This window comes from Biomphalaria glabrata, chromosome 1 (genome assembly GCF_947242115.1).
Source record: "Biomphalaria glabrata chromosome 1, xgBioGlab47.1, whole genome shotgun sequence".
NCBI classification, from domain to species: domain Eukaryota; kingdom Metazoa; phylum Mollusca; class Gastropoda; family Planorbidae; genus Biomphalaria; species Biomphalaria glabrata.
In genome coordinates, this window is record NC_074711.1 from 38,933,416 (window position 1) to 39,050,967 (window position 117,552).

Sequence of the window (117,552 nt, forward strand, 5' to 3'; positions counted from 1 at the left end):
ATAACCTGAATTACACTTGTAAACCACACGCAGGAAGTTTTATTGCTGTCTCCATTCTAGAACCCTCTATCTTGTTGTCACCCCTCCCACATCAAGTCACAACAGAAGGGTCCCAGCGTACTAGAAAAGTGAATTTTCAACCTAGCTGACCAGAAGTGAGGGCAAACCTATCGCACTGGATCACCTAACACCATGTACTGGCGACCTCATGCCCATAGCCTCGTTTTGACTAGTACATTACTTCCGTAATGAAAGGGCGGGGAGGGGGGGGGAACGGCCCGTGATGCAACAGTAAAAAAAACAAACAATGGGAACTACACCGGTGCTGGGTCACGGAAATGTCCTGACCTTGTTTGTTTTTCTTAGACTTGTTGTGCAGACTTGAGTGACAGGGCCGGAATTGAGCGGAAATAACGCCTACCTTTCTATTTACATACACGCACGCGCGCACAGAAAATTACCTTATGTAGACATTTACGCAGAAGACTAGTTCGGTCAAGAAAATGTGTTAGGTAATTGAAGGTAAGACTAGATATTATTTTAATCTCCACTCCCTCTCATATATGGCAGGGGCGGTTCTAGGACAGTCTAATTTCTCTGCTTTTTTAGGGGCCCGACGCACTGACCTTTCGCGAAGTAATGCACAAATAGTAAGACAAATTTCCTTATGGATTATAAAGATTATTATTATTATTATTATGTTTACTTTTTTTTTATTAATTCACACACCAAACACACACACATTCTAACGTATAAATATTATTTATTATATTTTAATTCGCTGATGACATTTATTTTAGTTGACAATTAGATATCTATCGGTTACCTTAATTAGTCGATGACATCTCATGACTGGAAAATCCCTCGTCTGCTAAAAGATCCATATTTTGCTTGGGCGGTCCTGTCTTGAGTTCATCGTCCCAGCGTCCACCTTTCAATGTAAGAACAAAGCCAAAGCTACAAGAGAAGTAGAGCTACATAGTGCTACATAGTGCTACATAGTGCTGGTATCTTTTCTTATCTTAACATTAAATAGAGGTTTATAACATCATTGTCGTCACCAGGGATGCTGTGACAGTTCGCGTAACTAAAATCCCTTCACTTTTCCAGGTCGGAGCCGTTCTTAGCAGGATCTCAAAAGAGAGGCAGGTCTATTCTTTGACATTGTCCAGCCAGCTTTTCTTTGAACGACACTTTCTTAGTGCTTCCAACACTGTATCTTAAAGGCATTCCAGAATTACTCCAATACAGCCAGAGTGTTGACTTTGTTAAAGTACAAACTCATTGTTTTCTTTCCTAGTATCTGATACCCAGCATTTGTCTGTAGTATTGGCTCACACAAAGGTTTGAACTCTTTCTTTCAGCGTTCAGTGTCCAACTCTCACAACGTACGGAGACCAGTGAATGAAGAATGCAGCTATAATTTTACATGGAGGCTGATTTTACTTTTTTCCAGATTTACTCATGATGCTACACTTGACGATCCCATATCTCTTGTAATGTTCCCCATCTCTTAATAGTCTTGACTTACAGTATTTAAATTGGTCTGCATCTATGTTTTAAACTAGTTTGTTTTTTAAATAATCAATATCCGTAGATCAGAGTCCCTTCCCCACTTTCCATGTATTACAATTTACTTAAAATGGATACGAGGAACTGTTTTATGTGAATTGTTTAAAATGTACCTTCAAACTAGGAACGTATAATGGAATCACTTCATTAGGCCAATTAAACATGTCATTCTAATGTCCAATAATCCCTTAAAATAGTAACATAGAATAGATTTTCATCTTGAAGAGTAAATATTAATAGCTAGTTACTCAGTATATCCGGCGTAAAGTATACAGGAAGTGCTGATGAACTATGTAATTTAAAATGTATGGGATAAATTTAGCGCACTTTTTAATCACTGTAAAATCAAATTTCTAGGTTTTTTTTTTGCTTTTAGCACAAGCTAATTTGACAAAGCTTATATCAAGTCCCTCTCTCTATCCTTCTGATAAAGTCTTGTACACAAAGCTTATATCAAGTCCCTCTCTCTATCCTTCTGATAAAGTCTTGTACACAAAGCTTCTATCAAGTCCCTCTCTCTATCCTTCTGGTAAAGTCTTGTACACAAAGCTTATATCAAGTCCCTCTCTCTATCCTTCTGATAAAGTCTTGTACACAAAGCTTATATCAAGTCCCTCTCTCTATCCTTCTGGTAAAGTCTTGTACACAAAGCTTATATCAAGTCCCTCTCTCTATCCTTCTGATAAAGTCTTGTACACAAAGCTTATATCAAGTCCCTCTCTCTATCCTTCTGATAAAGTCTTGTACACAAAGCTTCTATCAAGTCCCTCTCTCTATCCTTCTGGTAAAGTCTTGTACACAAAGCTTCTATCAAGTCCCTCTCTCTATCCTTCTGGTAAAGTCTTGTACACAAAGCTTCTATCAAGTCCCTCTCTCTATCCTTCTGGTAAAGTCTTGTACACAAAGCTTCTATCAAGTCCCTCTCTCTATCCTTCTGGTAAAGTCTTGTACACAAAGCTTCTATCAAGTCCCTCTCTCTATCCTTCTGGTAAAGTCTTGTACACAAAGCTTCTATCAAGTCCCTCTCTCTATCCTTCTGGTAAAGTCTTGTACACAAAGCTTCTATCAAGTCCCTCTCTCTATCCTTCTGGTAAAGTCTTGTACACAAAGCTTATATCAAGTCCCTCTCTCTATCCTTCTGGTAAAGTCTTGTACACGTTCTTTCTATAATTTCTCATTGTCGCATCAAGTTGAAACTTTGCACAATTATCCATCGTCAATGACAACACATGAATGAATTTTAAAAAACAGTATTTAATTAGTTTATTAATTAGTGGTAAAATATTGTTAAATTGTTATTGTTAAATAAAAAGGGAGATAAATATTGCAGTATTGAGCGTTACGGCAGTAATTGTGCGGCTCTTTCCTTTATATTGGCCCTGTTAATTATTATTTTTTAAATTTTATTTTATGTCTTTTTGCTTAAGTATTATTTTGTTGGAAATTGTCTTCTTTTAGTAAATCGTACTTGACTTTGTTTGGAACGAAATATTGATCGTGAAAATCCTCCATATAGTCCAGGGGTTCTCAACCTGTGGATCGCGACCCCTTTAGGGGTCGAATGACCATTTGCCAGGGGTCGCCTAAGACCATGACAAATTTAGGTTTATTTTTATTTATTTTTTTTTTGGTCATTTCCTACAAATTGTAACAAAGACATTTGTATCATTGATGGTATACAATTACAATCTAAAGTATAAAGTAAAGGGATATTACTCAGATTACGTCTTATTATGCGGTAACTCATTAAACGATTGTGAATCGTCAATAAAATGAAATAAAAATTGGGGGAGACATATTTAAAGACATGAACCCAATACCAGACGATACAGAGGGCACTTTTAGAGAGTGTAATATCATTGAAATTTTATGGTTGGGGGTCGCCGCCTAGTGGAGAATCGTATTAGGGGGTCGCCGAGCTATAAAGGATGAGAACCACTGATATAGTCTGTCTTGTTTTAGCATTGCTGTGAAGCATTATATGTCTAAAAAATTAATTCTCTTGTTCTCATTCTTTGTATTATTAAAATAATTAACAAAAGTAAATTAAAAAAATCAAAAAATCTGTACGATTGTTGATTGAAAACTAGAGTATTATTGTATTTAATTACAGAGCACACTGCCCGAGTTAGCTTTGTGATTGTGACCATGTAAACTGGGTGTATACGTTTTGAGAGTCTCCTATAACATTGTAATCGCAGAGACGATAGTGTTGAAGACCTTTAAGGGTAAAAGTCAAATAGAACAGAACATCTGACTGAGTATTTATTTACGAGAGGCTATAAAAACTATATGACCTTTGTGACTTCATTAAAAAGGAATAACATTTTTCTTGCAATCATCAAATTATACTGTCTCCTGGTCTCGATCTAAAATTAGAACTACAAGGCGGCGCCAAGAATGCTACTCACCAAGAAACAAAAAAAAACTGAACATGACGTAGTTGTATAAAATGGCGGGTGCCTGGCGCTTTGTTTATTCCAAAGATAAACATATATCACCCCTGCACCCCTGTCGGATCAGAAATGTAATAGATATGCCCGGCCCTTCCTTTCCAAAGCCTGACCCATTCACAGGTGGTCCGAAATGAATATCTCATTATAACAAACGAACATCCCTGCAGGTGTGGCAATTAAAGGATGCTTCTTCATCGGAGATCGCACTGGACATCAGAATTGAAAAAGGAAATTGAAACAATAAAGTCTATTTTAGCTAGAGGCTTATGGGAATGAAACCAGACAAATAGAAATTATGGAGTTTTGCCACCAAAATACCGCGTGACCACATAATTATTTTTTAAAAATCTAGAATAAAGATAAGGAACAAATGAAAGTGGATTTGACCTAATTAAAGGAGTTTCTCGGCTATGCACACTTAATGTCGGATAGGTGACCTAAAAGTCGCAAACACCTGGCGGCTTTTCTCTTAATGACATGTCACATGGTGAGCCCCCCTCCCCCTTTCCATTTCACGATGTAAACACTAACTTGACTCATGTAAATCTAAATTTACCTTTTGTTATCTGACGTCATTTCGTGATCTGGCTCGTGGTCTGGAGACAGATTTAACAGAAACTAATTTATTTCTAATTGATATCTAATTATTCTTGTCTGTGTGACTAAGACGGTCTGTGAGTAGGAGTATGTTTGGGCGATGAGTTGATTGAATCTTAAATTTAATAGATCTGTAAAAACGAATAAATAAATAAAATAAAATAAAAAATAATCTATATTAAATTGTTCATTGAGCGCCAGGAAGTGATTACCCCAAAGTATTGATAGATCCTACCGTTTCAAACCTTATGTCAACAATCAACACTGCACGAAGCAGCCCTCACAATATACGTAATGATCTTCCTGAGTGTGTACTACTTTCTGATTTAAACAGGTAGAGGCCTACAGAGGCCATTCAAAGATGATTGTTATTTTTAAAAGGATTGTAATTGAATTAAATGTAAGAAAACCAGTTTTTTTTTCTAAATGGAATGTAAGAAATATTTTTAAAATTCGTGTCCGAATTAAGTAGAAGACATCTTTTTAAACATTCGTTTCTGAAACGTATGAAAGTGCTACAACCAGGGGCGTAGCTAGGAGTTTGCCATCATTTGTGGGCTCGGGGGGGGGGGGGCTTGACCTCTTTGGGGGCCCCTGCATTTGCGTAATATTTAATATTGAATGGAAAAAAAAACTCTTAAAATCATTTGGGGACCCCCTAAAGTGGGGGCGCGGGGGGATTTTCAAATTCTCCCCCCTCCTCCTCTCACCCTAGCTACGCCACTGACTACAACTTGTAAATAGTGATACACACTTTGGAATAGCTTTCAGCACATACAAGATGTGACTCGATTTGGTTTTTGTCACACACTCAACCTTCTTGTTCCTTGTATTCTTGAACCGCTGGTCTACTGGCTACCACCTTGCTACTCCATTGACTTAGGTCATTTATAAACTAGTTTGTAATCCACCATAAAATCAAACATAGCCTCCAGGGCGAGCTGAAAATAACTTGTTCAAAATACATGTACTATTGTTTCTTGCTTTGAACAAAAAAAAAAAAAAGAAGCGAATCTAGGTGCAAAGTATGTTGGTAAGACTTGGGTGCAAGCTGTTATCCTAATGCATTTCTTGACTTCAATTGTAAGCTCTCGCGCGCTTCATCTACATCCTTTTGTCTTAAACCCCCCCCCTCCCTAGTTTTCTCTTTCGCCTATTGAATGAATGGGGGATACAAAACTAGAGTCGACCGGTTACATCGGAAATTTCTATCCACTTTCTCTCTTTATTTTGTAGCCCCCCCCCCTTTTTTTTTTTCGCACATTACATTTTTTTCTTCTTACCGGAGCATTCTTGTCTATGACGTTATGAATCACCCACCACCATTAAATAGTCGATTTTCATTGGCTGAAGCCGAGGAATTCTCTTCTATAAAAAGACTCCGCGAACTCTGGTCTAGGACGAAGAACGCACCGGGAACAGTTTGAAAACTAGTGTAGAATTGGCTGAACTGTATTGCATGTGGCCACTTTAGCTGGAGGACTATCCACTTGATCGTTATTAAGAAAGGAACTAACAAAGATACAGTGCTAAAACAAAAGAGTGTCGGGATATCTTGTAGTGTATATAGTACTGAGTAAGTATATCATTAGACTCGCCTTTAGTTATCTAACTTCGTAAAACCATGTTATCTGTTGACCTGTACATTTAAAGTAGATGCATATATTCGAGAAGATGTCAGTACGACAGTCGTCATTATCTACACAGCTGTCCTGCTCGAGCTGTGGTCTAGGATCCTTACAGTTCGGTGTTGGTAGCGTAAGAAATGTGATTGACATATTCTGGCCAGGCAGGGTGGTAGACCTCGGTAACGATGGATAACATCATTTCGTGGAAGTTTATGGTTACCACAACGAGGCGCCAGTTCATGGTAACATTTTTAGTTTGTTTTATTGCCGTCGAGTATGTCGTAAATAAACAAGGGGGAGGACATGAGAGGTGTACATGGAAAAGCAAAAAAAAAGCTTTACATAGTTCAAAATAATAGTGTTGCGTTGAAGATGTGTTGCTATGTGAAGGATGGTTGATAGTTGAATACCTTTTTTTTGTTCTCACTATAACGCGGCAGATTGTGGCTAAGACTGTTGGTGTCTGTCAAGTATTATTGATATGTCCAATGGATAGCTAACACGACGGCCCCGAGATAACCCTAGGCCTGGAATCGTTGAGTCGCGTCACGTGGTTGATAAAGTGAACAGTCTGCTTTGAGCCAAGTGAATGTGTGCAACTATGTGTTGATTTCTCTCTCTCTCTCTCTCTCTCTCTCTCTTTCTGCCAATGTGTGTATACATTTTTTTTTGTTTATCAGAGCCCTTTTTAAAGTTCTTTTTTTTTAGAAATTGCTCTGAAGGGGAATTCCCGTGGCTTAAACTATACCATCCAATCAGATGAATGCATTAAACTGGTCAGTAGAATGGGTGGGAGGGTATAAGGGGGAAAGCATGCAGGCAGACGATGAAGCCAAAATAATATAGATACAAGATGTACCTACAGTGAGCAAGGTGTGGGAGAGCGACTACAGTGACCAGTGCTCTTAGATATGCGAAACAATAGACATAAGTAGTGGACTTGACAGGATTGTAGACAGTCAAATTAAAAATAGGACACTCGAATCTGTTTACCAAATTAGAAGAAATAAATTTATTAAATATTTTATAAACCGAAATTGCAAATAAATGCAGAATAAGGAGATTTAGAAGTAAAATAAACGGATCTAGAATCTAAATCTGTATAAACAATTTAAAAGTGAACTTTCATCGGACAAAATTTTGTTACCAAATGAACAGTATTGTAATCTTGATGGCCAGATTTTGTCCCAGTAAGTAGCTAAAATCTAGATCTAAATAGATGGTCAAAAATTATTTTAGTTTAAAATTTTTATAAGGATAATATTTCTTTATAAAGATGTTTTAAATCATGATTAAAAGATAAATAAAGAATTTGTTTAATTTTGAGTTTTATTGATGATATAAAACCAACTCCAGGTAGATGTTTAAGTAAGAGATAGATTTAAAAGGAACTGTTCGTTTTTTAGGCTAAAATACAAAATCTTTGGAATACATCTTTTTTATTGTTTTGTTCACTATTAATCTTTTTTACAATAATATACTAATGCTTCTCAAGTTCTCAGTCTGTTTTATTGTTCTCAGTTAGTGGTATTTTGCTCCAAGAGTGTAACTTTGTACAAGACCTCTTTTCAAGTCACTCCTTCGTGGAGGGTGGTCGGACAGCTGATCTCAAAAATGGCTCTAACGATTTTTCTTAAAATTTAACAGTTGATGTATATCGCTGAGAAAAGAATTACTTGCTCGTTGATGGGAAAACTAAAGTGTGATCGATATAATTTTTCAAAGTGAAAATAAAGAAATGTAAATTTGGCAAGAGACTAAATCTAGGTCTAGATCCTAAATCGGTTTTGAAAGGACTATCGCGATCTTGAAAGGACTATTGCGTTCGTGAATTTCCGAATGTGAGTCTTTATTGATTCAAGAGTTTAATAAATTAATGCGCATTGTCTTTTAAGTCTATCATTGGACTATTTAAAGGTGTACTAGATCTATACATTCACTTCACCAAGATTCTTTCTCGGGGAGAAGGGGGAGAGGCAGGGGTATATAAAAAAATTTTTTATTCTAGCTTTCATTTGAGAAAAACAATCGCTCAATAAGTTGCATAAAGGAGGTATTGTCTTTTTTTAAAAGTATTTTTCATGTTTTTCCTGTTGTCTTATTAAGTAATGGCGTCAAATTTCATTTTCCCGATAACATGTCATCGTACTGCTAATTTGGACCAGTTACTGCTTCTGGAGTAAACACAGTTACCTCTTCACTTGCGAGAGCACAGAGTTACACTAAGCATACTGATCAACGTAACAAGTGTAGGATCAATTAGTTAGATGGTTTTTTTTTTTGTTACCTTAAAAGATAATAGAAGAAATAGTTAAGTTCATTTTAATTCTGAAATGAGTGGCTCAATGTCAATAATTCCAAGAGTACACATGTACATCATACAAGACGAAAAGGAATACAAGATCAAGGAAGATTGGAGCCATGACTAGATCTAGATTTAAAAAAAAAAGATCAAACTATATGTGGATAATGTGGATTGATTATGAAAAAAAATACTCGTTTGATTTTAAACTAAAGAAGCCACCAGGTTAAAACATGTGAAGTTTATTCAGAATTGATGTACCCCTTTTTTCGTTACATTTTTAATACAAACTATTAAGTCTGGAACTGAGCCCAGCTCTGCAATAATCTCTACTCTATTATGATTAGATTTGTTGTTTTCAAATTCACTTCTTTCTGTGTCGTTCTTAAAGATTAGTCTGAAGTAACATTGCGAAAGTCTTTGTCCAGACTACTTGCGTGATAGGACTGTAGACTTTGGCAGACGATGTGATCTTCTAGTTCAGTGGGGGCCAACCTAGTTCGGCATGTGAACCTAATGCATTCCCAACACACAGTGGTGGCCAACCTAGTTCAGCATGTGGGCCATATAAATTCAAACGGAGCTGATTCACGTGATAACAACGCCTTACGAGCCGTAATGTTGCCTTCGGACTATAGTTTAGCCATCACTGTTGTAATGACATCCTCAGCAGACAACGAAATAATCTATGTCTGAGTATTGTATAGAATTTTAACACTAAGTATTAAGATAAAATTTAAAAAATATGCTAATGCTGTGTTAAAAAAATAATACAATTAAAAATCATATCTTCCAGGTTGTGTTTTAAAATAAATTCAGGATAAAGAGTAGACAATGTTGGTCTGGATTTTATTACACGTCAGTGTGGTGAGTTGTTTTTTTAAGACTAAGAATACATTGAAATGTCTTGTGTAAATTAAAAAAATTAATGAAAATCTTTTTCATCTATCTATCTATCTATCTATCTATTTATTGTAGATATAGTCTGGTAAAATATATTATTAGAATATAATTATATAAAGCTGCTTAGTAACTTCATTTGACTTTCAAATTCGAAAGAGTCCTGAGAAATGTTACATATCTTTGAAGCGTTGGTTTATACAGAACGAATGGGTAGGATCTATTCTGTTTAGGTTAAAAAATCAAATCATATCATGAAAAAATAGAAATAGTTCTTAAAAATTAATCGATGGTACATTCAAATCTAAAGTCATAATTGAACTTTTTTTATTTCAATGTATACAATGAATAGTACTAGAATGTTGTCAAAGCATCACCAATATTGTCAACCGCATGCTCTGAAAGGGGAACATTACCTTGCATATGATGTTACCAATTAGATTTTAGTTTCGTAGTTACTGCAATTATGTAAATTAACTACTTGAGAAAATTAAATTTAAAATTAGCAATAAAACTTCAAATGCAAATTAACGCTCAGACTATATTATTTCTCTTTGTTTCTAACCCTCTTCACAAAGTGTTTTGTTTTCTCTGATAGATTGTGATTGGGGTCAGGACGTTCCATTTGTCTCGAGGTAAGTGACTGTTTCGTTAGGTCCTAAGTTGTCTCGAGTTAAGTGACTGTTTCGTTAGGTCCTAAGTCTTGACGATGTTCTCACAAAGAGTGAACAAAAAGCACTTGAATCCTCGTCTTGATTTTTCTAGAAAGTTCGTCTTCAAACCAAATTCAAATAAATTCTGACTAAACATTGCATCTCAATGTAAAACTTTTAAAATTAAAATGAAAACAAAAACTTAATTTGGCTAGATTCATATCTATTATCCAGTCGTTTGAAGTTTCATTGAACTGATCTGGAGCTCGCTAAAAGAATTTCATCTTTCTTACTAGATACATTTTCGTACTTTATAGTTGGCCACCTGGTTGTGGAGTATGCACTTCGTACTGTGGTCACGCTAGTCTTACGTTCCAGGCCAACCCCTTCCCATCCCCTGTCGCCCTGCTCAAGAATGTAACAAATATTTCAATTTTGTCGATATCAAACAAACTATTTAATAACCAAGAAATAATTGACTTATTGGTTCTTTTTTTTTTTAGAATTGATTCATGTTTTGTTACATACAATAAATAATTGTTGAAAGTTTCAACTTGATCCCAGAATGGGTGTGGGAGAAATAACGTATACAATCATTTAGACGGCCAAAACCCGACAAATGTAGCCATAGCTGTGAATACTGACGGATTAGTTTCCCTTGATGGTAATACAATGAAATAATTAATAACCAGTAGTTAATTGACAAACGGGTTAATTTTTTTTTTATTGGTTCCTGTATGGTGTACGCCAGCGGTTCTCAACCTTTTATGCTCGGCGACCCCCCCCCACACACACACATACAGCAATAGAAGAATAGACAATAACAATCCTTGTTTTCGATGGTCTTAGGCGACCCCTGGCAAATCGTCAATCGACCCCCAAGGGGGTCGCGACCCACAGGTTGAGAACCCCTGGTGTACGCCAATGAATAATTGTATAAAGTTTCAACTTGATTCAATGTGTAGCATAACCAGTTGACTGACTACCTTGTATTTAGATCTTACTAGAATATCTTAAATACAAGTAACCTTTAAATAATAAAATATTATATTGAGAAAATAATTACCATATCAGAGATCTACTAGAAGGACAGATACGCAACACTTATTTGTATTAAAATAGCATTTTCATCCTTGCTTGTAATATGCTCGTTCTAGAAATTTTTTTTTTCTTCTTAATAGATAGATCTATGTCTAAAAAAAAAGGTCAGTTTCTACTAGAATACTTTATAAATGTCTAATGTAGGGTCAGTCAAAAGAAACGAGTTCATTATATTCTTTGTGAATCAACAGAGTGTCATGAAATGGTCTCCGACATTGTTTTCCTGATAGACTCTTCATTCAGCCTTCACAAAGATGATTTCAAGAGTCAGCTGGTTTTCGTGAAAGCGATGATCGACTCTTTCCCAATCGGCAAGGATCGAATCCAGGTTGGCGTGGTCTCCATCGGAGCCTCGCACCACGAGAATATCGGGCTCGGGGAGTATAACAACAATCACGAGCTGAAGATAGCTGTCGGTGATATCAAACATCTGGCCGAACTGTCCAGGACCCATCTGGCCCTACGTCACGTTCACACAAATATGTTCAGACCCGAACATGGTGGGCGGCCAGGGGCGAAGCATCAGATCATCCTTATATCGGATGGAAGGTCGGACGACGAGAATGCCACGCTGCAGGAGGCCTCCGAGGCCAGGCGTAAAAACATTGAGATTTTTAGCGTGGGTGTTGGTCACTCCGTCAACACGTTTGAGTTAAGGGCTGTGGCCAGCGAGCCCAAACACAGTCACGTGTTCAAGGTGGATAACTTTGAAGCCTTGCAGAGCATTATCAAAACATTGGTTACCTCCGCTTGTCACAGTAAGTAGCAGAATTTGTTTATACATTATTTATGAACACAAAAAAAAGGAAGTAAGAAATTTAGCATTTGTAAGTTTTTAATTAATCGGACACTTTATCAAAGTCATTGAAAAGAGCGACGGAACACATACGCACTAGCACGTACGCGTTATAGAAAAAACTGTGTTTAAAAAAAAGAGTCAAAAAGTAATTTCAGTTTTTTAAAATGATAAAACTGATCGTTGAATATGAAAGGCTTGAATACAAATATAAATAGTGACACGAGATTAGCCTGATGCTACGGTGTATCATACTAACAAACGGTTTGCTAGAAATGTCTATGTCATTTTAGTTAATACAGTGATGTCATTATAGGTAGCGTTGAGAAATTAGAAATTATGGGTCGGGGGAGGGGGGGGGGCGAGGTATGTCCTATTGAACTACTGAAAGGGAATATCCTTTAAAAATATTTTGTTCAGATAAATATTGTGTGAGGATGTCTTCGGTGGTGGAAAAAAAAAAGTAAAATACTTGTTTAGACTCAAAATTTAAAATGTTAAATTCTATTTTAAAAAACTAACAAAATAAAAGCTAATAATTCTTATTTTGTTTTTGATTAGATAATCATGATCATGAGATTCAAGAGACTGTCCATGGTAAGTCACTGTTAGGCTCCTAGTTGTCTGGCTCCTAGTTGTCTGGCTCCTAGTTGTCTGGCTCCTTCAATGAACTCAACTTTGACCATGTGTTGAACTCTTGTGTAAATCAAAACTCACAAGTTACAATCTTTGAGATATAAAATTTTATTGTTTATCAATGATCTATATTCTAGATTCAATGATTTTTTTTTCAAAGTCAAGTATTTTAAACAATCGTTGTAGCCCATACCTGTGCTAGTGTCAATGAAGAGTGTAACATTCCTAGAAACTGACCAATGAGAAAGCTTTCTCTAAAATCAAAGGCCGTCTTTTCTCCGACCTTTGTCTGAAGGTCTCTTTTTTCGGGAAGTTTTCTTTGGAAATGGCTTTGAATTACCTAAAATCCCAGAAGAGGGTGAAGCCGAAGACTCGAGATCTTCTGAAAACTACTTAAGCTCTTTCAATATACATTCTGTAGCGACAGTAGGGGGTAAACATGCAGTCTAAAATTAAAGGGTAGGGTAGATAAACAGTACAAAATTATTTCCTAGCCTATAAGAGGTTGTCTTTTTCTAATATATGCATGTCATTAACAATACAGGTAAAAGTAGACTTATTCTATGAAAATAAGTTATTTTGTAAGTGAATGCCATGCCAAAGATATATATATATATATATATATATATATATATATATATATATATATATATATATATATATATATATATATTCCACTTGTACCTATAGCGACACTATTGTATACACACGAAGTACGAAGTAACACACACACAGACACACAGATGTCCATATATCAGCATAACAAATTCAGAAACGTATTTAATAGCAGCAGATTGATTTGACTTTAATAAGTTGAATGCTAAATCAATAATTTACTGTTCTCCACATTGACAATATATTTGATAACACTTTCCATTTTCAGAATGTCTGGATAAGGCAGCTGATGTTGTCTTTGTCCTAGACGGCTCCAGTAGCATGTGGGTGCCCGATTTCTTGGTGCTGGAAAAGTTTGTTTCCAACGTAAGTACTTATCAGTCAGATGAACTGCTTTATTGTTCCTTGATGAATGCTTTAGAAATCGCCACTTCAAGGTGTGGACGTTTTAAGTAACATTAGGGCAGCTCTTCGCTTCGTAAAATCCTAGTCATTTTAATGTGTAAGAGGGTTGGTTAGGGTTATACAGAAGTTTAGAATGTTGATAACATGTTGAGCTGATGTTCATAGGACGTATGACACATGTTGACGAGTTGTTGATTTAGGCTTTTATTGGATGTTGACTTGATGTTGATAAAGTGTCGGTTTTATGTATATGCGTTGATTAAGTGTTGTATGTGTTGATTGATTGGATATCGATTAGATACAAAGTTGTCTAGTAAATGTTTGTGAATCATTTATTATAAAAAAACTTATTGATTACCTATTGATTACATTAGAGCATAGCACTTTATATATATATATATATATATATATATATATATATATATATATATATATATATATATATATATTGAAAAATACTACCTAAAAATATGCTCTAAATAAAAAAAAATTATTTAGTGACGCGAAAGGACCATGAATTTAATCTTTTAAATTATAAAGTAGGGTAAATAATAAGTACATTATTTTCTTTAGCATACAAAAGGTAGTTTTCTCCAGATTTCTCTTTCTATAAATCTAACGTTAATAAATATTGTACTGTGCTTTAGATTTGTACTCATTGCTTAGATAAATAATTTAAGGCACACATTTTTTTAATAGTCCGCGAAAAAAATGTGATTCCGCGCATGTTAAACTTCGTTAGGGAGAAGATCGACAGACATTTAGATCCATTAATGCTATGTCGTCAAACACAAGTCAGCAAACAATACTTTCACTTTTCTCTTCAAAGGTCAGTCAAAGCTTTGACATCGCACCAAACCTGACTCGCGTGGGTGTGATAGCCTACAGCGACACTCCCATCTTGGTGGTCAACCCGAACGACATCCACACCAAGGCAGACCTACACCACCACCAAAAAATCCCTCACATCAGCGGCAACACCAACACGGCCATGGCTTTGGAGGCGGCTTGGAGCAAACTGTTAGAAGAAGGAAAGAGCAACAGGCCGGACGCTGCCCAAATCTTGATTCTGCTGACAGATGGCCACTCTGACGACAATGATGAAGCCTTGAGGGAAGCTAAATATCTGCATTCTAAGGGCGTTGAGGTTTTCGTCGTGGCTCTCGGTGGTAAGACTAACAGCGAGAATCTCGGACATCTTGCCAATTCAGGGGAATATATCTTTCATGTGGAGAAAGCAAAAGAGCTTCCAAACATAATCAGTCAGTTAACAAGCAGAGCTTGTCATGGTAGGTTCTCAATTTATCTTGTTTTGAATTGTCATGGTAGGTTCTCAATTTATATTGTTTTGACCGTAAATCCTCTTGTAATCAGTCTTTTATAAAGTTTAGCTTATGAAGCTCAATCTATTAAATGTATATTACATGTAGATCAGCTTGTCATAGTATGATCTCAGTCTAGTTCGATTATATCATGTACAGTTCAGCTTATCATGCTGTTGATTCTATATTGATATTGGCAACAATTTCGACACATACTTGTCTCTTCATTTTGTATTGTTGAAGATCGGGTTGTAGTTGTTGGTAGTTTGCAGTTCGTAGTTTCTGATATTCGTGATGAAAATATTGAAACCTGTCTTCTTACCTGGTCAAGTGGACCACTTCGGGGAACTGTTCTGAGTTTGTGTTTCCACACAAACTATCTTTGTAATCTTGCTTTATCTTATAAGATAATTAATCTAAGATCTTTTGTTATTTCAATAGATCCATTAATTTTTTTATATTACCTTCTTATTTCAGTGATGCCTTCACTCGGATCTTCTGGAATGTTTGGTATGTTGATTTATTTTCAAATGTTGATTCTATCAAAGGAATTATGTATATATATATATATATTGTAAACCTAACTCTTTGCTAGCCTAAAGCTAACTGTAAACTTTGTAATAATATTAATTTGAAAGATTTAAGTCTGCAATGCACAGATGATCATATTTAAATGTGTCTGGGTCTTCAAACCAAAGAAATTTGAGTAGAGCTTCACAGAAATTTGTTCAAAGATTTAAAAAATGATCAAATTATCAACAGAAAATGATTCTTTTTAATATCACATTCAAATCTGTTTGATCATATACGCAATAACAAGGATTTTATTTTTTATCTAAACAACTTTCAAAAAGAAAAACATTTGTTCATTTGCACTCGTTCAACTTACATCCTCGTCGATTGTTAGAGTCAATAGTGTGTAAGTAAAAACACTTTACACCAGTGATTCCCGAAGTGGTCTATATAGACCCCCAGGGGTCTACGAAGACCTCCAAGGGGGTCTACGAAAGTAAAAAAATAAATTGGGGGTCTATGAGATGTCCACGGGGGTCTACGATAATAGATTTCATTTAAGCAGGTCGAGTTACTTAATTTTCACATTCCATTAATGTAATTATTTCATACACTAATATATGATTTGTACCTTCATTAATCCTTTAAATATTTATCCTGCTATTCAAACAAAAAATTGTAATCAATTTCAATGCTTATTTAAATAGCTTAATTTTGTCTACATGTAACTAATATTTAGAAAAAAAGAAAAGAAATGTAGACAGTACAGCATTAATTATTTAAAATTGGGATTCCTTCCTTCCTTGTCAAACAATCAGTTGCCTTTATCTAATTGACTTTTTTATGACGATATGGGACCAGTTAAGCTGGAGGATCATTTGAGACAATGCCAAACTAACAAAAATTAAGATTTGAAAAACTTTTGAACACTTAAAGTTCAAAATAGACCCACAAAATCTCTGTTCGACATCATATAGAGAAGATGATGGTTTGTGAGAGTCTTACAAGATTTCATTACTTAAAGCAAAATACGGAAAACAGCAAAGGTCAAACATTGATTTTACCAGCCGTTTTACATAAACCTACATCTGTTATTATTAAAAGAATTTCTTTAAGTGACAATACAGTTCAAGGTCGCTTCGGTGGCATGAGTTAAAAAATTAAAATATCTTATGTAAATCATTGCAAAAGACAATAAATACAGTTTGGTCTGAGAAGGTGTAGCGCTGTGTGCTACAAACTGTCTAATAGTCACCATCTCATCTAATCTATGCCTGTGGTCCCTTCTGAGCATAGGCCACCAACCAGCTTTCTCCAGGCGTCTCGGTTCTGGGCGAATCTCTCCAACTGTCCTCACGTCTTGCCCATCTGCTTGGCATCTGCTTCTAAATCGCTGAGACCTGGAGAACCATCATCACCACCATGAAAAAAAAATCCAGGTATTCATCAATACCTGCCCGAGGAAGATTCTTAGAATCTGCTGGCCAGACAAGATCTCGAATGAGGAACTGTGGCAAAGAACAAAGCAGCAGCCCATTGAAGTAGATATCTTTCAGAGACGCTGGAGATGGATAGGTCACACCCTTCGCAAGCCTGCATCCAACATAACAAGGCAAGCCCTAACCTGAAACCCCCAAGGAAAGAGAAAGAGGGGACGGCCAAGGAATACATGGCGCTAATGGTCACCGTCTCCTTATATTTTCTTGGGTTGACCAACGAGACCTTTCCCATGTTTGGGTATAGTAGCAAGGCAGCAGAGGTTTGAGTTAAGTTTTCCTTCTGCTAGGTGGGTAGAAAGCAAGGTTAATGAGCCCTTCCTGCTCAAAGCTTACTGGTTTAGGCTCCAGTTACTCGCCTTCGACCCTTCTCCTGTTAATGAAAACAGTTCCGAAGATTCAATATTTGAGCCACACGTGAAAGATCAAGAAATACACTAACAACTGCTCTTTGCGAAACCTTTCACAATGATACTTAAGGCATTATATTAATTAATTAATTAATTAATATTTAGTGTTAGGAAAGACTACTTCATAGGACGACAAATTCGTATGTGACACGTAACATCCGTAGTTGTGTAGTTTTAAATTACTTTTTCACTCTTCAACTCACTACAGTTAGAAATGTGTTTAAAAAAAGTGTTAATGAATTTGCAGGGGGTCTACCGAAAACCAGAAAACATGGCAAGGGGTCTACGGGACAAAAAAGTTTGGGAACCACTGCTTTACACCAACGTCTACACATTTAGTAACTCTAATCATGTTCTAATAACAAGGCACTATTGGTGTAGTATTGTAAATAGTAGTGAGTAGCATTAGCTCATTGTAATGTCCGTCTCCTCTTTTGTTACAGCTCACTGCCCACAAGTGACCACAGACGTCGTTTTTATCTATGACAGAAACAGTGTCAATGGCCCACACCACGACTTTATCCTAAGGACCCTCAACGAAGTGGTCTCATCAAGCGGTCTGCAAAGTGGTGATGACCTGCGTTTTGGGGTCATTCGGGATGCACCAAGAGAGAGCGAAAGTTCTTCCGACATTGAACTGACCAATCAGTGGACAGCCGCCTATTTCAGAAACGAATTAGATTTAGATACGAAACGGGCAGAGATCGACCTACTTCTTCAGAAAGTCAGAATTCGCTATTTCCTGCCTTTGACTCGAGTGGCCCAGAAAAAAATTGTGGTTTTGTTCGTGGATTCGAACCTCGCCAACAACATCGGAGCAACGCTCGAAGCCATGCGCTTGAAGAGGTCCGATGTCCGAATTGTGGTCGTCACCCTTGGGAAACATGTGGACATGAAACAGATTCCGAAGTTAGCGTCTCTACCGCACAGTCAGTATATAATCGAGATACCGTTCATTCATAAACACACAATACAACATGTGACTGAGAAATTGATCAAGATATTATGTGACTGAGAGGTGAGGACTCTCTCTCTCTCCTAACAACTATCTATTTGCACAAGATTAAGTAACATTTCATCGCATTAAAGGCTTCTTATGACATTGCCAATGCCATGGAATATATAATATGGAATCTATAAGAAAAACAGTTATTGAAACACCACAAGGTTAACAAGTAGAAAAAGGCTTATTGGTGCTTTGAGGGGCATTTAGGTGGCTTCCACTTGTGACGTCCCTTTTGTTTTTGTTTTTTTTTAAATGTGATTCATGTTTTTTTTTTTCCAAACCTTTAGGTCAATATAATCTTTTGCTGTATAAGTCAAATTATCTATGACGTTTTTAAGTTATAAAAAATTATCATTAACAAGTTAATAACCTTTTCCACTCCAGCTAAATCCAAATCATTATATTGAATTCCAGATCTTAAGAATTTTATTTATTGCTCATTATGATAACCAGTATTTCTTTATATTTATTTATATAAATATTTATATCCATCAAAAATAGCATAGATTTATAATTATAATGTCCTAGTCTTATTTATTGTGCGCAAGACACAAATACTAATTTGAAAGTGTTTTACTTTGGGATTATTGGAAACAAAATTGTTTGTTATTTACAATGTTCTTACTGAGTTTCTGACTCGTTTTTACTGGAATACTTGAGCAATGATCACTGTCAAAGCCTTGTTTATTGTAGAGTGGGAGGAGAGGGAGAAATCATTGTATTGACAATGTACGTTTTGTATATACTAATGAACTATAGCGCATTTCTTGTTGAACTTTTGTGACCTACATACTTTATTGTGACCTACATATTTTATTCTGATCTACACACTTTATTCTGACTTACGTACTTTGTTGTGATATACATTCTTTGTTGTGACCTACATACATTGTTGTGACCTACATAACATACATTGTTGTGACCTACATAACATACATTGTTGTGACCTACATACATTGTTGTGACCTACATACATTATTATAATCTACATATATATTGTGATTACCTACACACATGATTAAGGGAAAAATATATTATTATGACCTACATACATTACTACGACCTACTTATGTGACCTACATATTGAGGCTGTCAACATTGTTGCTGTATTTCACTACTACAGCAAATCCAACTGTGATATTTTTTGTTGATTGATGATTTTTTGAGATGATGATGTATATTAGTTGATCGATTTTTATAACATAGCTTATATAAACTCACTGTCTGTCTGTCTGTCTGACCAAAAGTTTGTACGCGTTATTTCTCTGACACCCAATCTCAAATCAAGTTGCAGTTTCGCACAATTATTTATTTAACCTGACAATTTTATCAATTTTAAAAAATAACCTATTAGTTAATTAACTATTGGCAATTAATTACTTTGTTTGGTATCTCAAACAAGGGAAAGAATTTGTACTTGACTGAAGTGGTGGTATAAGTTGAATTAATCCCCTTTATATTAGGTTGTCGTCTGAGGTTTAGTGAACACAAACAATCAAACATGAAATAGAAACAAGAGATAACTATAGAATCTTCCATGTTCATAGACTATTCGCTAGCAGAGTGGATTGAGAAGACTGAGAAGATTTATTATTGTTAGTCTAGATTTACTCTAGATCTATTACAAATGTAATTACTTGACTGTTCGTCCATGTTAAGTGACTCTTCGCTGGCAGAGTGGATTGAGAAGACTGAGAAGATTTATTATTATATATGTAGATCTATTACATACTTCACTACATGACTGATCCAAACTAATTGATAGACTTAATATAAACTTTGTTTGTTTTTTTAAGTATTCTGTTTTATTTTGCTTGTTTATAACATTCATTGAATTTGTGGCTATTTGATAATACATCATGCTAGGTATATGTCTTCTTGTTTGTGTATTTCTTGTGTACTGGTCGATGTCATGTCATTTGTGACATTTTTGGTTGTGTTTGTACACTTTGATTAGCAAATTATCGTTCTTAGAAACTTTCCAGCAGAAATTAAAGTAAGGGGGTATACATCCGGTTGAAATGGAGATAGACTTGATACAGTGTCAGAAAACATGATTTCATGTTACTCTTATGTTACTCTTTGCGTATTTTGACCTATTATTTTACAATTTACTGCCATAAAGCTCATACTGATACAAAGTAGTGTATATAATATTTTAAATAATTCATCACAGTGTTACAAACACAATCTAGGCTCTTACATATTTCTACTAGTATGATGGAAATAGTTGATGTATGTACATGCTACCAGTTTACTTATTGTGTTGCTACGGTGCAATAGTGTACAAATCTTGTATCTTGTTTGATTGATTCCTTACGAAATACCAAAGAACCCTGACGTCTTTGAAATGAAAAAATTACCATGCATTATGTTTAAAATTATGCTTATTTTAATGTTTAATATCCAAAGATTGAGTCGAATTTTTACTGTCGATATTACAATTTTTTTTTTCTACTTTAGTCATTTAAAAAGTATTTTACTATAATATTATATTAATATCCTATAATTTAAAAAAAATATGTATTTTGTTTTTACATTTTATATATTATAAACTTTACATTTTAATTTTATTTATGAATAGTAATTGTAAAAGTCGTGCATATAGTATTTTATTATTATTATTATTACTAATGTATCATAGGTTATAGTGTTTACTGAAAATAGTAATAAATTGAATATTTTATGTTGGCTACTTAGAAAGAGATACTAAAGTAAGATTCTTGTATTTGAGAGTGCTCTTAAAATGTACATTTTAAATATTTATATATTTATTGAGTGTGAGTTTAATTGTTTCCAGTATTTAAACAACTGACTGTAAGATTAGGAAGAATTACACATTTACAAAGAGGAAGAGATTTTCTTACAGTTATTTGTTCCGTTGATTTTATTATTACTATTTTTTAATGTAATAAACTTAAAATAGAAAATGCTGTTCTCCGCTGTGTGTGTCTTTGTACGGATCTAAGGGAGAGAATGAGAAAGTTGCTTTGTAACTCTACCTATACCAAAACCTTAAGACCTCAGAAATTTGCAAACACTATATATATATATATATATATATATAAGAGGTTTAACGTTTAATATTTTCAAAACTACAATAGCAAATACTAAATTTGTGTTCCACTGCAGGACAGGGGTGGGGTCTACAAGTGGACCAATAGCACCATCAGAGATTCTATGGTGGCTGAGTACCTCACTGACTTTGCTCATGCTTGTATTTGTGTGTATGTGTGCGTGTTCATTCATTAAGCGCATGCAAGTAAATGGGTTAATTGGACGTTCATTGTTTCTACGTTTCAATCCTAACCAGACCGACTTAAATACACCAGTCTGCACCAGCCTTGCTAAACTAGAAAAATACGGTAAGTTATTATCATAGTTCCTGATGTAAGCAGTGCACGGTAGATAGTTCAAAACTTTATGGTCTAGTATGTGCTCTATGGTTGTAAGAAATGAGCGGTGGTGATCCATTAATGTGCCGCGATAGTTACTATTGTCACATGATCTTTAGAGCATGTGTGATATTCATTCATATTTCGAAAGGTGGTGACATGTAGACATTTAAGACAAGTTCTGTAGAGCTAATGTGTACATAGTAGTTTCAACTAATTCCTGGAATTTAAGACAAGTTCTGTAGAGTTAATGTGTACATAGTAGTTTCAACTAATTCCTGGAATTTAAGACAAGTTCTGTTGAGCTAATGTGTACATAGTAGTTTCAACTAATTCCTGGAATTTAAGACAAGTTCTGTAGAGCTAATGTGTACATAGTAGTTTCAACTAATTCCTGGAATTTAAGACAAGTTCTGTAGAGTTAATGTGTACATAGTAGTTTCAACTAATTCCTGGAATTTAAGACAAGTTCTGTAGAGCTAATGTGTGCATAGTAGTTTCAACTAATTCCTGGAGGACTTTGAGACATTTCTCTTGTACGTCTGATTGTTCATCTCCTTCCCATTCCCATGTTTCTAAATCTAAGGCTTCATTTCTTGATCTAAGGGACAAATGATGTCAAGTTCACATTGATGATCGCACCACTTTTGAAAGGAAGGGGGCAGGGCGGTGGCCGAGTGGGGAAGCGCTTGGCTTCGGAACCTGGGTTCCTGGGTTCGAATCTTGGTGAAGACTGGTATTTTTAATTTTGGGATCCTGAGTCCACCCAACTCTTATGGGTAAGTGACTTAAGTTTGGGAAAGTAAAGGTGGTTGGTGCTGCCCCTACAACACCCTGCTCGTTAAACGTTGGCCAAAGAATCAGATGACCTTAACATCATCTGTCATATAGATTGCAAGGTCTGAAAGTAGAAGTTTACTTTATTAACTTATGAAGGGCTATTACTTTGTTCAGCTAGTCAGGTAGCCTGTAAGTAGCCTCTAGAGATGGCTACAACGAAGTGGACTGGTTATACTAGCTCAAATGGACGAGAGTTATAACATCACAGAACGGATCTTCTTTGTTGTTATTTTTTAAAACAGTAACATATCTTTTTGTTTTAATATTCAGTTATAGAAGTCAATGTGAAAACACTGCAAACAGCTATTTCCATATATTTCACATTTGTAACGGCAGGGTTACATATATGCATGTTCTTATTTCCTATAGGTAGGCTAGCACATTAATATGTTCACTCCTAAAAGAACGCCCGTCACTTAAAAGACGCCCATACATTTGATTCATATCAAGGCTTATCATGAGTTAAAACAATGTAAAACAATAAACAGAAAGGATCCTTTTGGACGAATGAATGTTTGTAATTGTTCTTCTGATTGTATTCCTGGCAATGAGTGCTGTGCCTGTGAGTCATCTAATTCCCTGTAACACAGATGGATTCATTCATGGACACTCCTACACACATGTAATCAGATGAGTCTCAAACGTTTCATTTCGTGGAAACGAATCGTTCAGGATTAATTTCTAATCCCTATATTTTGTTTAAAGGCCATTAATTTATATAATTATTATCGACTTTTTTTCTTATAAAATGAAGAAGCTACTTTAAAATTGATGCGCAAATCATGTTCTAAGTTCGAGAAGTACACTGGTTAACCCTTTGTAGTCCAGTCTCTTGTATGAATGACACTTAGCAAGGAAGAGTAGTAGGAATTGTTTTGAACATATATACTAGATCTTGATTTTCAAGCAGTGGCGTGGCTAGGAATTTGAGAGCCAGGGAAAATGGACCCCTTAAGGTGCCCCTGCATTTTGAGATTCGACTCTTTTAATGAATAATACCGTTTATTGGCGAAACAATGCACAATTGACGAATCTCAATTCATACGCCTCACGTCGTGCGTTTTGTGCAGCAAAGGTCAAAGGTCATCTATAACATTATCTAAATCAATGCTGTCTAGCATTTTTGACGCCCTGTGAATGGCAAGATTACACGGCAGTGGCGTAATATTTAAATTTTATGAAAACAAAATTTATGACATTCATTTCGGGGGGCCCCCTGAAGTTGGTTCCACCTCCCTTCCACCCGAACTACGCGACTAGCTTCAAGCCTGATGTGATGTATTATAAATTCCTAGGTTGTAAACAAAGATTGTCAATAGAGTCTTCTATGTTAAATAATGTAATTCAGTTATAGTTTTTACTTTTTTTTATTACCCTATTATTATCAATTGAGAAAAGTGAAGAACCAAATCTAAAATGAACAAGCTTATTCAACAATCATAAAGTACTACGATTCAAAGTAAATCGGATGAATACCAAAATGAAAAAAAATTCAGTTGTCATGATTTTAAATAGTGGAACTCATTTCTGACTGGTAGTGTGGTATTATCATCTTACTGTCATTTGGATTGTCCTGGGTTCGCTGCTATTCCCTGCGCGCTGCTATAGGGGGTTTATTTAGTCTGATCAAGATGTGTACTCACTTAGAGATTTTGTGAATGCTTCGCCTCTTGGGCTCAATCGCTTCCAGACTTCCTAGATACTATATAAATCACCAGATATTTATCGCTAGATATTTATCGCTGATATTTATCACTAGATATTTATCTCTGGATATCTATCACTAGAAATTCATTTGCCAAAAACAAACAATTGTACACAACTTAACAGGTTCTCAAACAGCAGCCAAAGATGACTCCAACTACTACTGTATTTATCACCGTATGCGGTATAAGCGTGGTATCCAACATCTTACTCATTGGTTTTGTCTGCTCCTCACGAAGCTTGAGAAAGATGACCAAACACGGTCTTCAAGTCAGCATGGCATTAGCAGATTTGATGTTGGGTTGTCTGCATTTGGCGCAGTACATCAGACGCCAAGAGCTAAGTCCTGGCCAGGAATGTTATCAAAGTAAGAGATTGGAAGTAAGTATTACGTAATGTAAACATCTGTCTATGGCCTCCTTCAGTCACAAAGTGACTATGGATTATCTCATTAAAAAAATGAGATAAAGGTTTCGGGATTGGGGGGGGGGCGGTGGCTAAGTGGTTAAACGCTTGGCTTTTGAACCTGAGGTCCTGGGTATGAATCTCGGTGAAGACTAATTTAGAAATTCGGGATTTTTATGTCGCCCTTGAATCCAGCCAGATCTAATAGGTACCTGACTTGAGTTGGGGAAAGTAAAGGTGTTTGGTCGTCGAGCTGGCCACATGACAACCTGTTCGTTAACCATTGACCAAAGAAACAGATGACCTTACCATCAGACGCCACATAGATTGCAAGGTCTGAAAGGAGAACTATTTATGCCTCCCCACATCACTGACCACAGCTGATGTGTCCGAATGAACGGCTGCCCTACCGTCTAGGATGAGCGCAAGTTCTGCCTGGGTATAGCACTAAATGCTGCAAGCTGCCTGAGAGTCCTGATTTGTCCTCAGGTTTGATTTCGTTGCTTTGTTGGCGTTGACGTTGACGATTAAATTGTTATTCTTAGTGCTTGCTAATTATGTAATTGTTGTATTGACTCGCCTATTTAGATCACATATTGTAATCATTTAAGAAATGTTCAATCATCCCTTTTTCATTTCAATGGATACGTTTCTATTAATTATAATCTATACAAACCAAATAATCTTGTCTTTATAATGATTTATTCCTTAGTATGTACATTGTGATTGCGATAGTTCTGACCTAACCTTTATTTTCAGATCATTGCTGAATGTTTAGGCTACTTTGTTGTCGGCTGGACAGTAATCACATACAACTTGTTGAACCTACTTAAGAAATATCTGCAAACCGTGGCCCGGCATTTAAACAGCTCTATCTGGGCTGTCCCTAATTGGAGATGTCTATCCCTCTGGCCTTGGTTGGTGGGTCTGTGCGTGTTTGTACCAGTGGTTCTCAGGTCAACATCAGACGATGATCTCCCTCATGTGGATGAAGTGATGTGTATCGCCTATTTGCCTGAGACGATAGCTATTGCGTTTTCCTGTGTCGCTCTTCACCTGCCTTGCTACCTGAGCTTGGCTCAGTTCGTGACCATCCTTGCCTGTCAGTGCCGGAGATGCCATCGCGTTGAGCCCAAGCCTTTCGCTGAAGGCCAAATCTACTCAGAGGTTGTCCTACAGGAAGAAATGAATATTCTCGAACATTCGGCGCCTGTTGTCACGTACATCGTCTGCCTACTTCCTTTTCTGGTGTGTACGCTTGCTTGGTTTATCAGCGGATGGACGGGCCAGGTGTCAGTCTCGGTCACTGTCACAGTGTTCACCTTGTCCAGGTCGCTCTTGCAACCATTCACCTGGTTGACTTGTGAGGATTTGAGAGATGAGATTCTGCGAATACTCCGGCTCTTGAGCGCCATTGTTTCCAGACTTCCCAGGCAACGAGATACCTCTACGATAACATCTGTAGAATACAATGCAATGGTAGAATCTCAGATCCTCTCGGAGCTTTGAAGTCTAAGCTTTTAAAAAGACAACAGACAGATAAACCAGCAGTTCTACACTTCAGCTTGTAATACTGAACAATATGCTCGTGAAGCCGTAAAAACAAAAACTTTTCATATCTCTATAGAGTATGCAAACAAGCTTGGATAAGTTTACTTTAATAAAAAAAAACTTTTCGTGTTTTGAGAGTGATATTGTCAATAGTGTGAATTGCTCTTAAAAATAAAATATTGACTCTGTATATCACGTGACCTATTGCGAAATATATCGAAATAAATTGGAGCAAATCATCTCAAGTAAATCTTACTGTTTCCTAACTGTAGGCTACATTGCCAGTCTGGTGGGTTGGGCCGAGAGCCATCGTTAGAGAAGGCCGCAACACTCAGCTGCTACTTCGCAGCCTGTGGGTAGTTTAGATCAATAGCTTGTTGCCACGCCACAGGTCGTGACGTCAAACCTGTGACGTAGAAACGAGCTATAGGTGTAAACTGCACACAGGCTGCGACGTCGCAAGTCAGTGATGAGGCCCATTTTATTGGTTCCGGTTTGACACATCAAAATACAGTTTTAACTTACATATGAAGAATAAGACTAACATAATAAATAATAAGACCTGGTTGTAAGCACAACATATAGACTAAATATAAAGTAACTCAAGCTTATGAAATGTAAACTTACATCTATTTTAAGGGAAATCTGGAGCATACAAAACATTACAATATTATTAAGAAACAAGGTTACAAAAGACAGTTTGTGTGGAAACACAAACTCAAAACCCCGAAGTGGTCCACCCAGGCAGGCTTCAATATTTTCAGAAAGAACATCCAAATGAAATTATATCAAAGACAAATGAGAGATAACAATGGAGAAAGAAGGTTAACAGATCTTGTGTAGTGCCCCAACGGTCCCGCAGATCAAAGGATAGGTGAAAGTGAATTTGAAGTTACATGTGAACCTGGCCTAACTAGTTCCCCTTTTAGACCTTGTGGTCTATAGGGCAGATGATGTAAAGTTCATCTGTTTTTGTGGCCTACGGTTAACGAGGGTGTCATGTAGCCAGCACAACGACCAACCGCCTTTACTTTTCCCCAACTAATGTCAGGTACCCATTAGAGCTGAGTGGACTCAGAGGCGCCCAAAGATTCCAAAGTTGAAAATCACAGTCTTCACCAGTATTCGAACCCGGAACCCCCGGTTTGGAAGCCAAGCGCTTTACCGCTCAGCTACCGCGCCTGCCCTGGCCTAACTGATGTCTTATAATTTATCTCATTGTTTTGAAAAGGATCAACCTTTTAAACGAATCCAAAATCCGCAATAATTAAAACGAAAATTTAGGAAAATGAAGTTTACAAGATTATTATTCTTTTTAAATTAGGTTTAACTTATAATGCATACTAATTAGCTTTTTCTCTTTTTCTTTAAAAAACTGCTTGCATAACTGATTTTAAAAATTAGATTTTTCGCTTTCAGAAAAAAAAAACTAGCCGTTGCATCAGAACTTTGAATGGTCTTCTTCTTCTTCTTCATCGTTCTCATTGTTATGTTGGAGTGTTCATATGACTAGACCAATACATGAGATGAACTGCGCAGTGGTTTCCAAATCAGGGAGCTCTCCATATAGTTTTCTTTCTATTGGGGTGATTTGGGGCCAATGTCTCATACGGGCCTCTTGGTAGAGAGAGCAGTTTTGGAGGACGTGGTCGGCATTCTCTGGTGATACTCCACATGGGCAGATTTCACTGGTTCCCATTTTGAGCTTCCGGAACATGTGTTGTCGCATTCTGTTGTGTCCGGTCCTGAGTCGAAAGATTAGACGTTGGTCTTGTCGGGATAGCTTATAGTAAGCATCATCTTTCTTGTGATTTGGATGGGAGCTCGTCCATTTCTCATTTATTTTATCTACAATTAATTTCTTCATTTCTTCTGGATAGAGTGCAGAGTTTACTTGTGAGTTTGTTCTCCCACTCTTGGCGAGTGTGTCAGCCTTCTCATTTCCTGCTAGTTGTATGTGAGCTGGTATCCATTGAATAACAGTTTTTTTGCTATTGTGGTTGAGCTTTGTGAGTGCTGTTCTGAGGTTTTTAATATAAGGGGAATCAGAGTTTTGCAGGCTTTGGAGGGTTGTTTTTGCGTCTGTTAGAAAGACAATCTGACTGTGAGGGGAACTTGGATGATTTGCTAGCATGGTAGCAGCTAGTGCTAGTGCTTCCCTTTCTGCTCTGTGACTGTCAGAGAGCTCTCCAGTTGCAAAGGATTTTTCTAGTTTTCCTCCATCTGGCCATTCGATAAGTATTCCAGCTCCTCCATTTGTGGTGGCTTTATGGGATGAGCCATCCGTGTAAACTCTGATCCACTGATTGCTAGGGTAATTGGTATGTAGAAAACAGTTCACTATTTCCTTGAGCTCTGTTGGTCTGTAATCAGATTTTCTTTTTATGTTTTCAATATGGTCCCTTATAGTAGGAAGAGGGCTTTCGTCCCAGGGTGGAGATTCATTATAGTGTATCGAGGATTCCAGAGTAATTTTTTCAAGTTGGTGTTTCTTTTTTAGGTTTAGAGATTCCTGTATGAAATTGGTCCTTTTGAGACGGTTTTTTTGTGCCAGTTTTGTGGATTTTTGTTCTGAGTGGGTGCCTCTCCAAGGTTTCCAATTTAGTGAATTGGGAAAGGATTTTTATTTCTCTTCTTTCATCCAGAGAGATCAGGGCAGCGGTTTCCTCCATAGCTCTTATGGGTGTTGTTTTGATTGCTCCTGTCATTATCCTTAGACCAATATTTTGAACCTTGTCTATTTTTCTTAGGTTGGTTTGGGCTGCTGAGCCCCATGCTGTGGCACCATATTCTAGTACAGGTCTTACATAACTGGTATAGGTCTTTTTCAGGATGTTGTGATTAGCTCCCCAATCTGTGCCAGCTAATTTTTTCAAGAGGGATAGTCTCTGGATGCCTTTACTCTGTGTTTTATCTATTTGGTTTTTCCAGGTTAGTCTCGGGTCATAGGTGACTCCAAGATAAGTAGGGCTGTCATTTTTTTCTAAAGCTTCCTTATCTAATGTTAATTTTATTGTTTGTTGTTTTGTTGACAGTAAGAATATGGTATATGTTGTCTTTTTTGTGTTAATGGACATGCCCCAGTCTTTGGACCAATTATTGAGTTTATCAAGAGCATCTTGTAATCGAAATTTCGATGTTCCTACATATTCTTCTGTGCTAATTAAGGCAAGGTCATCTGCATACATGCTGCTCTTAACTTTTTTGGGTAGGTTTTGATTTAGATCGTTTATGAATATTAGGAAAAGTGTTGGGGATAGGACTCCTCCTTGGGGGACACCATTTTTTATACCCACTGTGTGGCTTCTTTGTCCTTGCATGCAAACTAAGGCTTTTCTATTATTTAGGTATTCCTTTATCCAGTTGTACATTCTGTGGGATATGTGATGCTGGATTAGCTTGAGCAAGAGACCTTGTTCCCAGACTTTGTCAAATGCTTTTTCTAAGTCAACCCACACAATTGTTGTTGGTTTCTTTTCTTGAAAGCCGTCTTCTATTTCTTGTGTGATGAAGGCAATTTGATCTTCTGTTGATCTGCCTTTTCTAAAGCCAGCCTGGGCTTCAGTGAGTAGGTTATTTGACTCAAGGATCCATGTCAGCCTTCTATTTATCACTCTTTCCATCAGTTTGCAAGTACAGCTAGTGAGGCTGATGGGACGGTAGCTATCCAGTTTATTTCTTGGCTTGCCGTGCTTTAGTATAGGGATCATAATGGCTTTTTTCCAGATGTTTGGAATTCTGCCAGATTTCCAGCTAGCATTGAATAATTGTAGCAGTTTTTTTTTGGCTTGAGGACCCAAGTGAAGAAGCATGTCATTTGATATTTTGTCTGGGCCCGGGGCTTGTTTTGGTTTGAGGACTTTTAGGGATTCATCTAGTTCCTTCATTTTAAGATTAGTGGTCATTCCCAAGGAGTAAGCTGGATTGTTTTCTTTAAATTTATCTTGGATTTCTGAGTTTACATCTTTATTTCTACTTTCATTAATTTGTATTTGTCCTACGCTTTGGAAAAACTTAATGAATTCATTTGCTGCTTCTTGGCCTTTCAGGGGTTTGTTGTCCTTTTCTATTACTATAGGAGTTGTTCTGTTTTCTTCCTGGTTGAGACATTTGGCTATACGCCAGAGTTTGTGGCCATCTCTATCTACGTTTAGTTGTTCTGTTTTTTCATGCCAACTTTTCCTCATGGCGGAAAGGTAATTTTTCCTGAAAACTGCGTTAGCTGCTTTTAGATTTATGTTATTTTCTATACAAGGGTTATTTTCTACTGTGTTTCTGGCTTCAATAGTGGCATTGTGGAGTTGTTGAAGGTGATCAGACCAGTTGGGGATATAATCTCTTCTTGCTCCTCTAGGAATTGATTCCTTAGCTGCTAGGAGTATTGCTTTGGAGAAAGCTGAGAATGACTTATTAACCTGATTTGATTTGCAGTTTATTGAAGTTGTATATAGGTCTGTGAGCTTTGAGAATAGGTGCCAGTTGGCTTTTTTGTAGTTCCATCTGGGGATGGTGGAGTTTTCTGATATTTTGTTGAATGGTCTAAAATATTGTGATGTCGGATTTTCAATATCTTTTCTAGTTTACGAGATCTAAACGGGACGGACGGACAGACGGACAGACATTTCGCACAAAACTAATAGCGTCTTTTCCCTTTCGGGGGCCGCTAATAATACCCAAAAAATCAATTAGTTATTCCAGATCTAGACATGTGATGAAAAGTGTTGCGTTGTTTTGCTTTTAATTTGCGATACCCCGTTGATGGAAAAAGATCAAGTGGCTATCGGGGCGGAAGGCCTGAAGAACTCTCCCACCTCATTGAATTAGTATCAAAGTTCTTTTTTCTATTTTTATTATTGAATTTTAGTTTTGTGCGTAACACAACATTGATCTTAATGCCCAACCTTATTTGGTCTGCGGGCCATTCCAATTTCCAACACTCGGGCCATATCAATGAAAGGTACAAAAATGAAATGAATTTGTCCTGAAACTATTTGATTAGAAATCCGTAGATCTAGTACTTACACTGATTGATAGGTTATAAAAAGATGTTTTTTTTTACGCGTCAGAAAATGGTTTCATTTCTCTACTTGAAATGTTAGGTACATTGTACCAACGACTCATTTTCTTGTCTCTTTTTAGCGACCCCCGTAAATGTCCGTCTGTCCGTCTGTCCGTCTGTCACACTCAGATCTCGAAAACTAGAAGAGATATGAAAAATATTATTTCATCATTAAATCCGGCTTGAAAAGTTTAGGTGCAACGGCTACTTTTGGTTTTCTAAAAGCAAACCGTTTAATTTATAAAATTAATTATGCAAGCGATTTTTTCATAAAAATACACCAATTCTAAAACAATTACGTAAATGTAAGGGAGGCAATGTTACAATATGCTAACAAAGATGGACAATTTTTGTGTATTTTTAGTATCACTAAGTCAAATATATTTTTAAAATGTACAGGAAATGTTTACAACAAATACAAATAATAGTTAAAGACGTTTTTTCTGGTCAACTAGCTGCTAAAATTAAAAAAAAAACATTTCTGTTTGTTTATAAAGGCTAATAATGCACTTTGTATGTAAATATCACGCACATTTTTTTAAATGGACTTTTTATGCAGCGATTTTCGTGCAGTAGCGTAACGTCGCAACATGATCAGGTGCCAAACCAATTCCTTAAACTTTTTTTAAAAATCAGATTTTATTTATTTTTTGTTTAGTGCCCCCATCCGAATAAAAGAAGCTTATTTTTGTGCGTTTTGTCTGTTGGTCGGTCTGTCCGTCACGATTAGATTTAAAAAACTAGAACTCTAAAAGCTATTGAAAATCTGATTTACCCTTTAATGTTCCTCCCATAACATCTCAATAGTTTTAAGTATCTAAAATTGATTGTTCCGGATTTTTTTGTGCAAAACTAATCAACGCCAACAAATGTTTGTTTGCTCTTCTAACTTATATTACATTCAATTTCCATGCTTAAACGTTGCAAAAACACATTATCAATAATATGTTGTTCCGTTTTTATGTAAATAGCATATTAATGCTAAATCATAATCTCTATACTGACTTATATTTCATTAAGTGTAAAAATGTTCCGGATATTGTTTTATAAAACATGAATTATGCCTAATGATTGTTTGAAATCGCATAAGGCTTTTTAAAAAAGTAATTTACTAGAATTGATTACTGAAAATTACTTTTTAGACATTTAATTTTCTTGTAAAACATAACAGAGAAGTTTTGTAATCGATAAAGAAAGTTCCGGATTTTGTTTCTTACAAATCGTCGCCAGAAATTTCCGAATTTATTTAAAAATCTACTAACGCCAAATAATTGTTTGAACTCCCTCTTCTAATTAATAAACAAATAATCTTCTCATTTACGAAATAATGTTTTTACGGATTTTTATGAAAAATATTTTAACTCAATACTCTCTTACAGTACATTTAACTTTCTACCTAAAACATTAAAAAATCTAATTATTGTTAATATTATGTTCCGATTTTTAAGGAAAACAGAATCCAATCACCAAAGTAAGGTATGAAAATCTCTCCACGTGGCTGTAGTACATCTAATTTTTATACGAGACCATCCAAAAAATTTATTTAACGGTATTACATTTATCTGAAATTCTCTTTTTCTTTTACTATTTATACAAACATCCGGAACAATCTATTATATAAACTTTTCAATTGTGTTCATACCTAAAAATTATTGCGATGTTTTGAAACGTAAAATAAAGGTTAATCAATTTTTAATAACTTTTAGTTGTTTTTTTTTATATCAAGATAACGGACAAACCGACTGACAGACAAAAACGCAAAAACAATGTGGCTTTGATCCTTTTTAAATAATATCTATTAGAACTCAGTGCACCAATATCTATGAACCCTCGTTAAATATCTCGTGTAAATAAAGACATTTTTTTTTTATGGTACCGGTACTAGCCTATTGTGAGGTAATGGAATTTTTTTTCTTTGACGTCATATGAATGGACTCTTTAAATGTAATGTTAAAAGAACGCACTTGGTGCACCAATGTCTATTAACCCTCGAAAAAATTGCTTGTATTAATGAAAACATATTTTAGTCTAACTAAGCCGTGTGACGTAGTGTTTTTTTTTTCCTTTGACGTCACATGGAATGAATTCTTTAAATGAAATGCTAAAAGAACGCACTCGGTGCACCAATGTCTATGAACACTCGAGAAATGGCTCGTGTTGATAAAGGTGATTTTTAGTCTAGCTAGGCCTTGTGACGTAGTGTTTTTTTTTCCTTTGACGTCATATGGAATGAATTCTTTAAATGAAATGCTAAAAGAACGCACTCGGTGCACCAATGTCTATGAACACTCGATAAAAGGCTCGTAATGATGAAGGCGATTTTTAGTCTAGCTAGGCCGTGTGACGTAGTGTTTTTTTTCCTTTGACGTCATATGGAATGAATTCTTTAAATGAAATGCTTAAAGAACGCACTCGGTGCACCAAAGTCTATGAACACTCGATAAATGGCTCTTATAGATGAAGGCGATTTTTAGTCTAGCTAGGCCGTGTGACGTAGTGTTTTTTTTCCCTCTGACGTTATATGGAATTAATTCTTCAAATGAAATGAAAAAAGAACTCGGTATAGTAATGTTTATTAAGCCTCGTTATATGACTCGCGTTTAAAAAAGGAATGATATCTTGATTTAGATCTAATCTAGATTTTTTAAACTAGATCTAGATTTTTATTACAGTATATCTAGATCTGGATTTATATTCTAATTAAAATTATTTTAGAGTCTAGATCTAGTTTAGACTAAAATAGACTAGATTAAGATGTAGAATTTCAATTTCTAAACTTAAAGTGTAAAAAAAAAGTGTAGATTTTCATTTCCAAACGTTTTGATCAATATTGTAATGTTTTAATATACTAAAACTAATCTACTATTTTTTTTATTAAATCTTAATTTCAATTTACGGCAAATGAATCTTTGAAACCTTATTACTTTTGACCATCGGATGGCTGCCTGGTCGTGCGGTTTGCGCGCTGGACTGTCGTTCAGATTTATGGATGGCCCAGGGTTCAAACCCTGCCCGCTCCCATCCCCCGTCGTCCTGCGGGAGGTTTGGACTAGGAAGTAATTATCTTCAACTCTGAAGGAACATCCGAAACGTGTAAAACATTTTACATCAAAATTAAATCACCTCTTGAATATTATTTGCGAATATGCAGATCCGACAGGGATCCGACTTCGACGGGGGCCGCCTCTGAGTTTGTGTAACACAAACTCTCTTTGTAATCTTTTTTTTTTGGGGTAAATATTCCCATTGGTCCTGCAATTCCTGTTTTATTAAACAGCCACACTATCTTTACAAAAAAACAAAAAAGTAAAGATCCGTTCAATTTTCCTGGTAGATAACAAATAAATACTTAGAGTCCTATTTCATGAACGCACAAATATGTTAGATCTAAATGCCTCTGTCACAATACATCAGAGAAAAAGCGAGGGCCCTAACGTAGATAAGATGCGAGGGCCCTAACGTAGATAAGATGCGAGGGCCCTAACGTAGGTAAGATACATTTCTCAACCTTTTTTTTATGAGGATGTGGGATTTTCTACTCTTGTTGCCGATATTTCGGCGGGGCGATTGGTACCACGTTGCGTGCCGGATCTGGCCCGCGGGTCGTATTTTGTTCATCACTGTTGTACAGTATTGGATTTCAATCATAACGATTAGTAGGCTTATCTTATGTCTGTTGTTGATGTAATTGGTATTTGGCCTATTTGGTTGACAGTCAAGGGACAGTATTGAAAAAAAATGTAATTCAGGCTAAGGTTATCTCTCTTTATATGCAGTAAACACAACTATACTTAGTTGAGACTTCAGTGTTTCATCAATTACACTAACAGAATATAGTTATTTTTATCTAAACAGAGACCATTTGCCTGTTGTGATACTGGAGGATACAGCAGAATGGCTGTAACGGGCGATAGATACTGTTCCTCTCATTGTCTCTATGTACATGCATTCCATGAGCGTCTCTCACTGTCGCCCTTTGATGTTGAGCTATAGAAGCTTTCACGATTGCCAGCTTGATCAAAGCAGCTCGTGCATTTGGAAGAGGAGGCTAATAATCACTAAGGTTTTTAAATTTATTTTTAATTTGGAGGAATTATGAAAGGTTGTGTTATCCACAGGCGTGTATCAGCGATAAATAGACTGATGTTAGTCTATCTGTTTATTTGTGTATTGGCATGGACACATTAGAAATAAAGAAATAAAAACACTCTATATTGGTTGTTGAAACGGTAGATATATAAATACATATTAGCAAAGAATGCGTCAACTGAAGGCTCTGTTTGTCTGCAGGACAGGATTGAAACTTGATAAGGTCGTAAGCTATTAGAGGTCCCTTGAAAGGCAATGTTTTCTTTGCTCTTGCTTTAAAATAATTGAATATATACCTGTAATTATTTTTGGCCCCCAAGCTAGAGGGCTCCCTAAGCTATGGCTTTCGTTGCATTTAGGGTGCATCCAGCCCTGTTTGTCCGTACATACATTTGCAATGTCCCTGCAGTCTAAACCTACTGACTTTATCTTTGAAAAAGCCTTCATTTTAATATCCAGAGTCAATATTTGACAGTTTGCGCCGCCGACTACAACAAACTAATAGATTTAAGTCCACCAAGGGTTGTGAAGTCAAAACAAATAGAATAAGTCTACCAAGATTGGCGAGTCAATCGATAGGAACAGAGTACAGTCCCTTTTAGTCTATATTTAGCAACGTCAAGCAGTGCCATTCAATTAAAAGCCATGGAATCGATACATTCTTTATCAGGCCAACACCAATCAATGATTTTGTAATGGCTTTAAATGAGAACACAAAAGAATCGGAATTGTTTTATTCATACCCTGGCTATGAAACAGTAGCAATTATACTGACAAGTTTAATCAACAATATCGCTGACTGATTGATATCGAGTTTTGATATAGAAGTACCGTGTTCTTGAAGTCTGGCACATGATATAGAATTGTTAATGATTTTTAAAACAATAATTCTTATCTATGTAGTCTAGAACGGAATCTTTTGTCTACCTTAAAGTGTGTAGCCCCTAGCTAAATCCTTGGCTCTCTCTTGTGTGCTTACTATATCAGATTATTTTTACATATAACGAATTATTTTGTTTATCTCAACGTGAAGGAAAGTTGCATTCGATTTACATTCGGTTATTTTATTATGCTACCAGAGGCGTAGTGAGCGAAACGTGCTCCGGGAGGGGGGGCAGGGTACATTATTTGAGCACCTCTCCATTTTCCATGAACATCAAATAGAAATATAGGTTGCGTGTGGCGCACCCCCCCCCCTTGAGGGTGACGCCCGGGGCATCGTGCCCCCTATCTCCCCCACCCCTTTACTACGCCTCTGTATGCTACCTAAGTCTGTAGCAAAAAACACAATGGTCATTGAGGATTTTGTAAATGCGCTTATCCCCACAAATAAAATTTTGATCTTCAGCGAAGACAAACAAACACAAAAACTCCATTGTCTCTTTGGCAATCAAATCATTCAATAAAATTCAACTATCTGATATAAACTGTTCACATGTAAATTATGAGTGTGTCTGGTGTAAATGTATATTTTAGTTGTAATATTTTGCTTTAGTTTTAATGTTTTGCTTGGTGTAATGCCCAAACTGTAAGACAAATTTCCTAATGGATAATAAAGATTATTATTATTATGTTAGAAGCAAATGAGTATTCATTGTCTGGCGCTGCCAGGGTCAAGTTTCGTTAAAGGGAAACAAAATTCATCGAAGTTCCTATATCAGTTTCCACTGAAGAATTTTCTGGTGATGTGGCAGGTCTGCAGCAGTACCGCCCTCTGACAGACAACGAGAATGTTCCTAGGAATGTTAAGGGCCCTGAAGGTATCTGTTAGGTCAGTAGTTGATATAACAATGGGGTATACTGTTGCTTTCGACAACTTCCATAAATGTTTAATCTCCAAGCCTAGGATCCCATAATTTCGTTGTTTTTCTTTCTCAGTTTTTCGTAAATAAAAGATAGTGGTAAGGCGATGTCAATAATCGTAGCGGCTTCTTCTTCTTCTTCTTCTTATTATTATTATTATTATTATTAAAAATAATAATAAACGTAATAGAAAACATTGCCCATTCTCAAGATAGGGCTTTAAATTCCTTTCAATTTTAGTATATGATTTCCGAAAAAAAAAATTTTTAAAATCGTGATACAATATGGCCGACCTGTCAACAGTCGACTTACCTCTTTAATTATTTGTTTTAGATTGAAGTCGAAATGGAAAATGATTTTTTTTTCAATCACTTGTAAAAATAAACTTTGCTCCTTACAGTTGATTAGTTCATCCAACAGTCCTCTCCACTGGTGTCTCCCTCTCCACTGGTGTCTCCCTCTCCACTGGTGTCTCCCTCTCCACTGGTGTCTCCCTCTCCACTGGTGTCTCCCTCTCCACTGGTGTCTCCCTCTCCACTGGTATCTCCTCTCCACTGGTGTCTCCCTCTCCACTGGTGTCTCCCTCTCCACTGGTGTCTCCCTCTCCACTGGTGTCTCCTCTCCACTGGTGTCTCCCTCTTCACTGGTGTCTCCCTCTCTCTGTAGTCTGGCCGGTTCAGCTGAACGTCGAATAGATTCAGAACATTGTCACTGGCGTACAACTTCATTGGTTCTAATCACTGGCGTACAACTTCATTGGTTCTAATCACTGGCGTACAACTTCATTGGTTCTAATCACTGGCGTAAAACTTCATTGGTTCTAAGGTCGTGTTTAGACACTCACATGTGCAACAATTTAAACACAAAAATTCCTATTAAAAATGTTTTCTCTCAAATATACAGAGATTTCAAGGCATCAGATTCCTCATCAACGCCATGCACTGACGTAGCAAACATAGCGCGAAGGGGATCAATGCAGACGGTCTAAAGATCATTAACGGACCTAAAAGAAAGAATTTAAAAACTTCTGATCTTTACATAATTTAACTTACAGCCGTGGAGTATTCAATAGTTTATGTAGACCTTGTTTTCTTAGGGGGGAAAATATATTAAGGAACGGTAACTCTTTCTCACTGCAGCGTTTTCACTAAATACTAATGGCTTAGATTTTAAATAATAATAATAATAATACTCCACTAGAAAATGACTAACCAAGTTTCGATGCCTACACCCCAAGTCCTCCATCATAAGGTTATACCTGCCCAGGAAGGATGGGGGTCGTGGATTGCAGAACATCTTCAAATTGTGTAAGATGCAAGTTTTAAAAATACGATCAAAACTGCTCGCCTCCAGCAACAAATTAGTTTCCTTTCTACGCAAATATGACTGCAAAGCAACCCCTCTGAACCTACAAAATGCTGATGTCAATGTCGGTTTGGACGACGTAGGGCATGAGATTCGCCAATGGGAAGAAAAAACACTTCACGGAAAATTTCCGGCTTCATTACATGGGGACAACATCGACAAGGCTGCTTCCTTAACATGGCTCAAAGCAGGTCATCTCTACCCTGAAACAGAAGGCTTTGTTACAGCAATACAGGACAGAGTAATCAAGACAAAAAATTACGAGAAGCATATCCTGAAACTCAATGTTGTCGACAAATGCCGAAAATGTGGAAATGTGGGCGAGTCGATTGAACACATTATGGCAGGATGTCCAGCACTATCAGAATCAGCCTACCTAGATCGCCATAACCAAGTTGCAAAGTTAATACACCAACACCTGGCTTTGACGTACAAATTGATCGGTAAGGACACTCCCCCTTATTATAAATACTCTCCGCAAGAGGTTCTCGAGTCTACTGAACATCTGCTGTACTGGGATAGGCCTATTCTGACCGACAAAACGGTAGATTTCAATCGCCCGGATCTGCTGTTCATCGATAAAAAAGAAAAAACCGCTATCATTATCGATATCGCCGTACCACTGTCTCATAATTTAAGAAAAACTGAGATAGAAAAACAAAGAAAATATGGGAACCTGGGCTTGGAGATTAAGCGTCTATGGAAATTGTCCAAAATAACAATATACCCCATTGTTATATCAACCGAGGGGATAATAACAAGTGACCTCACAGACACCTTCAAGGCCCTTAACATTCCTAGGAACATCTTCGTTGCCTGTCAGAGGGCGGTACTGCTGCAGACCTGCCACATCACCAGAAAATTCCTCAGTGGAAACTGTTAAAGGGACTACGATGAATTTTGTTTCTCTTTAGCGAAACTCGACCCTGGCAGCGCCAGAGAATGACTACTCGTTCATTTCTAACATAATAATAATAATAATAAAAATGTAAAAAGTCATTATTTGAAAGTACTCTACTTGATAACATAATTGTCTGTTTTCATTTATTTGCTATATGTTTGATTCACATTTCGGCTTATGTTAGCTTGTTGTTAACCAAAAATAATTGGAATGAATTAACAGAAAATGTGAGTCTTTGTATCATCGGTAATATAAGATTTCAATATTTAATAAACAATCCGATGAAAGTATTCGAACCATTTGTAACTCTAATGACTACAGCTAAAATTGAGGAATCATGAGTACATCAACGCTACAACACTGATCAAACAAAAACAATAGTGTACATACAATATTACACTCGCGCAAATGGTGAGTGAGTAATAATGTCAACATTTCTACCGAAAATGTACGCGGTCGTGTCTGTAATACTTTGACTGTAGTGAAGAAGGGTTAGATCTGTCAATGTATATGTGAAGCTTGAGAGAAACAGCTCGAAAATGAAGTCTCTTTGTGTAATCCACATAGAGCCTGAAATAGGCATCCATTTCTTGTAATCGGATGATAATTAGTCTATTTTTGGTTTATTTTGTTCACTATTTTTTTTTATTCATATCTTCCGGATAGCAAGGAAGTTTTCATTACTTATTCATTGAATTATTTAGTATGAATCTGAATCTAACTAATCTCTTGATTTGAAACCACTTAGATCTAGAGCCAACATTAATTATGAAAGACTATCGCGTTCTTGAAAGGACTATCGCGTTTGGGAATTTCCGAATGAAAGGAATTATTGTTTCAAATTAATTAAATCATTTAATGTTTAGGAAAATTTTACACTTCATCATCTAAGTTTAGATTCAAAGGCCTATCATTGGTATTATTCAATAGGGTTTGTTGGACTAGTCCGTTTCGTTTCTTTGATTAAAAAGTATCGGGCCGGAAGTCGCTTTTTTCCCTATATATCTTTGTATTTTTCAGTTCTCTTTTTAAATTAAACTGACATTATTATGCTATAATTTTAAGTGTACCTGATAGAGAAAAAAATTCTGCACAAAAATACGGGTAGTTAGGATATAACCCGATAGAGGCTATAAAAAGAAAAGACATGAAACTAGCGTGTGAAACTACACATTTACAGTACTTTATTTGATGAGTATTTTACCCAAGATCTGTGTTGTTTTTTTTTAGGACTAGCTTATTTCATGTACCCGGCATTTTCCGATACACAATTTCATACACAAAATAATTGTTGAACAAAAATTGTAGTGATTTTAAACTTCAAATGATTACTTAAAAAGGTGTTACTCTAATCAATTTTGAATATTCTTTTGTTATGAATGTCACTGTTTATTGTGTGTCTGTTCTAGTTTCTTAAATTTTTCTTGAGTAAAGGGGTCGTGTTTTCTCCTAATGGGTATACCTGATTTCTCCAAGCAGCCTTTGTAAAATATTGGTCCTAAATAATGCTTTGTTTATAAACGAAAAATCGCATGGCTGCATTATGATGAATGTACGTGTTAGTTCAATATTTTTTTATATTACTAGGTAACTATAAATAACTGCATAAATAGACGTAAGTTTAATTTTTTTTCTGTTAGATAAAGTCATATGGCAAATTTTTGTTTATATCCTAATTCTAAAAAGGAATAATAATAGAATTATACAGTAAAAATAATCACTAAGTTTTTCTTTTAATAGTTTTGAAAGTCTAACTGAGTTTGTGTTTTTGCAGATGTACACAAGCTACACTAATGAGTGTAAAAATGTAAGCCTCGATATTTTTAGCCTATATATAAGAAGTTACAAACTTCAAACAACTAATATATTGCCTCTTCCATAAAACTTTGTACTTAGAAAATAAATTTATCCAATGCTCGAAATCCTGCCTGTATACTTAGGCCCTATTTAAATCGATCCGGTATCAATGTATTAAGTAGCAATAACCCCGCAAAAAAAAAAATTAAATGAAAGAAGATTGAGATATACATATATTTTTGTGACGGTACGCACCGGTACGGGGTACCGGCACCTTTTTTCAATGTCGGGAAAAATGATTACTTTTCTTGTATTTCAACGTTAATTGTAAATTTATTATTAGTTGAAAGTTAGGCAATCTATCACTGAGTACCGGACTAGACTAGAATTAGATTATAGATCTAAATATACTAATGGAGAGATGATATGCGGTGTTAACTAATAGCGTTGCACAAGAAACGAACCTGGGTTTTTCTAAACTCTAATACTTGGCATGAAGTAGTAAAACAGCACCTACCTAAATAAATCGTAACTAGCAATCAAAAACCTATATTTATTGTAGTATATATAGGTCTGTGGTTGTATTTTATATAGCCTTCGTAACTTCTTCTATAGAGAAATGACTTTTGTAATTTCTTTTACTGAAAATTTGGCTATTCGCGTCTGACACATATATAATTTTTATGTTCAGCAACAAACCCTATTAGAAAAACATGGTGGTGTAGTCAGCAGTAGTGTACCGATAACTGAGTTGTTTATTGAAAGATTATCTAAGCTTTGCTTATATATTTTACGCAAATGTAATATAAATTACAACTAGATTTTAGATCTATAAGTAGATCTAGATCTATATCTAGACTAGATCTTAAGAGTTGTAAAGCAGAAGTCCAGGTATAGTTCTAGATCTAGTTGTCCATATAATAAAAGTACCAATAAATAATTGCACAAGTTTGTATTTCCTACTGACCAATGGGTACTATCGTTCCTGCAGCTGACGGTAGTAAATTCACGGGCTTGATACCCGGTTTGAACTGAACATTGTTAAAATTATTTTTAAAAATATTATATTTTAAGGTGTATAATGGTGGTATTGTCTATTAAAAATGAATTTAATTTTTTTTTCTTGTTTGTCTTAGTACTCAAATAACACATTTTGAATAAACACAAGATTGTCTTGTCTATAAGGCCTTCTTGTGAATTAATGTCACTTGAGAAAAATAGAACTTAATTCTCTCTATTATGGAAATGACAGATCGATGTTTACCGAATTAGGCACTAATACATTTTCCTTGTTATGCTTCTTAAATTACACAAATTTGAATCGAACACAAATGTTTATCAAGTAAAAACATTGCCTGGTAGGACCTACAAAGTGTACATTGTATGTCATATAGAAGTCAGCTGTAAGCTTAGAATTCAGTGGTTCCCAAACTTTTTTTGTCTCGTAGTCCACTTACCATGTTTTCCAGTTTTCGGTAGACCCCTGCTTAGCTAATTATGCGTTTTTCAAAATGTATCAACTTCAAATGTGTTCGTTTTTCGAACGGATACCTAAGCCGTGCATATTTAAGGAACATTTACATTTAAAAGGAAACGAAATCAAATTTAGTATTTATGACATGAATTTACCAAACAAAAACTATACACCTATAAGTGAGATACTAGGTGGGCTGATTTCATTTTGGATTCGGCCATGTTTCACAAAAACACAAGTAAGATATTGAAATACAATGTTAACAGTTACATATTTAAAAATTCACTGGAATATCAGGGTTAAAATTCAAAAGATTAACTAAGGTACAAATCATATGTGTGTATGAGTTGATTCCATAAATAAGAAATAAAATGTATGACTCGACCTGCTTAGATAGTAGACCCCAGTTTACATCTCATAGACCCCTAATTCATGTTTTTACTCTTGTAGACCCCTTGAAAGTCGTCGTAGACACCTGGGGGTCTATATAGACTACTTTGGGAATCACTGGCTTAGATGAGCAGTGTCGTGTGCACGTGAAGATCTTTGCTTGGTTAATACCTGTGTTTTTATGTCTAGGAAGTAGTTTGTATTGGGCGCGTCAAGAATAGTGTGAGTGTTTACGACTCGCTTAGTTCCCGTATTGTTCTTGTAGCGGAGAGAGAGCTTTCTAGCTGTAGAATCTGGTTTCCCTACAGTTTCACTGTTTCCCCGTTTTAACGGGTGTTGAACTTGGGGCTATGAAGGAGATGGTAGTTTGAGATCGCCCCTGGAGCCGTGACTGATTCTTGTATTGTAATATTTGAAGCTACCGAGCCATATGGCCGAAATTAAGTGTGCCTGCGTGAGGTATGTTCATTTATGTAATTAACAATGCATTATTTAATTACCCATGGTTTGTATATATTTGTCGGAATCTATATAGATAATTCTCTTCTTCCCTAATCAGGTCAAACAAGAAGTAAAGCAAAGATCTCTCTCTTATTTCTGCGGATAGTCTCCCCACGAAAAAAACAAAAAAGGGGTGGGGGGAGAACACGTTAGAGGTATTTTTTTAGCATTAAACCCTTCTGAATGTGGATTTAAACTCAAAACCCATTATGGCAACGCTCATAGCATTTTGAGTGCGTAATTTGCTTTTTTTTTTTTTTTACATTGAAGATGTATTTTTTAGCTTATATTGAAGATGGGGTTTATCGTAAATTTGGAGGGGTTTTAAAATCAAAATCTTCCTTAACTGTGCTCTTGGAATTAGAGGATTGTCGTTTGCATTTTTTTGCTTTGTTTTATAGAAGAGGGGGATTTAACTGCAAAAACCCCTGGTAAGGGGTTTCAAACTCAAAGCCCCCTGTTAGGGGCTTTTAAACTCAAACCCCCCCCCCCGGTAGGGGTTTTAAAATCAAAACCCCCTTGGCTGCGCTGGGGCAAGTGATGGTTTAGTATTAAAATCTCACCTAAAATAAACAAAATCAAAGCAAAAAATCAGTCACTAAAGTCCGTCTCCCCCCCCCCCCCGTGGGGGGGATTTCATTTCGGGGGGGGGGTTCCCCCCCCCCAACCCCCCTCCCCTTGCTACGCCTATGGCTGCATCAGCCTGTTGAGGTGGGGAACCCGGTTAACTATATCATCCCCTAGATCAGCCCGTAAAATCCACCTTGACAAGCAGCTAATATTTTTGTTCATATGTTAAAACAGAGTATCCTATCGTCCCAATCTTTAATTAATTTGTAATCAAACAAGTCTTTGAAACAAACTCAGCTTATTTATCTTGAGCAACGCCATTTTAATATTCGATGTAGAATATTTTCCAAGTTCAATTCTTAAATGAAGCGTTAATAATTAATCGATTAATGAAATTAAGTCGAGCGAAATCAAAAGAAGTAGGCTATTCGCCAATGCCTTGTATAGGAATTAAGAAAAAAGAGTGGGGGAGAGAGCTTGTAAGGTGTGGGGAGTAAATCCGGGACTGCGCAGGGCTGTTATCACCTGAATGAGCCTTTGAATGGTGTGGAACTGAGAGCCCAATGAAGTGTGAAGATCTACTACAGAACACGTCATACGTCAGCTGACTGATACTGCTTTCTGGATCAGTCAAGGGCTGGAATTGAGTTTATGGTTTGTATTGCTAAGCTGATTTCTCAAGTTGATATCTTTGTATCGAGTTCTCTGATCGACAATGTGTTTAATTCTGGATTAACACTTTATGAAGTCAATCTTGAAGTGTTAACATGGTAAGTTTCTATCTATTGGACTGATACAAATGTTAGAAATGGTTTAGGCTACAAAAAAGCAATTTACAATTTTTGTTCACATCTCAATAATAATTGTAACAAAGCTTATTAAATATTAACTCACTCCGTCTGTCAGTCTGTTTGTCTGTCTGGTAAAAAGTGTGTACACGATATTTCTCTCACATTCTCGGATCAAGCTGAAACTTCGCACAATTATTCATTGTCATAGACAAGACATGAATCAATAAATAACAATGTTACAAAGACAGTTTGTGTGGAAACACAAACTCAAAATCGGCCCCCAGTCAGGTAAAAAGGCAGGTTTCAATATTTTCAGAAAGAATATTAGAATGAAACTCTATCAAAGCAAAATGACAGAAATAAATGGAAAAAGAAGGTTGACAGATCTTGTGTGGTGCCCCAAAGGTTCCTCAGACCAAGGAATAGGTGACAGTGAGGAAGAAGTTTGATGTGAACCTGGCCTTACTAATGTCATATAAACGATTATCTAATTGATCTAATTGTTCTGTAAAGGGTCAATCTCTTATTCAAAGCCTAAGGAAAATACCATTATGTCGGATTTTCAATATCTTTTCTAGTTTACTAGATCTAAACGGGGCGGATGGACGGACAGACAAACCAATAAAACTAAAAGCGTCTGTTACCCTTTCGGGGGCCCCTTAAATAGAAACTAATTAGTCAATACATTTCTGGTAATAATTATTATTAAATGCTGTACTAGCACTAGAGAAGAAGGAGCATTTTATACAAATTTGTCCTAGCATATGAAACAAGGAATGTGCCTTTACCTTTGTGTTTTTCTTTCTTTATGTCTTTCTTTCTTTGTGTCTTTCTTTCTTTTTGTCTTTCTTTCTTTATGTCTTTCTTTTTTGTATCTTTCATTCCTTTTGTCTTTCTTTCTTTAGATCGTTCTTTCTTTTTGTTTTCTTTCTTTTTGTCTTTCTTTCTTTGTGTCTTTTTTTTCTTTTTGTCTATCTTTCTTAAGGTCTTTCTTTATTTTTGTCTTTCTTTAATATTGTCTTTCTTTATTTTTGTCATTCTTTCTGTATGTCTTTCTTTATTTAGGTTTTTTTCTGTTTATGTCTTTCTTTCTTTTTATCTTTCTTTAGGTGTGCTTTCTTTCTTTATGTCTTTCTTTCTTTTTTGTCTTTCTTTCTTTATGTCTTTCTTTCTTAAGGTCTTTCTGTCTTTCTTTCTTTTTGTCTTTATTTCTTTTTTGTCTTTCTTTCTTTATGTCTTCCTTTCTTATGATCTTTCTTTTTTAATGTCTTTCTTTCTTAAGGTCTTTCTGTCTTTCTTTCTTTTTGTCTTTTTTACTTTATGTCTTACTTCCTTTTTGGTCTTTCTTTCTTTTTGTCTTGCTTTCTTTTTGTCTTACTTTCTTTTTGTCTTTCTTTCTTTTTATCTTTCTTTCTTAATGTCTTTCTTTCTTTGTGTTTTTCTTTCTTTATGTTTTTCTTTCTTTGTGTCTTTCTTTCTTTATGTCTTTTTTGTTTGTGTCTTTCTTTCTTTTTGTGTTTCTTTTTTTTGTCTTTCTTTCTTTGTGTCTTTCTTTCTTTATGTCTTTTTTTTGTTTGTGTCTTTCTTTCTTTTTGTCTTTCTTTTTTTTGTCTTTCTTTCTTTGTGTCTTTCTTTCTTTATGTTTTTTTGTTTGTGTCTTTTTTTTTTTTTGTGTTTCTTTCTTTTTGTCTTTCTTTCTTTTTTATCTTTCTTTCTTTATGTCTTTCTTTCTTTGTGTTTTTCTTTCTTTATGTTTTTCTTTCTTTGTGTCTTTCTTTCTTTATGCCTTTTTTGTTTGTGTCTTTCTTTCTTTTTGTGTTTCTTTTTTTTGTCTTTCTTTCTTTGTGTCTTTCTTTCTTTTTGTGTTTCTTTTTTTTTGTCTTTCTTTCTTTGGGTCTTTCTTTCTTTATGTTTTTTTGTTTGTGTCTTTCTTTCTTTCTTTTTGTGTTTCTTTCTTTTTGTCTTTCTTTCTTTGTGTCTTTCTTTCTTTATGTTTTTTTTGTTTGTGTCTTTCTTTCTTTTTGTGTTTCTTCTTTTTGTCTTTCTTTCTTTGTTTCTGTTTTTCTTTCTTTTTTGTCTTTCTTTCTTTTTGTGTTTTGTTTCTTTTTGTCTTTCTTTCTTTGTGTCTTTCTTTCTTTATTTTTTTTTGTTTGTGTCTTTCTTTCTTTTTGTCTTTCTTTCTTTGTTTGTGTTTTTCTTTCTTTTTGTCTTTCTTTCTTTTTGTGTTTCTTTCTTTTTGTCTTTCTTTCTTTGTTTGTGTTTTTCTTTCTTTTTTGTCTTTCTTTCTTTGATTGTGTTTTTCTTTCTTTTTTGTCTTTCTTTCTTTGTGTCTTTCTTTCTTTATGTCTTTCTTTATGTCTTTCTTTAGGTCTTTCTTTCTTTGTGTCTTTCATTCTTTTTGTCTATCTTTCTTTTTGTCTTTTTTTTCTTTATCCCTACCCAGAATGGGCCAATCTAGATCCGTTTTGCATAGGGCCCCGCCATTTTTGAGGGCCGTCCCTGGTGGAGGAAAGAAACTAGTTGGAACTGTGGGTGACAATCTTTCAACCGTAATTGACAGACTCTAATCTCCTTTACGGTCATTACATTAAAACTGGATAGAACCCTCTCCAAAACAGAGGTCTTCATTCCCATTAAAATTGCTCGATGAGTCTACAATTGAAGGCAGCCTACATCTGTAGTCAGTATTATATTATAAGCCTACGTGTCCAAAGGGTAAATCAAACGTTTATCGTATAAAGTAAAATAATAAAAAAAATCTTTTGGATAGTTTGGTCCATGTATATCAGTATTTTCTTATTCCCCAGCATCAATATCGATGACAGGCTGTACCTAGATCAGACACTTCTTCCTATATGTACATATATCTAGTAGAATAAGATCACAATCTTCTACTCTTCTTCTGTATAAGAATGAATTGTACAGGTCGCTCAACTTGTTAGTAACTTGAGAAACCAGGACCTACTGGAAGTAATAGCCTTGACATTTGAACATTTGATTTACACCATTAAACCAGTCGACATTGTATGGCCACGCCTTCCCCTCCCCGTCAACCACTGGGTCGAGTTGTTCATGTTATCCGAATGGCTTTTGGTGTTGTCATGTTAATTCCGACCCCACATGTAGCACATTAGAGATTAAGTTTATGCACGTTAAATCCATTTACGGAGCAGTTCGTTGTACAAATCTTTGTATCTCCAACAAGTTCGCATGCAGAATTGAACGCTATTTGTTACACAATATATGGGCCTTCAAGAAGAAATGTAAATTAGGGGCTTGGGACAAAACTGTCTTTTCACTCATGAATAAGGAGCAAGTTTTGGGAAATGTTTCAAGTGCACGCGGTAAGGTCATAGGTTGAAATACGAATGAACTTCTATCCAAATTATATATATATATATATAGGCTTACAAGATTACCGCTATGCATATTGGGGTTTTGACCGATTTTGATTTCATTAAAGTCAGCATTTTTAAAGGACGTATCTGAATGCCAGAGCAGGTGACGTTAGATAAAGGACAATCCGATAAAATCAGATAAATGGCAGATCTGATGACGTTAGTTAAGGGACTGATCAGAAGATGTTAGTTAAGGGATAGATAAAAAGATGTTTGATTATTTGCCCTGTAAAATATGCTTTAAAGTGGTTAAATTATATCTAATGTGGTTTGATTTCTATTCCGATGATATAGTGTAGATCTATATTCTTAGTATTGACCACCTACGGGTAACTTCAGTGTTTTACTAGTGATAGTTGCTATTGACAAGACTTCATGACTAAATAACGTAAACAGTATAAATCAGTGATGCCCAACCTAATTCGACCTGCGGGCCATTTTAATTTCTGACACTCGTGTCGCGGGCCACGTGAACGAAAATGTACACACACATACACAAAAAACCGAAATGAAATTGACCTGAATTTGAAACTATTAGATAAGAAAACTGTGGAGCAGTTTAAGGAATTGGTTATCTGAAGTGATTTTTGTTTTCACGCGTCAGAAAATGGCTTAATTTCTGTACTTAAAAAAAGAACAACATTGTAGCTAGCTTTGACGTCGACTCATTTTTTTGTCGCTTTTTTGGTAAATATTTCCATCAATCCTCCATTCACTAGGCGTAGTTTAACAATCTTTTTATTCGCGGCTCAAACCAAGAATGACGCCATATTTGTTTCATAATGACGTTCATGGGCGTAGCCAGGGGGGGGGGGGGGGCGGGGGGTTGGGGTTCAACTCCCCCCCCCCCGAAATGAAATCCCCCCCCAGGGGGGGATCGGAATGTAGTGAATGATTTTTTTGCTTTAATTTTGTTTATTTTAAGTGAGATTTTAATACTAAACCATCACTTGCCCCAGCACAACCAATGGGGTTTTGAGTTTAAAACCCCCTACCAGGGGGTTTTGAGTTTAAAACACCCTACAGGGGGGGTTCGAGTTTAAAACCCCTACCAGGGGTTTTGAGTTTAAAACCCCCTACCAGGGGTTTTGAGTTTTAAACCCCCTACTTGGTTTTTTTTTTTGCAGTTAACCCCCCCTCTTCTATAAAACAAAACAAAAAATGCAAACGAAAATCCCCTAATTCCAAGAGCACAGTTAACGGAGATTTTGATTTTAAACCCCCCTCCAAAATTTACGATAAACCCCCTCTTCAATATAAAAAAAAAAAGCTAATTACGCACTCAAAATGTTATGAGCGTAGCTAAATGGGTTTTGACTTAGTTTTGAGTTTAAACCCCACTTCAGCGGGGTTTGAAGGTAAAAAATACCTCTTTAATAATAAAAACAAAGCAAATTATACACTCAAAATGTTATGAGTGTAGTCAAAGGGGTTTTGAGTTTAAACTCCCCTCCAGTGGAGTTTGAAGCTATAAAGTAAGTATAAATAAAATCAAATTACTCACTCTAAAATCTATAAGCGTAGCCAAAGGGGTTTTGAGTTTAAAGTTTAAACCCCCAGCCAGGGAGGTTTGAGGCTAAAAAATACATCTTCAGTTGAAGAAAAAAGCAAATTACGCACTCAAAATGCTATGAGCGTTGCCAAAAGGGGTTTTGAGTTTAAACCCCCATTCAGATGGATATGACTCTAAAAAATACCTCTTCAATATAAAAAAAAGCAAATTACACACTAAAATTATTTGAGCATAGCCAATCCAATCGGGGGGTTTGAGTTTAAACCCCTCTTCTACAGATGGCGTTTTTTAAAAGTTTAAAACCCCTCCAGATGGTTTTGAGTTTAAGATCCCCCTTACAGTGCATTTTGTGTTGGAAAACCCCAAACAGATGATTTTGACGATAAAACTTCTCTTTTCGATATAAAATCTCAAGCAAACTACAGTCACCTAATTCCAAGAGCGTATTTAAGAGAGGTTACACATTTTTACCAGTGGCAGGGCTCCCTTAATAAACTGCAGTGAATAGTCATCTGCCGAAATTGAAAAACACTAATTGTGGCTCAACAAAGATGGTTAAGACAGATTTTAGGAGTCAGTTATAGAGATCGGGTTTAAATCAAGGAAATCCTATGCCGAACTGGGAGTCGACCCTTTAGTAAGATTGTGAGCGAGCGACGCATGAGGTTTGCGGGACATGTTCTCCGACAAAATGAATTACGCATAAGAAGAGTTGCAATGATATCCTAGTACAACTTGACGCCACTCATTCATTGAGGTCCTCATGGCAGGTGGGAAGAGGCTTCAGACATTACCAGTGACAGATTTTTATGGAAACAGCTTGACGGCAAATGCTCCGAAACGGCGCGGGAGGGTCTAAGTCAGTAAGAATAGCACATTAGGTTTTTGAAATAAAACTTTTTAATAGCAGGAAAATGCACTGTAGATACCTCAGAATATGCATTTTGTTGGCTTTCAATATCAGAAATAGTGCTTGGCGGCGGGGCTTCGCCCCGCGCTGGGGGAGCTTCTAGCGCTCCCCCAGACACCCTTGCTAGTAATGGCGGGTAATCTACAATTTTTCCACTAAGTCATGGAAGAACCTATTCTAGGGCACAATTAACGTCTTCCGAAAGAATGAAGGGTTAGAATGTAATAAAGATTATGTACACACACACACACACACACATAAACACATATTTTTAAAAAATTTCGCGGGGGGGGGGGGGGGGTTGGGGGGGAGGAGAAAAAAATCCCCCCCAAACCACCGAAAAAAAATCCTGGCTACGCCGATGATGACGTTTATATGTTGTTCTTTTTGGAAACAGACACCTTTTTTATAGATCAGGTTTTTTTTTTCGATTGGGTTGTCTACACTTTTTGCCGACATTTCGGCGGGCCGGATGGAACCACGTCGCGGGCCGGTTTTGGCCCGCGGGCCGTATTTTGGGCATGACTGGCAAAAATCATCAAATGGTTTATATTCATATACATTAAAAGTCATTTCCCTTATCATTGCTATAGAAAGAATCAACGATAATTTTAAAAACAAATTGGTAAGAATTCGACTTTTACCAAAATATTTAACTTAACATCCACGAAGACGAATCTCTATCTTTTGTTATGATTTTTTTGTTCGACCAAATAGAACTATGTGAGATAGGACAGGATAGTGGTGTATCGGTTAGAGTGGACTGTAGCCATGATAGTGCTACCTGTTAGATATAACAGGATAGTGGTGTATCGGTTAGGGGAGGCCTGTAGCCATGATAGTGCTACCTGTTAGATATAACAGGATAGTGGTTGTATCGGTTAGGGGAGGCCTGTAGCCATGATAGTGCTACCTGTTAGATATAACAGGATAGTGGTGTATCGGTTAGAGTGGACTGTAGCCATGATAGTGCTACCTGTTAGATATAACAGGATAGTGGTGTATCGGTTAGAGTGGACTGTAGCCATGATAGTGCTACCTGTTAGATATAACAGGATAGTGGTGTATCGGTTAGAGTGGACTGTAGCCATGATAGTGCTACCTGTTAGATATAACAGGATAGTGGTGTATCGGTTAGAGTGGACTGTAGCCATGATAGTGCTACCTGTTAGATATAACAGGATAGTGATGTATCAGTTAGGGGAGGACTGTAGACTATTAGATATGCCGGAGCCTAGATATGGCTGTCTGTTAAACCCGAGCCTTGTTAAGGTTGTCTGTTAGATTAGGACACAGCCATCATAAGGCTGTCTATTAGATAAGGCCACAACCATGTCTGTTAGGACCGAAGATAGGATAGGGCTGTATGGATCACTTTTTGGCAAATAATTTATAATTATCTTTTCCAAGTTTTAAATGAAAGACCACATAAATGTGATGGCTTCGATCCTACTCTAGGTAATTATGTGACATGTACTCTAAGACCACGTGACCTGTAGCCACTTCAGTTCTGCTCTGAGCATGCTATCTCTCGTGTGTAGCCAATTGAAATGTTTGGGGGGGGGGGGGCTGAAACTCGAGACGTTCATTTTGCGAGTCAGGCAAGAGTTATTCGTGATAATCTATTTGGGATCATTTTGGATCTGATTTATGTTTATCCAGTTCTATGTCGTTCTAATCACACACACACAGAAGAAGGCTGCAGAGTGCACTGTCACACCTATGTCAGGCAAGCGAACGGCGCAGGAACTGTAATGTACTTTTGACTTAATTGCCGTTCACTTGGCACACAGTGACACTAGAAAGTACAATACCGAGCGGAATTGTTTCCAAGCTAGCATACGTATTGTTTCTGGGCTAATGTTTATATTTGTAGCTGAGTCTTTAATGTCACCAAACTACCAAATAAAACAGAACATTAATTAAATATTACCATTACGATTTCATTAATTCTAAGCTAGTCAGGTCTTGAAAAGTCTTTTATTTTCATTTGTATGCGTGTTATTTCTGGGTTAATGTTTGTACCATTAGTTGGATTTTAATGTCACCAAACTATCGAATAAAACACAATTGTAATTGTATCTTACGTTCCCACACATTTGACCGAGTGCTGATAGCGACGTTCTTTTATTCAAGTGTATAGAATTGACATTAGCGTGTTCATCTGGTACTACGACAGCACTGTTTCATCTAGAAAAAATGTTTATTTTAAATTCTTTTAAGAAATACAAAATATGAACATTTGAAGGTTTTTAAATACCTTTATTTAACAAGTTTAGACATTGTATCACATGACAACATCAAACTATTAATGAGCGTATCTTTTTCTAAAATGATTCTTAAAAGACATCTTCTCGAATCCAGAAAGTCCATTGGTGTCATTTGATGAAGTAGGAGAATATTTTATTTTAATTTTAATTTAAATAGAGTAGATTGGTCGGCTACTTATTATTAAGTTTGGCTTTAACTCTTTCTCTCCGTAATTATTTACCACATTCTGATGGAATCAATGTTTGTATCGTCGGTTAGGAGAGAAAGAGTTAATCAAAATATTATAGATGCAAGTTTCTATAGAGTTACTATAAAAATGTTTGAACAGTGAAGACACTTGAATTATTTGTCATGAAAATCTACTTCCTGTTTCAGGCAACAGACGTGCTGGAGAGGTTTATCAAAAAGAGCCAAAGAAATAAACTCTGGGCGCATGCGCGAAACAAAACAACCGAGAAACAGCTGGAGGGGAGATTACAACATTTGCAGGAGGAGTATGACCGAGAGTACAGACACTACATTAGGAAGAGAAACAGGTAAAGCAGTACATTGATGTCCCGCAAGAAAAGTCTAGCACCCCGAAACTAGACACTTTAGCCGTACTAGAAGTACGATTTATTTTTTGATTCCCTAGGGCAGTGTTTCCCAAACTGTGTTCTGCGGAACCACAGTCTTCTGAAACGCCTTTATACGTGTTCCTCGAACTACTAGAATGATTACCTAGTAGGCCACCACGTAAATTAATCTATCTAAAAAAATAAGCATATTGTTCCGCTAAATACACAGAATGTGCGAAGTGTTCCGTTAAAGAAAAAGTTTGGGAACCACTGGCCTAGGGAATGAGCTCTGCACCTTCAGCTTTGCCGGCATCGCCTCTGTTCAGTTTCAACCTTGAAATAGAAAATGTCAGTATTTAAAGCTAAGTTTTAAATACAAACTTTTAGGCACAGAGATTTGCCAGTAATGTAGATAGTTAACAAGCGCAAGTAGACATGGAAAGTACATATTAATAGTTTATATGCTTTTTAAATGACTTAAACATAGGCTAAACTGTTAAACATAGGCTAAACTGTTAAACATAGGCTAAACTGTTAAACATAAATTAATGGTTCATGTCACGACATAAGACAGAGATATTTTACAATTGTTTCTTTTATTTTCCTTCACAGAATTTATCGTGATCTTATTGATTTGAGGAGTCTTAATGAACCCAAGCAGAATGAAGATGGGGAAAAGACAATACTTCACTGTTCTGCCCTAGCTACTGTTACAACAATACCAAAAGCTGACCTTTCACTTCTTGTCCAAGGCTCCCAAAGCATACAGACAATAAACTCGATCAACAATGTTCCTAAAAGTCGTTCTGATGCCTTGCTACCGATCAGTACTCTGACATCAACAAAAACTATAACCGAGAAAGAATCAGAATCGCATGAAACGAAACAAAGGTTTAACGCGACAAACTTTAAGGCCATCGGACGGCAGACATCGCGAAGTGACTCCTCCCTTGTCTTAAATCAGAGTGACTCTGCTCTATTTGTCTTGGGCAGCGACAACAAGCAATCAATGGCGGGTCATGATTGTATCCACGTGACATTCGAAGAAACGGAAAGAGTCACAAGAAAGACAGTGGACTTGGACACTGCTTGTAGGTACAAGGAGGGTTCTAAAACTGGCGTCTCGTGCCTTCACTTCCCTTGTCACATTCCCAGAACGTATCACACCATTGGCTACAGACGGAATGATCTTATTCCAAGGACTAGCGATATTACGAACAGAGGCTTTGATCCTGTACCTGATGAGCGTCCTGCACACCCCAAGGACAGCACAAGGAGTACTAATTCGATCATAGAAGACATTACAACTTTCGTACCTTCCAAAAATGAGATTCCTAAATGGAACAATAGGAAATCTAAGGGAACAGTCAAACTGAATCAATCTATCAACGGACCTATGTTTTCACCCAAACCTCTTGACCCTGTATTGGAACAGATTCGAACTGGTGCCGTAGAGGAAATAGGAGAAACTCCTTCCATGACGAGAAAAACTGTCCGAGCCAAAATTCGAGGGTTGAAGCAGCTAGTACTAGAAATGAGGTTCAGAAATGATAAGACCAAACCTCCAGACTGGGCAGTAAACTATGGCACTCGATTGCCCACCAGATTTCTACTCAATCCTGCCTTCCCAGTCTAGAAGAAAAATAAAATTTTGCAGTTTTTTTTATGTCTTTATTTATAGAATCAAAAAGTTGTTTTACCTTTTTTTGAGAAACTAAAATAAAGTTTGTTTTTGAATAAAAACGTTGAAGGATGTAGAACTGTGATTTAAAATCTCTTCAAGCCTCTAAAATATGTATAATGTATTCATCCTCGAAATAAAGAATCACCCTTTGTGTCAGGATTTTGTGATTTTACCATCACAAAAGAGATACAAGACACCGATAGCAAAGACAAACAGACACAAACACTCTTTTGTTCCCCTGGCAATCAAATCATTAAATAAGAACAATCTGGTATAAACTTTGTCACATGTAAATTATGAGTGAGTCTGGTGTGAATGTACACTTTGGTTTCTTATAGTTATAATGTTTTTTGTTTGGTGTAATGCACAAATTGTAAGACAAATTTCCTTACGGATAATAAAGATTATTATTATTATTATTATTATTATCCTGCAGTTCAGTGTTTCAAGATAACGTAGAGCTTACCTCCAATATTTGTACATCTCAGAATGAAACTAGAGAAACTAGGAACAAACTTCTCGCTATATAAGAGACATGTTTCAAATAGTGCTACGCTCAATGTTTTTAATCTACCATTTAATATTCCATGAAAATCTATTAGCTACTTCATTTGTTGAAATAAAATTTAAAAAAAAAACCTTCAGGATCTCACAATAAGTTAGTCTAGAGCAAATGTGTCAATACATAGAGCCAACCCAATTATTTGTGGTGTCTTATTCATATTCAATTCAAATTAAAGGGGCATTAACTCCAGACAATGTCAGTTCAAGTCAAACCAGCGTACATCGTGTTCCTTGCGTGACATGTTGGGTTGTTCAGCTGTAATTACATTGCTGTCACTTGGAGAATGCTGCATTTGAACTTTCTGGCTTCTATTCTGAGGAGTTAAATGATTTAGAAATCCCAGAAAGTTATTTTCGTACCCAGGATTTCCCTGTTGGCTCGTCGATACAATGTAGACATGTTGATAACTGGAACCTGGACCGCCGTATTCTAGGACAGTTTCTCCATCGAAGTATGGGATAAGGTCGACGGTCACGAGAAAACCTGAACCAGATATGGATGTATCCGAAGTGAAGTGAAACTCCACCATTTTAAAAGCCTGGACCAGGACCTTCAGCGTTTTGCCGTGGAGCCAGTTTCCGCAAAACGTTTGCCCCGCGATCTTGAGGTTGTCGTAGTCACAGTGCTCCTGAAACTCGACGTCAAAACGCCCGAACTGCAGGACAAGTACGTACGACTCCACTTGGTGGTTGATCAAGAGGTAGCAGTCAAGGTCATGGCCGTAACTTGCTGCAGGCGTCAGCGCAGGGCTCTTGATGATGAAATGTTTGTCTGAACTTGGAATGAACTGGTCCTGACACATGACGTATGTTGTTGGAAAACACTCAGACGAAGTGACAGACGCGCTGGCAACATTCTTAATGTCAAAATGTTGCCGCAACATCAACAAAAGAAAGAAAAACATTAGCGGGCCAGCTGGCATGATAAGATTTATGGAGAACACTTTATCAACTGACAGGATGTTAGGGGTTAATTTCAAAAGCCGGCCATTAGTGTCAACTGAACGGTAATTGTTAATATTCACACCAATATAATGCGTTGTTTTAATAAATTAAGTATCGAGTGAAAAATAACAAAAACGCTCACTTGAATATTTTGAATAAAAATACCAGAAGATATTGTCATGTCAACGAACAAGTAAGATGTATGTTTTGATTTCACAACCGACATATTTATACCAAGTAAAAAAAAAAAAAACGAGACAAAATATTGAGTTAGAAAAGTTTCAAATACATTAAGACCTGGGATAATGCTGTGAGGCCTTTATTTGTTTCATAAACTCCATCATAAGGGGATTTTAACGTATCGGTTCCCACAGCATCGATCACATGGCGCTGCCAATGAGCTTGTATTGATTCTGTTTATTAGCTTTGTTTGTTTGGTAATAAAGATAGGGCCAAGAAATGTGTCATAATATTTTTGAGTTTGAGTCATTGGGGAGTCTGTGTACATTGTCCAGGACAGGTATTTGGTCTGTGTACATTGTCCAGGACAGGTATTTGGAAAGAAATTCTTGTCTTTTCAAACAATAAATATTTACGATATTTACGCTTTCTCTCTAACCCTCTCTTTCTCTCTCTTTCAATATCTATCTACCTATCTACCTATCTATCTATCTATCTATCTATCTATCTATCTATCTATCTATCTATCTATCTATCTATCTATCTATCTATCTATCTATCTATCTATCTATCTATCTATCTATCTATCTATCTATCAATCTATCTATCTGTCTATCTATCTGTCTATCTATCTATCTATCTATCTATCTATCTATCTATCTATCTAACGTATTGGACAATTCTAAAAATGTGTGCTATTGTAAATGTGTTTAGTTTATGTGCGAGGCCCTAGCACGTCTATGATATAGAGGCAGGTCTATTCATGGCTTTTTATTATGACTTTGAAAAGTTCACGTTCTTTAACTGAAGAGATATATAACTAGAGATTTTCAGCGGTTGTGGTAGTTAAAACAATACATAGAGATTGTACACATTTTGTGACATATTTGCATGAGAAATTTGAAGCTCAGCAATTTGTTCTTTGTTTACAGTTCGATGTATTCAGATTAGGCTTACATTATGTCATCAATAAAACACAGTAATATTGAATTACATTCTAGAAAACTGATTTACAGAAAAATGGAAGACGATATAAGAAAAGTGTAGACAAATAAAGAGTCACATTGAAACATTGATATTCACTAGATAGACCAGTGTTTCCCAAACTCTCACAACCTAGTGTTGTTCCGCGATACCCGAATAGATGTTCAACGAAATCGTGGAATAATTAACCAGTAGGCCACCACGTGATTTAATCTCTCGAAAAAATAAGCTAAGTGTTCCGCTAAATACTCAGAATGTGCGAAGTGTTCCGTTACGGAAAAGTTTGGGAAACAGTGGACTAGACAAACTCAAGTCAACCAAGGACGACATAATGAAATGACTTGCTAACCAAGTAAAAAAATTAATTTGAGAACATACAGTACAACAAAAGTCCATATTTAATTATTATTATTATTTCACAGACTATCCATGCTTCCAATATTCTCTACACCGGAGACAGCTAGTGATATTTATCCGTCACAGATATCTCCAATGCAGTCTCTCATTAGGACGTTGCTTCTATGTTCAGTGTACCTACGTTTCTTTTTGCGGGCGAATAGTTTCAATTTCCGCATATATTAGTGCTAAATCGTCTGCTGTAATAAATGTTGACCTTAAAATTGTCTTTTGTAATAAATGTTGACCTTAAAAATCGTCTGCTGTATTAAAGTTGACGTCATAATCGTCTGCTGTATTTAAGTTGACTTTAAAATCGTCTGCTGTATTAAAGTTGACTCTAAAATCGTCTGCTGTATTAAAGTTGACTTTAAAATCGTCTGCTGAGTTGACTTTAAAATCGTATGCTGTATTAAAGTTGACTTCAAAATCGTCTGCTGTATTAAAGTTGACTTTAAAATCGTATGCTGTATTAAAGTTGACTTTAAAATCGTATGCTGTATTAAAGTTGCCTTTAAAATCGTATGCTGTATTAAAGTTGACGTCAAAATCGTCTGCTGTATTAAAGTTGACTTTAAAATCGTATGCTGTATTAAAGTTGACTTTAAAATCGTCTGCTGTATTAAAGTTGACTTCAAAATCGTCTGCTGTATTAAAGTTGACTTCAAAATCGTCTGCTGTATTAAAGTTGACTTTAAAATCGTCTGCTGTATTAAAGTTGACTTTAAAATCGTCTGCTGTATTAAAGTTGACTTTAAAATCGTCTGCTGTATTAAAGTTGACTTTAAAATCGTCTGCTGTATTAAAGTTGACTTCAAAATCGTCTGCTGAGTTGACTTTAAAATCGTATGCTGTATTAAAGTTGACTTCAAAATCGTCTGTTATATAAATGTTGATAAATGTCTGCGTTAAAAGTGATAGAATTACATGCACATTTTCATAGTGTTCCACATAGAATATGGAAAGTCGATTAGTTTCTTAGAAAAATGACTCCATCCAATGTAGTTAGACAGAGGTCAGGGCAATATTGAGGAAGACAGTTGAGTTGAGATCAATGTAGAAGAAACTCCTTGTTGTAGTGTCAGTAGTGATCATCTTCAGAAAGCTGCTAGATCTCTAGTTTTTTGCTTTTGCATTAGCTAATGTAGAGATAGAAAAAAAATAGAATATTGATTAGGCGGTTCTTTTTCTGTCTGTTATATTATTTACCATGATTCTGTTTGTCAAAGTCTTGTCTATTTTATCGTATTGTCTAAGTGTCATTTGTCATTTGTCTTATTTTATTTGGGTGTCGTTGTCAAGTTGTACAATATTCAATGTCCCACTGTCATGTGGTACAATATCCAGTTTGTCATTGTCAAGTGGTACAATGCCCAGTGTGTCTTGGTCAAGTGGTACAATGCCCAGTGTGTCTTGGTCAAGTGGTACAATGCCCAGTTAGTCATTGTCAAGGGGTACAATACCCAGTTTGTCATTGTCAAGGGGTACAATGCCCAGTTTGTCATTGTCATGTGGTACAATATCCAGTTTGTCATTGTCAAGGGGTACAATGCCCAGTTTGTCATTGTCAAGGGGTACAATGCCCAGTTTGTAATTGTCAAGTGGTACAATGCCCAGTTTGTCATTGTCAAGTGGTACAATGCCCAGTGTGTCTTGGTCAAGGGGTACAATGCCCAGTTTGTCATTGTCAAGGGGTACAATGCCCAGTTTGTCATTGTCAAGAGGTACAATGCCCAGTTTGTCATTGTCAATGGGTACAATGCCCAGTTTGTCATTGTCAAGTGGTACAATGCCCAGTGTGTCTTGGTCAAGTGGTACAATGCCCAGTTTGTCATTGTCAAGGGGTACAATGCCCAGTTTGTCATTGTCAAGAGGTACAATGCCCAGTTTGTCATTGTCAAGTGGTACAATGCCCAGTTAGTCATTGTCAAGTGGTACAATGCCCAGTGTGTCTTGGTCAAGTGGTACCTTGTCCAATGTTCCACTGTCGAGTGTTACTATGTCCAGTGTGTCCTTCCCAAGTGGTACAATGTCCAGTATTTCCTTGCCAAGTGGTACAATGCCCATTGCATCATTGTCTTGTATGTCATTGTTTCAATATTTTGTCATGGTAAAATACTTAAAATATAATTTATTATATATTCCCTTCCCTCCAATATTATAATTAATATTGATATTATTGAATACTAATGAATCCACCACTTCCTTTCGGCTGTATAGAAGAGAAAATTCACTGATTCTCAACGAGGATGCGTTGAAGAAAAATAAAGAAGTGAGCTGGATGTCACAGTATTGATGACAGACAAACAAGTGTGTGTGTGTATGCTGTCATACCTGAGTGCAGGGTGGAGGGACCATTCATGACAGATAGATTGGCTGGACTAATAGAGAGTTGTTGATAGCCTGATTGGTTAAAGCATCTCGTAGATAAGATTTGAATGTGTAATCTGTTAGGATCATATCGAAGTCTGGAAGTATGGATGTAAATGCTTGTAGGTAATAACGTCGGCTGCTGGTAGATGCTTAACACTAAGTTTAGAGTCTCTTCATTGAGATCCTGTGTGAAGAGCGGGTTTAATAAAAAGTTCCCCGTTCAGACCTTGCGGTCTATAGGGCAGATGACGTAAAGGCCATCTGTTTCTGTGGCCTAACGAGGGTGTCATGTAGACATCACAACGACCAACCGCTTTTACTTTCCCCAACTTATGTCAGGTACCCATTAGAGTTGATAACCAAAATAAACTATAAAAATATTTACAGTGGTCATAAAGCCTGGTCAAATGCAAGTAGACTTGCTGTCTATCTCAACGAGACAAAATCAAGCCCATGTTTCAGAAAGACAAATTCACGAATGCAAAATATTTTGTTTATCTATTATAATTTGTTTTGAAATGACTAATTAAAATCGTTGCAGTAAAGACTATCTAAAAAAATTATCATTTTCCGAGAAATGTTAAAGAGATCACTTTTTATGGCAGGGACTGTTAGCCGACTAAACGTCTGTAGAATTGCATACATCAAAGTTATAATTTAAAACTAACAAAAATTTAAGACCAATATCAAAGTGTTTATTTTATATTATGTTGTTTTTAAAGAGACATTATTCTTTCCTCACCATTTCAGTTTCTTGTTGTTACCACAAGGTGGGCAAATGTTCTGAGGAAAGTCACATTCTCTGGAGACAGGGTTGAAAAAAAACCCTCCTTCAGTGATATCGCATTCCCCAAATCCAACCAGCGACTCATTGGAACACTTAACATAATGCGCACAGCCTTGAGCCTCATTAGGATACTTTCCATCTAACTGAGAGAAACAAGTACAAAGTAATTAATAATTAAAAAACTGTCAGATAGTATCGACGAGGTTTCAGTTTACATTAATCATGCTCATTACTAGACACATTGGTCGAACACAGTAAACGGTTATGTTCAAAAATGATCCAACTAAGCATAACCAAAAAGGGTTCCAAAAAGGAAAAAAGTCATTGTATATTCTAACTTACAGAAAGATAAAGACGAAATCAGCGCATTAAGACTAAGACTAAGACTGAGACTGAGACTGCAAGGGAGCCTGAGACTAAGACTGAGACTAAAACTGAGACTGAGACTGCAAGGGAGCCTGAGACTAAGACTGAGACTGAGACTAAAACTGAGACTGAGACTAAAACTGAGACTGAGACTGCAAGGGAGCCTGAGACTAAGACTGAGACTGAGACTAAAACTGAGACTGAGACTGCAAGGGAGCCTGAGACTAAGACTGAGACTGAGACTGCAAGGGAGCCTGAGACTAAGACTGAGACTGAGACTGACACTGCAAGGGAGCCTGAGACTAAGACTGAGACTGAGACTGAGACTGCAAGGGAGCCTGAGACTAAGACTAAGACTGAGACTGAGACTGAGACTACAAGGGAGCCTGAGACTAAGACTGAGACTGAGACTGCAAGGGAGCCTGAGACTAAGACTGAGACTGAGACTGCAAGGGAGCCTGAGACTAAGACTGAGACTGAGACTAAAACTGAGACTGAGACTGCAAGGGAGCCTGAGACTAAGACTGAGACTGAGACTAAGACTGAGACTGAAACTGCAAGGGAGCCTGAGACTAAGACTGAGACTAAGAATGAGACTGCAAGGGAGACTGAGACTGAGTCTGAGACAGAGACTGATACTGCAAGGGAGCCTGAGACTAAGACTGAGACTGAGACTGCAAGGGAGCCTGAGACTAAGACTGAGACTGAGACTGAGACTAAGACTGAGACTGTAAGGGAGTCTGAGACTAAGACTGAGACTGAGACTGCAAGGGAGCCTGAGACTAAGACTGACCCTGAGACTAAGACTGAGACTGAGACTAAGACTGAGGCTGAGACTAAGACTGAGGCTGAGACTGAGGCATAGACTGAGACTAAGACTGAGACTGAGACTGCAACGGAGCCTGAGACTAAGACTAAGACTGAAACTGAGACTGAGGCTAAGACTGAGACTGAGAATAAGACTGAGACTGAGACTGCAAGGGAGCCTGAGACTAAGACTGAGACTGAGGCTAAGACTGAGACTGGGACTAAGACTGAGACTGAGACTGAGACTGAGACTAAGACTAAGACTAAGACTAAGACTGAGAATGAGACTGAGACTAAGACTAAGACTGAGACTGAGACTGAAAATGAGACTGAGACTGAGACTAAGACTAAGACTGAGATTGAGACTGCAAGGGAGCCTGAGACTAAGACTGAGACTGAGACTGAGACTAAGACTGAGACTGAGACTAAGACTAAGACTGAGACTGAGACTTAAACTAAGACTGAGACTGAGACTGAGACTGAGACTAAGACTGAAACTGAGACTGAGAATGAGACTGAAACTGAGACTAAGAATGAGACTGAGACTGAGACTGAAACTGAGACTAAGACTGAGACTGAGACTGCAAGGGAGCCTGAGACTGAGACTGAGACTAAGAATGAGACTGCAAGGGAGCCTGAGACTAAGCTTAAGACTGAGACTGAGACTAAGACTGAGACTGCAAGGGAGCCTGAGACTAAGACTGAGACTGAAACTGAGGCTAAGACTGAGACTGAGACTAAGACTGAGACTGAGACTAAGACTGAGACTAAGACTGAGACTGAGAATGAGACTAAGACTGAGACTGAGACTGAGACTGAGACTAAGACTGAGACTGAGACTGAAACTGAGACTAAGACTGAAACTGAGACTGAGACTGAGACTGCAAGGGAGCCTGAGACTAAGACTAAGACTGAGACTGAGACTGCAAGGGAACCTGAGACTAAGACTAAGACTGAGACTGAGACTGAGACTAAGAAAGAGACTGAGACTGAGACTGAAACTGAGACTAAGACTGAGACTGCAAGGGAGCCTGAGACTAAGACTAAGACTGAGACTGAGATTGCAAGAGAGCCTGAGACTAAGACTGAGACTGAGACTGAGACTAAGACTGAGACTGAGACTGAGACCTATACTAAGACTAAGACTAAGACTAAGACTGAGACTGAGACTAAGACTGAGGCTGAGACTGAGACTAAGACTGAGACTGAGACTGAGACTGAGAATGAGACTGAAACTGAGACTGAGACTAAGAATGAGACTGAGACTGCAAGGGAGCCTTAGACTAAGACTAAGACTGAGACTGAGACTGCAAGGGAGCCTGAGACTAAGACTGAGACTGAGACTGAGACTAAGACTGAGACTGAGACTGCAAGGGAGCCTGAGACTAAGACTGAGACTGAGACTGAGACTAAGACTGAGACTGAGACTGAGACTGAGTCTAAGAATGAGACTGAGACTGAGACTGAAACTGAGACTAAGACTGAGACTGCAAGGGAGCCTGAGACTGCAAGGGAGCCTGAGACTAAGACTAAGACTGAGACTGAGACTGAGACTGAGACTAAGAATGAGACTGAGACTGAAACTGAGACTAAGACTGAGACTGAGACTGCAAGGGAGCCTGAGACTAAGACTGAGACTGAGACTGAGGCTAAGACTGAGACTGAGACTAAAACTGAGACTGAGACTGAAACTAAGACTGAGACTGAGACTGAGACTAAGACTAAGACTGAGACTGAGACTGCAAGGGAGCCTGAGACTAAGACTGAGACTGAGACTGAGACTAAGACTGAGACTGCAAGGGAACCTGAGACTAAGACTGAGACTGAGACTGAGACTGAGGCTAAGACTAAGACTGAGACTGAGACTAAGACTGCGAGGGAGCCTGAGACTAAGACTGAGACTGAGAATGAGACTGATACTAAGAATGAGACTGAGACTAAGACTAAGACTAAGACTAAGACTAAGACTGAGACTAAGACTGAGACTGAGACTAAGACTGAGACTTGATTTGATTTTGAATTTGGGCACATCGGCACAATTTATTCCATGTCGTGCCTGCAGTCCCTCAAGGGCCACTCTCCCTCCACACAACAAGAGCCAAATTCCATACAGTCAAATCATTAAAATCAAGGTCTATTCACAGTTAAAATAGTAGAAGTAGTAAAAATTTAATAATTTGGTAAAAATCTAATGTAAATAGTACATGTTCACAAATTCATAAATCAGATCTTTGTAGACAACCCCACTTCCCGGATAAAGCCCAGTACTTTCCCAGGGTCGACATTATTGAATAGTGTTTTTAAATTAGTGGCTCTAAAATATTTCTCCCTGACATCCTGGTATCTGGGGCAGTCGATGAGGATATGTTCCACGGTGAGGCGAGAGTCACAATACTCACAAAGTGGGGGCTCCTCTCTCTTCAGCACAAAAGAGTGCGTGATGTAGGTGTGGCCAATCCTAAGTCTGGACATGGTCGTGCTACCACGCCTTGTCAGACCCTTAGATGTGGACCGCCACCTGACATCCGCCACAATCTGCCTGAGTTTATTGTGAGTCTCAGCCTCCCATCGGTCCTGCCATTCTTGATAGGTGGCAGAGACAATACTTTGTCTCAGGTCCGAGCAGGGAATTTGGGTTCCTGACACCGCATGATTTAGGGCTCTCTTTACTTCTCTGTCTGCGGCTTCGTTTCCCTCAATGCCCACATGGGAGGGGACCCAGATGAAGGTAACATCCCTATGGTCGGCTGTTATTTGGTCCAACAGCTTCAGGCTTCATCCGCCCCAAAGCTTGCAATGCAGATTTGGAGTCGGAGCAGATTATAAGACTGAGACTGAGACTAAGACTAAGACTGAGACTAAGACTACTACTAAGACTAAGACTGTGACTACTTTATTGATCCTTATGGAAATTTGTTGTGATTACAAGGACTCTTTTTTTTCAAATAAAAACAACAAGAACAAAAACATTCACATATATAGAACAGACACAAAACATAAAGAGTTCATAAAGTGACTACACAGACGTTTTGGTCCTTTTCAAGTTTGCTAGTCAACGACGCAACGCTGATACAGTCTGACCGAGTAAGGAACGAACGAGTTTTTGTACATCTTGATTGACAAGTGACAGAAGTGACCCACTTCGTGACTTGACGTAGTTATTGATGGAGCGAGTGGCTGTTGTTTTCCAAGATTTTTGAGATTTTGCTGAGGCATATTTTATTCAAAAAGTTTGTTTAAATATGGTAGTGTTGTGCGTGTTGTTTGTGGATGCTCTATTTATAAGGTTGTCTAAGCTGCGCAACATTGCAAGGGAGCCGAAGGTAAAAAACAAAAGCAACAATGAAATGACTCGAGCTATTAAAACATTCATTCATCTAAAGGTTAATGAAAAAAAAGACCCTGATTTTGTCTAGATTGGTTTACCTTCCCAGCACAAGTAGGTGCTATCTAGATTAGCTAACCTTCCCAGCACAGGTAGGTGCTATCTAGATTGGCTTACCTTCCCAGCACAGGTAGGTGCTATCTAGATTGGCTTACCTTCCCAGCACAGGTAGGTGCTATCTAGATTGGCTTACCTTCCCAGCACAGGTAGGTGCTATCTAGATTGGCTTACCTTCCCAGCACAGGTAGGTGCTATCTAGATTGGCTTACCTTCCCAGCACAGGTAGGTGCTATCTAGATTGGATTACCTTCCCAGCACAAGTAGGTGCTATCTAGATTGGCTTACCTTCCCAGCACAAGTAGGTGCTATCTAGATTGGATTACCTTCCCAGCACAGGTAGGTGCTATCTAGATTGGCTAACCTTCCCAGCACAAGTAGGTGCTATCTAGATTGGCTTACCTTCCCAGCACAGGTAGGTGCTATCTAGATTGGCTTACCTTCCCAGCACAGGTAGGTGCTATCTAGATTGGCTTACCTTCCCAGCACAGGTAGGTGCTATCTAGATTGGCTTACCTTCCCAGCACAGGTAGGTGCTATCTAGATTGGATTACCTTCCCAGCACAAGTAGGTGCTATCTAGATTGGCTTACCTTACCAGCACAGGTAGGTGCTATCTAGATTGGCTTACCTTCCCAGCACAGGTAGGTGCTATCTAGATTGGCTTACCTTCCCAGCACAAGTAGGTGCTATGCCACAGGGTGGAGCAGCCAGTTTAGGAAGCTGGCATCTCTTGGTAACCACGTCAAATACGAGACCATCTGGACATGGCTCTACTCTAGAGACATAACCATTTTTACAAGTGACCGAGGACAGGCAGTTGGACGTTGAATCCGCGTAGATGCCATCTGATCTGTGGTATAATAAAAGTTTATCTTTTTAAGAGTTTTAATTAAAATTTAAAAAATTCATTTAAGAGATAGAAACGCTGATTACTGTTTATTATATTTTTTATATCATTTATCTAATAATACAACAGTTCTCAGTTGTCAATTTACAATATCAATTTCTGTTCACATTTGTATGGCTTCCTTCTTTTATGTTCTAAATAGACAAGGTAAAGTGACCTCACTTACTTTCCATTACAGGGATTCGGTCGAAGTCCGCAAGGCCCGTGGAAGTCAAGCTTCGAATCGCATACATGTTTTCTGGGGTTAAAGGCGCCGACAGCGCACTTGAGAAACGCCCGAAGGTGGAAGTTTTTACACTCGTAATAGAGCGAGCACCTTCCAAAAAGATCAGCATAGAATCCATCTTGTTGACCAGTGCAAAAAATATTGGACACGTCCTCCGATGTGACCGGGCCGCATGGAGGGATCACCGCAGAGCTGTTACATTGTGAGGCTTTAGGGTCAAAGTTAGCGTCACCTGGAATCAGATCGTTTTACCTGAATACAAAACTTACACACATTGTACAAGGTGCACGAAGGAAAGTTAGGACAAAGAAAAAAATAATGGCATATTGTCATGAATGGCTGAACTATTTAGGATTGTATTCCACAACTTGTGTTCCTGCTTTTGAATCAGATGCCAACTTGGGATGGTCTAAAATATAAGATTGATGTGTAAAATATAAGGAAACTTTTTCTATCTTGTAGAAATTCACCTAAAGAAACATCTTAAGATAATCTATTCGTTAGCCCTAGGACTAATTTAGCATTTAAGTCTTTATTCAAAACATTTTAAATTAATTCACAAAAACAAAACATTCTCTCTTGTTTTCAATATTAGTTTAAATAAAGATCTATGCACGCTACAGAAAAATAAAACTTACTTGAACTACTAATAAATTTACTTTAAATAAGGCTTTGAAATCTGATGCCAGGTTGAGTCATACAAGTGTATCAATATGTATAGTTGATTACTTAGCACCTAAAGGCAGCACGGAAAACATTCTCCCAGATACCCACTCCCCCCCCCTCCCACACACACACACCACTGGTCCACAAATGAAATTGGACCATAGCGCTCTGAGCATGCTATAAGCATGAAAGTAGCGCTATATAAAAGCTATAATTATTATTATATAGTATGAATTGCACTGTGAATGCACAGTAATTAGTTTTACCTGGACAAGAGTACTCCCGAAGGAACTGCTCGGATCTGCACTCAAAGAACACGTGACATATCCCAGTCTCATCCGCATGGTATCCGTCTTTTCGGCCTTGACATTCGTTTCTGGTTCCGCCGTACTGTTTGGGCACCCATTGGAGGGATACACATTGCCCAGAGTCGGGAGAAAATATGGGCGCCCTGTCCGCGTCACATCGCCCTTGCAACATGGTCCTCTCCCCCTGGCACTGCACGAACCACGGGGACCAGTGGCGTCCAGGAAATGGGTGGACACCGTCCGGCAGTCCGACACAGCTGGCTAAGTGTGTCTGGCAGCTGTGACACGAAGGCACTGTACATGTGTTCTCTCTATAGTCACCTTAAAGCAGAAAAATAGTTGATTGATAGATGTTTAATTATGAAATGAAACAGTAGGTACCGTTGATTAAATACTTTTGTTTATTCAATTAGACCTAAATATTGGCTCAGCTGGGGCGGGGAGGTCCATCAGCATCTGGCAGGGTCCTATAACCAAAATGGCAAGATAACTGATTGTTTAGTTTCCTGTTGATTAGAGGACTGTTAGAGGATTTTCGGGAGATGTTTCCACTTGGAGGCAGATCTCTCACTTGTAGGTGTATCTGGTGTACAGAATACGAAAAGTGATTGATCAGTGAAGTCATTGGTTAAACCATTGACATTTCTTTAGCACTTTGTATACATCGCAGAATAAAATTATTTGATAAACTCTTTGGCTTGCAACAAAACAATTTGTATTATTTGGTTGGCCATAGTGGTATTTTTACAAGGCGTCTTTGATTGTACTTATTTTGTCTTTAATTTCAAATGATTTCTTTGATTGTGCTTATTTTGTCTCTTTCAAAGGATGTCTTTGATTGTGCTTATTTTGTCTTTAATTTCAAATGATGTCTTTGATTGTGCTTATTTTGTCTTTAATTTCAAATGATGTCTTTGATTGTGCTTATTGTGTCTCTTTCAAATGATGTCTTTGATTGTGCTTATTTTGTCTCTTTCAAAGGATGTCTTTAATTGTGCTTATTTTGTCTCTTTCAAAGGATGTCTTTGATTGTGCTTATTTTGTCTCTTTCAAGGATGTCTTTGATTGTGCTTATTTTGTCTCTTTCAAAGGATGTCTTTGATTGTGCTTATTTTGTCTCTTTCAAGGATGTCTTTGATTGTGCTTATTTTGTCTCTTTCAAAGGATGTCTTTGATTGTGCTTATTTTGTCTCTTTCAAAGGATGTCTTTGATTGTGCTTATTTTGCCTCTTTCAAAGGATGTCTTTGATTGTGCTTATTTTGTCTCTAATTTCAAATTATGTCTTTAATTGTGCTTATTTGGTCTCTAATTTCAAATGATGTCTTTAATTGTGCTTATTTTGTCTCTAATTTCAAATGATGTCTTTGATTGTGCTTATTTTGTCTTTAATTTCAAATGATGTCTTTAATTGTGCTTATTTTGTCTTTAATTTCAAATGATTTCTTTGATTGTGCTTATTTTGTCTCTTTCAAAGGATGTCTTTGATTGTGCTTATTTTGTCTTTAATTTCAAATGATTTCTTTGATTGTGCTTATTTTGTCTCTTTCAAAGGATGTCTTTGATTGTGCTTATTTTGTCTTTAATTTCAAAGGATATCTTTGATTGTGCTTATTTTGTCTCTAATCTCAAATGATGTCTTTGATTGTGCTTATTTTGTCTTTAATTTCAAAGTTTCTCTCAATCTTCTTAGTTTCATTTTTTTAAATGTTTATCTTTGAGTTCTATTCTAACTTTATATGACGCAACCACATTTCCTCATATCGCGTTCTCTTCTTTATCTCTCACTAAACTACATTGCCAGAGCATAAACAGATCTTAAGCAAAGAACAGATTCTGTAATCAACGTTTAGAGTGAAATCCCCAAAAGCTTACCTTTAAAAAAAAAAAAGCACAAAGATGATTAGTGTTCTATTTCTTCTCTCTTACTTCCAATGTTCACAATTCACTCAAATATCTTTGCTTTGTCATTCTAAATCCTCTTGTTACTATCTCCTCTTTATATTTATATTGAAGTTCTTTAAGGTCTAAACTGGAAACTTTAATTACACTCTGAAATGTCTACCTACGAAAGTCTACCTACATGGGGTCTTATACTCCGTGCGCTGACCGCAGTCCACTTCGTTATAAGCCTGACAGGTCAGTTTGGTCTCTGAGAAGAGCGACGGGTAAGGGCATTCCAAAGTCAAGGGCTCGACTGTCTTCCAAACAGGATTACTGGGGGGCTGGGAGCAATCGTAATACCAATGACATCGTGAGGGGTGGGGGAGAATGAGCGACTTCCTGTGACGTAGACAAGGGTGGCTGGGGAACACATCTGAAATGAAACACGCGCGTACATTAAGTAGCGAAACATAACACGGCCAACGCATTATAGAAACATTTATACATACACATATATAAAATGGACATACACACTGACAATCACGTGTATCGTCAGAGTGACCGCGAGACAGGGAGAACGACAGTGTGATTGAGTGACAGCGGAGAGAAAGGGGGGAGAGAGAGAGAGAGAGAGAGAAATTCACAAAGAAACAGAGAGAAGGAGACAGAGTCACATAGATAGATAGATAGATAGATAGATAGATAGATAGATAGATAGATAGATAGATAGATAGATAGATAGATAGATAGATAGATAGATAGATAGATAGATAGATAGATTAGATAGATAGATAGGGAGGGAGGGAGAGAGAGACAGGGACATTCACATAACAGAGAAGGGAGGAGAGTCACAGAGAGAGAGAGAGAGAGAGAGAGAGAGAGAGCGGCACTTAATGTTAAGTCATGAGCTAGATTTGAACATTTGACTTTAGTACACTAAGTTTATAATAGCAGCTTAGACTGACCCCTTCACTGATTGCCCGTATGTTATTGATCCAAAAGTATTGGATTTGTCAAGGCTTTTTTTTTTGTAATGTATTCAACACTAATAGAGCACTTGAAGTCTTCCCTTTGTACTATTTGATTGAGATTATAGAAATAGGATTGTATGATTGTAGGTTTATATCTGATGGATAACTAGAAATGCAATTTACCTTCAATCATGGTTACTCTTGACAACCGGCTTACTTGGTCAACAGACCTAGTAGCCTCCAGCCAACTATCTCGGGCGTTCTTGACACCATTGATCAATAATGATAACTCGGTGGGTCGTCCAACACCCTCGCTGGCGTGAGTTGTCTCGACTTTTTTCCCTGGCCACAGAGCTGACCAAAACAATTTGCCTGAGTCCGGAAAACTCTTGTCTTCGTGATTATCTCTGAGTGTTACAAGGGCGGTAACTTCTTCTTTTTCCGCTGATGGTTCGGACGAGTTTTCTTCCCTGACTGTTTTATCTTTGAGCAGGTGAGGTGAGTGAGATAATTTAGGCGTTCGATCTCTCGTCATTTCTTTGTGAAGCTGCGTTGTTGTTACACCTTGTTTACTTTGTCCAGGCCTATGTCGTGTGGTAGCTGTACGTTTGGTAGAGTGGTCAAACTGGACTACCTTCACTTGATTCCAGTGATGCGTGGTCGTGACAGGTGTAGGATCAGACCCACTTTGTTTTATTTCTGGATCACTTAATCTCAAAATATAGTCCATAACTTTAGGGTGAAATCGCATGTTGATCGCCTTGGTTTGGGTCAAACATGTCCTCAGTTGACCTACGGACTTAGGTCTCTGATCACATGACTGAGTAGGCACAACATAGCCAGCGACGCAGAGTATTGTATTGGAAACATTGGCTGGGTCTATTACCTGTCATAGAGTTTGGATATATATACTTCATGTTTATATAGCATTTAGAATGATACAGATCCTTTGATATGAATACACTATAAGTACTACAGACTACTGTTTGGTCTTGAGTATGTGTTTCATATTGTCGTATAGAAGATCACACTATAAGTACATCTACTATTTTAGTTTTTACGTTACCGTAATTCTGTCCTAGTTATATTCTTAGCAATAAATGTTAGAAAAGAATACTACAACGTCACTATACCAATACTAAAAGGTACTTGAAGGATTCCTGTCCAAATGTTTGTGTGATGAAAGCAATGAAGATTAAAGAAAGTATTAGATCTATTAACATTAATTTCGAAAAAAAATTCTTCTTGAAATTTAAACATTTTTTAAAAAATTAATTGATTAATTAATTAATTACATTAAAACTTTCAGACCTTGCGATCTCTGGGGCGGAATATGTTAAGGTCATCTGTTGCTTTGGCCAACTGTTACGGAGATGGGTTTCGTGTGGCCAGTTTTTCTTTTGATTCTCTTACAGCGCCTCCAAATTTCCTAAAAATCCCGAAATTAAAAATCCCAGTCCTTATTGAGTTTTTGAACCCAGGACCCCGGGCTCGAAAGCCAGCGCTAAAGTACTCAGCCGCCACGCGCAAGTAATGGAGAATAGGTGTGGCTCAAGTAGGCGGACTAAGTAATGACTAAAATAAAAATAGGCATCGGTCAATTTATGGCTAAAATAAAGCATAGTTCAAAGTTATGGCTTCCAAAATAGGAATTGGTCAAAGTTATATCTAAAATAGACATTGGTTAATTCATGGCTTTAAAAAAAAGTCTAAAATAGGCGATGGTCAAAGTTATGGCTAAAATAGGCATTTGTAAAGGTTATGTCTAAAGTATTTTATTTTGGAAGTTATGGCTAAAAATGTGCATTGGTCAACGTTATGGCTAAAATAGAAATTGGTTGAAATAATGGCTAAAATATGCTTTTTCAAAGTTATATCTAAGATAAGCATTGGTCAAAGTTATATCTAAGATAAGCATTGGTCAAAGTTATGACATTTTGATCGTGGTGGCTGAGTGGTAAAGCACTTGGCTTCTGAACCGAGGCGTCCCGGGTTCGAATTTCGGGATATTTAGGATGTCCATGAGTTCACTTAACTCTAATGGGTAAGTGACATTAGTTAGGGAAAGTAAACAAAAATGGCGTCTATTAGTTGTGCTGGCCCCATGACACCCTCGTAAGCCGCCGGAAATAGAAACAGATGACCTTTATATCACGATGAATCTTGCAAAGGTTTATCTTACAGAGATTTATATATTTGTCACACGTGAAATCTTTACCTTGCGCTAGAGAAAGTTTACAAATAAAAAGAGGACTAATACTTGGAGAAAAAGACATCGTATCATGTAATGAATGTTCTCACCCAAGCTATATCAGTGATAGCATCACACAGTGCTTCTAAATCAGAACTCATCTGAACCTCTTGCAGCTGCAGCCAAATCGGACCCACGAGAGTCATTACGCCCAGAACGCTGGCCACGACTCGTTCTCTAGGGTAAATCATTCTTCAAGCAGTCAACACTTGTGAGGCCTGTCCGGACGATAAGGTCAAGTGTTAAGTGAATTGTTTTCTTTTAGAGTTTTTACCAAGCTTATATTAAATCACTCTGTCTGGTAAAAAGTTTGAACATGTTTTTACTCCCATTTCCCATTCTCGGATCAATAGAAAAAAATTGCAAAATTGTACCTTGAAGAGGATAAGACACGAATCAATATAAAAAAAACAATTAGTTAATTAATGTTGGTGAATACTTATTTTGTTTGATAAATCTAAAACTAAAACTGCTACTCGTGCGATATTTCAATTTACTGTCCTTGGCATTCCCTTTTAAAATATTTATTTCACCATCTCTCCCAGTCTTCTTGTCATTTTATTACGTTTTTCCTTTGATTCCCTTACATCGCCTCCACATTTCCACATATCACTTACACGAATCAATGTTACTGTAAACGGATATCTTAAAAATAAAAATCGAAACAAAAAAAGGTAGATAACTCTGAGTAATATTCTCCGTGGAAATCTCCAACGTATTTTTTTTTTTTTTTTTTCAAAACTACAATGCTGCTGTTGAAATGTAAGATTTCATAGAAATTGTTTGTGTGTAGATCAGATTAGCTCAAACAGATATATAATGAACTAGCTGAGAGCTTTTGAATAATTGTATCATTGTATGCGTATGACTATACATACATAGTAATACTAGACTTTACGAGACGAACAAGTATCATAAGTAATAAAAGTATACATAACTATAGGATGGTCCGGTTTGATTCAAAATGAACACAGATAGCAGTAATACTTTTAAAACAATAACTACCACCAGAAAGACATAATGTTACCTCTTGTGAAATGTCTCACAACGTTGTAGCGTGTTCTCAGCTATGATTGAACAATTCACGTATAAATGTAGTTTCTAACTAAATTAGACATCACTGTGGTAAGTCTGTGCGATCTGTTGGGTCTATATCTCTCTCCAGGTAGATCTATTAGCCTTATCTTTGGTTCCCTGATTAAACGGAAGCTTCTATTTGGGAATAAATACTTAAACTACGTTGCAAATATTTTTAAGGTTTATACTTACAAGTTCAGCCTAATAACGAAAAGTGGAATATTTATCTATGCTATAATTATGAAATTAAACCTGTTACATGACAAAACAATGAGTTAAATTCCATGCATTGAAAAGTTGAAGTTTTCTCCGTTGCGTTCTAACTAGTCTAGTACTGGGCAAATTATATTAAGTCAGACCCAGAGAATAACTCAACACTATTATTTTCAGTAAACCAACAGTTGCCCCTACTATTGACTCGTGCAGGTTCTCAATACACAGGAGCATGTCAGGACGTGACTTTGTTTGAACCTCTGGAAACATTACCAAGTTAGCGATTCTAATACCTCTTCTCTTTCTCTCTCTCTCTCTCTCTCTCTCTCTCTCTCTGTGTGTCTCTCTTCTTCTTCATCATCTTCTTCTAAAATACAGACGATACTTCAAAAAAGAAGATGGTTATATCCTACACGTGTTCCTGGCTCAATCTAGTAATGCTTGTTAATCAAGAACTTAAATTCTGCCAAGTCATTGATTTTCTTGGCTGGCTCAGGCAACCCATTCAATGCTCTAATAGCACTAGAGAAGAAGGAGCATTTGTAAAAATTTGTCCTAGCATATGGAACGAGGAAAATGTTTTTATCTTTGCGTCTTTCTGAGTATTTTATTAGGCTTAGTTTTTGTATTTGAAGATTATGGTTCAGTGTTTTATGTATAATTGCTACTTTACTTCTGAGTCTTCTATCCTGAAGGCTTTCTAAATTTAGTGATTTGACTAAATTTGTTACTTTACATAAACCTAATGCTTTGTTTGATTTTTTAAAATAATTTCATTAATATGGGGATTCCATAATAATTTTTCATAACACCTAGATATTTTGAGGTTTTAGTCTGTGTTACTGTTTTACCATTAAAAAGATAAGTGATATTTTTTTATTTTTTTTGTTACTCTTAACAATAAACATTTTTTTCTGGGTGGAAAGACATGCTCCAATTTGATTCCCCTTTCTGTAATTATTCTAATTCTCTTTGTAAAATTTATTGTAAAATTTATAAGGATAAATAATTTTGTTTTTAAATTGCCAGCGGTTTGTACACGTGGTTACGGATAATAAGACTTAGATGCCTCTTAAAAATCACAAAATATATTTGGAGTAAAGCCGGGTATTTTCTTGCCAGTATAACATAAGGCTAAATCTAGTCTATTAAATTAATAAATGCAAAAACAAAAAACCAATGTTAAAACTTTAAAAACTCTAATTATCAAAATAGTATTTAGTCTTTCGTTATTGAACTTCAAAATAAATATAGGTAATTGATTTAAGGAAATACATCCATGCTGATAGTATTTTCTGTTTGTTTAAATATTGATACCAATTCATATGAAGAGTTATTGCAGTATTTTAAAGCGGACCCCAAAAAGGAAAAACAATCATGTCAACATGCTTTGATATAATTTGAATTGGATTAGATTTGGCCAAATCTGTAGTATTATTACGCAACAGAAAGCAACCGACATTTCCTCAAATTTGAATTTTTCAGTCGCTACATCAGTAGGCTGTTTATAATTTCTATAGATAGAAGATGTCTGCTGGCAACTGTAAGTTGAGTCAAAGTGACAGCCATAACTTTGGACAAATTGTCTTAGGTCTGGAAAAGTTCACATGTAGATAATCGCCAAAAAACAAATATTGATTTCAGATGCATTTGGGAGTAAGAGAAGTTAATGATCTTTTATTTTTAGTAATAAATTTCCCTGTAGATCATAAAGTTCCATCCTTAGATTACTAGGACATCTCCAGAATATTTCGCTCAGTTTAAATGCAAGACAAGTTCTAAATGCAAGCTTGCCCTTCTTCGTCTTTTTCTGTAAAACCAGATGGAGCAGATGACGTAAAGGTCATCTGTTTCTGTGGCCCACGGTGTCATGTGGCCAGCACAAAGACCAACCGCCTTTACTTTTCCACGACTAATGTCAGGTACCCATCAGAGCTGGGTGGACTCATGTGAGCCAAAAAAGATACTGGGAAATTAAAAATCCCAGTATTTACCAGAATTCAAAACCGAATGAATATAAGTTAGGAATATACTGAAATATTTCATGATGTTCCTAGCATGCCAACATTTACAGACAATGAGATTAACTTGCAAAGTGACAAGCTTGCCAACTCACGTTCTTAGTCTCGACCTTTGCACAATAGAGATTTACTGCGGAAAGACTTAAAGACTTTATTTAAAAAATGCGTAATTAAACATTCGAACTCAATGTTTTTTCTACTCCAACGTAAATGTTTAGGTTTAGGGTCGATTTAGTGTCCATTTTGGACCGTTCTTGTTTGAACAGATCAACAGCATAGAATCTCATACAGACAATAGTTTTATCATGTCTAAAGAGTGGGTAAAACTTATTCATGACCTGAGAGACATTTTTACAAGTTGAAAACACCTGTACTTTTAGCTAAACCAAATAAGTTTGTATTGAAATTAAAAGTGACAGTTTTCAACGAAACAAAGGACAATATCATTAAACGTATTTTGAACTATAAAAAAGAAGAAATGTACAGATATACTAGAATACAAGTACTTGGAAAGATAAAAGTTTCAAATCTAACAGGATTATATAGCTGTGTAGAGATTTATTTCAATATTTATGTCTTGCAATTGTTTATGGCTTATTATACTTACCTTTAGTACTGATGTATATGTTTAGATATTAGAAATTTGGCATAGTACATTTTTCTATTACAAATGTTGGAAAATAAGTTAATGTTCAGTTATTATGTACAAGCAAGTAATGTGTTGAGATGGCATGTATTTTTCAGTATTTTTAATGTTTATCGTTTGATTTTTTTTTGTTACAAAAGTTTGAAAACGTTCATACTCAAATATTAAGTACTGGCGAGTTATTTATGACGATAAGATGTGTTTTAAATAATATTAAATATATATGCTGACTGTGTACAATATTTAGAAATTTGTATTATGTAAATGTAATGAAACATTTTTAGTTCTGAGTTGTGTACACATAATGGAGCATTTTTATCAGGGTTTTATGCATATATTATAGTAGAGGTATTGTTATTATAAGCATTTAATATCCAATACAAAAGGCTGAAAAGGCAAGGGGGTAATGTCACGACTCGATTCTGTGACCTAATTTAATTAGTTTCTAGAAGCCGAGGTCAGGTCAAATCCAGAACAAACATACGTTAATTATAGTTATCCAATCAGAGAAAGAGGTTAAGGTAAAAAATAGCATACTTCCGTTTCTAGAAGGTCACATTTATTAAAATAATTAGGATAAAAGTTTCAATGATTCTGGAAAGTACGGTTTAGAAAAGTATAAATTAGGGTAAAGTTAGTTTGTCAGGGTCCTCGTATCGTAACGGTCCTTGCAGAGGAACTGGTCTTCACATTGTAACTGTCTTTGCTTAGTAACGGTCTTGTGTTAGAATGTTTTTAAACATTTGCGGGTTCATTAGTTGAAGTTATACTAGTTGAAGTTGTTGTTGTATCTTTAAGTTATGTCCGTAATAAGTTATGTCAGTAAAAGTTGTAGTACTAGAAAGTTTCATTTTATGAAGATATTTAAGGCAAGTTGTTATTGAATTGAGAATCTACTTCATAGCCTTAGCCAGGGTGGGTGGGTTTGGGGTTCAACCCCCCTCCCCCCCCCCCCCGAAATAAGATCCTTGTCAACTCAGGTTTTCGTTTTTGCTTCCAACCTTGTTTTTCCAATGAATAATTTGCAAGCTGAATAGAGGAATTGTATTACATGAGTTCACAATATTCCAGGTGTTATTTTGGCTGTTGCTCAACATTAGTTCATCTAGGAGGCGAATCACTCTGTTGTCTACGATTGACCGTTTATAATTATTGTGTATATTGTCATAGTTAAACATTGAAGCCTACAAAGTCATTAGTTTTCCTGTCTGATCCAGGGCACCCATTCCATGCTCTAAAGTAGTCTAAAGCACTTTGCAAGAAGGTGAACTTATAGGATTTCGTCCTAGCATACAGAAAAGTAAATGTCAAAGGATTTTTTGTGTAGGTTCTGGTTCAGTATTTTATGTATTATCACTTACTTATTTTTTATTCTTCGGTCCTGAAGTGTCTATAAATTTAGTGATTTAACTAGTAGTGCTAGTCTAGTCTAATAGGAATAGTAGTTATAAATATCACGACCGTTTTTATTTCGCTTGTTCTATTTTTTTCAATTTTTAGTGAGGTCACATAAATACAGACATTATTAATGAGCGAACAGTTACAGACATTATTAATGAGCGAACAGTTACAGACATTATTAATGAGCGAACAGTTACAGACATTATTAATGAGCGAACAGTTACAGACATTATTAATGAGCGAACAATTACAGACATTATTAATGAGCGAACAATTACAGACAATATTAATGAGCGAACAATTACAGACATTATTAATGAGCGAACAGTTTAGAGAACGTTCATTTCTGCACATCAGTGTTTCCCAAACATTTTACTTAACGGAACACTTCGCACATTTCTGAGCATCTAGCGAAACACTTTGATTTTTTTAGAGAGGATAATTCACGCGGTGGAACACCTAATCAGGCCTCGCGGAACACAAGGGTTCCGCGGAACACAGTTAGGGAAACACTGCTATACATATTCTGATACTCATCAAGCGTATCAAGTCATACTAAGTACTTAAAACAGTCCTTGTTCTTTCACAGTCAAACAGTTGTCTTTCCACATGGCAGTTTATTCCAAACCACAAACTCCTCGCTCCCGCTACCCCCAGGTAGCACTTAGATCTAGTTCAATATTCTCTCGGCTTCTTCTCTGAGACTGTCATCCCGCACACTGGTTCCTCGCCTCGAAAGGTGAAGGCCAGTTCGTGGCAGTCCCGCGCGCGTTCAGATTTGAGGGCTGTGGTTTTAGATTAATTTCATGCCGTAAAGGAGCCAGAGAGCGAGAGAGAGAGAGAGAGAGAGAGAGAGTAGGAGTGACTAGAGGATAGAGAGAAAGAGACAGCGAGGAAGAAAGACTGGCCTGATCGATCGTAGGACCGCGAGCTCTTAACAAGAAAAATGGGAACATGGCAGTACTTTTAAAGCAAACTACTAGCCCAAGTCGTGTATAGACGATCTAGTGATGGCATCAGCATGCTGGGTTTATTTCCACACAGATTTCTTGGATTCATGTGAAGTTAAACTTGTAAGTAGGCTCTAAATATTTAATACATCTCATGATTTAAACATCGCTGTCTGTATGTTTTGTCTCGGTTTTATGCGTGCTAGATTTTAAACCGCCAGTGTCTGGCTAAGCAAGACGTGGGTTAGTGATAAACGATGTTTACGCCAGGGCACGGGCTGTATCTTTAAACTTGGGGAGATCGAACCAAAGACAAGCTGATTTCGGGTAAACGGTTTGACATTTTGGTTTTATTGAATGCAGGTGTAGTCATATTTGATGCTAAGCAGAGCTTATCACTTGGATCACTAACTTTTGGAGTGGTTTCCCTTAGATAATATATTAACGAGAACCAAAAAACTGAACATCTTAGCGAAGACAAAATGTTTTCAACGTGGAGGCCTGCCTACAACAGGGGCGTTAGCTGGTGGGGACTGTTCTCTATCGCAACCCAAAAAAAAACATTTTTTTTTGTTTTGCCTCAAAACACAAGTACTACAGAGGCAGTCAAAGTTACAGATAATATCAATATACAAATAAAACTAATTATAACTCACACAGTCCAGTCGGCACATTCCAACTCTCCTTCTCTTCCTATAGGAGTAGGAGTCAACAGGGAAGACAACTAATAGTTTCACCATTTGCGAATGTCTATTCCGATTCTGTGCTGTTTCAAAGCTGCATATTTACTTTAACCCCCTCGCAAACAAAAAGTCAGGTACAGATAAGGGATGGAAGGACCTAGGGGATAGGGTTAGAGATCTTGAGATTTAAACAAAAGCTCTCTACCTTGAGACTTAAACAGGTCTCTACCTTGAGATTCAAACAGACTGTCTCTACCTTGAGATTCAAACATACTGTCTCTACCTTGAGATTCAAACAGACTGTCTCTACCTTGAGATTCAAACAGACTGTCTCTACCTTGAGATTCAAACAGACTGTCTCTACCTTGAGATTCAAACAGACTGTCTCTACCTTGAGATTCAAACAGACTATCTCTACCTTGAGATTCAAACAGACTGTCTCTACCTTGAGATTCAAACAGACTGTCTCTACCTTGAGATTCAAACAGACTATCTCTACCTTGAGATTCAAACAGACTGTCTCTACCTTGAGATTCAAACAGACTGTCTCTACCTTGATATTCAAACAGACTGTCTCTACCTTGAGATTCAAACAGACTGTCTCTACCTTGAGATTCAAACAGACTATCTCTACCTTGATATTCAAACAGACTATCTCTACCTTGAGATTCAAACAGACTGTCTCTACCTTGAGATTCAAACAGACTGTCTCTACCTTGATATTCAAACAGACTATCTCTACCTTGAGATTCAAACAGACTGTCTCTACCTTGAGATTCAAACAGACTATCTCTACCTTGATATTCAAACAGACTGTCTCTACCTTGAGATTCAAACAGACTGTCTCTACCTTGAGATTCAGACAGACTGTCTCTACCTTGATATTCAAACAGACTATCTCTACCTTGATATTCAAACAGACTATCTCTACCTTGAGATTCAAACAGACTGTCTTTACCTTGAGATTCAAACAGACTGTCTCTACCTTGAGATTCAAACAGACTATCTCTACCTTGAGATTCAAACAGACTGTCTCTACCTTGAGATTCAAACAGACTATCTCTACCTTGAGATTCAAACAGACTGTCTCTACCTTGAGATTCAAACAGACTATCTCTACCTTGAGATTCAAACAGACTGTCTCTACCTTGAGATTCAAACAGACTGTCTCTACCTTGAGATTCAAACAGACTATCTCTACCTTGAGATTCAAACAGACTATCTCTACCTTGAGATTCAAACAGACTGTCTCTAGCTTGAAATTCAAACAGACTGTCTCTACCTTGAGATTCAAACAGACTATCTCTACCTTGAGATTCAAACAGACTGTCTCTACCTTGATATTCAAACAGACTATCTCTACCTTGAGATTCAAACAGACTGTCTCTACCTTGAGATTCAAACAGACTATCTCTACCTTGAGATTCAAACAGACTGTCTCTACCTTGAGATTCAAACAGACTGTCTCTACCTTGAGATTCAGACAGACTGTCTCTACCTTGATATTCAAACAGACTATCTCTACCTTGATATTCAAACAGACTATCTCTACCTTGAGATTCAAACAGACTGTCTCTACCTTGAGATTCAAACAGACTGTCTCTACCTTGAGATTCAAACAGACTATCTCTACCTTGAGATTCAAACAGACTGTCTCTACCTTGAGATTCAAACAGACTATCTCTACCTTGAGATTCAAACAGACTGCCTCTACCTTGAGATTCAAACAGACTATCTCTACCTTGAGATTCAAACAGACTGTCTCTACCTTGAGATTCAAACAGACTGTCTCTACCTTGAGATTCAAACAGACTATCTCTACCTTGAGATTCAAACAGACTATCTCTACCTTGAGATTCAAACAGACTGTCTCTAGCTTGAAATTCAAACAGACTGTCTCTACCTTGAGATTCAAACAGACTATCTCTACCTTGAGATTCAAACAGACTGTCTCTACCTTGAGATTCAAACAGACTGTCTCTACCTTGAGATTCAAACAGACTATCTCTACCTTGAGATTCAAACAGACTATCTCTACCTTGAGATTCAGACAGACTATCTCTATTCCTCAGCCAATAAATTCGGCTATTACCATGTCAACAAATATCAAATGCAGGATTAAGTCTTTACTTGTTTAAGAAGTTTAGACGAGACAACAACTTCCCAGTAGAATTAGTCCCGACGCAATAGAACCAACTACAGTGGCCTAGAAGCCATGACGCAAATGGGTTCATTGGGCTCGGGGCACGACCAATATTGGCCCATATGGGATCTTGTTAGGGAAAAAAATATTGACTGTAAGAATTTAGAGGTTACATTATTATACTTCAATCAGAGAATATTTATTGCTCTAAAATTATATATATATCATTTTAGAGCAATAAATATGCTCAAGGAAGGTAAATGCTGAATTGTCGTCAGAAAGCGTTTCATATTAAATTATAATGTGGTAAATTGTATTGGCAAAAATAGCAATAATGACAAATTTCTAAACAATGTGAAAGTGCTCTTTTGGATAAAGTTGTATTTGTTCTTGTTTCTGATTAATTAATTATTTCTTTAATATTACGGTATGTTTTAACTAGTTGAAATACTTGAATTAATTTTATGAGAAGACAAATATACTGTTATGCAGGTAATTTCTAAAACCTACAACTCTGTATGTACACATGATCCTCTCGAATGTAAATAAAAGTAATTTTTTAGTGGCCTTCTTCAGAAGAGAGGCAGAAGCCCAGGATCATTCTGATGTGACTGCCGGATAAAACAAGATAAGGCTGAGGTTTACAAACCAAAATGTTGTTTAACACAGACCTCAACTAAATCGTGACGATGACTCGTTCATTGATGTCATTAATGTAGAATTGTTTCTGTGCAGCTTCAGCTCGGGATCACAATTGACTTTCTACTGAGCAGAACATAACCAAAATGCATTCAAAAAACGTTCGCCTCCTATGTAATGGAAGTTAGCATGAGAACAACTGCCTCCTGTTAGACGTCCTCTAGACTATTTATTCAGAATTATTTACTTGTCTATAACTCTATACATAAACCTTAAAACTGTTACGTTGCATGCGACTCAGAATCCTAGCAAGTTACACGGTTGACTTTTCAAATGATTCGAAGTTTAATTAACTCGTTCTGATTTTGTTTTTTCTACAATTCCTCTATTGAAGTCAGAACTTCATGGAACCTGTACGAATTACTAGCTCGTTGCCCATACAGGGAAAAGCTCTAGTTTGACCATTATAATTTTTTAAAGTAAAAAAGGATAAACTCTTTGGAGTTAATTCCCAACACAGACATAGATCTATACAACAATGTAGTTTCTATGGAGTTACTTCCCAACACAGACATAGATCTATACAACAATGTAGTTTCTTTGGAATTACTTCCCAACACAGACATAGATCTATACAACAATGTAGTTTCTATGGAGTTACTTCCCAACACAGACATAGATCTATACAACAATGTAGTTTCTTTGGAGTTACTTCCCAACACAGACATAGATCTATACAACAATGTAGTTTCTTTGGAGTTACTTTCCAACACAGACATAGATCTATACAACAATGTAGTTTCTGTGGAGTTACTTCCCAACACAGACATAGATCTATACAACAATGTAGTTTCTGTGGAGTTACTTCCCAACACAGACATAGATCTATACAACAATGTAGTTTCTTTGGAGTTACTTCCCAACACAGACATAGATCTATACAACAATGTAGTTTCTTTGGAGTTACTTCCCAACGCAGACCTATACAACAATCTTAAATTATTTGGAGTTACTTCCTAACATAGACATATATTTTAACGCCGTAGGATGAGTTTAACCTGGAGTTTAGACCCTTGATTCTACATATTTATTTGGGCATAGACCCAGAACTTAGAGTTGATCTTGGACCCTAGATTTTGAATTAATCAACTCTGAAAATTAATTTTAAGTTTTTTATTTGCTCTAGCAAGCAATTAACAGGAAAGAAATGTGAGCTGACTGTCGTTGTAACTCTCTTGATATAAAATCTAGAAATACAAAGACGGCCATTGTCTTGACAACACGCTTATATCACACCAGTTGTACAATTGTGTTTATTGTTGAGATTGGGGAATGGGGATTACTATCTCTCCCTGGAGGCGAGATAACTGCACAGTTGTGTGTGTGTGTGTGTTTTCTTTCCTTTAGAGATTCTTGCGTTGCTATGGCGACATTAACATCATTTACATACAGCGGCGTATTATCTCGTCATCCCCTACGGCCAGTGCGAGAGTTTACAAGCAGTGAAGACATTCAGACAAGAAGCAATCATATAACAACATTCTTTGCATCGGAGCTCGGCTACCGAGTCCTAACGATCTGTGGGTGGGGGAGGGGACGGGGTTACAAACTCATACACACAAGGCATGCACTCAAACACAAGCACACTATGCAGATACACACAGCAATGTTCATACTGACACACACACACACATCCATGGGCGTAGCCAGGATTTTTTTTCGGGGGGGGGGTTTGGGGGGGGATTTTTTTATCCCCGCCCCGACCCCCCCCCCCGCGAATTTTTTAAAATATGTATTTATGTGTGTGTGTGTAAATAATCTTTATTGCATTCTGACACTTCATTCTTTCGGAAGACGTTTATTGTGCCCTAGAATAGGTTCTTCCATAAGTTAGTGGAAAAATTGTAGATTCCAAGCCAATATTAGCAAGGGGGACTGGGGGAGCGCTAGGAGCTCCCCCAGTGCGGGGAGAAGCCCCGCCACCAAGCACTTTTTCTGATATTGAAAGCCAACAAAATGCATATTCTGAGGTATCTACAGTGCATTTTCCTGCTATTAAAAAGTTTTATTTCAAAAACCTAATGTGCTATTCTTACTGACTTAGACCCTCCCGCGCCTTTTTGCGCATTTGCCGTCAAGCTGTTTCTATAAAATTGTAGATTCCCTGCCATTACTAGCAATGGGGTCTGGGGAGCGCTAGCGCGGGGCGAAGCCCCGCCGCCAAGCACTATTTCTGGTATTAAAAGCCAACAAAATGCATATGCTGAGGTATCTACAGTGCATTTTCCTGCTATTAAAAAGTTTTATTTCAAAAACCTAATGTGCTATTCTTACTGACTTAGACCCTACCGCGCCGTTCGGAGCATTTGACGTCAAGCTGTTTCCATAAGAATCTGTCACTGGTAATGTCTGAAGCCTCTTTCCACCTGCCATGAGGACCTCAATGAATGAGTGGCGTCAAGTTATACTAGGATATCATTGCAACTCTTCTTATGCGTAATTCATTTTGTCGGAGAACATGTCCCGCAAACCTCATGCGTCGTTCTCTCACAATCTTACTAAAGGGTCGACTCCCAGTTCGGCATAGGATTTCCTTGATTTAAACCCGATCTCTATAACAGACTACTAAAATCTGTCTTAGCCATCTTTGTTGAGCCACAATTAGTGTTTTTTAAATTTCGGCAGATGACTATTCACTGCAGTTTATTAAGGGAGCCCTGCCACTGGTAAAATGTGTAACCACTCTTGAATACGCTCTTGGAATTAAGTGACTGTAGTTTGCTTAAGATTTTATATCGAAAAGAGAAGTTTTATCGTCAAAATAATCTGTTGGGGGTTTTCCACCTTAAAATGCTCTGTAGGGGGATCTTAAACTCAAAACCATCTGGAGGGGTTTTTTAGCATTAAACCCCTCTGAATGAGGGTTTAAACTCAAAACCCCTTTTGGCAACGCTCATAGCATTTTGAGTGCGTAATTTGCTTTTTTTCTTACACTGAAGATGTATTTTTTAGCCTCAAACCCCCCTGGCGGGGGGTTTAAACTCAAAACTCCTTTGGCTGCGTTCATAGATTTTAGTGCGAGTAATTTGCTTTTATTTATATTGAAGAGGTACTTTTTAGCTTCAAACTCCACTGGAGGGGAGTTTAAACTCAAAACCCCTTTGACTACACTCAAAACATTTTGAGTGCATAATTTGCTTTGTTTTTATTATTAAAGAGGTATTTTTTACCTTCAAACCCCGCTGAAGTGGGGTTTAAACTAAAAACTAAGTCAAAACCCATTTAGCTACGCTCATAACATTTTGAGTGCGTAATTAACTTTTTTTATATTGAAGAGGGGGTTTATCGTAAATTTTGGAGGGGGTTTTAAAATCAAAATCTTCCTTAAAACTGTGCTCTTGGAATGAGGGGATTTTCATTTGCATTTTTGTTTTGTTTTGTTTTATAGAAGAGGGGGGGTTAACTGCAAAAACCCCAAGTAGGGGGTTTAAAATTCAAAACCCCTAGTAGGGGGTTTTAAACACAAAACCCCTGGTAGGGGTTTTTAAACTCGAACCCTCCTGGTTGGGGGTTTTAAACTCAAAACCCCCTGGTAAGGGTTTTTTAACTAAAAACCCCATTGGTTGTGCTGGGGCAATTGATGGTTTAGTATTAAAAACTCACATAAAATAAACAAAATCAAAGCAAAAAATCATTCACTAAATTCCGATCCCCCCCCCAAGGGGGGGGATTTCATTTCGGGGGGGGTTTGAACCCCAAAACCCCCCCCCTGGCTACGCCCATGCACACATCACATAAACTTTCAGACCCGCCCTCACAAGGACACGAAGAAGCTTGCACGTGAGTGTCTCATGTATCTACAGAAGGACGAAACGCCTGGGCAGGAGAGGGGGGGGGGGGTGATCAGTCCACACAGGTAGGAGTTAAGACACAAATCAAAGAATGGAGCTTAAAAAGAGAAATGAGACACGTATTACAAAAATAGAGCTTAAGATAAATGAGACCTATCAAATGAAAAGAGCTTAAGATAAATAAAACATATAAAATGTATAGAGCTTAAGATAAAAGAGACATCAATTGAATAGAGCTTTAAACAAGAACAAAAAATATATTTAAAAAAAAAAAAGCTTATATTAAGCATAATTGTATCAATTAGTTTGGATCAGCTATGTAATTAAATTTATAATAGATTTAGATTGACAAGTATTTATACAAATAAATATTTTAAAAAAGGGAACGGCCAAACTTCTGAGCCAAAGTCTTCTCAGGTTTCTCAAGCCAACGCCGTAATCATTGCACTAGCGAAGAGTCTATGAACAAGGAAGATTGTAGAGTTATCTCTTGTTTCTATAGTCCCGACCTAGTTTTCAGGTTGTGTTCCCTAAGACTGCCGCCCAATGTGCCAAACGGATCGGGAGGAACTAAGTCTAAGTAAGTCCCTAAGACTGCGACGACAACCTATAAAAGGAACTAATTCAGCTTATACCAGTCAAGTACGAATTCTTTCATGTGGTTGAGATACCATACAAAATAATTAATTACCAATAGTTATTTAACTAATTAGTGGGGTTTTTTTTATTCTTGTGTGGTCAGGTAAAAGAAATAAGGTACCCCGACAAAATAGCGCGGACAAAATAGCGCGGACAAAATAGCGCGGACAAAATAGCGCGAACAAAATAGCGCCGACAAAATAGTGCCGACAAAATAGCGCAGAAAAAATATATTTCAGTCATTTTGAAAGAAATACTTTAGATATCGTAAAATATGAATAGAGCCAATATTTGTTTTTCATTTTGATGTTATCATTATTTTTCAGTCATTTTGCAGTAAACACTTTAAATATCTTCAAACATAAATAGGCAAACAGTAAGCAAAAATTATAATAAGCTAACATGAGTAATTCCCAAAATATATCATTTATTTACATTCCAAAAGTGTACTTTGAAAACAAAGCAAAGATACTTGTCAGATTTATATATATATACACACACACACATTTTCACAAAGTTAAATTGTAGGAAATGTCACGTAGAAATTCCAGCACTGGCTTGTTTCCATACATTAGCAATATAGCTGCAAGACGTCTGTTAAGTTGGAGCTGTACTTTGTCTTGCTGGCATCTTTACTTCGTTCTCCAGCATTGTACCTCAGAATCTTGTTCTCAATGTTCTCCTGTTCTCTGAGGAAGTGAGAGATTAACTTGTAGACATTAGGGAGATGACCGTCAATAGACAGCTGAAATGCATGGCGCCATCCCTCAACTGAATTGTTTGTTCGTGGTAGATTGTCTGTACTCGATCTCTAACATTCCATAATGATATCGGAAATCTTGGAGTCACTCTGCGGTGGAGTCTCTGGAGACCAATATAGTTATCCACCCAATAGTCATACAAATTCCTTACAACATCTGCCCACGGGTCATCTAGATCTTCGCAGTATTTACATCGGCAGGTGGAACAAATAAGATTAAACAAACGTTTGGCGAGATAAATAATCGCCCGCTTAACTAATCCTGAGAGAAAGATATAAAATAATATGTACTCTCTTTTTCTGCAAATGTTGCATACTTCTAGATCTATTAAACTTCAAGAAGATAGACATCTCAACAAAAATGCTGCCCAGGATGTTCACTTATATAAATCCGGTACTTTTATAAACATCATAAAGACCGCGCTATTTTGTCTAGCGCTGTTTTGTCGGGTCATCAAGAAATAATTGGGTACCCCGACAAAATAGCGCGAACAAAATAGTGCCGAAAAAATAGCGCGAACAAAATAGCGCCGACAAAATAGCGCGAACAAAATAGCGCCGACAAAATAGTGCCGAAAAAATAGCGCGAACAAAATAGCGCCGACAAAATAGCGCGAACAAAATAGCGCCGACCAAAATAGCGCGTACAAAATAGCGGCGACAAAATAGCGCGAACAAAATAGCGCCGACAAAATAGCGCAGAAAAAATATATTTCAGTCATTTTGAAAGAAATAATTTAGATATCGTAAAATATAAATAGTGCAAAATTTCAGCTTGATCCGAGATTGGGTGTAGGAGAAATAACGTGTACAAACTTTTTACCTAACAGACAGACAGACAGAGTGAGTGAACTTAAGCTTTGTAAAAAGAGAACACATTTTAAACTGGAGAGGCACGTGAGATCCCAAACACTTATTTCTGTATACAGGCAAGCAGACTAGAGAGACTGACCGAGACCATATTCCCATAGCACATTGGCCTGCGACTTCGCAACATGTGGGCAGTTGACACCGAAAGCTCAGCTCACAGGTCTGTACCACGTGGCAATGAGCTATTGGTCTCCACTGTTCACAGGTAGCGACGTTGCAAGTCAGCGTTCAAGCCTTCTGTGACAATTGTCGTTGACAGACAGACTGACAGACTGAAATACAAAGACGTATAATTAAGAATTAAAATCTACCCTTTTTAAAAAAAATTATGTTTAATACTTAGTCCCATGTCTCCTATTCCGTTTAAACTAAAGTTTCCATTTATATCGTTTACAACGGACATTATAAATATAGGCTCTTGTCTACGTTGTCATATGAAATAGATTAACATATCAATAAACACTCATACAGACTCCAGAGAGAAAGAGAAAAGAGAGAGAGAGGGAGAGAAAGAAAGCAGAGTAATATGTAGTATGTAATATACACATATTGATTTTCAGAACCACTTAGTAAAAAAAAAAAAAAACTTCTAAGCTTTATAGCCCACACACCCACCCACACATTAAACAGAATGACATCTACACTTCATCACTGCTCACATCCTGCTTCAGACATCGAATTTTATGTATGGTAACTTGTGCAGGTAATTTTCAGACGATGTGCGTATAATGTGTATATAATGTGTAGATAAGTGGAGGTAATGTGCGGTTGGTGTGTAGATATTGTGTAGATAATGTACAGATGATGTAAGTGTAGATATTATGCAGATAATGTGTAGATAATCTGTATATATTTTGTAGATAATGTGTAGATGATGTGTAGATAATGTGTAGGTATTATGCAAATACTGTGTAGATAATATATATTATGTGTAAATAATGTGCAGATAATTACATACATCTGCTAGCATATTTACCCCCTCTTTTCCCCGAAGAACAAGGCAATATTTACAACGCTATTTTCTAACCTTGGGGGCGCGGTGGTCGAATGGTAGCTTGGCTTCCGAACCTGATGTCCTGGGTTCGAATCCCGGTGAAGACTGGGATTTTGAATTTCTGGTTTTTAGGGCGCCCCTGAGTCAACCCAAATCTAATGGGTACCTGACTTTAGTTGGTGAAAGTAAAGGTGGTTGGTCGTTGTGCTGGCCACATAACACCCTGCTCGTTAACCGTTGGCCAAAGAAACAGATGACCTTAACATCATCTGCCCCATAGATCGCAAGGTCTGAAAGGGGAAACTTTATACTTATTTTTTTTATTTTCTAACCTACAACTGAATGTAGCCAGGGATAGTGTTGCCTATAGTCACAGTTATTTTTTTACACTCCCACAGCACATCCTGACTTTCTAAAATGCAGCCTTCCACAAGGCTTAATCTCTTCATACTTCGCGTCCATAAAGAAATTAGAAAGTATAATCATAAAATAGGCAAAGGTTGCAAAGGTGTAGCGCATCTTTCCAGACAAAATAAATAATTTTTTAAAGAGTTGGCCTTACCTTTTAATCTGCTACGTAGATATGGCGACAAAACTAGGATCTTAAAAATAAGAGAACAGAATTTAAAAACTGTGCAACCAAGTTTTAGTTTTTTCTACGGACATGAATGAACTGTTTGTTCTTCCACTGGTAATGTTCATCTAAAAAAATTGTTTTCTTTACATTCTTTCAAGTTTCGTTTTCTTAACTAAATACAAAAAAAAACTATTAGACCTATTTTAAACCCATTAAAAGATTTTTAAAAAATAACAGATTCAAAGGAAAACAATACTACACTACTATATGAAATGAAATACTTTACATTTTGTTTCGTTGCTAAAAAATGTATGTTTTCATATGACCCTCGTTGATTTTTAAACTTTATCTAAATCTCAGAAACCCAGATGCTACCTGAGACGTATCTTCGGTTGGGTGTGTGTGCGTGTGTAAGACATTCGTTATAGGGGGCCAGAAACCCGTCTGGACAAACCAAATGGTTCCAATGTTAAAATAATTTATAACTTTCGAGAAATTCATTAAAAAAAAAAAAGTTTTACAAACAAACTAAACTAAAACGTTGCACACAATTCATTTTCTGTTTCCATCATGAGGAACCTTGTACAACTTGTACAACAACAACAACAATTATTGATGTTCAGATCTAATTAAACTAGAAATATAATGCTTAATTTAGACTTCCGTGGGCCATGAGTATTTATGTAGCTCTAATTGATTTGCTCGTAAATTAAAAGAAAATAAGAATAAGAAAACCTCAAGTCTAATGAAATTTATTTTGTTCTCCACGAAACAATTCATTAATGAACCATTATTCGTCTCGTTTCTTTGTATCTTATCGGTGTAGTTTTTGTTAGAATCCTGTCCATAAAATGAATGTGTTGGACTTTACAAGGGAGGCTATCCACAAATTCAACAAAGAACACCTGAAGTCAATAACAAATGAAACGATTAAAGTGTCATGGGCCAAGACCGCATCAGGTCTACATTTATGGAGGGCAAAGTCCATCCCCAGCAGACCCCTCTCCCTAAAAAAGCAAAAAGAATACCATGTATTTTCTTACATGTATTACACTAAGACATGGTCAAGAGTTGTTGGTAGTTTTTTTTTTTTTTTTGATATATGTATGCATGTTTATTTCTAACAGACTATGTGAGAGAACATACCAATATTACTTGTAGTCTAGTCAACTCTAGTCTAGTATCCTATCGTCTGTCACCGAATAAAACTATTATAATTAGATACCTCTTTTGAAACAATACATAAAAAAATCATATTAAGAAAGGGAGATAATTGTTTCTACGTGATTGTCAGTTAATTATCCTACAGAGACATGTATGTCTACTATCTTTTAGTGACATGTATTATCTTACAGAAACATGTGTTACCTTACATACATGTGTATTATCTTATAGAGGCATGTATCATCTTACATAAAAATGTATTATCTTACAGAGACATGCATTCTTACAGAGATGAGTGTTATTTTACAGAGACATGTATCATCTTATAGAGAAATGCATTATACCGCAGAGGCATGTACACAGAGAAATGTATTATCTTACAGACACATGTATTATCTTGCAGAATCATATATTATCTTACAGAGACATGTATTATCTCGCAGAGATATGTATTTTCTTACACAGACATGTATTATCTTACAGAGACATATATTGTTTTACACAGACATGTATTATCTTGCAGAGACATGTATTGTCTTACAGAGACTTGTATTTTTGACATACATTGGACTTTCGAGTTGAGCTTAAACTCTCTACACCTGAATCATTGACGTGAAGGTGTTTCAATGAAATATTTTCGTTTATAATTGATAAAAATTATGTGTAACATGGTGAATACTTTGAGTAGTTATTTGAAGTAGGCATAGTTTTAAGTAAATTGTATTGGTTATGAGTGCACTACTTATTAATGTAAATGAAGAATTCTAATTATACATTCGATATTTTACAGCTATAAGATTTACAAGAAATTAAAAAAGGATTTAAATTTTGAACGTATTTATTTTCAATATACTTGTTCAGGTTAGTAGTGTTTAAGAGAGAGGAGGGGGAGACCTACATAAAACAGGGGCGCCAAGCAAGTAATTCTATCCTCTTATAGTCTCCCCTTATGGCCCAACTTATGACAGGTGGAAATAATTGAAATGTACATTGCAAACGAGATGCCCTAGAACGAGACTGTTGAGTTGTTTCAGATGTGTACACAGAGACGTTCCATTCAATGCAGGCTCAAGTTGCTCATAGAATGAATCTGAGCTTACGGTCTCCAATTAAATGAATTAAATTTATAATTACAAGCATGAAAGCTAGTCACATTAATTAGCACATAATTAATTAGGCCATTTAGTGCATTCCTTATCATCTGTGTGCTCTAAGGTTTTGTTTAGATGGGTGATTATTACACAAGGTCTAGGCTTTGTAAATAAACAAGTTTTAACATCTGTAAAAAAAAAATTAAAAAATGACCTTCAAAAATATAAAAAAATTAAATTAAAAAATCTCAGCTTCATCGGGGATCTCAACTTGAGATTTCTGGGTTTTTTTTTTTCATTTTTTGTATTTTATTTTCCAAGCTGATATTAACTCACTCTGTCTGGTCCCCGTTTTGAATATTTGTGTGTTTCCTACATTCATTCTTGGATCAAGTTGAAACTTTACGCAATTGTTCAGTGTAACTAATAAAGCACGAATCAATAAAAAATATGAAGTAGTATTTAGGCAATTAATTATTGGCAATTAATTATTTCGTTTGATACTAAAAAGGGAAATCAATCCTTCAGTAATAAGAGATATGTATAACTATGTGTGTGTTTTGTCCCCTTAGATAATCGTAATTAATTTTTAGTATTATGGCGTAGCAAAGTACACTTGGGCCTGGGTTCAAGAAGATGATGGTGGACCTCCTCGAGTAAGTTGAGTGTGACTGACATCACACACACACACACACTCACACACACACACATACAAACTAAGAAACATGCCAATGCATGAACCTGTTCTTGTGATAGTGTCATTAAACTCAATAAAATTACTTCTTTCAAGTAATGGGGTCATTACACTCAACTAATTTGTTTCTTCCAAGTAATGGGGTCATTACACTCAATAAAATTACTTCTTCCAAGTAATGGGGTCATTACACTCATCTAATTTGCTTCTTCCAAGTAATGGGGTCATTACACTCAATAAAATTACTTCTTCCAAGTAATGGGGTCATTACACTCAATAAAATAAATTACTTCTTTCAAGTAATGGGGTCATTACACTTAACTAATTTGCTTCTTCCGAGTAATGGGGTCATTACACTCAATAAAATTACTTCTTCCAAGAAATGGGGCTATTACACTCTCGTATACATAACAACGCACACATGTTTAATTATGCATTTTCTTATTATTGGGCCTACTCAAATTCAGCTATTAAAAAATATAAGAACTGCTAACCATGTATAAAAATAGAGGAATATAGTACCATGCATCCGTTTATCACTAGATATTAATTTTCAATATTACAAGTGAGACTCATATTTATTTACTAATGCATGTGTTTTTTGACCGTCTAAGAAGCAAATTAATAAACAAGTGCTCATTTTCTAAAAGAATTGCTGTTCTCGCTCAATAGAGAATATATAAAGTTTTAAGTCAACCTGCTTCATGTTATAGAACTTATAAAGAAAGGTTGATCAAGTGCGAATTGGAATCTAGCTACTCCGTTGGACAACTATGAGGGACGGACGTAGGCCAAGAGCAGTCTTTTTTTTTTTTTTTGGTGAGATGATAGGTGGTCGGCGTAACACAGGCGCCCCACGGAAACGCTAGACCAGCTTAGGCACCAACTAGCCTTAGCTGACATAGAGGAGAGCACCTGGTTGCAGGCGGCTGCAGAACAAGGCAGCTGGAAATCACTTACTAAGGCCGCGAGATACACATTTGAGACCAAAGGAAAATCCGTTGCCGAGGACAGACAGATGTAGACGGCGAAATGTAAATCTAAAACGACCACAGACGGAGGATGGTTATGCCTGCGCTGATATTGCAAAATATGTGGTCGCAGCTCGGACTGCGTAGCCACGGGGAATACTGTACTCCCTATTAATCTTCGGACTCAAAGACAACCTTATATTATGTGTTTGGTAAAATAGTCGTAGTTTTTCTTTCTGCTTTTTGAGGTTTCTTGTCCAAGAAATCAGTGATATTCTTATCTTTGGCATTCACCTTGCGAGACAAGGATTTTAAAAGTTTAATAAAAGCTTACATATTCTTAGTCATATTTCCAATGCGCTTCACTTTATATGCTGCAATCAATAAGACATGCGAATAGATTGTTTAACTAACACAGGAATTAGCAATGACAGTAGTTTTCTAGCATAAAGTAAATTTCCAGACTTTAAAGTTATGAGTTTTTTTTTGTTTTTTTTTTAAAGGAAACCTCAGAATTTGCGCTATTCAATTTTAGCTTTATCATCATAGGAATCTTTGGGGCCTATATAATGCTGTTACTTCAGCAGCTGACAACTTGAGAGCCTCTAGAAGGCTCCCAATAGAGGATTTCATGGCGTTATTGCCAGATAGTTTCAACAGGAGAGTACCCTTCGGGTGGACAAGACCACCCTCTAAGTCCTTTTCAATCAAAAACGTCGGATAAGACATTCTTTGGATAAATGCACAACAATAACAAAAGGAACAGGAAATGAACAATAAAGGAAGTATGACGCGATTGGAACGCGACCGGCTTTAAGGAAATAAAAATATGAAGAAGAACGCAAAAATTAACACTGCAATCTGAAAATTCAACTATATCGATATGCTCCCTTGACAAATAAACCTGGGAGCAATCAAAACTCAGAGGCTAGAAGCAAAAAGCGTCCAAAATCCTAGAAACAAGGCATTATAATTCACTAGATCTAGATTACAGATAATGCATCCGCCATCTTGGATCTTATGAGTTTTCTCTATATTTGCAATAGCAACCCAACTGTTACTAAAAGAGATGAACCAACTGTGAATATATAATATTATTTTCACAAGCCGAGAATTACAGTAATAATTTAAATAAATATTTATATTTGAGATTCATTTTTGGATGTGTAGAAATTGTTTAGTTTTTGTTTACTTTTAAATTACATTTACTTTTATTTAATTTTTTTTTAAATTTGATCTAGTCGTATTTCGTGAAACACTATAATGGCAATGTAAGAGTTACCTCCCTTGAATAGATTTCATACTCTAGCCATAAGTTCTATATCGATTTTGTATTTCCCTCTTTTTGTTCTATCATATTATGCCTAAACTCTAATTTAATAATGAAAAAAAAGACACAGGTTGTTAATTAAGAAAAATTTCAGAATTTGCAACATTTAAATTCTTACAATCCTATTTTCATACAACGTTACCTATGCATCGTGGGACCTTCGCGCTACAGTTGCTATGTCACTGGATGTTTTGGAGGTCACAGGAGAGAGAGAGAGAGATGGTGGCAGTACTATACATAAAATGTATTTCTATAATAGATTTTAAAAAAATGATTAAATAATTATGACCATGTGTGTTTCTTGGGGGAGAGGGGAGGATACAATTTTCTTCAGCTCGTCCTTGTTGCTAGCCAGATGTTATTTTGTCTTAGTTAACAAGTTCCATCTCTCAACCCTGTTACAAAAGTGTCTCAGAATAGAAATGAACTAAAACTTCTCTCATTACATCCCTAATTGATAAAGTCGAACATTCCAGAGACCATGTCCGGTCTGGGAGTCTGAGAGTCCGGTCTGAAAGGAGGATGTCCATTTCCGGTCAGAGAGGGTAGGGGGTGTCTATGTCCGGTCTAAGGATCCTGTTGTATCACACAATCTGACACATAGCACTCATTACAGACGCTAGCACAGACACACTGGCACGCGAGCTCATCTGATATCATCTAATGGGGACGTCATGTCCAGGCAAGGGAAGGTCAAGGTTGGATGGAGGAAGGGAATACATTTTAAATTCCATAGACAGCCCCCCCCCCCCAGGCACTCCTCACTTACTTTACTGAAGGAAAAAAAACAGAAGCTAAAATAGTGAGATAGGGGGGTATAGGATGGTGGTGAGAGAGTTGAACTTTGTGAACATCTAATGTAATATTCTATATTATTTTATTACATCGATTCACTAGCGAATCCAGAACTTTGGAGTGGGGGGGGGGCGATTTTTTTCCAAACCCTAACCCTAACGCCCAGTAAACCCTAACCCTATACATAAACGTGCGTAGAGCACACACACACACACACACACACACACACATATATATATATATATATATATATATATATATATATATATATATATATATTTATACTGCTTATTTATTCTTATATATATATATATATTTATATATATATATATATATATATATATATATATATATAAGAATAAATAAGCAGTATTTCTCAGTATTTTCATGCATTCTTCACTGCAGAAACGCATTCTCCTGACATCTACAGCTCTTTATCCATCAGTGGAGTTCGGGGCGAAGCCCCGACGCCAAAAAGCGTTTTCTTGCATTTTTCACTGCAGAAACGCCTGCTCCTGACATCTACAGCTCACTATTTATCAGTGAGTTTCGGGGCGTAGCCCCGACGCATAAAGCGTTTTCATGCATTCTTCACTGAAGAAACGCATTGTCCTGACATCTACAGCTCATTATTAATCAGTGAGTTTCGGGGCGTAGCCCCGACGCATAAAGCGTTTTCATGCATTCTTCACTGAAGAAACGCATTCTCCTGACATCTACAGCTCATTATTAATCAGTGAGTTTCGGGGCGTAGCCCCGACGCATAAAGCGTTTTCATGCATTCTTCACTGAAGAAACGCATTCTCCTGACATCTACAGTTCATTATTAATCAGTGGAGTTCGGGGCGTAGCCCCGACGCATAAAGCGTTTTCTTGCATTTTTCACTGCAGAAACGCATTCTCCTGACATCTACAGCTCATTATTAATCAGTGGAGTTCGGGGCGAAGCCCCGACGCCAAAAAGCGTTTTCTTGCATTTTTCACTGCAGAAACGCCTGCTCCTGACATCTACAGTTCACTATTCATCAGTGAGTTTCGGGGCGTAGCCCCGACGCATAAAGCGTTTTCATGCATTCTTCACTGAAGAAACGCATTCTCCTGACATCTACAGTTCATTATTAATCAGTGGAGTTCGGGGCGAAGCCCCGACGCCAAAAAGCGTTTTCTTGCATTTTTCACTGCAGAAACGCCTGCTCCTGACAACTACAGCTCACTATCCATCAGTGAGTTTCGGGGCAAAGCCCCGACGCTAAAAGCGTTTTCTTGCATTCTTCGCTGAAGAAACGCATTCTCCTAAAGCTCATTATTCATCCTATTAAAAAAGGACCTTTTGAATAATATTGTACTTCAAAAATATTCTAATTTGAATGTAGACGACCTTAATACATTGCAAATAAAACCGATTTGTTCCTTGAAAAGATCAGATACCCCACATATTTAGATTAAGGCTTTGAGGATCGCCGCCGAAAAAAAAAATTTGATAAATAATATTCAATAAAATTCAAGCATAGATTGTGAGTTATAGTCCCAAATTTAACTAGAAAAATATTAGATTGAGTAGAGGTTGGAAAAAAGGCTACTCATCTCAATCGTGACTCTTATACTGAAAATTTTGTTTGAACTCTAACTTTTCCAAAGCAAAGTCTTTCTTAAAATAATTATGATAAATTCATGTGAAATTACATAAACTCTGGAAATGGGAGGGGCGGTAGAATGAAAACGATTTATCCTCGCTCCTTTTTATACTTTCTGCTAATGATTGCATTTGGCATTAAAGAATAAGGGTGGGGCCACTCGATACGAGAATTTAATTTATAGCATATATAAATTATATTAGTGGCTGATTTTTTTTTTACATTTTGTAATTTCTTAACTATAATACAAAAAGAAAAATTATTGCTTCGTCCGATGAGGGAAAGGAGAGTGCATGTATGGCCCCTTCCACCTTTTTACTTTTATATTTACTAATCATAAAATTTGAGATTAGAGTGTGGTGCGACATAATATACAAATGGTTTCACATATCAATTATATAGAAATTCAACTATTTTTGTTCACAAACTATGATTCCTCCATAAAAATATGACCGCCCCCCCCCCACTCAGAGGGCTAGAGCAGGGAGGGCAGTACATGCAATCGCCCCCCCCCTCCTTACCCCACTGAATCGGCCAAGATACCTGAAGGAGAGCGACATAATATCAAATTTATATATCAATGCAACTAATCTTGCTCACAAACTATGATTTCTCCATAAAAGTAGGACCGCCCCCCCCCACTCAAAGGGTTTAGGTGGGAAGGGCAGTAGAGGTTTCGCCCCCCCCCCCTTCCACACACACCAATCGGACAACAGGGGAACGACATAATATAAAGATCGGTTAAAATATCAATAACAAGTTTTAATCATATAGATATTTAATTGATTCTTTTGGCAAGCTGTGATTTCTACAAATAAATTGGACCGCCCCCCCCCCACTCAAAAGTTTATGGTTGGGGGGGGCGGATTGATGCTATCGCCCCCTCCCGACCCCACCTAATCGGCCAACATACTAGAGGGGGGGGCGAAATAATCTAAACATAGTTTGAAATATAAATAATTAGTATATATTATTAACATAAGTAATAAATTCGTATACAAATTGTGTGACTTCTATACTAAAATTCGTCCGCCCCCCCTTCGGGGGGGGGTCGGCCGAGTGGGGGGGGGGGGGCGATCGCCCCTACCGCCCCCCCCCCCTGGATCCGCCAGTGCATCGATTACAGTTTTAGCTATTGATACCATGTATGTAATAAACAACTAAAAGCTACCTATATTCGGTTGAAGCCAAGATTTCTGTCTGTCTCTCTCTCTCTTTCACTCTGAGAGCGTTGGAATTAAAAAATAACTTATATTAAAAGGAACCCGACCCTCAGACTGTTCAATCTCATCCTAATCTAACCCCTTCGCATTCCATCCACTTCTAGTAATCGTAATCACTTGCCTATATCAATAATCATAATCACTTGCCTATATCAATAATCATAATCACTTGCCTATATCAATAATCATAATCACTTGCCTATATCAATAATCATAATCACTTGCCTATATCAATAATCATAATTAACACTTGCGATCTAGATTTATAGTTTTACAGCCCAGAGCGTTGAATGACAGACAACGAATTCCTCTTCAATGATCGCACTAAAAACCTTCATACAACTACATAATTTACAAAAAAATATGTTAGCGATTCACAATGTGTAGACCTAAACTATCAATTATTAGCTGTACTTCAGTTATTGTTTTTTTTAATGTTTTTTTTTTCCTGATAATGGACTCCTATTTTCATTACTTCATGTCAGTACAACCTGGACCAGTTCAGTTTATGGTCACCCCGTCTATCGAAAATATCGGACTAATTGTCCTCATGTGTTCAAGAGTTTGTGGACCAATACCTGTCTTCAGACGAACTACCTTTAACTGCGCGGATGTAATTATTATCAAAATAAACACACACTCACACACATACACTTCAATGTCCACACTCGGACCACAAACAGAACCACGTACACATCCAAACACAATCTTCCAGCGCTCCAAACTGACATAACGGGCCGACCAGTTAGCCTCCTCTTTGATATGTTTACGCAGTAGGCTATCTCGAGGCCATCTGGTGCAGTGGCTTTGAATGGAGTCACACGCCAGGATACTCTCTGTTCTTTTTGAAGTTTGAACCAAAGAATGTTCACTTTATGATGTCAAAGTTATCTGTTATCTATTGTGGTAGCCGGTGTAATTAGAGTGTTAAGGGTGTAAAAAAAAAGTATCATTAGGGATTGTTCCTTTTTTAAAAAATATTTACAGTAGGCAATGTTTGAATTGTGTTCTCAACATGATCTTAGTTTTAAATTATAGTGTGAACTTTTTACAATTATTATTTGGGAATTACCACTTATTAAATCATCTTGATACTCAGAGCGTATTTCGCGAAAAAAAAACACAAATTCCTAACATCCAGAAAAGCGTTTTAAATGACTGTTTACATACCTAGTCACTCAGGTAATATGTCAGAGATGTCTCCAAGTACTGTTTTGTCACGGTTTGATGTTCTAATCAACAAGAAGACCTTAGCTGTACGCGGGGCTTTGGTGAGTTTCATTTCCGGGGCCCTGCAGACGTGTATAATGGAACGATGGAGACAAACAAACCCTAATGTCGCAGGCCCTTCACATCCGAGTCCTGGTCGGTGGCCTAGCCAACCAGATTGTCCACCTCTGCTTTTGGGTTGATTGGCAGTTAGTATGAAAATGTCATGTTGACCAGATAAGGGCAAACAGTTTGATCAGTGTTCAATTAAGTTAATTAAAAACACAATTTCTATTGATTGATTTCACTGTATATACAAATCTAATTTAATTACAAGAGATGAAGAGTAGATTGAGAATCCGCTTGAACCCCTAAAAGTGTCTTTGGTGAAGTACACGTTGAGACAGAGTGAATATAAAACTAAAACTGTATTGACCATGAAAACTAAATGCCTGGAATGGAGTATCTTAGAATGTGTTGGAGACACTTTTTACAATAGATAGGCCTACAATTAGCTTTCTAGAAGTTTTTCAACTTTGTATTTAATCCTAGAGCAATTTTAAAGTTATAACAATTGAAATAGCCTGAGCCTTAAAGGTTTTCAAACGGGCAATGATAGGAGCAGATTGTCTTCAATATTTAGGGGGAAATAATTAAAAATGTATATAATATCTTGATTAAGATTACAATTAAATTACATCCGAACATTTCATTCAATACTTCTTTCGGTTATGTAGGCTCCAGTCTCTTTACCCAAATCTTGAGACTACATGCTCAGATCTCCAGTTCTAATTCTCTATTCTTTGAACTCAGTACTTCAATACTTATGTCCCTTGTTTAGGCATTTTTCTGTTTCACGTGTATTATGAAGCAAACACTAGCTAATGGCCTACATCGTGGTAGGTCGCTATGGGAATCGAGTCTATGACATCAAAGTTATTTTTACACATGACAGATGACAAAAAGGGAAGAGTATAAATATACTGTTAATATACTTTTCGTGTGGAACAATCAGCGGAACTGGTGACGCAATAACACTTTGCATTAGCATTGCGTTAGGGTGGGGAGTCCCCCCGAATCAGTCAGGTATCCGCCTAATTTAATTTTCGTACCAATTTGGCGTAAAGGTGAATGAATTCGATGAGAAATATTCCTGTACTAACATTGCCCACCAGTTACGCCCGTTGATTTGCTCCCAGACTATACTTTTTTTTTCTTTTGATAATGACCCCCCCCCCCCCCCCATTTTATTCTTATAAGAATAGAGAGACGCACAAGTAGATGTTCCTCCATACATTCCTTGAACAATCGAATTCTAGTATCTAGTATGTAGTATGTATTATCTATTATCTAGTATCTATTATATATTATCTAGTATCTATTATCTATTATCTAGTATCTAGTATCTAGTATCTATTGTCTATTATCTATTATCTAGTATCTATTATCTAGTATCTATTATCTGGTATCTAGTAGCAAGTATCAAGTATCTAGTATTTATTATCTTGTATCTATTATCTAATATCTATTATCTAGCATCTATTATCTAGTTTATATTATCTATTATCTAGTATCTATTATCTAGTATCTATTATCTAGTAGGCCCTATCTATTATCTAGTATCTATTATCTAGTATTTATTATCTAGTATCTATTATCTATTATCTAGTATCAAGTATCTAGTATCTATTATCTAGTATCTAGTATCTATTATCTAGTAGGCCCTATCTATTATCTAGTATCTATTATCTAGTATTTACTATCTAGTATCTATTATCTAGTATCAAGTATCTAGTATCTATTATCTATTATCTATTATTTATTATCTAGTATCTATTATCTATTATCTAGTATCAAGTATCTATTATCTAGTATTTATTATCTAGTATCTATTATCTAGTATCAAGTATCTAGTATCTATTATCTAGTATTTATTATCTAGTATCTATTATCTGTTATCTATTATCTAGTATCTAGTATCTAGTATCTATTACGTTTTTATACTGTCTATAAAAGAAAGATACGAACCAAACAGTGCTATTACATACATTATGATGTTTACTATTGCTTCAAAGTAAAATCTTTTTATTTGTCGGCTTTAAACAAACATAATGGGTCGAAAAGTTTTTGTGTGTTATCTCAATGTAACCGCTGAAGTTTCAATCATGAAAACTGCTGAGTAGTTTTAGACATGCGGTTAGTAATACTAGTCCAAATGTTCGTTTTCTTTTGTCCACCGCAAGTGAAGTAATTTGTGATAGGTGAGTGGTGAGTGAATTAATCAATCAGGCCTTTGCATATATACTTCTGTTCTTAATACTTGGCAATGTGTGTTTGGTATCGGGTAATATTAACCCTAGCAATGCGTTAGGTAATCTAGGGGACTGAATAGTGGAGTGATAGCTGACGCTATTAGAAAATGTCTGTTTTTTATTTTCTCTTTATTGGTTCTATCTATACAAAAATGTTATCGACATTCTCCTGCTATCAACAAATTTCTAGATTCTCCTTTATTCAAAGGCCTCGGGACATGAAGGCACCATTGGTAGAAAATCAATACAGATCTTCATGGTATTCTGCTCTATCCAAAGCTTATGTCACTCTCTTGATCGTCTGCTGACAGTTTTCGAGTCTTGACGTGCGACTCCAATTAAAGATGGACCTTGTTACACGCTAGAATTATTTTTCTTTTTATCCATGCATGTGTGTGAGTGTGTCTTTGTGGGTGTGTGTAAAGTGATGTTTCATTTCTTGGCATGGGTCAGGTTTAAGTAAACTTCAGATAATTCAGATAAATTAAAACACTGAAATTTGTTTTTTCTTTGATTGATTCAGCTCTAAAATGTAGAAACTGTAACCTCTATAGACTAGATCTTAGATATCCACATCGATCCTTCTGCTGTGTCTTCATAAGTCTTCACATCTGTCACATTGACTGTCGTAAGCAACGTTTCTTTCAGTCGAACTGGGCCTTCTTTCTTCCTGTTACTGTTCTGTGGTCTTAGAGAGGCTTCCTTCCTTCTTTCTTCCTGTTACTGTTCTGTGGTCTCAGAGAGGCTTCCTTCCTTATTTCCTTCCATCCATTCTTCCATTTTTTTTTCTTTAATGGTACAAAAACAAAAGGTAAAAATGGCTTCTTCTTTGTTTCTTAAAATTTTGAGAAGTTTGTTTCTGGGGGCGTTAGAATTAATTCAAACGTTTCTTCTATTTCAACGATTAATTCAAACAACAACTCAAAATATATAATTAGTGATTAGTAAGAGAATTAGAACTAGTTTAACTGATGATCTGCTAAATCATGTAGGACCGGATATAAGTAAGTGTAGTTTTTTTTTGACCATAGTAGCTTATAAAGATTTGTATGAAACTATGCACTTAATACGAGTGCTTGCATATTTAACTTATTAAATTTCGTAGTCTTTCCTTTTTTAGCGGCCCCCGAAAGGGGAAAAGACGCTATTAGTTTTGTGTGAAATGTCTGTCCGTCTGTCCGTCCGTCCCGTTTAGATCTCGTAAACTGGAAAAGATATTGAAAATCCGACATACAATATTTTAGACCATTTAAAGTTCTGATGCAACGGCTACTTTTTTTTTTCTGAAAGCGAAAAATCTAATTTTTAAAATCAGTTATGCAAGCAGATTTTTAAAGAGAAAAGCTAATTAGTATGTATTATAAGTTAGACCTAAATTAAAACGAATAGTAATCTTGTAAACGTCATTTTCGTGATCCTTTATCATCCAAAAGACATACGATTTTTAAAAAAAATTTTTTTGACAATTCGAATAAGAGATTGAGTATTTTCTATCAATTACATCAATAATAAGACTTCAGTTAGGCCAGAAGAGGCGCGGTAGCTGAGCGGCAAAGCGCTTGGCTTCCGAACCGGGGGACCCGGGTTCGAATCCTGGTGAAGACTGGGATTTTAAACTTCGGAATCCTTAGGCGCCTCTGAGTCCACCCAGCTCCAATGGGTAACTGATATTAGTTGGGGAAAAGTAAAGGCGGTTGGTCGTTGTGCTGGCTACATGACACACTCGTTAACCGTAGGCCACAAAAACAGATGACCACAAGGTCTGAAAGGGGAACTAGTTAGGCCAGGTTCATATCTAACTTTACATTCACTTGCACCTATCCTTTGATCTGCTGTACCGTTGGGGCACTACACAAGATCTGTCAACCTTCTTTCTCCATTCTTATCTCTCATTTGTCTTTGATATAATTTCATTTGGATGTTCTTTCTGAAAATATTGAAGTCTGCCTGGGTGGACCACTTCGGGGGCCGATTTTGAGTTTGTGTTTCCACACAAACTGTCTTTGTAATCTTGTTTTTTTTACATTCAGTTTAATTTTTTTTTTTTACTTTTTAGTCCCCCCCCCCCCTTTTTTTTTTTTTCTAGTGTGAGGCCTTGGAGTGCCGTAAATCCGGGCCTGATTAGACTGGATGCTTCGATACTTGACACGTTAGAGCTACGTCTGCAAAACTGAAGAACACTTCAACTTTACTTCAGGGATGTTGGTCCTGTGTTACTTTTTCTGAAGACTATTTCTATTTGTTTTACACTAGCGTCCTAAATAAAACAAATAGTATAGATTTAAACAAAGTAAAGAACTTGACGGAAATGTTCTCCCCAACCAGAGGCGAATCTTTCCAACAGTTCAAGGCGATATGGACTCCCCCTCCCTTTCCCCCACCCATGTTTCCCCCTTTTTTCTTCTGTTAAAACCTGTTGTCAAAACAACACGTCCACTATGGGTCATGAGATGGGTCTGTCAGTATTGTTAAATGAATATTTTTCCCTATATATTTACCCCCCCCTCCCTTTTCCTTTTCCCAGTGAACTAAAAGTAGGCTAATACGCCTCCGCACTGAGTGAAAGTGCTAACAGCCACATAAGTGTACGCTTTAGTTTGTGTACACGCCATCAGATCCTAACAGCTCGACGCGACGTTCAAGCCCATTGATTGTTGGCTTGAGATCAATGACAATCCAGTCGTGGCTGTAGTTGGAAGGTTTTGTCTCCTGTACTCAGACACTCGTCATTGTCACGTTTCTTCAACTCCCTGGTCTTGTCAATGTCATTGTCACGTTTCTTAAACTTCCTGGTCTTGTCAATGTCATTGTCACGTTTCTTTAACTCCCTGGTCTTGTCAATGTCATTGTCACGTTTCTTACACTCCCTGATGTTGTCAATGTCATTGTCATGTACGCTTCTTGCACTCCCTGGTCTTGTCAATATCATTGTCACGCTTCTTACACTCCCTGATGTTGTCAATGTCATTGTCACGTTTCTTACACTCCCTATCAATATCATTGTCTAGAGTCTAGATCCTCAGGTTTCACTGGGTCATGGAAGGGGCCAGTTAACTGAAGAGATGAGAGCGATGATGATTGTTACTTAGGCTAGAACTTAAACCAGTGGTTCTCAAACTTTTTCGATCCACGGGCCCCTACGAGGAAAAGCTACATGAGTGTTTGGTATATAGGTAACTAATGTAAAAAAAAAATGTGGAAGGAGTGTTTATTGGAATAATATTTTTTGTTTACCAGGATGAGATTAAAGACATTTTATGAGTGTATTTATGCCAGGTCCAACAAGCACACATTTCGAGTGGATTTCTTTTAATTCTGATGAGGCTCATTAGGACAATGAATCCACATTGTACCAAATAAAAAGACATAAAAGCAGTCAACAACTTCTTTACAATGAATATAACTTATAAGATATAACATTGAAATCTGTTTCTGTAAACAGAGTTTGTGGTATCCTTGTTCATACAGTGGTTTAAAAATCTGAAACAGTTGCTGACCACTAGGTCTGTGATTCTGACTTTGGAATCCTATCAAGTATCAAGTCATGATTATGTTGCATTTTTAAATAAAGTCACAGTGGTTTTCAAACTTTGGTCCGCGGACCCCCATGGGTCCTTGAGACGACCGAAGGGGTTCCACATAATGATGATAATTGTATACAATTAAAAGCCAGTTGAACCGATCGGATACTTTGAATAGTAATCAACTCAGTGTTTACGTCTATTGCTTATGACAATCTAAACCAAAGATTTTAAGACATTCTTCACTTGGATTTCCAAACTGGGAATTGAACCCTTTTGCAAAGTGAACACACTTATGCCTACATTCTAACCATAGGTGAATTTATACTAATACAGGAGTATCTTATTGAAATAGCCACAAACAAGGAACTTAACTAAATGAATTGAGAAAAAAAAAGTTTATTCAATTTAAAAAAAAAAAATTGGAACAACTTTAACTAATCGACTGCCTCCGATGCATTTCATAGAATGTAGAAGCATGTTTTTTAACAAGTAACATAAAAAAAATGTTTAAAGACAATTCCTCCTTTGTTAAGCTAAATACCTTTTATGTGATTACTTTGCACTGAAAAAAAACCCACCCCAAAAAAAAATCCTGGTTATACAATGTATAAGTCTACTCACAGTATAGACCACTTTAGTTTGGTAATATAGACCCAGAAGTGGCAACATTAAAATACAGTAATCTTGACTATAATATTAATTACTATTGTGTATTAATATTTTTTTTGAGTATTATAAGCAAATTAATTTTAGAAATCCAGCTAATGGTTTCTACATAGGAAGTGCACAAAATGTTCCATAACGTCTTCTTATATATTGTTGTAACTCTAGGCTAGGCACTCAACGTAAAGGCAGACAACTCAACACAGTTTCACAGGAAATAAAGACAGGTGTTTATTCACTAGGATAAACACATAACATTCTTCAACTTCCTCAGAGTCTTGCTACTAATTTACCAGTCCTTTAGACAGCAACCCGAATGTGGACCAACGACAGCCTTCCCTGCTTCGCTCCAGGTCCCGTCTACAACCTTCAGGCAGCACAAAGCTGGCTTCTTAGTTTCCAAGCATTCAGACTCTTCACAATCCCTGATGCACTGTTATTGTCTCTCTTCTAGCGTCTTCCTGTTTACGTTCACTAGTGCGCTAGTGCGCACCTCAAGCACTGGTGCAAGGCAGGGTTACAACACTATATATATATATATATATTTGACTCTTTATTGAAGACGTGCGAGAATGTCCACTGATGTGTGTTCAAAATAAAAAGACCAAAGCCACATTTTTGTTGAGAATTATAGTTTTTAAAAAAATGAGAATCTCTTTCAATGACAGGCTCATTTATTCTTTTGTGTTGTCTTTCAAACGTTTTCTGTGTCTAGTGTTTGGCTCTTGTGTTTACTGGTAGCCACGAGGACCTTTTCATATGGCCATAGAGTTTTAGTTTTTTGATAGGTTTTGATAGTTTTTTTTTTAGCAGGTTATCGTGCGGTCCAATCTCTGTATTAATCCTGTTTCTAATCTCTTCGTTTGTGATGCAGTCTTAATATGTAATATCTAGGATCTTTCTGTAGCATCTCAATTCCATAGCTAGGATCTTTCTGTAGCATCTCAATTCCATTGTTAGGATCTTTCTGTGGCATCTCAATTCCATAGCTAGGATCTTTCTGTAGCATCTCAATTCCATAGCTAGGATCTTTCTGTAGCATCTCAATTCCATTGTTAGGATCTTTCTGTAGCATCTCAATTCCATTGTTAATATCCTCCTCTTTAGTTCTGGAGTCAGCGGCCAAGGTTTGCAAGCATATTACAATGTGGCCTTCACCTTGGGAGCTAATTTTAGTGTCCAGGGTTAAGCCTTTTGGTATTTCTAGATTGTTTTGAGTTTTGGAAGTGGACTTAACTTCTTATATAGTACAGAAGTTAGGCCTACTTCAAAAAAAGAAGATGATTACGTCCTACGCGTCATGCATTCAGTCATGCATACTGGTGCGATTCTGGCCAGTAGTTTATTGTTGGTTTCTTCCCCTGACACCATAGCTCCGATGTATTTACAACTTCTGACACTTGTCTATACCTCCGATACTGGCGTCCATTTTAAAGCCATGCTAAGGACTTACAGGAGAGTTGCTCTTTGTCAACATTTCATTTCTAAATTCAATAAAATGTTCAATTTGAAACGCAGTGATTTATTTGCAGTGATTCTTTGGTTTCCATCACGCTCTTGAGACTCTCTGCTTGTAGGACCAGGATGTAGGACCAGGATGTAGGACCACAAATCAATAAGCAACAAGTGGAGAACGTAGTAACAGTTTTTTGTTTTTCGTGAGACGTGCAACAAGCACTAATGTCAAGGATGAGGATCAAGCCATTTGTATTGGCAGACGACACTGCCACACCCTTCATTATGTGCCCGAGACAAAGATCAACAGTGTTACGTCAAGCTACTTGACTTAATATTGTGTCGTCGTTGACTTCAAATATCAATGGCGTCTCCCTATGAATGGCATTAATAAGATAAACGAGTTGGGGTGCAATTTGTTATGCTGTTTTGAAGTCTCAGAGGCGACCCGTAAAGATATGACAGATAGAAGGTAAACGAATCGGGCCGCAATTTGTTATGATGTTTTGTAGGCCCAGACGGCAGCCCATAAAGATATGACAGAAGTCATTCAGGGTTCATGTAAGTGTGATCATGGACACTTAGTAATGGAGAACTTATGATCCTAACACCGCACTTTTCAAATTCAGTCTAATTCGACGAGATTTTAGACAGGGCATGTGATTGATAGCTGATAGACAATGTAGGCTTAACTATTTTTTTTTAAACAGTCATATATTTCGTCAATGTAATATGCGCTGTCAATGTAATATGTACTGAAATGTAAGATGTGCTGTCAATATAATATGTACTGAAATGTAAGATGTGCTGTCAATATAATATGTACTGAAATGTAAGATGTGCTGTCAATATAATATGTACTGAAATGTAAGATGTGCTGTCAATACAATATGTACTGAAATGTAAGATGTGCTGTCAATGTAATATGTACTGAAATGTAAGTTGTGCTGTCAATATAATATGTACTGAAATGTAAGATGTGCTGTCAATACAATATGTACTGAAATGTAAGATGTGCTGTCAATATAATATGTACTGAAATGTAAGATGTGCTGTTAATATAATATGTACTGAAATGTAAGATGTGCTGTCAATATAATATGTAGGCTACTGAAATGTAAGATGTGCTGTCAATGTAATATGTACAGAAATGTAATATGCGCTGTCAATGTAATATGTACTGAAATGTAAGATTTGCTGTTAATATAATATGTAGGCTACTGAAATGTAAGATGTGCTGTCAATATAATATGTACTGAATGTAAGATGTGCTGTTAATATAATATGTACTGAAATGTAAGATTTGCTGTCAATACAATATGTACTGAATGTAAGATGTGCTGTCAATATATGTACTGAAATGTAAGATGTGCTGTTAATATAATATGTACTGAAATGTAAGATTTGCTGTCAATACAATATGTACTGAAATGTAAGATGTGCTGTCAATGTAATATGTACAGAAATGTAAGATGTACTGTCAATGTAATATGTACTGAAATGTAAGATGTGCTGTCAATGTAATATGTACTGAAATGTAAGATGTGCTGTCAATGTAATATGTACAGAAATGTAAGATGTACTGTCAATATAATATGTACTGAAATGTAAGATTTGCTGTTAATATAATATGTACTGAAATGTAAGATGTGCTGTCAATGTAAGATGTGTTGTCAACGAGAGTTGTGCTGTCAAACAAGATGCACTGTCAATGGTGAGACTAGCACAGAACCGTAAGTTTATTGTGGTACACAAACAATATTGGGACAAGACAACCCTTTTACATTTTTAGATACGCAGAGTGAAAATGTACCAAACATGCACAGCAGGTGAAACGTAACTAGCGCAAGGAACAGTGTGATTACTTTGACTCCTGTTAGCAGATGGGTCTTTATAAGCACTGGACAGTCCATCTTCACCCTCCCATTTGCACCATTAGTGAAGGTTTTTAACCCATGCTACTTGTGTCAAGAAAAAGAAAAAAAATATATTTATAATCGAGTTTTTGAAAGACAAGATTAGATAATTATGTTAATATTTACATCAGTCATAGAGAGTTATCAGACGTTGAATTTGCGACGATGTTCTATTGGGGATTCTCATCTACAGCAAATAGTTCTAAATAGCTTGTTCATGTATTGGTGTATAGAATATAAGAAGTATTGATATTCCGTGCATTTTAAAAAGTAGCCTACATTTTTTCCACACTTTTAGTTTTAGCAAAGTAAATTAAATTTTAAGCTCCTTCTTTTGTAACAAAAAACAACAACAACTATTTCTTAGTTGGCAGCAGCGATCTTTTATTATGACGACCTAGATAATTATAGATTTTATTTTTCAAAAACTTTCCCAATATTCATTTTTTTAGTTTCTTATGTTTTCCTTGTAGGTTTCCTTAGATCTCTTCCCAGTTCTAAATATCGCGGAGTTTGCCTTAAAAATACATAAACCGGATCTTACAAATCGAATTGTAATGAAAAAAGAGATTTCTGCGTTTAGAATTTATAGTAATAATCCCCAATGTAGTAGTTATGGAAAAATATTTCTTAAAGAGATACGAATTTTTTTCATTTTTATTTTTTAATAAAAATATAGAATTACATGTTATATATTATCGCAAGTGTCCTCAACTAGCTTGGCTTTAATTGAAAGCAGTGGAGTATTGTGTGGGCTCCACACCCGCATATGCTGATTTTATGTACTTCGATTCATCTCTTGTGAACAAAATAAATATGTGTTTCTATATTTAAAAAAAAAGACCAAAAAGACACACCTCTTTTTTTTTTCTTTATAGGGCTTAAGGCAATAAAACGCATGCCACTGCTCTAAACATAATAAACATTTATTTGACTTTGATTTTTGATAGTGCTATCTGTATAATGTAAACCCACAGTAAAGGAAAAAGGAAAGGGGGCACCAATATTGAATCTTTTACAACTTTACTCGATCAGTCGCGCTCATCTGATTTACTAACCATTTCAACATTGTGGCTATGTATTTTCTGCTAGATAGGCCTAACTACTTTATTGTCTAATTCCTCTGATCAGGACATTGAAATGTCCATTATTAATTCATTTATTTTTGTAACAGATTTGAACAGGTCACCGGATGGAGGACTCCTGGGCTGACAATCTGATTCGAATAACACTTTTGCTCGTCTGCTACTTCGTATCGTCAAGAACAGACGAGAGTCATTCTTGCAGACAAGCAACTTTCCTGGAAAAAAGTTCTTTTTTTTCTTTCCTGGACAGTACGTATAAGTTTAGTATTGTGTGTGAGTGTGTTTGTGTCTTCGTAATGTAAGTGTATGTTGAATAATCATACCATTAATTTATATTCTAGTTTCGGAAAAAAGATTAAAACATTCCTTAGAAACATGTTACGTTGTAAACTAACAATTGTTTTTAACATAACATTGTAACTTTTTCCCCCCTTCTAGATGAAAAGTCTACAGTTAACGGTATGTGTCCTTACGAACCTGCCAGACTCTCCCGTTCAAGTCATTGTTTGAGCTATGTTCATAACTTTAACACCGCTCATTTGGCAGACGAGTGCATGATCACGTCTGCTAAAAGCTTGTCAACTAATAAAGGAAACAAAAGCAAGGCCGTTGAGGTGAAAGGTCAGACGAAGAAAACATCCGGTGTAGTCAAAAAACTGAAGGGCTCCAAACGCCAAAGAAAGAAAAATAAAAAGAAAAAATTGGGAAAGAAAAAAAAGCGAAGCTGACGAGAGACACGCAGAGGATTCTGGTCTTGTTCTTATTGCAAAGCAAGTTTCTGTATTCTGCTAACATCTCATCGTGTGGTAATACATGGGACTCAATATTAGTCATCGATGTCTCTTTCCATCATCCTGGTCATCGATGAATCATCATTCATTTGAGTATTGAGCTAAAGAATCGGACATGAATTTTCGTTGAATTCTATGGATGATTGCAATTTACCAAGTTTGGAAACTAAATTCCATCATTATACCTACATGGCATTTTCCACATATTTAAAATTCCATTATTTCATTTTTTTAGAGTGTAATTTCTTGAAATTATGAAAAGTTGATCTATAAATGACAAACCTATGTTCGATAATTGACGTAGGCTACATTTTACTAACTGCTCTTTCCTTGGTGCTTTTGTCGACGTCTCTTATTCTGCTTGATTTCGTCTGTAACTTCTCTCAACAACTTTGAGCATTAACTTTGTTGTACTAGACACTAATGTTGGGAGGTTCGAATGGAATGAATCTAGCATGAATTCTTAACGAAACACGGTTCAAGTAAAAAACAAATTAAATAAAGGAGCCGTCTAGGGGACTTAATCATGAAATACTGATTGTTATATACACTGACCGAACAATCAATGCAATCATTGGTGATTAAATGGACAAATTTCCTTAAAAAGATAGTAGTCTACAATATGTATAAGTCATTAAAGTGAAACCTGTCTTTATGTATCAATATGATAACATCGCTACACTTAACCAATCTAGGAGTAGTTCGTATATTATTGTGTTTTATTTTTATTACTTTTTTTTTATTTATTTTGTTTTGTAGAACTATAAACAACTTGTTTTTAAAATCAATATCAAGGTCAGCAAAATGGAGGTACACTAACCACACCCATAAATATGCAATACAACCAATAAACTTACTTACTTACAGATATCACCCTTATTTGAGTATGGGCCGCCAACATTAGATATCCATAGTCCCAATGTCCTGGAGCATGCTTTCCTTCCTGTTTCATGTGTAACCAAACTTTAATTTGTCTGCCTTTAGCGAACTCGAGGCTAACCAATAAAAGAACGAAACGAAAGTAATAGGCCTAATAATAATAGGAATACGATTCTGTCTTTTCTATGCATTTCTTATCATTTGTTCTCATGATATTGTTATTAGTTGTATTGCTTCTATTAAACGCAAGACCTGCGGGTGGGGTGGGGCCCTACTATGCCAAGACTAAATACCACAAGACGGCTTCTCGTCACCACCTCGTAGAAAACCCTACTAGGAAAAGTAACGCAGTGTAAATCTGGAACACACACACACACATAGCCTACACCTTTCATCAGGAATTATCATATATTTGTTGGTAGAAAAATAATTGGTTTCGAATAAACAATGAGGTTTAGCATGACAAAACTTTTTTTTTTTTTTTGCTGGGAATAAACTATCAAGTTTTAGATGACAAAACTTTACGCTCGCGATAAACAGGTTTAACAAAACAGAAACCCAAACGGAATAAACGCCCGAATATGAAACATTTCACAGGGGCGTAGCATCCATGGCGTAAGGACTGGATTTGTTGTTTTTTTTTTTGTCACTAAGCCTTCATATCATATTCTTGAACCCGGGCCCACGGGTACATTATAAATATAACCACTACACTATAAGATGATAACCACTAGACCAGTGATGCCTTACCTAATTCAATCTGCGGGCCACGTGATGGAAAAGATACAAAAACTTAATGAAATTGACCTGAAACCCGAGGATCTAGTACTCACATTGAATTATTGGGATAGTTGAATTTTCTCTTTACACTTCAAAAAATGTAGTAAGTTCTGTTTATAATTTATTGTTCTTTTAAAAAAAACAACAGCCAGACTTTCTTTATAAAAACAAACATGTTGGCTAGCAATGGTATCATGTTCTACAAAGAAATAAAGATCCGTACACTTTTCCTAGTAGATTCTATAGTCCTATTTCATGAACGCACAAATGTGAAATGCCTTGGTAGAAGAAAGTGAATACTCTACGTAGCCGTTTCGGCGGGCCGGATGGAAGAACGTGCGGCCCGCGGGCCGTATTTTGGGCATCACTGCACTAGACTATAAGATGATATGACACTTGTGAGGCTAGTCCTTGACAAACCAGTTCTATCCGGTGTAAAATGGCACACCAGCAAGAATAAGCACCCAATAAGACATCACCTGAGCATAAGTAGACACTAGACTATAACATTGTCCTCCTAATTGTCAGGTACTTATTGACTAACCAGCTGTGTAGTCCACCATCCGCTTACACTGTTGTGTGTTAAGTCTATTAGATGAATGGAGATAAAGTAACTGTTCCAACTGAATTATTCAAAGACCAAATGAGCAGTGAACAAGGGAGACTATTGACTGAAACTTCTTTTTAGTAGTATGTGATGTCCCTCCTTGCAATTATTTAAAACACTTATTATGTAAGTTTAAACTCAAAAACAGGTTTTGTTTTGACTTTGTGTTATTTGTATTTTTTTTTGTCAAAGTAAATAAGCTTGAGGAATATTTCCCTGTCTAATGAGCAGGTCACATTGGTCTGCCAGCAAATGTTTTTCCGATTTCCCATTGATCTTATCAATGTTGTTGTTTGAAGATATTATTGCTTACCTTTATTTTCTGTTTTCAGATGTGATATTTTGTAGACTTTTATACAATGATATCTTGAGAAAATAAAACTTTGGCTGTCAGGTCAAGCCATGCTTGTTTTGGTCATAGTGTTGTATCACTAATCTATTGTTGATTTTATGTTTTTGTGATGAAAACGTTTTTTGTGTATCAAAAAGTAGTGTCAGGTTCAATATAGATATAATTCATTAACAAAACAGAAATAACATCAAAGACAAATAATTTTCTTTATTTCCTTGTTAAAATTTCATATAATTTAGCTAACATAATATATATATATATATATATACAGTTGCCTTTTTATGGGTAATTTTGTATATTTGTAAGTAACTAAGGCCTGGTACTAATATTTCATATTAATAATTATTTTTTTGTGTTATTTATAAGGACTCAGTTGAAACAATTATATAGCAATTATTATTTATAAAAAATAAAAAGAAATTCATAAAAAAAAAAAAAAAATGACGCAAATTTATTTGTAACCCCAACATTCCTATGTTTGATTCTGGATGACATAGTCTAATAATAGGCTGGGGTCTACTTCTTAGATAAGTAATATTAACTTTTAGGGGGAAAAAAAATGTGTGTAATCAGCTTTGTTCAATAAAAATCTCTTTGCTCTTTCTTTATTCCTACTTCTTTAAAAGTGTAAAAAAAAACAACACAGGAAATGAAAAGTGTGGGTTTTTTTTTAAGTCAGTATAATATGTATATAAAAAAAAATAAAAACCAACAACAATTTTTTTGTTTAGTGAAATGCTACCTTTTATTTTCACCGAGATGAGAAGGAAAAAAAACACCTGTAGTCAAAATACAATACTACCCAGCACACATTCACACTCAATACCCAGCATGAACTGAACACATAGACTACTCAAAATGTATTTTTTATTTAGATAATGTCTTATAACATTTTTGGGTAAGCAACTGGGGCTATAATGTTGTTGATAGGGCTTTCTGCCCATGTGTTGGTCTGGCTATAATGTTGATAGGGCTTTCATGTGTTGGTCTGAGTACCAATAATTGCTGGCAATGGAAGGGGGAGGGTGAAGCGTGAGGAAATAATTCTTTTAACTATTTGAATGATAAATAACAAACAGCAACTTTTTCATTGGGTTCTATCACAAGTGGCTGGGATTCAAGTGTCAAGAACTGAGATGCCAAACACATTTTTACAAGGTTACTTGCACTCAAATGTTCAATAAATAAAACAAGGTCTTACAGTATGAGATGAACAGGGCCCTATCAATTTTGTAAATTCACTGTAAGTTATGAGAACCCAAGTTATATCAGGGACATCTTGAGTTGACAGCCTGGTGCTAGATACAGTTTATGGTTCCTAATAGTTTGATGGCATTGACTTGAAGACATGAGAACATTGGTTTAAAGAGTTGTATTCTAAAACTATTGAGCTTTCACAAGGTTACAAAAATTAGCTAGAACAGTCTATATCACGGACTATATCACAGTCAATCAACAGTCTAGATCTACAGTGTCACTTGTCTATTTTAGCTTAGGCCTACAGAGTCACTTGACTATATCAGTCTAGTTTTAGAGTTACTTGACTATATCAGTCAATTGTACTCAGTCAACTGACTATATCAGTCTATTGTGTGAAGTCACTAGGCCATATCAGTCTATTGTATGAAGTCACTAGGCCATATCAGTCTATTCTACAAAGTAGGTCTAGGTCTATAGAGTGTCTACAGAGTCACTTGACTAAATCAGTCTATTGTATGAAGTCACTAGGCCATATCAGTCTATTCTACAAAGTAGGTCTAGGCCTATAGAGTGTCTACAGAGTCACTTGACTAAATCAGTCTATTGTATGAAGTCACTAGGCCATATCAGTCTATTCTACAAAGTAGGTCTAGGTCTATAGAGTGTCTACAGAGTCACTTGACTATATCAGTCTATTCTACAAAGTAGGTCTAGGTCTATAGAGTGTCTACAGAGTCATTTACCACCTGACTAAATAGAGTGAACAAAATAGCGCAAACAATTTAGCGCCAATATTTATTTAAAATTATCATTATTTTTTATTCCATTTGCAGTCAACAATTCATATATCGTAAGATCTTAATATGTAAACATTATAGAATATGTCTGCTAAGTTGGAGATACTATATCTAGCTTGCAGTTTTACTTGGTTTAAACAGTGTATCTAAGAATCCTGTTCTCATTGTACTCGGGAAGTGAAA

General features: G+C 36.6%; 4 protein-coding genes and 1 long non-coding RNA gene across 7 annotated transcripts; 4 read left to right on the forward strand and 1 right to left on the reverse strand.

Annotated features, from left to right (window-relative positions):
• The first annotated feature begins 5,976 nt into the window (after positions 1-5,976).
• LOC106070121 (collagen alpha-6(VI) chain-like) lies at positions 5,977-19,249 on the forward strand. Of its 3 annotated transcripts, none has more exons than XM_056035604.1 (9): positions 5,977-6,201; positions 9,352-9,422; positions 10,054-10,090; positions 11,401-11,967; positions 12,567-12,602; positions 13,525-13,622; positions 14,491-14,950; positions 15,461-15,493; positions 17,846-19,249. In XM_056035604.1, exons 2-9 carry the CDS (start codon positions 9,390-9,392, stop codon positions 18,415-18,417), a joined length of 1,836 nt encoding a protein of 611 aa, XP_055891579.1. In that variant the 5' UTR covers positions 5,977-6,201; positions 9,352-9,389; the 3' UTR covers positions 18,418-19,249. The 3 variants fall into 3 exon arrangements, with proteins under 3 accessions (XP_055891579.1, XP_055891587.1, XP_055891593.1); XM_056035612.1 differs by lacking the exon at positions 5,977-6,201 and adding an exon at positions 7,015-7,443; XM_056035618.1 differs by lacking the exon at positions 5,977-6,201 and adding an exon at positions 8,410-8,502.
• A 2,477-nt stretch (positions 19,250-21,726) lies between these two features.
• LOC106070120 (uncharacterized) lies at positions 21,727-26,600 on the forward strand. The gene is made up of 3 exons (XM_013229960.2): positions 21,727-21,773; positions 24,474-24,728; positions 25,512-26,600. Exons 2-3 carry the CDS (start codon positions 24,495-24,497, stop codon positions 26,259-26,261), a joined length of 984 nt encoding a protein of 327 aa, XP_013085414.2. The 5' UTR covers positions 21,727-21,773; positions 24,474-24,494; the 3' UTR covers positions 26,262-26,600.
• An 18,204-nt stretch (positions 26,601-44,804) lies between these two features.
• On the forward strand, positions 44,805-55,795 carry LOC106053332 (uncharacterized). Its single transcript, XM_056035645.1, has 3 exons — positions 44,805-45,022; positions 53,511-53,671; positions 54,305-55,795. The coding sequence occupies exons 1-3, from the start codon at positions 45,020-45,022 to the stop codon at positions 55,326-55,328; spliced, it is 1,188 nt and encodes a 395-aa protein (XP_055891620.1). The 5' UTR covers positions 44,805-45,019; the 3' UTR covers positions 55,329-55,795.
• A 5,761-nt stretch (positions 55,796-61,556) lies between these two features.
• On the reverse strand, positions 61,557-73,645 carry LOC106051861 (uncharacterized). The gene is made up of 7 exons (XM_056019142.1): positions 73,484-73,645; positions 71,366-72,068; positions 70,411-70,644; positions 68,288-68,650; positions 67,296-67,587; positions 66,889-67,072; positions 61,557-61,748 (listed from the first exon to the last, which is right to left on the reverse strand). Exons 1-7 carry the CDS (start codon positions 73,622-73,624, stop codon positions 61,557-61,559), a joined length of 2,109 nt encoding a protein of 702 aa, XP_055875117.1. The 5' UTR covers positions 73,625-73,645.
• A 5,961-nt stretch (positions 73,646-79,606) lies between these two features.
• Positions 79,607-115,438, forward strand: LOC106067951 (uncharacterized). Its single transcript, XR_008778921.1, has 3 exons — positions 79,607-79,864; positions 112,053-112,212; positions 112,402-115,438. It is a non-coding gene; the product is annotated as an uncharacterized LOC106067951 (long non-coding RNA).
• Positions 115,439-117,552: the final 2,114 nt, after the last annotated feature.

Excerpts from the sequence above, each read along its gene's own strand:
- LOC106070121 (XM_056035604.1), top strand. The coding sequence starts at position 9,390 with ATGTTGGTCTGGATTTTATTACACGTCAGTGTG. Across the intron at positions 11,968-12,566 it reads GGTTACCTCCGCTTGTCACA|ATAATCATGATCATGAGATT; the intron begins GTAAGTAGCAGA and ends GTTTTTGATTAG. Across the intron at positions 15,494-17,845 it reads CGGATCTTCTGGAATGTTTG|CTCACTGCCCACAAGTGACC; the intron begins GTATGTTGATTT and ends CTTTTGTTACAG.
- LOC106070120 (XM_013229960.2), top strand. The coding sequence starts at position 24,495 with ATGACTCCAACTACTACTGTATTTATCACCGTATGCGGTATAAGCGTG. Across the intron at positions 24,729-25,511 it reads ATCAAAGTAAGAGATTGGAA|ATCATTGCTGAATGTTTAGG; the intron begins GTAAGTATTACG and ends CTTTATTTTCAG.
- LOC106053332 (XM_056035645.1), top strand. Across the intron at positions 53,672-54,304 it reads TACATTAGGAAGAGAAACAG|AATTTATCGTGATCTTATTG; the intron begins GTAAAGCAGTAC and ends TTTCCTTCACAG.
- LOC106051861 (XM_056019142.1), bottom strand. The coding sequence starts at position 73,624 with ATGATTTACCCTAGAGAACGAGTCGTGGCCAGCGTTCTGGGCGTAATG. Across the intron at positions 68,651-70,410 it reads CACGGAGTATAAGACCCCAT|GTGACTATAGAGAGAACACA; the intron begins GTAGGTAGACTT and ends TTCTGCTTTAAG. Across the intron at positions 67,073-67,295 it reads CCGAATCCCTGTAATGGAAA|ATCAGATGGCATCTACGCGG; the intron begins GTAAGTGAGGTC and ends ATTATACCACAG.